Source organism: Protomyctophum parallelum (genome assembly GCF_964188405.1).
Source record: "Protomyctophum parallelum genome assembly, chromosome: 10".
NCBI classification, from domain to species: Eukaryota; Metazoa; Chordata; class Actinopteri; order Myctophiformes; family Myctophidae; genus Protomyctophum; species Protomyctophum parallelum.
This window is the reverse complement of record NC_139704.1, coordinates 3,102,157-3,246,335: the sequence shown is the minus strand read 5'-3', so window position 1 is coordinate 3,246,335 and position 144,179 is coordinate 3,102,157. Positions and strand designations below refer to the sequence as shown.

The following is a 144,179-nucleotide window of genomic DNA, read 5'->3' as shown; positions in this document are numbered from 1 at the left end:
AGGCTAATTCATTCCAAATCATAATAATATATAAAAATATAAAGAATAAAGAATATAGGCCCTAGCCAAAGTCATGCTGTAGGGAACTGTAGACTACAAAATTATACTACAAAAATCAACGGACGGGCAGACGGACAGACAGACGTGTGTGTGCACGCGCACACACACACACACACACACACACACACACACACACACACACACACACACACACACACACACACACACACAGAGTCACACACAGACGCAGACACACAGCTTTCTAGCCCAACGTTACGGAGCTGATGAGTTTCAGACTGCACCCAGGCGCGGTGGGGCTAGAGGTGGGACGCAGTGGGGCTGGAGGTGGGGGGCGGTGGGGCTGGAGGTGGGGCTGGAGGTGGTGATGGTGGTGGGGCTGGAGGTGGGGCTGGAGGTGGTGATGGTGGTGGGGCTGGAGGTGGGGGGCGGTGGGGCTGGAGGTGGTGATGGTGGTGGGGCTGGAGGTGGTGATGGTGGTGGGGCTGGAGGTGGTGATGGTGGTGGGGCTGGAGGTGGTGATGGTGGTGGGGCTGGAGGTGGTGATGGTGGTGGGGCTGGAGGTGGTGATGGTGGTGGGGCTGGAGGTGGTGATGGTGGTGGGGCTGGAGGTGGTGATGGAGGTGGGGCGCGGTGGGGCTAGAGGTGGGGCTGGAGGTGGTGATGGTGGTGGGGCGCGGTGGGGCTAGAGGTGGGGCTGGAGGTGGTGATGGAGGTGGGGCGCGGTGGGGCTAGAGGTGGGGCTGGAGGTGGTGATGGAGGTGGGGCGCGGTGGGGCTAGAGGTGGGGCTGGAGGTGGTGATGGAGGTGGGGCGCGGTGGGGCTAGAGGTGGGGCTGGAGGTGGTGATGGTGGTGGGGCGCGGTGGGGCTAGAGGTGGGGCTGGAGGTGGTGATGGTGGTGGGGCTGGAGGTGGTGATGGCGGTGGGGCTGGAGGTGGTGATGGTGGTGGGGCTGGAGGTGGTGATGGCGGTGGGGCTGGAGGTGGTGATGGCGGTGGGGCTGGAGGTGGTGATGGTGGTGGGGCGCGGTGGGGCTAGAGGTGGGGCTGGAGGTGGTGATGGTGGTGGGGCTGGAGGTGGTGATGGTGGTGGGGCGCGGTGGGGCTAGAGGTGGGGCTGGAGGTGGTGATGGTGGTGGGGCTGGAGGTGGTGATGGTGGTGGGGCTGGAGGTGGTGATGGTGGTGGGGCTGGAGGTGGTGATGGTGGTGGGGCTGGAGGTGGTGATGGAGGTGGGGCGCGGTGGGGCTAGAGGTGGGGCTGGAGGTGGTGATGGTGGTGGGGCGCGGTGGGGCTAGAGGTGGGGCTGGAGGTGGTGATGGAGGTGGGGCGCGGTGGGGCTAGAGGTGGGGCTGGAGGTGGTGATGGTGGTGGGGCTGGAGGTGGTGATGGTGGTGGGGCTGGAGGTGGTGATGGCGGTGGGGCTGGAGGTGGTGATGGTGGTGGGGCGCGGTGGGGCTAGAGGTGGGGCTGGAGGTGGTGATGGTGGTGGGGCTGGAGGTGGGGCGTGGTGGGGCCTGTGGTGACGGCCTCCTCCGATCTCTGCTGCTGCACGCGCTCGTCTGGACGGTGCGGTCCTCGTGCCCTGACTTCATCATTTCATTTCAAATAATATTCCAAATATTATTTCACTTTTTCTTTTCAATTTATTTTGGAAGATAGATATAAATGTAGTGGAGTAAAAGTATTGGAGATTGTAAATACCGGTATTCAAGTACAAATGCCTCAAGATTGTACTGTACTTATAGTTTCCACCGTTAGAATCATGTACAGTGAAGAGTGCACTAGTGTTTTTAGTTGTTTCTCAAGTCTAAAGGGTACGTGGTGGTGAGTGACGAGATCCCAGAACGAGATGACACTGCAGGCAGTATGTATCACACGACAAGTTTATGTACAGTACATTATGTTCATCTCATGTTGTTCTTCCCCGTGTGCTGGCTGTGATACATTATATGATGTAAGATCCAAGATGTCTCTCTAAGGCCTGATAGCTATTGTTTGTTTACGGTACAGCTTGTCCTTGTAGCATTCCTTGTGCTCGTGGCAGAACGACTGTACCACAGGCCTGTCTGTATTCCATGTACATCTACTGTACAGGCCTGTCTGTATTCCATCTACTGTACCACAGGCCTGTCTGTATTCCATCTACTGTACCACAGGCCTGTCTGTACTCCTTGGCCACTCATGTATTAAAGCATGTGGTTCTCGACCTGTGTGAAATTTGAATAACTTTGTAATACCAACTAAAAACTGGTCAGAAATAGCTAGGCCAAAATGCAAGGTACAAGCTCACGACGCAACCAGTGAGTTTATTTATCTGTGGAACCAAGTCAAAGTCTAAATTTAATGCCTCAACTCCTACAATTCCAAATGATTCAGTAGCACTTAGCTCTTATTAATACAATTAGCCTAGTTGTGCAGCGTGCACACAGTATGCTCTCTGAAACCATTTGTTAGGTTTCACCTAAACGGCACATTTCATCTACAGGCCCATCATTCTCACTCTGGTTCGGTCCAAATGCACGCATAGTTGCACGTCATAAAAAATCTTCTTCCCCTGCAGTGTCTTCATGTCCTGAGGCCTGCACACGACGACTGACACAGGGTAGGCTCTGGTCGGCATCCTGACCTGGAGATCTGCACTCCAAGGAGCACACTTTAGTACAAACTGCCATCTTACAATAAAATGCACCACGTACGTACGTCTCTCTCTCTCTCTGTGTGTGTGTGTGTGTGTGTGTGTGTGTGTGTGTGTGTGTGTGTGTGTGTGTGTGTGTGTGTGTACATTGCCGCACCGACTTCAAATTCGACACACGCGTTCCACAACCTCACAGGGAGTGCAGTGCCCGGTGTCGAGTCCGTTGGATAGCCGGTTGTCCAGAACCAGCACCAGCCTCTGCCCGGGCTCTACCAGTGGACTAATGAGCCTAAGTCCCCTCACCTGTAGAATTCCCAGCCTCTGCCTCAGCCAATTGATTGCCATGGCAACCCCACACCTGCCATTTGATGACTTTTCAGTCAGTTTGCACTCTTCAGACTAGCTCTGAAGCCTGACTGAAAGCCTTCTAATAAATTGTTGTTATGTAAAAAGTCACATAACTGTTTGGCGACTGCTTTCTCGAGAATTTTGGAGAGAAATGGAAGGTTCGATATAGGTCTATAGTTAGCTAGAATGCCTGCATCAAGAGTAGGCTTTTTGAGTAGAGGTTTGATTACCGCTACCTTAAAAGATTGTGTCACGTAGCCTGTCACCAAGGACATATTGATCATATTGAGTAGGCATGTACCAACCGTCCAACCGGAGGCAGGACCTCTTTGAGTAATCTAGTCGGAACTGGATCCAGGGTACATGTCGTTGATTTTGAGGAAGATATCGTTGAAGTGAAATCAGAGAGCTCGATTGAAGAGAAACTATCCATATATATATTTGGGTGTGCGGCCATCTCTGAGACCACCATATTTGGAGGCAGTCCAGTGGGAGCCGAGAGTAGTTGTAGATCAATTTGATCTCTGATAGTTTATATTTTGCCATTGAAGAACCTCATGAAATCGTTACTATTGAGAGTTGTAGGAATACGTGGATCAGTGGAATCACGGCTTTTTGTCAGTTTTGCCAAAGTATCAAAAACAAACTTTGGGTTACTTTTGTTTTCCTCTATTAGGGATGAATAATAGGTGGCTCTGGCCGTGTTGAGCGCCATTTTTTTTCAAGTTTGCGAGACATTCGCTTGAGGTTTCTAGTTTCCGAGTTGTACCATGGGGCTAGCCTTTGTTGTTTTATTACCTTCCTTTTCAGGGGAGCAACAGAGTCAAGTGTAATTTGAAATGAGCATGTGACACTATCAACAAGTTGATCGAGTTGAGGAGGACTAGGCTATATGTGTGGAGGTCTTCTATTTTGTTGAAATATACTGAGTTGATGGCTGATGGAACTATTTCCTTGAATTTATTTACAGCGCTCTCAGATATACTTCTGCCAAGGACATTTTTGTCCAGTGGTGTATAATTGATCAATGTAAAATCGAAGGTGATCAGATAATGATCAGAGAGGTCATGATTTTGTGGAAAAACTGTGAGGTACTCTATTGTAATACCATAGACCAGAATGAGGTCAAGGGTATGGTTGAGAATGTGAGTAGGTTTGTCTACACACTGAGAGAAACCAATTGAATCAATCAATGAGATGAACGCTCTATTCAGGCTATCAGTTCCTATGTCCGCGTGAATATTTAGATCACCAATTAAGATGATTTTATTAGACTCGAGGACTAGACTTGATAGAAATTCAGAAAATTCGGATAGAAATTGTGTGTAGGCGCCGGGGGGGGGGCGGTACACTGTAATGACTATCAGCGGCTGTATTGATTTCCAGCTTGGGTGTGAAAGGTTGAGAATCAAGCTTTCAAATGATTTGTATGTAGCTCTGACTCTAGGACTAATTGTTAGGCTTGAATTGAAGATGGCAGCAACTCCACCTCCAATTTTACCATTGTCTCTGGGTATATGTGCATTGGTGTGATGGGGTGGCTGCATTTAAACTGACATATTCTTGCTCACCCAGCCACGTTTCAGTCAGACAAAATAGATCAAGACAATTGTCTGATATGATTTCATTTACTAATGTTCCTTTTTTGCGTAGAGATCTAATATTTAGAAATCCACATTTGATATTTGTATTTTGTGGTACTACTGTATTGGTTTTGATTTGTATCAAGTTTGTATGTACAGCTCCCATTTCCTTTTGTTTTTGTTTGTGCAGCCTATATGGTTTGTTCAGCCTGTACAGAGACTGTATAGTTTGTATAGTTCTGATTTGTAGGACAGGTGGGGTAGGCGGCTGCACTGGAGGAAGCACAGAGGCTGTGTAGGACTGCAACTCTGCTTCCTGGTCCCAACTCTGGGTGGTCATAATGTATCTATAAAATCGTCCATGTTTCTAGAGATGAGCTTTGCACCGTCCCAAGTTGGATGTATGCCGTCTCTCTCTATCAGACCAGTATTCCCCTCAAAGGTTTTATAATGATTTATAAAGCTCACGTTATTATCTGGACACCACCTAGACAACCAGCGGTTGAGTTGGCGCATATGGCCAAACATGTCATCATTAATCATGTTTGGCAGGGGACCAGAGAAAATTACGGAGTCCGACATTGTCTTTGCGTATGTGCAAACGGACTCAATATTTATCTTCGTAAGCTCAGATCCGAGTGTCGTTGCCCCCCCCCCAATGAATTACAATCCTATCATAGCGATTACATTTACTTTTAGCAATACGTTTCAGATTTGATTCGATGTCGCCCGCTCTGGCCCCGGGGATGCATTTGACTATGGTTCCTGGAGTCTTTAATTTCACGTTTCTCATTATAGAACTACCGATAACCAGAGTTGTGTTCTTAATGACACGCCGCCGCTTGCGTTGCGGGCCATCAAGTGGAACTGAAATCTCACTGTCAGACTCAACGGGTATAGCAGTGAGTGGGGAAAAACTGTTTGAAACGTGAAGTGGTTGGTGTCCCGTGTGCTTTTGTTTACTTCCACGCTTTCGACCAGTAGCAGCCACCTTGGCCCAGCCGTCCTGTTTGTGGGAGCCCCGACCAGCCGGCGATGGCGATGAAATGCCCCTCAACCGTGAATGGTGGTGGGCTCCCCGTGGTTGTGTGTGAGCTCGGGCTAAGCTAACGTTTGCACCGCTAGCTAGGATTGCTTCCAACTCGCTGAGCCTCTCCCCCAGCACCGCAAACACACTGCACTTGTTACACACGTCCGAAGCCGCAAAGGCGTCAGGGCTGTAACTGTACATATTGCATACGGCGCAGGAGAGAGGGCTAGAGCGAGAGGGAAGCCCTCCGGGAGGGAAGGGGTACTAGTTGGACTCCTAATGTGCCATACAGTCAGTGACATAGTAAATCAGTGTCATACAGAACACCTGGAGACTTGACATTCAGTAATTGGGTCTTGTGATTAAAATGAGAACATTATAAAGATGTGTAAAAGAGAAGGAAAAAAATGCCAGACAAGCCCAAGGACACATTTGTGACTCAAAGCATTCTTTCTCTGTGTGTGTGTGTGTGTGTGTGTGTGTGTGTGTGTGTGTGTTTGCCTTTTGAGCAACTGTTGAAGCACATCTCATCTTGGAGAACATCACGTTTTCTATATCAAACCTTTAATCTGTTACAGTATGACTCACATATCAGTGACCGTCGCAGAATCCTGGGTAAGGTCACATTTTAGCTCTGTTGAGTGGATATAAGTCCAATTCCTCATTCTATTTTCAGGTTCTGAGTTAGATTCATCTCAGAAGCAACGAGCCAACAGGATAACAGCTTTGAAACGGTGAGTCCATTTTATGATCACTTTAATATGATAGGCTATATGACTTTAGCATGCCTAACATTTACTTAAGTACTGTACTGCACAATTTTTAGGTAATTTTGTACTTTACTTGAGTCATTCCAATTTCCAATACTTTTACTTGTACTCCACTACTTCCAAATATTGTACTTCTAACTCCACTACATTTATTCAAAAACTTAGCCGATCTACAAGCTGACTAATGCGCAACGCAACGTATATTGTGAGCTTGCAGATCTGGTATTTTCAAAAAGATTTCTAATTTTCTATACATTTGAAAACTTGAAATGGGACAAAATTCTGCACAATGAGCAGCCTACTTTTACTTTAAGTACATTTTGATGTTGATACTTTTACTCATTCTGAGTTCTGGACTTTTACTTGTAACAGAGTATTTCTATATTGCAGTATTGATACTTTGACTTAACCCATTCTGACCGGGCACCCATTTTGGTGTTGGCATCATGTTATGCTTTATCTATTGAAAAATAGCAGATCTACAAGCTCATATCGCGCCACCGAGTGGCGCGATACGAGCTTGTAGGTCTGCTATTTTTTGAAAAATCGAAGAACAACTGACATTTTCAGAATCTGATCTCAGGTCAGAATGGGTTCATCAGACCAGTGTGTGTGTCCGGCGGAAACCTCATATGAATCTGATCTCAGGTCAGAATGGGTTAATTATTTCTTTCCCATGTCCGTATATAAACCGACCCCGCCGCTAGGGGACGTCATATTCCATGTCTGTATATATATACGGACCCCAATGTATACTCCGTCATAATGGTTGAGTCCCACGGCAGCTTTTAACATTGGTCCGGTTGCAGTCAGATGATTTCCTTTTCATCCATAACTTCGCTGAACTGAAGTCTTGGTGTGTGTGTGACCCACTACCGTTATTTCTTTCCTTATTGACAGTGAAATCCTTTATTGTTTTGGTCCAAATCAGTGGTTACATGTGCGTTTCCAAGAAAACATTTAAAGACCTGAACCCCATTTTGATTGTTTTAGACTCCACGGCAGAGATACGGTGAGAGAGAGAGAAAGAGAGAGAGAGAGAGAGAGAGATTAATTTACTGTTTTCTTGAATAAATAAATGTAACCAGGTGCGGCAAGGAATTTACGCTTAGACATTCAAATTGTACGACTACACCACCTTGAGGTATCAAGGAATAGAAGGGATAGGTGAATACTCTAAATTGGGTTCCCCACAAACAAATTCACACAATGAGACATGAGATATGAACTTCCCCCAAATACATGTATTAGTGGAACACAGACTGTTAAAAACTACAAATACTGGCATACATACTGAATTGATTAACTAATTAAAATCACACATTGCAGTCACAGCTCGTAGGAACCAGGTAAAGATCAAATACTACAATATAAAGCTTAAAAAACAGAGTCAGCTGCCAGTGGGCAACAACCACTTTTAGGGGAAAGCTAAGCTACTGATGAATCTGGATCGACGGCTCTGTGCATACAGGAGTCAGGACAACGGTGTGGCCACCCTCTCAATGAAACAGGCAGAGAAGTTTTCTTTCAGTCTAATGTTGTATCGCAGTTTATTGATACAGACAAACTCAGCTTACAAGGCCGTAGGATCAACGGCCCACGAGAAAATGGAGACACACACGACAAAGTCCATTCGAATCAACTAGTATCTGTATGTCACATCGTATAAACAGAAGCGTATCGTCTTTACAGGCCTACTGTAGAAACTTAAAACTCCCTCCTCCTCCTCACATGGGAGGTGGGAAATAAAGTGTCATTGCTTTACTTGACCAATCAGTGAATCAGGGCTGAGTGACACGCAGGAGCCTGAACAGGGACTAACAACAAATGACACATGTAACTATTATGTCACCAATAAGAATGAAATATATGTACCATATCAAATATACAGGACATTGTTTACCACATGTAATGAAATAATTAGACTGTATTCTTAGCTCTAGATGCATATTTGGCAAGGATATGTTGTATTCATGACAGACAAACAGAGTACATGGTTTGACCTAGCCCCTCTTGGAACCCTCCATAAAGCTTTTCTGAAATTTCGATGTCGCTTTATTGTAGGGTCCCTGTTCATAACTATATTTTCGTATGGGAATTTTGGAACGCGGAAATAAATATGCTCACTAACATCGTATCTGTGCCGTTTGACGGCCTGTTTTCCTTTGAGGGCTTCTGAAATCGTGAACTATAAGTACCTATACAAACCGCTGCAAATATCTCCTGTGGCGCGGAAGCCGTTAAGTATTTGTCTGACCGATTTGGTCGCTTTATTTCTTCTTGTTTGTTTACCGTTTATTGTACCGCCTCCCGGTGTGCGGATACTGCTGCAACAGGCAGTGGCGGAACAACATTGGCCCGGGCCGGGGTGTGAGACGGCACGACCGGGCCTCACCGAACCTGACTCTCAACAGCACCCCCCCCCCCCCCCCCCCCCCGACGGAAAAAAAAAAAACATTTACGCAAACAGTTGCTGCTAATTTGAGCAGGCGTGCATGAACGAGAGTCGAGAGAGGAGTTGTGTGTGAGGAGCTTATCACAGTCACAGATAGAGGGAAAGTGCTATATTTTGCCTATTATTTATGCTATATATTATTGATCGCGCCTGTGTCTGTGACATTGCGCAGCAGTGCACACACGAGAGAGAGAGAGAGAGATAGAGAGAGAGAGAGAGAGAGACGTAGAGAGAGAGAGGTGCGTGCGTCAGTGTGTTAAAAAATAAATAGTCTACTTACTACTCATCTTTGTGTTCTGTTTCACCTTCTGAGTGATCGCACACAGGGAAAAGAAACAAGAAGGGGTTTAGAATCTAAACAGTCCGTTGTGGAGAAAAGGAAGTTATCCACACATATGCACTCCTAAATCCTCACAGAGTGATTAGCCTACTAATGAGTGACAGGTGCTGCACTTTTGGAGCGTGGCTGAGGATGTCTGTTGGAGAGAGTGTGAAGCCCGACACACACCGTCTGCGACCGTCTGCGGCGCGGCGCGTTGCCGCGTGGCGCCGCCTGGAAAATAGAACTGGGTTCTATCGGCGCGCCAGGCGCCGCGGCGCGACGCGGTGGACGGAGCCGGTGTGCGTTAGGTTCATTGAAAATAATGGAGGCGGCTGTGTCCGCGCCGCGCGGCGGACGCAGCCGGTGTGTGGTGGGCTTGAGACAGACTCCACGGTGCTTGTACAGTCCAGCGCAGTACATTCTCATCAGACATGATATTTTGCTAAAGTGTAGGCTATTATATAGGCTATATAAGCTCTGTATCTGGTTAATTGCGGGATTCGCGGGGCCCGCTGGTTTTATCAGTCGTGACGAGTGACTGTGTAAAAAATCGTCAATCGGTCAGCTGACAGCCCGGGCCCTCAGGAGGTCCGGGCCGGGGTGTGACCACCCCCCCTACACCCCCGGTAGTTCCGCCGCTGGCAACAGGACCCCATGGTCTGTGTCGTCAAAAATGTCAGAAACTTCAGTACCATTGGGTTCTGCTTGGAGGGCTAGGTTTGACTCAGAGATGAGTTCTGACAGCTGAAACTAACCATAGATTGCAACCAAGATTTAAAAGTTCACACAGACCCCTGTGGAGTTAATTGCACCCTAATAAAAGCTCTGTTTTCTCAGGTCGCCTAATAAATAACTCTATCTTCTCGAGGGATCTTCACTGTTGAGCAAGTTAACTGAAATAGCAATAGTTTAGTAACAGCTGTCTCTAGGCTTATTTAGTGACCTCTTCACTCAGGCTTCTCTGCGTTTGAACCATATAGGCTGAAGTATTATGTGTACAATTATGACATGTGTTAAGGCATAAGCTATCAAAATATACATCACTACAGAATAGGCTACACCACTATAACCACCGAAGAGCACAGCACACACAGCAAACAGCATACAAAAGGATGAAGGAGCGCCACCGTGGAAAAAGAGGTGCACGCATTCACATTAACAAACCTGGGCTGTGGACTACAGTGAGACCTATTGTGAACCCCTTCAGTAGGTCAGCTACACCACTTGGCTCCCTGACTCTGGATGGGCAATACACTCAGCATTGGGGGAAACAAACAAAAGACAAAACTTAATTGATTCACACAGTAAAATAAATGTCTCAAATAATCAAATACATCTAAAGGAGTGGGAACAACATACATTTAGTACACAATATAAATATAAACTAAATAAATAATTGTAACAAATTGTTTGATTGTAAACCTTGAAATGTCCATGTGTGCTCACACATTTCCTCCTGCCACATGAAAGAGGTCAGCACAGCTAGCCAGCTGAATGATGACAGATAATGTTTAGATTCATAAGGAATTAACATAGACCTGAATGGTAACAGCTACATTTAGATAAATAATGAAACACGGTTAAAACAGTCTTGAGACATGTTACTCACCCTGGCACTAGTATAAATAAAAACCCAGCAGCAGACCCAGGTCTCGAGACCCTCGGCAGCGTTCACCAAACATCTGATGTTTGGCAGATTACAGGGCCTTTAAATAGTCACCTGATTGTCAATGAGGAAGTGGACTGTCCCTATGGTGGCTCCTGAGGCTCAACTCCACCTGGCCACATAAAGTTTGTAGTTTGTTTGTCCATACACAAGCCAACAAGTGTGCACCCTTGATGAGCATGTACAGCACGAATCACTTGGAAACTGGTTCCTTTTCGTGTCTCACTGACTGACAAAAATGTAGGTTTTCATAGTAAATGCGACAACTACGCCTATACTACTTGCTACTTGCTTTATGTGACAAAATCAAAACAGTTTTCTGTAGATTTGTTAAACAACATGAATGTAATTATTTTTTGCAGTAGCCTATTGTTAACATAATTCAAGTGTTCATCATTATTACTGTTACCAGATGAAGCTGTGTTTTCTGATCTGCGTGATCTCCATGCTGGCTGTGGCAGTTCTGTCCTACCGCCGTACATACTCCTACCTACCAGACTGCTACGGATTTACGACAGGTAGGCCCATTAAGATCAGGAAAGCTGTGTCATTTTAGAATTTAACCACTTCAACCGTTATTTTTATGCTTTAATGATTCAAAAATAGCAGATATACAAGATTCCTCTAGTCTACAGCAGCGGTTCCCAACGTGGGGTCCACGGACCCCTAGGGGTACGCGACGCATAGCCAGGGGGTACCCAAGCCCCCTCAAAAAAAAAAAAAAAAAACTTTTTTTTTTATTATTATTTTTTTTGAGGGGGCTTGTGAATCATGGTGTGTGTGTGTGATATGAAATGTCCAGTACCTCCCCAGTGCCTCCCCAAGTGCCACCCCAGTGTCTTCCCTGCAGTGTCTGCCCAGTGCCTCCCCAGTGTCTGCCCAGTGGCTCCCCAATGTCTCCCCAGTGGCTGCAGTTTCTCCCCAGTGCCTCCCCAGTGCCTTCCCAGTGCCTCCTGCAGTGTCCCCTCAGTGCTTCCCCAGTGCCTCCCCAGTGTCCCCCTGAGTGCCTCCCCAGTGTCCCCCCAGTGCCTCCCCAGTGTCCCCCTGAGTGCCTCCCCAGTGTCTCCCCAGTGTCTCCCCAGTGCCTCCCCAGTGTCTCCCCAGTGTCCCCTCAGTGCCTCCCCATTGTCCCCCTGAGTGCCTCCCCATGCTCCCCAGTGTCCCCCTGAGTGCCTCCCCATGTTCCCCAGTGTCTCCCCAGTGTCTCCCCAGTGCCTCCCCAGTGTCTCCCCAGTGCCTCCCCAGTGCCTTCCCAGTGCCTCCCCAGTGTCCCCTCAGTGCCTTCCCAGTGCCTCCCCAGTGTCCCCTCAGTGCCTTCCCAGTGCCTCCCCAGTGTCCACTCAGTGCCTCCCCAGTGTCCCCCTGAGTGCCTCCCCAGTGTCCCCCCCGAGTGCCTCCCCAGTGCCTCCCTGAGTGCCTCCCGAGTGTCTCCCCAGTGTCTCCCCAGTGCCTCCCCAGTGCCTGCCCAGTGTCCCCCCAGTGTCTCCAATAGCAATACAAGAGCAATAATACAAATCAATCTTAATTTATTAATCTTATTCATTAATTATTGAATCAAATTAATTAATTAATCAAAATGTTCGACGCAAGAAGGCCCCCCTGCGGCCTGCGCCCAGCACCATGCCAAAGCTTTTTTCTGCAGGAAACACTGCTTGTGGTTGTAAATATATTGTTATCTGTGTTGCGAGGATGAGGGGGTACCTGGAAAAATATCTACCGCAAAAGGGGTACCTGGTCCAAAAAAGGTTGGGAACCCCTGGTCTACAGGATCCTACTGGTCCATAAAAACACCTTGAAGACCCTAACAGGGCTCAGGAGCCCTTGTACAAGGTTTATTTTGTATATGCATGGACCTCGCAGCCAAATATGCACGCGAAACGTTGTTTATGAGGTTGAAATAAAGAGGACGGGGAGCAGACGTATATCGTATGCGGACATTCAAAAATGTCTTCATTTAATCTGTTATTTCAACACATTCTCTCTTATTTGAAACTAATAATGAAATCTGTGTTTGGATTTATACTGAACTCTAGCTACTTCTGCTTTTGCAACAAATCACCTTAATGTCTCTTTGCTGTGGACTTTTAACAGTTAGCAGATCATTAACCATTATTATTTTACTGTCCCTCTAGATGAATGTCCAGATGTTGAAATATGTTGGTCGTTTAATTGGATTCGGTATTGTATTGTTGTGAAGGTACGTATGTACACACATGACTACTGAGTACTAACAACTTACTAGTACATCACATATACTGTACACAGAATGACTAACAACTACTACATTAAATGCACACATGAATGACTACAACCGAAGGTCACGCTTACTATGAAACGCTACATTTCCTGTCAGTCCGTTAAGGCTCATTCATAGTCTGGTGAGGTGACCACCGGAGCTGTCTTCCAAAAAAACACTGAGGTCATGCTGGGTCACAACGCACAGTCAATTCAATTAAAGCACTGGCACAACTCAGACACTGATGAGGCTGCTTTTGAAAACGTCTTTCAAAAAGTAACCTCTACCAGTCATGTCTTTGTAAACAGAGTCAAGCTGCAGACATACAACGGTAACAATCAAGTGCGGAAATCCGACCAGTGGCTAGTAGTGATGGCGAAGAATAGAGTTCTCAACAGGGCCGGGAATAGGCCCAGGCCGTAGCGTAACGGTCTGGGCACCGCATGTCATCCCCCCATCTCTCTCCCGTTTCCTGTCAGCCTACTTTCTATCCCTTAAAAAATCAATAAAGGCGTAAGCCGCAAAAAAATATCTTACAAAAAAAAAAAAAAAACAGGGCCGGGAATTAAGGTCTGGCTCTGCCTAACTGGGGTGGCCCGAGGCCCCGTCTGGCCTTAATAACTAGCACACATTTTACACCCTACCCGGCCCGAAAACGTAAAAGAAAAAAAGGTCGATATAATATTTGGACCTTTTTTCTTTTCTTTTGCCTTTGCCTTATTATGGGCATTCCCAGACGATGTGCTAATACAATCCCTAATTTGCCCATATATGGAGATCCCTGATTTCATCAATATTAAGCCCATATAACATTATAACTTTAACTTTCATATATTCTCATTTCAGGTCAAGTATTTAAAACCTTTAATCTTGATGATTATGGCATACAGCTCATGAAAAGCAAAATATCTTATCTCAAAATATTAGAATATTTTACGAGACCACTAATCGAAAAATGTCCCTAAAGCAAACCTGGGCTTCCATAACGAATTTGAAGTCGGTGGGGCGAACGGTTCTTGAGTTACAGGATTACACACAGACAGACGTACAGAGACTTGGTGCATTTATAGATAGATTAGGGAAGAAAATTTACTTTTACACTATTCTAATGTTTTGAGAAAGAGCTGTATGAGCCGGCCAGCAACTCTACATCTGAACTCACTGACACCAGATTAATAATTTAACTCCTGGTTCTCAACCGTGCCGTATTAAGAAGCTCTGTTGTTTCAGCACGGCTTCTCAGGCATCTTACTGGTACTTCAAATACTGTGTACAAAATGTAAGGTCATTCTTTATGTATTGCTGGTCTCAGTTGAGCCTTTCTATTATAACTCCAACTCTTCATTCTGTTCTCAGGTTAGGCCAGGCGGGCCTGCTAAATAAACAGGGCCAGGCGGGCCTGCTACTTATTACAGGTACTTAGGTGAGTCAAATATGTTCTGCTGTTCAGATAAAACTTGTACTCCAATGTATACACAATCACTATTAAACTAGTACAATGTATACACAATCAATATTAAAGTAGTACAATGTTAGCTATCACACAAAAGGATGTAATTCAGTACAATGTCAGCGACGCATTGTGAGCTTGTAGATCGGCTATTTTCAAATGGCCGAAAGGTTTAGTTTAGTGTAGTGTATGTTTTGTAATAATAATCTAGATCTAGTCTACAGAGTATCTATATAGTAACTAACGTTTTCAAATTATTGTAGTGGAGTAAAAGTACAATATTTAAGTAAAAGTAGGCTGAAATTTGGAAATATACTCCTGTAAAGTAAGAAAATCCTCAAAAGTGAATTTAAGTACTATTCTGTACTGGCCATATATGGAGTGTGTCTTGAGTGTACAGGGTTTGATGAGGTCTGGCCATATATGGAGTGTGTCTTGAGTGTACAGAGTTTGATGACGTCAGATCAACATGGAATGTCAGGTCAGCTGTTCAGCTCCATATATGGATATCTAAGGGAAGATCTATAAGCTCTTGCACCTGCAACGGTCTGTGAGCTTGTAGATCAGATATTTTCAGTACACGACACCATTGTACGACAAAGTATAATCAGTGCTGCTCCTGAGCTGCAGGCAGCAAAGTATTACTGTACTGTACTGTACTGTACTGTACTGTACTGTACTGTACTGTACTGTACTGTACTGTACTGTACTGTACTGTACTTATACTTATACTACGTACATTTACCGTACTGTACTTAAAGACACTTTTGAGGATTTTCTTACTTTACAGGATAATTTCCAAATAAAATTGGTCCAAAATCCTACTTTTACTTCTACTCCATTACATCTCAGAGGAAAATATTGTACTCTTGCTCCACTACAAAAAGTTGATAACTTTACTTACTACAGTTATTTTGTAGATTTTGATCATTACTAATACAAAACATGCATTAACTCTTCAGCCCTTTATATTTGGCCATTTGAAAATAGCAGATCTACAAGCTCACAATGCGTCATATTGTGATGCATTGTGACCTAGATCTGCTTTGTCCTAAACATTTGTATACGTTGCATACATTTGAGAACTTGAGAAGAAATGTAACGTTCTGTATACTGAGTACTTTGTACTTTTGGTACTTCTACCTATTTTACTCATACATTTAGATTTCTGGACTTTCACTTGTGACTGAGCATTTCTACATGTTTTACTATTAAGTAAAAAACATCACACCTGTGTGAAGTGATGGGTGCTCTTATAACCATACCATCATCTCATTCCGGCCAATCACTATTTTTTGTCCTCACCTTCGTCTTCAATGTTTGTGTTTACACAAACACTCAAAGCTGACCATTCATTGTCAATGGCATTCAATGTTTGTGTTTGCACAAACCCTCATGGAGAGGCTATAGCACCTCTCAAACATGAGTTATTTTTCCACCACTGTTTGTTACAGCTGATGCTAATGCTCTAGTGTGTTTATATATATCTAGTTGTATTAATTATTCTAATGTGACTGTGTGTCTAGATATCCACTTGTATTCATTATTCTAATGCGACTAGTGTGTCTAGATATCCACTTGTATTCATTATTCTAAAGCGACTAGTGTGTCTAGATATCCACTTGTATTCATTATTCTAAAGCGACTAGTGTGTCTAGATATCCACTTGTATTCATTATTCTAATGCGACTAGTGTGTCTAGATATCCACTTGTATTCATTATTCTAATGCAACTAGTGTGTCTAGATATCCACTTGTATTCATTATTCTAATGCGACTAGTGTGTCTAGATATCCACTTGTATTCATTATTCTAATGCGACTAGTGTGTCTAGATATCCACTTGTATTCATTATTCTAATGCAACTAGTGTGTCTAGATATCCACTTGTATTCATTATTCTAATGCGACTAGTGTGTCTAGATATCCACTTGTATTCATTATTCTAATGCGACTAGTGTGTCTAGATATCCACTTGTATTCATTATTCTAATGCGACTAGTGTGTCTAGATATCCACTTGTATTCATTATTCTAATGCGACTAGTGTGTCTAGATATCTACTTGTATTCATTATTCTTTATTGCTCTTTAATGTATCTAAAACATTTTGAATTGTCTTTGATAGATGTCTTAGATGCTTAATGCTCCAGTGCTGACCCCGGAGAACCCAGTGGACACAAACCAGACGACCATGAGGGAAGAGGAGGACGGATTTTATTTATAACTGAATTGATGTAAATGTTATAATTAAAATGTTCTGTCAAGACAGCTTAATACATTGATCTAAATGTTATCATTAAAATATTCTGTCAAGACGGCTTAATACATTTAAATAAGCTTCAAGTTCACAGAAGATCTCTTTTTCTTTATTTTTTCTAGTTTTTAGGTATAGTGTAGTCAATTAACAATGCCAACTAACACTCCTATAGTTAACACAAAACCCTGGACATTAAAAATGTAATTGTTTAAAATGTTCTGCCAAAACAGCTTCATAAATTGAAATAAGCTTCAGTTTCACGGGAGATAGTGTAGGTATAGTGTGTCAATTAACAATGTTGAGTAACAACACTACTGATAACGAAAAACCCTGGATGTAAAAAATGTAGTCATTTAACAGTTGGGAGTTTTTCCAGTTGTTGGTTCTTCAGTTTGAGGATTCCTTCATGTTAAAATGTCTGAGAAACACTGGTATTATGACTGTCTTCCTCTGTCTAACCTCCCTTTTATAAATGGTTTGTTCAGTTGTTAAATGTCATACGCAGTGCTTTATGCCACAGACGCCCCCTGTGCCAATGTATGCCACAGACACCCCCTGTGCCAACATATACCACAGACACACCCTGTGCCAACATATACCACAGACACACCCTGTGCCAACGTATGCCACATACACACCCTGTGCCAACATATACCACAGACACACCCTGTGCCAACATATGCCACAGACACACCCTGTGCCAACGCATGCCACAGACATTATGCCACTACAACTCCATAACTACACATCAGCCATGTGGGCAGAGGCAGACGTACATACAGTACGTTAGCAATGCTTTCATATCAAAATAATGTGTCCTGTAATGTGTCAACAACACTATCTCACCTGGGACTACACTATATTAGCACATGAAATACAGTATGGATTCTAGAAAATGATTAATAATAATAATAATAATAATAATGACCATCACATGTGGCCTTGATGTTTGTTTGATATTCTAGCTAATAGTGTATTTCACAGTTCCAATATCATCTGTTTCTGCAGCAACCACACTTTATTTCTGTCATTCACTCTTTTGTCCACTAGGTGGTAGTATTGTACCTGGCCCTATTGGGCCTCTCCAGTCAGAACCTTCTTTTAGAGCAGTGGTTTCCAACCACTGCTCACAGTTAAATGATGGAGAGTTGGTAACCAAATTGAACCTTAATTGATCCTTAACTCGTGAGAGTGTAGAATGAAACCAAATGGACCAGGGACGGATGAACCCCCACAAGGGCCCCTGGGCAGGTATTTTTTGGGGGGGCCCCCATAGTGTGTGCGCGCGCGAAAAGTTCGTGTTTTTATCATCTTCTTTTTACCTAAATTTAACAAAATCAACGGCCAATGAAGGGCCTCAAACCCAGTACCGTGCGGCCCAATTTCCCCAGAGGGCCCCTGAGAAGAAGAAGAAGAAGAAGAAAAATGCTTTCTGGTAAATCAAGTTTACCCTGGGTAACTGGACTAAGCATCAGATACTTGTTTATCATGTGCATCATGTCAACATTTCTGATTGTGATTCTTGTTTGCATTGTGTGTTTTCTTGCTTGTCTATGTTTTGCCACTGATCTGTGCAGCACTTTGGTCAACCTTGGTTGTTTTAAAACGTGCTTTATATAAAGATTGATTTTATTTGATTTGATTTCCTTCTCCCTCCTTCCTTCCCTCCCTCTCTCTCTCAATTTGAATAAAACGGAAGAACCACATCCTACTACTCTGTTGTGTCTGCAACTGCATGTGTTCGTTGTTTTTGGCCAATAGGTAGTAGGCCTAATCACTTATCACGTGCAAATGTGATAAGTTAGCTCATGAATGAAAACAGCACTGTATGTCTTGAAGGTTACAGTAGCCTATGTGTCAGCATATAGGTTAGGAGCAATCAGGATATATAATATTGAAATAGAAACAGTTGGCTAAAACTATAATATTATCCCGCAGGGGGAAATCACTCGCCCAGAGGAGCAGCAGTTAAGATTACAACTTATGTAAAGCTCGTTCGCCGCTTGCCTCTGCGTTTAACAACAAGACAAGGGTTTGCATAAATAACTGGAAGACAGTTCAACATGAATTAAAAGCTTGTTTATGCTGTTGCAATATGAAGCAAGCTAGCCCTCCAAGCAGAACCCAATGGTAGCCTACTGAAGTTTCTGACTTTTTGACGACACAGACCATGGGGTCCTGTTCCAGCAGTACCATGCCACCTGGTACGCGGACATACATAAAACATAAACAACGTGTTCACGGCCTGTCTGCGCTCTTTGACGACTTTTTTTGTGTGAGGGCTTCTGAATCTGTGAAGTATAAGTACTTATACATGCCGCTGCGAATATCTCCTGTGGCGCGGAAGCCGTTAAGTATTTTGAATCTTTGTTTGACCGATTTGGTCGCTTTGATTCTTCTCTTCCTTCCTTGTTTATTGACACCTGATTGTGCCGCCTATCTGGCTAGCTATTGGCGCTATAGCTATGACAGAGCAGATCAGAGGCAGGGACGTAGCCGCACAAGCCAACCGCACACCGGGAGGCGGTACAATATACGGTAAACAAACAAGAAGAATCAAAGCGACCAAATCGGTCAAACATAGATTAAAAATACTTAACGGCTTCCGCGCCACAGGAGATATTCGCAGCGGGATGTATAGGTACTTATAGTTCACGAATTCAGAATAACTCAAACAAAAAAAGGCCGTCAAACGCCGCAGATACGATGTTAGTGAACATATTTATGTCCACGTTCCAAAATTCCCATACGGAAATATAGTTATGAACAGGGACCCTACATAAAACTCATCAAAATTTCAGAAAAGCTTTATGGAGGGTTCCGAGAGGGGCTAGAAGCAAGCCTACCTTGGTTTCTCTGAACTACTGTACACACACACACTGACAGGGCTGTCGCTAACTCAGAGCTCCACAGTTTCTGACGAAGAAAAAGAAACATAAATAAACCGGAAGTTGTTGACATATCAACCTAGGGACAGGTAACCCTATATTAGTAAAACCAAGAGCTTACCTCGATGCTACGAGCACAAACAAACACCACTCAACAGCCTGACTGGAACAGGAAACAACCTGGGTAAAACACCGCCTATTCCCTATGCCTGGCCGGCTACCTTATATGCTGAGCTGAGGGGGGGTGGTGCTATGACACCTATTGGTTCAGTCCCACTGATTACATTCGCCCCCCCAACATTGAATCGGCGTCCCGACGATATGGCCCCTGAGAAGCAGGCCCCCATTCCCCCCCATTGTGCTGGTGACATACGGTTTGACGGTATGGCAGCCGGTGAGGGTTGGGGTGGCAACCAGCATTCCTTCGACTGCTACGGCGCAGACCAGGGGAAGGTGGCGATAGATGTTCTTCTGAGCCTTCAATGGATCCCGGGCTACTTCCCTGGTCTTGTCCCGGATGCAGTGGGCTCCCTTGATCCTCCGGTTCTGGTGTTCGTATGCCTGGATCTCTTCTCACCTCATCCTCCAGGACCATAACGATCGATTCCTCCGACTCACTTGGAGCACCTGGGACCTAACGCTAAGACCTGGCTTGTGGGGATGCTGAACACATGCATAGCACAGAAAACCATCCCTTCTGTCTGGAAAAAGGCCAAAGTGGTTGCAATCCCTAAACCTGGCATATATCCCTGAAGAGCTACTGACCCATTTCCCCCCTCTGCATCACCTACAAGCTATATGAGAGGCACTAACATTTCTGAACAGACTATATTTACATCAATATGTCTGGGTCCCCACCTACTCACTCAGGGTTGACGTGTCACACCTGCAGTGATGGGAGGGGCACCAAAATGTGGTGTTTTGATTGGTTAATCGGGTCACTCCCTTAGTATAAAAGTGTATGTTTTGTGTACAAATGACCGGTTGAAGATCAGAACGTCTTTCTTATACCTGTTGTGTGCGGGCTCCATCCAATACCTACACCAGTTGTGATGCAACAGAGTTTGCTGTGACCGTTGTGAATTATGGGTGGTGTGGTCTTTGCCAAGACGGTGGATTGTGGCCCATGCCTTCCTGCTGTTATTTGTCATGTTGGTGTTCTCTATATCTTTTCGTCCTGGGCATGACGTTAAACTGTTCCGTTCGAGAGGACCGGCGACCCTCGAATGTAAACAGCCACGAAAGGAAACTATGTGTGTGTGAGGTGTTCTCTATCATTTCATTCCAGACTTTCCTTCGTTCATCCCCAACTTCACTGTCTATCTCCTGTGTTCTCCATTCATCTTGAGCGATACACAGTCGTCTGATGTGCGGGGTGAGGTGCCGGCTAGCGCATAAAGGCACGGGACAGGTGTTGTCTTGACGCATCCCGTGATGATGCGACAGGTGTCATTTAGGGCTGTGTCGACCAATTTGGTGTGACGTGATCGGCTCCAGCTTTAGCAGGCATACTCTGCTGTAGAGAAAGACAGGGCCATGGCAGTTGCACAGATTGTTTGTGGGTCTGCGCCCCACTTGGAGTTCACTAGTTTTTACAGGATGTTATTGTGGATGTTGACCGTGGCTTTTGTGTTCTCCAGGTGTTTTTTGAAGAAGAGTGTCCTGTCCAGTGTAACTCCAAGATACATGGGGTGGGTATGGTTGGAGAGTTTGTGACCATCCCAAGTGACGCTCAGTTATTTTTTCGCGTCTCGGTTCCTCAGGTGGAAGCTGCATAGTTGGGTTTGTGTGTGTCTTTCTTTTTCTGTCTTTCTTTCTTAGGACGGAGATCAAGGTAGACGCCGTTGGAAGGCTCAACACAAGCCGATGCCCCTAGAGATCCATCCCAAAGCTTCCCTCAGGGAGCCCAGCAAGCCAGCTAGCCAGCAAGCCTGCCCAGTCAGCCAACGCAGCCAGTCAGCTCCGCCAGTCATCCAGTGTAGAAAGTCAGGCTGCCAAGCCAGAGCATATCAGCCCTTGCAGTCAGCCATTGCAGCCATACCAGCCTTGCTCAGTCAGCTCAGCCAGGCCTCTCTGTCTGCCTGGCTCTCTGTCTGCCTGGCCCGGTCTGCCCTGCCCTGCAGCGCAGCAACAGAACCAGCCTTTCTGGCAAGCCAGCCAGCTCAGAATGCGAGCTGAGCAATAATAATTAAAATCTACAAAATAACTATTAACTAGTGTTGTAGTATTCGAGTCTGGTCTCGAGTCCACATTTTAATCCATTTAGGCCTGACCTCGAAATTAAAAAAATAATCTTCTAAATCCTCCAGTTTTCGGAAATAAATATTTTCACGATTTAAAAATAATAATAGCAGACCTACAAGCTTGTAGCGTGCCACTCTGTGGCGCGCTATGAGCTTGTAGATCTGCTATTTTTCAATAGCTAAACTATAACATAATGTTTAAAACACGAAAAGGGGTTCCCGCACAAAATGGATCTCGTCTCGGTCTCGCCCACCGAGGCCAATATTTGGATCTAAAATGCAGTGGAGTAGGAGTAAAAGTATTGGAAGTTGGAAATACTCAAGTACAAATACCACAAATTTGTACTTAAGTACAGTACTTGAGTAATTGTACTTAGTTACTTTCCACCACTGATGTACTGTATGTATTCTATTCACTACAGGTCCCACCTGAGGAGAGCCATAGAAGCCATTAAAGACAAGGTGCAAGTTGTGGACCTGTTCTCTCATGGATTTATGTCCAAAATGTTGGACATAACACTGTCCATATTTGACACATGTATAGAAAACCAAATCAGCAGTTTAAAACAAAATTAAGTAAATTGGGTAACTCAAGTCATGGGGCATTCAACTGCTTTTTTATTTTACTTGTATTTTCTTTATAAAGAACGTGAAGGACTGACAGTCCAGAGAGCTTAAACGTTAAGGTTTTAATGATTTCATTGTGATACCGATAAATAGGAACTTAAAGTATACTACGTTTAGTCTCACTGGTCAAACATGGAACACAATCGATTGATTATTGAAATAAACATGCTCTGAAAATGCATGCGGCCCAAGATGTTCAAGTGGGCTCTGGTCCAGAAAATGGTAAATAAATGGTGCATTTATATCGCGCTTTACATGGATTGTGCATTACATTCACACACACATTCATACACCGATGGCGGAGGAAACCATGCAAGGCTCGTGCGAACCTGCACCTCGGGAGCAAGTAGGGGTGCAGAGTCTTGCTCAAGGACTACCTCTGGGGAGCTCTGTTTCAAACTGGGAACCTCGGCTCGCGGTTCTCTTCCGGCCACTCTACCCATGAGCCACTGCCGCTCCAAGAAAAGCTTGAGAACTGCTGTCCTAGAGTAAGAGGACGTTTATCATTTTACTTTTGTTAATACATACTTTTATGTGCCGTATATAATCCTTTTCGGGAAGAAAAGACAGGCTCTTTTCCAATTCCAATTATGTAGCCATTGTAGTCACATGCTTTTGTTAATACTTTAGTCTTTGGTTCAATGTAAAATCCGCTGACAGACTTGACCACGTTCACTTTCAAAAGTAGTGAAAATAGCAAATATCTATATTGTTGTTTCATTATTATCTGGATCAAAGCAAAGCAAGCACCAATGGTGGACAAACTAATCAAGATAGTCCTGGTCAAATATTACTCCACTACAAGTGAGAGTGTCTCAGTCAATTTTCACTCGACTTAAACTGCTGTTTGGGTACTTGCAAAAGTACCTATTACAAAGTTGGGTAGCACTTTACAATAATGACCCGTTATAAAGCATTTATAAACGTTTATAAGCAGTTTGTAGACTATTAACAAATCATTATTAACCTGTTTGTTGACATTCGTAAATGATTATTAAAACCGTTATAACTATGTTTACAAATCATTTATAAGGTATTAGTAAGTAGTAAACTATTCATTAATAAGCCATTTATATACATCTGTAAATGATTATTAAATCATTTGTAATGACCCCATGATAAAGCATTTATAAACGTTTATAAGCAGTTTGTAGACTATTAACAAATCATTAACAACCTGCTTGTTTACATTTGTAAATGATTACTAAAACCTTTATAACAAATTTACAAATAATTTATAAAGTATTAGTAAGTAGTAAAACTATTCATGAATAAGCCATGTATAATACATCTGTAAATGATTATTAAATCATTTGTAACTGATGTTATATAATATATACAAGCTATTTGTATATTTGGGAAATGTGTTTGTTCATGTTTAACATATACTTTGTAAAACATTCCTAAAATATCTATAAATCCTTAGTACATGTTATTAAGTGTAGGAGGACAGTCATACTCGGATACGAGTGACCGCCGATGATGATGATGAAAGTGACGACAGTTCATCATTTACAACTGTCTGTTAATGTTTGTTCATGTTTAACATATGCTTTGTAAAACATTCCTAAAACATATATAAATCCTTAGTACATGTTATTAAGGTCCCTATAGTAAAGTGACGACAGTTCATAATTTACAACTGTCTGTTAATGTTTGTTCATGTTTAACATATGCTTTGTAAAACATTCCTAAAACATATATAAATCCTTAGTACATGTTATTAAGGTCCCTATAGTAAAGTGACGACAGTTCATAATTTACAACTGTCTGTTAATGTTTGTTCATGTTTAACATATGCTTTGTAAAACATTCCTAAAATATCTATAAATCCTTAGTACATGTTATTAAGGTGCCTATAGTAAAGTGACGACAGTTCATAATTTACAACTGTCTGTTAATGTTTGTTCATGTTTAACATATGCTTTGTAAAACATTCCTAAAATATCTATAAATCCTTAGTACATGTTATTAAGGTCCCTATAGTAAAGTGATGACAGTTCATCATTTACAACTGTCTGTTAATGTGTTTGTTCATGTTTAACCCTACATCATTTTATGTTGAAGATGTTGTGTTGCATTGTGGGTAATCCTCAGTACAGAGGAACTCCATACTGAGGGTAAGATGGTCTCCTGTTTGCTCAGGCACAAACAAATTAATTACAAACATCTAAGCTTCATATAAGTGGCCAGATATGCACTCATGTTTACATAGTGTTATTCAGTAACATTCGTTTTTGTATGACATGGTATCATATGACATTGTTTATTTAATTGTTTGGAAAACGGTTAGCATGTTAGCTAGCTGTTAGCTGTGCTGTGTAGCCTGTGTTACATGAGAATTCACTGACACTCCATGTAAGTGAATTCTCAAAAACGAATGTTACTGAATAACACTATGTAAACATCAGTGCATATCTGGCCACTTATATGAAGCATAGATGTTTGTAATTAATTTGTTTGTGCCTGAGCAAACAGGAGACCATCTTACCCTCAGTATGGAGTTCCTCTGTACTGAGGATTACCCACAATGCAACACAACATCTTCAACATAAAATTATGTAGGGTTAAACATGAACAAACATTAACAGACAGTTGTAAATGATGAACTGTCATCACTTTACTATAGGGACCTTAATAACATGTACTAAGGATTTATATACGTTTTAGGAATGTTTTACAAAGCATATGTTAAACATGAACAAACATTAACAGACAGTTGTAAATTATGAACTGTCGTCACTTTACTATAGGGACCTTAATAACATGTACTAAGGATTTATATATGTTTTAGGAATGTTTTACAAAGCATATGTTAAACATGAACAAACATTAACAGACAGTTGTAAATTATGAACTGTCGTCACTTTACTATAGGGACCTTAATAACATGTACTAAGGATTTATATATGTTTTAGGAATGTTTTACAAAGCATATGTTAAACATGAACAAACATTAACAGACAGTTGTAAATTATGAACTGTCGTCACTTTACTATAGGGACCTTAATAACATGTACTAAGGATTTATATATGTTTTAGGAATGTTTTTCAAAGCATATGTTAAACATGAACAAACATTAACAGACAGTTGTAAATTATGAACTGTCGTCACTTTACTATAGGGACCTTAATAACATGTACTAAGGATTTATATATGTTTTAGGAATGTTTTACAAAGCATATGTTAAACATGAACAAACATTAACAGACAGTTGTAAATTATGAACTGTCGTCACTTTACTATAGGGACCTTAATAACATGTACTAAGGATTTATATATGTTTTAGGAATGTTTTACAAAGCATATGTTAAACATGAACAAACATTAACAGACAGTTGTAAATGATGAACTGTCGTCACTTTCATCATCATCGGCGGTCACTCGTATCCGAGTATGACTGTCCTCCTCCACTTAATAACATGTACTAAGGATTTATAGATATTTTAGGAATGTTTTACAAAGTATATGTTAAACATGAACAAACACATTTCCCAAATATACAAATAGCTTGTATATATTATATAACATCAGTTACAAATGATTTAATAATCATTTACAGATGTATTATACATGGCTTATTCATGAATAGTTTTACTACTTACTAATACTTTATAAATTATTTGTAAATTTGTTATAAAGGTTTTAGTAATCATTTACAAATGTAAACAAGCAGGTTGTTAATGATTTGTTAATAGTCTACAAACTGCTTATAAACGTTTATAAATGCTTTATCATGGGGTCATTACAAATGATTTAATAATCATTTACAGATGTATATAAATGGCTTATTAATGAATAGTTTGCTACTTACTAATACCTTATAAATGATTTGTAACCATAGTTATAACGGTTTCAATAAATCATTTACGAATGTCAACAAACAGGTTAATAATGATTTGTTAATAGTCTACAAACTGCTTATAAATGTTTATAAATGCTTTATAACGGGTCATTATTGTAAAGTGCTACCAAGTTTTCATATTATGGTCGCTAACGTGGTTTCAAGCTGATCTCACAATGACTTTCCCTTTCCGTTTTGACGACGCATGTGCACTGGCTCTAACACTAATGTACCTGCCTCTGTGTCAGTCAGCGCAGTATTTTTCAGTTATTTATCTAGGTAGGAACCAAAGTTCTCTAGGGCGGAACCTGTTTTATCGCTCTCCGCCTGACATTTATTAGCGTTACACATGCCAAAGGAAGTTCGCTGTTTTACAGTGTTGACAGTTTTTTTTTGTATCTGCAAGGTGGCTCATAGCGTCATACCAAGAAATACCAAGCAAACAAAAATGTCCTCTTACAAGTACTGTGCAGCTACTAAGGTACAGTTGAATTGTGTGTCCATTGATTTGTGTGTGAGTTTCACTTGCATGTTAAACAGCTAAGGACTACAAATGTTTTGCTGCAGTCAATTATTAGTATTATTGTGGAGCTGTATGTCAGATGTGGTATTGGAGTTGATGTGTTTAATGTGAATTATGTACCAAAGTTTATTTGTATATACAGTAATGAAAGTAATATGACATCAGATCAGAAGCAAGAGGCTACCAATCCGTTTCGTCCCTTGCCGAGAAGTGACAGGTCGGCGACGACAACGAGGAAAAAAAAAATTCAAGTTTGGTGGGAGTGATTTAGTGAAGTTAAAAGTTATTAAACCTGCGGATGAATGGAAAAGTGACGACGTGAGAAAGTGATGGATTACGCAGAGACTTTATTGCTGTTACCATGGATAAAGTATACTGTCACTTCACTACAGTACATCATGATCGGTGTGATCCTAATTCGACAGTGGTGAGTGACTTTCATGTTTACAAGTACGTATATCTCACTGGCTTACTGTTGTTGTTGTTTATTTCATAAACAAAACACGAACGACTACGTCTACTAGTAGTATTATTCATTTCCAACACACATGCACACACACTTCTAGTCTTCTACTAATGTTAGCTTTTTAGCTACTTTGGCCACAGTTCGGGCATTTACGTTGGTTTCACTTACTTGACTTCATGGCCGCTAAGCAAATGTGAACTGAGGCTTTTTCACTGTGAAAGTGACATTTTGGCCCCGTTGTCCCAAATTGCCCCAGGACTTGGCTCACATGGCTCAAAGTGGTGCCACTAAGCTGGTACACAGCTTATAGGCCTGTACGGTGCCTAGTTTTCAAGTTACAGACTTGGCTAAGCAAATGTGAACTGAGGCTTTTTCACTGTGAAAGTGACATTTTGGCCCCGTTGTCCAAGTTCAAGTGCCGTACAAAGTTTGATGTGGTGCCTGCTTTATCCTTTATTGTAGCCTTGCATATCGTGCATTGAGCTGTTCTTCTCGTTCCGTCAGAATTGTAGTTTTTAAAAGCAAATTTAATTACTTTGGGGACTTCTGTTGCTGTTGCCATTGTTGTTTTTTCTGCTGCTGTGGCGCAGTGCCCCAGCTGTTCTGCACGCACTGATTGCAGTGATCAGGCATGCCAGATCTGCTTATTATAATTTCACCGAAAGATTTTACTGAAAGATTTTATTTGAAAATAGCCAATCTACAAGCTGCTCACAAGGCGTTGCATCGCGACGCGTTGTGAGCTTGTAGATCTGCTATTTTCAAATAGCTGATGTATATGTTGGAGTGCTCATGTGGCCTATAGTCGCTTGCTTGACTCGCTTCTTTTGGGCTGGTTTTCCTAGACCTGGTTGCTTGTTTTTCCTCACAGAAAATCTGGCAACACTGGCACTCATGATAACTGGACGTCAGCCGTCGTAGAATCAAAATGACCCTGCTGGGGGTGGCGGTTGCATTTGCACAGTTCATTCACAGTGAAAAAACAAAACAAGTCACGAGTCATCTTGTCTCGAGTCGAGTCGGGAGTCATTGGCTAGCAAGTCGGAGTCAAGTCTCAACTCTCGTTGGTCTTTTACCTTCCAAGTCTGCAGGTCACAAGACATTCAAAGTCCGAGTCAAATCGCAAGTCGTCAAATATGCGACTCGAGTCAGACTCAAGTCGAGTCACTATGACTTGAGTCCAATTGTCTGCTAAATGGCATATTGGCATAATATATCAACAAGGAGAGGATGATATAAAAAAGATTAGCCTGATGAGTCGACCGTCTTGATCCAAGGCTGTTTCAAACATGGTCATCACTCATCAGGCTAATCTTTATTTACACTTAGACAGAGTGGCACATTAGGCCAACATTACCTGGGTTAGCTTACATCTTGTGTTGAATGTTGGCATTATAAATTATAATCCCTTGGTGTTTCATCAGCACAAACGAAAATATAGGCTACAGTCTGCAGCCTGGTGATAAAAAAATAAACTCCACACGTGAAATGCTACGATAAGGAAGCAAGGATTACACCGTGATGTCACAGTTGTCACTGCTATGCAACAAGGAAGTAGCATGAAGCACAGCAGCAGAAACAGAACGCCATTATGAAGGAATTGGCAGTGATGTGACATCACTGTCGATTCCTTGGGCATGTGACGGATTTAACTTGTCTCCACTGTTGAGGAGAAACCCCAGCTCAGCTGCTGTTTATAACATCGTGCAGTGCGGGTCCACTGATTAAAAAAGGTTACCCGCCCGCGCTGCGTTGCGTTCCGCCCACACCCGGACCCGTTCATTTATAAAGGTATATATACCCGCCCGTTCCTACCCGTCAAACACGGGTACCCGCGGGGAATCATGGGTATCCGACCCGTTGCAGGACTCTGGATTGTATTACTTTGTAATACAATGGGATTGTATTACTCCAAAAAATTAAATTGGCATCAACGTCTGTATTCCACAGTGGAAAAAGAAGCGCTAGCGCTTATTTTGGCCCTGAAACATTTCGAGGTTTATGTGGGTTCCTCCAGTGAGCCTACCCTCGTCTATACTGATCACAACCCAATCGTCCGAACCAGATGCGGAACACAAATCGAAGGTTAATGAGGTGGTCTATTTTCATGCAGTATTTCAATGTGGAGGTCAGGCATGTCCGTGGCAAGGATAATGTCCTGGCCGACACATTGTCACGCTTTTTTTCTGATGAGTGAATGACCTCATGTTGCACTCCCGGTATTCACCATCATGGGGCAGCGGTGGCCGAATGGTTTGCGGAGCGGTCTTGATATCGGAAGGTCGCTAGTTCGTATCCCCGGACCGGCACGTTAAAATTACCACCACTGAAGTGCACTTGAGCAAGGCATTGAACCTGAGCAGGGCCTGGCTGTAAACAATTATTGAGCTTAGTCCAGTTACCCTGGGTAAACATAGTAACTTTGCTAACTTTGCTTTGCCATGACATCACTCACACACACACAGTCATTTAATCATTGTTTGTGCCACTGCCTAATCTTCTCTGTCTCTGACATTGTTTCACCCCCCCTGGGACATTGAGTGTGTGAGTCAGGCAGTCACTGCTGACAGTCACATTCCCAGCACAGTGGTGGGAAAGTGGAGATGTGTTTACACTCAGGATCACCGGCCTGTATACAATATGCACATTATTTATGTTGCTAAAGTCTAAAAGTCAATTATAATGACATTTATGACAATTATGGCAAATGTGTTTTGGACAACTGTATGAAATGTTGTCTACAACGTCTGTAAGTGCTAGTAAATAGTCCGCTCTATTATCTTTCTCTGTAACTTATATTACTTATTACTCTTATCATAAATGATAGCCTTGTACTTGAAAGTCTATTAACTTCCATCATGTATTTATTGAGAAACAAAAACTTGAAACAAAAACTTTTGTAACTTTGTAACCTTTTTCTACAAGTGCAAGTAAAAGCATTTTCGAATCTGCAGTTGGGTTCCTGTCCGTTTTATATATTGAGAGCACATTTTGACCCTAGACTTATTGGGCCGTAACATATACTTATACAGGCCTCTGTGCCAGCTCAAAGACTTGGCTATCTGGCTACATACCTCACTCTCTGTCAGCGCTTCGACGAGGAAACACTGCCTAATTTCGTTAGTTTGTGTTTTCGTTCTGTTTACCCTTAGTTTTACTCCCTTCGGGAAGGAGTGTTAGTTTTGTCCCATTTAGTTCTGTGTAGCTCTTGCTTGTTAGGTTCAGTTGTAGTTTCGTATTTGTATGTGTGTTTGTCAGAGGAACGTTGCAGCTGCCCAGCTCTTGTTTTCTCTAGGCCTACAGTAAGTAAGTAAGTAAGTAAGTAAGTAAGTAAGTACATTTCATTTATAAAGCACTTTATAATGTTACGTAGGTGGAAAAGACAGGACTGGGTGACCTTCTTTACATGAAACTTAAAATTCATGTGGCTATCAAAGAAGACACCCAATTTTATAGCAGAGTCTTTAATATTAGAAGCCAAAGGGCCAAGGGATAGCCGAATGGCATTAGCGATGCTTTCGGGGCCGATGATGAAGATCTCTGTTTTACTAGGGTTAAGCTGCATAACTTATTGATTGAATTATTAATAGCTGTTAAACAGTCATGCAATACAGTGAGTTTGCTAATATCTGTGTGCTTGAAGGAAATATACAGCCGAGTGTCATCGGCATAACAATGGTATTAGACACCATCAAAGGTATTTATGAGGGCACCAAGGGGTAACATATAAATTGAAAATAGGATTGGACCTAAGATGGACCCCTGGGGGACCCCACATGTCAAAGGAGCAGAGGAGACATAGCTATCGACGGCAACAGCAACGCTTCTCCCTGACAAGTGAGAGGAGAACCACTTCAGGGCCAGTTCACCTAACCCCACCCACTGTTGGAGTATGGCATGATCAATAGTGTCGAATGCTGCACTAAGATACAGCAGTAGCAGCACTGAACATTCTCCGATATCAGCTTTCATGATGATATCGCTAGAGACTCTAAGGAGTGCAGTTTCAGTAATATGTTTCTGGCGGAAGCCAGACTGAAACTTGTCAAATAAATTATTTTGGTTGAGAAAGTGCAATAATTGGTTACAGACAATTCCTTTTCTAAAACCTTGGAGATGAACGGGAGTTTCGAGATTGGTCGATAGTTGCTGTGGACTAATGGGTCTAGGCTAGGTTTTTTTAACAGCGGTTGAATAGTTACAGCTCAATTTTTACCTTAAATAAACCTCACCCCCCCCCCCTCTCTCACACACACACACACACACACACACACACACACACACACACACACACACGCCTCTTCATTGAACTTATTAAAAACTGGTTTAACGGAGACCTTAGTTGAGATACAGTAGTTGACCATCAAATGACAGTGCTTAATTCAAATAATCCACAGCAAGCACAATCAACAGTTCAAGCATTATTTATTCCCACAGCATACAATAGTGTAGTACACATCCATATATTTTAATTAAAAGATAAAATGTATCCTTCTGGTTAATGTATGTATGTACTATCCGTAATAATAACTCAAGTATACATTAGAATACAATATACCCCAATATGCCCCAAAGGATCCTGTACATGCATAACAACACGCATTTCGGGAGTACAGGCAGCCAAGAGCTTGCCAATTACATAATCTAAATAGCAAGTATTGTACCTATAGTGAAGAAAAATACAGTACAAATTAAAGGAAGGTGAGTGGACATTTTTTTTTTCATTTGGTGCTTTCTTTCGTTTTAACGATGTAGCTATTTTTTACAGGGGGGCGGGGGCATTCAAACATGGGGCTAAATATGTATTTCCTTTTACACAATTTTATAGCGATTTATTTTTATTATTATTTACTATAGTCCTACTAGACCACAGGAAATTATATCTGGACACAAAAGATCACATGATCTACTGAATGTGAAGGAAGAGCCGGATTAACAATGTAACTAGGTGGAGCTTAAGCGCCAGGGCCCGAAGCTTGCAGGGCCTGGTACAAGACTGGCCTGGCTGTTGCTTCTTTCGAAAAATATAACGCAACACAGCAGGAACCCCCGGTAGTGTTTTTGGTCTTCTCGTCTGAGTTTCTGTAGCAGTTTTCGGGAGGGCGGGGGAGCAGTCGGTTTGGGGGGGTTCCCGACAGCTGCGCGTCACTTAGCTCCTCTGACAGAGGGGAAGCGAGTAAGCGACGCCGTCAGAAGCCCCCTCACTCAGACACACAACGTGTGTTGTTGCAACAATAACATACAGCCTAACGGTATGTAAGAGGAATATAAACACTGTAGCGCAAAACTTCATATTTACCCTGCTCTAATGCAACAAAAGTGTGTTCTTACATCTTCCATTTCACGATTTCAGCACTCGTGAGTAAATTAATTTAATTGCTATTATGAAAGTTTTCAGTGACGTTGCACCCACAGGACCTGAATAGCTTTTTTCAGGAAGGTATGATATGTGTGGTCCATCAATCAGCTGTTTGGCTGTTGAATACTATAGGCTATAAGAAAATACATGAAACAGCATCGTTTTTTCCCCATCTCATCATGCATGTTTCTTGTTAATGACTGTATTAATAACCATAAAGTAATATCCTAGTCCTTACATAATAGTTTAGCAGAGACTGAAGTTGGAAAGGCTGTGCCCAGTACGGCAGTGTCTTGTGTGTCAGCGGGCAGTGCAGGCAGTAGTGGATATGTGCTAAATGCATGCATGTTAATTAATTAATTAATTAATTGGCTGAATCTGTAGGGCCTTTTGATTTGGTGAAGCTCCAGGGCCTTGAGAGGGGTTGATCCGTCACTGTGTGAAGGGGGAGGTGACAAACTGACATATTGAGCCTACAACACAGTATGGCAGCCCCCTATAGTACCCCCCTTCACTTCCTGTGATCTTTTGTGGCCTACGGTTCTAGTAGGACTATAATACATTTTAAAAACTTTGTAAAAAAATATCCCCATGTTCGAATGCCCCCCTGTCAAAAATAGCTAAAATCGCTAAAATGAAAGAAAGCATCAAATGAAAAAAAAAAACACTGATCTTTCACTTTCTCTAATAACAACCTAAAATATGAACCGTGGTTGAAAAAACGAAAGTTGACATTTAAATGATCACTACAGACAGGGACGTTCAGAGAGTGTTAGAGAGGCAGGGGCTGAAAAAGGGGCACTATTAGACAAAAATAGCAAAATTAGCAGATCTACAAGCATTGAGAGCTTGTAAATCAACTATTTTCGGGGTACAAACAACCCAGCACTCTTTAGCTAGTGGAGATGCGGCGTACGACATGGATTTCTAAACCCATTTGGGTAACACTTCATATTACGGTCGCCTTTATAATGCATTATAAGCTCATTTATAATGCATTGTAATGTGCTTATAAGACATAACACTCGTTATAAATGTTTGTAATCATGTATAACAACTTATAATCACGTTTATAACATTATAAGTGCTGGACATAATGCATTATTATGCTCAGTGGAACAGCACATTATAACTATTATAACTTAGGTAATTATAAAGGCACATAGAGAAGTGCTGTAATGTATGTGTCATAATGCATTATAACCAATGTGTTTATTAAATTGAATAATGTCTTTACTTAAAGGTCACAAAGTCATGATATAGGGTATTATAAAATGATACAACTGCTAATGACCATTATGTTTATAAGACACTATTCCATTTAATACAAATTGGTTATAATGCATTATGAAACAGACATTACAGCACTTCTCTATGTGCCTTTATAACCACCTAAGTTATAATACTTATAATGTGCTGTTCCACTAAGCATAATAATTGCATTATGACCAGCACTTATAATATGTCATAAACGTGGTTATAAGTTGTTATACATGATTACAAACCTTTATAACAAGTGTTATAATGCCTTGTAAGCACATTATAATGCATTATAAAGACCTTAATATAAAGTGTTACCCAAATGTGTTCAACGCAAAATACTGCGTTCAAGTTCAGGAGAAAAGAATAACGCTATTCTCCTGAATGCTGCCTTCCGGCATGGCATGGAAAGAGCATTTCTTTCCCCATAGTAAATGCTGCATTTGTGGTCTGGAAAGGGCAGTTGTTTTACAGACGGGTTTTTACAGGGCAGGGGCTGAAGCCCCCTTTGATGCATATGTTTGCACGTCCCTGACTGCAGATTTTAAAGGGGAATTTTGCCCAAAATCCTCCATTATGGGCTGTGTCCGAGTTGGCCAAAATGGACAATATTGCTTATTTTGAAAATAATAATAATAATAATAATAACACCTGGACCTGTTTTATGGGGAAGAAATAAGAAACGGTAAGGTAAGAAGGGATTTTGGGCAAAATTCCCCTTTTAAGACTTAAATTTCAGGGCAGCACTAGGCCGGCAAAGCGTACATTAAGGAGGTTCTTCGAAGTCCAGTCGTTGGAGCCAATTTGTGTGAGCTTTATCAACTGAGAAGAGAGCAAAGAAAAACAATACAGGATACACAAGTGAGATAATATAAGTGATGACACAAATAAGTGAGCAGACAAATTGGGTACTCTCCTCTGTTAAATTAAACAGGCAACAAACCTGAATAGCTGAAGAGAGAGAGAGCGTGCGTGTGTGCGAGAGAGGCACTGAACTTTACAATGGCAGTTCCATCTGAGCAATGTTTTTGGGTAATCAGAAATGTCCCAAATATCTTCGATACCTTCCACAGAGTAAATACAATCATACCCAGGGGGCAAACCACCCTTTTTTTAGGAAACCTGCATTTGTCATGGGTACAGGTATTTTTTCCGACATACCGGGAGTCCGACAACCAATAGTCCGACAGCCAATAGTCCGACACCATTATTCCGACAATCCAATATTCCGACCATATAAATTCCCCCCTTTTCACCCCTTTTCACCCCAACAAGCGCAACGCCGTTTCTACTGTTATGTCAGAAAGGCGCACGGCGCTTAGAGAGAGAGAGAGAGAGAGAGAGAGATTCGCAAATAGCGAAAATAGCTGGTCTGCAAGCTCAACTTTTTGCGCAACCCGCGATGCTTTGATGCTTTGAGTGAGTGAGTGAGTGAGTGAGTGAGTGAGAGAGAGAGAGAGACGTCCAAATCTGTATATTTTATTTTTCTGTATCCTTTATTTGTCTGAGAATTCCACTATTCTACTGTGCTCTCTCTCTCTCTCTCTCTCTCTCTCTCTCTCTCTCTCTCTCTCTCTCTCTCTCTCTCTCTCTCTTTCTCTCTATCACCTCCACCGGAACATATACAGTATATGTTCATTGAGCGTTGCCAGCGTGTGTGTGTGTGTGTGTGTGTGTGTGTGTGTGTGTGTGTGTGTGTCACATGCGTGCGTGCGAACTTCGAGACGAGTTGTATGTCCGCCTGACAGTGGTGCATTACATTGTATTTTGATTTGAAATAAATAATGAATAGATGTAGTCTACTGTTGCTTGTGTGTGTGTTTTTTTAGACAATAGACCACTTAGCACTTGATTTAACTATATGAAAGAAATGAAGACGATGAAGGATATCGTCAAGGGGTTGGCAATGATTGACACACTTTCTTATTAATATGGACGGTTCACCTGCCTGGGATGATTGTCAACATAAACAGCAACAAAACCAAAATACAGCCAGAGGGATGTCTTTCTGCAAAGAAACACCCCAAAACAATAATATTTTCCGTGGTTAGAAACCATGAGTTTGTATTTCTAGCTCATCTAGAGCCAAACCAATTTTCTGGGTGCTAGTATTGTGGTGGCCTTATTGGATATAAAAAAAAATATGGTATTCATATCATTGATCAACCTGTGAAGTTTCGTGGAAAATCCCTCAGTTAAAAATGTTGCCCTATTCACCTGCATTATAGGCTAATGGGGGCTAATATTGTGGTGGCCATATTGGATTTCCAGAAAAAAATTTACCGGTGTGTCTATATAGGTGGTGATTCTATTGGGTCATAGATATTTCTGGTGGACAACCTTTGGTGTTATGGCAAATGCAGGTATAAAAAAAGAGGTGGTTTGCCCCTTGGGTAATAGGATCTAACAGGAAAAGTAATGTCTCTTTTCTTTTTCACGTTTGCAGCCATTCACGTTTGCAAGCTCAAGAATATTATGTCCCTTCTGTGCAATGAATCTTAGCCAATGGATTAATATTGCTTGTGTTTGCCAAAACAGTCAACAATCATGGTATAAATCATGGTAAAGTACTATTACGGGTAGCCACCATCTTGTAAATGTGCACAATAAGGGTCCAGACACACCCAATAATAAAAATAGGTATTCCATTGAGTCTATCAAGGTCATAAACCATGAATTAGTTTGCATTTCTAGCTCATCTCGTTCAGAAGTTTTATATTATGGCGGCCATATTGGATTACATGGAAACTTGCAATATCCCTCAGTTTAAAATGTTGCCCTATTCACCCCCCATTATAACTAATAGGGGCTAATATTGGGGCAGCCATATTGGATTTCCAGCAAGAAATTGACCGGGTTTCCCCTATAGGTTGTGATCCTACGGGGTCATAGATATTATTTCTGGTGGACAACCTTTGAGGTCATGGCAAATGCAGGTTTCCTAAAAAAAGGGTGGTTTGCCCCCTGGGTAAATGCATATATAGCCCTCAGAGTGAATTATTGACTATATGGTTGATAGAATACGAACGATGGAACAATTTTCCACCTGTAAACCTGTGGTGTGACAATAAAAGTAATTCTGATTTTGCATGTGCCCAGGAACGTGCAGAGAGTGTTAGAGGGCCAGGGGCTGACATCGCTAAGAGGGCACTTTTGGACGAAAATAGCGAAAATAGCAGATCTACAACCTCACAACGCGTCACTCTGCGACGCGTTTTTGGGGGGCAACCCAGCACCCTTTAGCTAGTGTAGATGCTGTGTAGGACATGGATTTCTAAACAAATTTGTTCAACGCCAAATACTGTGTTCAAGTTCAGGAGACTTCGGGGAAGTCTTCCGGCATGGCATGGAAAGGAGTGGCATTTGCATTTCTTTCACCATATTATGCTGCATTCGTGGTCTGGAGAGGGCAGTTGTTTTACAGACGGGTAAAAGGGCAGGGGCTTTGCATGTTCTCCCCGTGTCCCCTAGGGGGAATGGAGGGGAAAGGAACTGGTTGGAATAACGTGTTCCTTCCACACGCTACGTCCAACCAGGGCAACTCCCCCCTGTCAGGTGTAAAGGAGCAACTTGGACACTCAGGCATGAAGGAAGCATGAGTTCAAGTCCGTTGCTCTCCCCATATCCCCCATATATGGGGACTAGGTTGGCGGAGGGTGTGTAGAGCCCAGGATCACATTAGATAATTGACACAGGGGTGAAAAATGGGTTACAAAATCGTGGGATCAAAATTATAATAAAAACAAAAAAAGGGCAGGGGCTGAAGCCCCCTATTATGTCTATGTGTGCACGTCCCTGCCTGTAAATACCTTGTTCTCCAGTGGCATAACCAGGATTCCTCCCCTCTTAACCAGGTTCATCATGTAGGACTTGTACGCAGGCTGCACAGCGGCACCAGCATACACCCTGTCATACTTGATGCTAAACGGGACAGCCTGCAGACCGTTGCACCTCGCAAAGCAAGGCTTGCAAAACCTATAAATGCAAGTGCGCGTGCACACAAGCACGCACGCACGCACGCACGCACGCACGCACGCACGCACGCACGCACACACACACACACACACACACACACACACACACACTATTATTTTGATAAGTTTGAATGGATTAGCCTATTTGGTGATATACATTATTTCTTATTTAATTTGGATTTAGAAGGACTTAATACCAAGTTGACACATATGATAGCAATATTATTGTATGCATTAACAAAACAATAAGAACTAGAAAGTTTTTATTGGAAAATTGCAAGAGTGGTTGTCTATTTATATTACATATTTGGATCAGTCTTTTCTGGTTGATATGACATAGAGTGATCCTTTATTATCAGATTTATTTTTTTGCCTAGAGTGATACGCTTGGTCGAGCTTCATGTGACATTACATAGTGTGTTTCAATAACGGTCACTTTCAATTCCCCCTTTGTGTCTACTTATATATACATATATAGGACTCCTGCACATCCAAAAAGACCCGTAGGAGGTGCAAGTCCAGTTAGCAGGCATAGACATCAAAAAGAGAAAAACCTTCCAAGGAAGGGACTGCACACTCCAGGGAACAGAGAACTGATGTCGTGTTTGTAGGTAGGAGGAAAACCAGGACAGGGCCGTACCAGACAGGCCTATCCAGTGCTCCAGACGCTGTATTAAAATTGAGTGATCAATCGTGTCAAATGCAGCCGTTAAATCTAGAAGTAAGAGAACGGATACATGTTTCTTGTCAGCAGACACCCTAAGATCATTCATTACTTTTACAAGTGCTGTTTCTGTGCTGTGGCCTTTCCTAAAGCCAGATTGGAATTTGTTGTGCACATTATTGTTCTGTAGAAACACATCCAATTGATGAAATATGCATTTTTCTAAAACCTTGCCCAGAAAGGGTAGATTTGAAATGGGTCGATAGTTACCCAAAACAGAGGGATCAAGATTGTGTTTCTTGAGAAGGGGCTTAACTACAGCAGTCTTCAGTGAGTCTGGGAAGACGCCTGATTGTAGAGAGCTGTTTACAATTTTTAGGATATCTCCAATCACACTGTCTAAGACTTCTTTGAGAAAGTTGGTGGGAATTGTATCTAATGAACAGGAGGATGATGTCATCTGTGATATAGTTTTGCGGAGTTCGTCTTCCTCAATTGCGCAGAACGATGATAGGCTCCCCCTGGAGAGATCTACCCTGGGACCATTAGCTGCTGTTTGAAGGTGATGTATATTTCGATAGCATGTTCCTTAACACATGTCATAATTGTACACATAATACTTCAGCCTATAGCCCACCCAGGGAAGCCTGATGTAATGTCACTAAGATAGCCTACAGTTTAAGATAGTCAGTTTGCGACAGCTGTGAGATCCTGCTATAGGCTATAGTGGACATTGTGAAGAATGCTTTGAAAATAAGACCACCTGTGGTGACTTGTTTACGGAGGCAACAGAGCCTTAAGGGTCAACACACACACACACACACACACACACACACACACACACACACACACACACACACACACACACACACACACACACACACACACACACACAGTGACCCCCACAGATTGGGGATATATATATATAATGGTACAGAGAGTCAGTTAGAACTGTGAGTGAGGGACAGCAGAGAGGCGCTCTGCCTGGGACGAAGGCCTCAGTATGCTGTAACTATGGAACGAATGCTTGTAATCTGTAACTGATGGCTGATCAATAAATGGAAACAAGGAAATATGCCTGCTTGGACCTCCTATTCATTTCAACAGCAACTTCAACAAAGGAATTAGGTGAATTAATCCACGGAACCCTGTAAGAAAAGATACATCATAATTGGCGCCCGACGTTGGAGGAGTGTTGGTGAAGATTTTTTTTGAGCCACGCTAAACGGACCTGCGTATCTGTGGATTTTTTGTTTTGTTTTTTGTTGTTGCTTTTGACGTGAGTTTGGATGGAACCCGAGGACTGACCTGAAGTTGGGAGGATGGAATAGGCTTATCATTCTTGTGTTGAGCGTACGTGTTAGGACCATAGTGTGCATCTGGACGCTGTGTTAGGCAGGATATTGATTAGGTTAGTGATTAGGTTGTTGGAGTCTGCTTCTGTTAGGGAGTTGACAGAGTTGAGAGTTAAATGGTAGTGTAGCCTATGCATGGTGTGGTTGTGCATGTATGTGCTTCATTCATTTGTTTGTTTTATTGTAGGTCTGTCTATGAGTCTGTGCTGGTATAGAGCATCTTTGTGAGTTATGGTTGAATGCCAAATAATTATCCAGTGACTTACACGTTTTTGGTTGTGATTTGGCATTTAATTAATGTATTCGCTCTTGCTATATGGTATAGAGGGACAGGGTGCGTCGGTGTGTTTCTCTTCTGGGAGACTCACACATACACACGCAGGGGAGACCTTTCTTTTCTCTGCGACATGGTGTGCTAGAGCGGGGGAGGATTTTGTGCTTTAGGCTTCATGGGTATTATTATTTGGGCTGGGCCATTCTTTTTTCCTTTTCGATATTTTTGTAACATGTGGAACATGTTTCAGAGGGGGGAGTAATATTGATATTAAATTGGGGGTTTAATTCAGGTTTAAAATCAAATTGGCTTTAATTTGGGGTCCAAGATAAAATTAGAAGGTCCAAGCTAAATTTAGGAGGTAAATGAGAATATATTTCTCATTGTAAATGATCACATTTAGGATATTTCATATCCTTTGTAAAATTAGGTATAGGTTAATTTGGATAGTTAAGCCTACAGGTTTTATTTAGTCAAAAACGACATAGCCTGCATGGGTAATTTGATTATGTGACAAAACAGTTGCTTAGATGTAAATTAGGGAGTGATTGAGTGCATTTGACACCTGTGGAGTGCATGCAGGAGGGGGGTCAATCTCTTCTCTCAGTCAGTGACTTGACTTGCTAGTCTAAAAATGAAATAGAGGCATTTCTATGTTTCTTTTTTTTGAGTTGCAGATTGTCACTGTCAATAGTTTTCTAATTTCTTTATTTTACACTTTCCTGTGTGGATGGTGTGAGAGAGACAGTATTGAATGTTTTCCTTGAAGTGAGTTTCTACTCATTCTGTGGGGACAGTATGCAAATGAGTATGCATGTCTGTGACTGAGTGAGAGGAGGCACAGCATGAGTGTGTCACAGTGTGACTGTGTGAAAGTTTAGTGTCTAGTGTCTATATTATTTACTATTTAGTAGATATGATGGACACAGGGATAACCCCAGTGGACATTGTCCAAAAGAAATATTCAGATTCATGCAAGGATATTTTGAAGATTTCAAAGAAATTTAACAAGCGTTGGCCGGACATTGACAGACCATGGCCTCTGGAGGGTACTTCTGATGCAGAAGTCATTAATGCCATAAGGGTTCTTGTGCATGGATACAGAGCAGATCAGAAGACGAATGAGCGGAAACTCAAACGCAAGACTGAATTATCAGTATTTGATATGTTCTGTAAGGAAGGCCCCAATGTCAGTGAGTCAGTGCCGGACAAGAAGCAACAGTGCATTGACATTGTGGACCACAGCAATGATGTGCTCTCAGCAAAGGCTGAGGTGAAAGTTCATGACAGCGGAGACATGAGGACATCAAAGCAACAGCTCTGTTAAGAGGGAGCTGGAGCGGGTACGTTCCCTGAAAGAGGACGTGACCAGTGAATTAAGGACACAGAGACAGTATATGCGTTCTATAGAGACACATTTGAGTGTAGTTCTGATGAAAGAGGCACATCTGCTCCTTGACCTGGGTGACATGCAGGATGAGGCTGCGCACAGCCACAGAGACAGTTCACATGAAGGTGACGACATCTACAGAAGCTACTTTCCGGTGGCTGCGCCAAGGGGCAAAAAGACTTTGACTTTTGGGGGATATGACCCGCACATTCGGGATATTATAGCTCAAGTGGAGGGACGTACAGCACATGCAGGGGATGAGGGAAACCGTACCTCCGCCCGTGACGGACGGACAGCAAGCTCCGATCGGGCAGTGACTGTGAGCACCCTTTCTGTTTGTGGCAGTGACAGAGCTGCTGGACGCACGGAGAGACGTGTGGGATCAACTCAACAGGAGGAAGAGGAGGAGGACAGTGGAGCCCGTACACAGCAGGGCTATCATTCCGACGCCTACAGGGGCCCTGCAGATTGGCAGGCGAGCTCTCCACGACACTCCAGGGCAGAAATATGGAGTACAAGCCGTGGGCATCTGCCGACATGACAGATTTTGTGAATCAATTGCCCCTTTTGCGGGATGGGGCGTACCCCTGGATAACAAAGTTTGAGGGTCTTGTGATAAAAACTCAACTGGCTATGGGGGACTTGGCCATCGGGGACCTTAAACAACTATGGACATCGTTGAAGGAGTGGGCATACACGGCATGGAGGAGATTCTGGACCGTGCCGGACTCCGACAGTACTCAGCCGTGACGGGTGGAGATGCAGACCTCTTTCTGGGTCACAGAGGAGCGTTGTGGCGCGCACTAAAGGAATTGTATCCGACTCAGATGCATCCAGACGCTATCTTAATTGCTGCAATGGGAGACTCCGAACATGCACGTGAATATATTGCCCGGGTCAATCAAAAGTGGATGGATATTACCGGGAAGGACCCAGATTTTAATGACTTAGAACGGGATCTTGTCCGCTCGAAGATTGAACAGGGACTTCCTGAAAAAGTCAGAGACAATTTGGCGACAGTTGTTGGCTTGGCGAAAATGCCTCTCAAAATGTACATCGCACAAGTTGTGCATTGGGTTGGACAGTTCCGCAAGAAATTAGGGGAGCAGAGACAGAGCGAGGTAGAGGTGATTCGACTGTTGGCCGAGACCCAGTTGAAAGTTGCGCAAGAAGCTGTACAGGCAACGGTCGTGGCAACTATACTGGAAACTCCGCAGAACCAGTTTGGACCCCCAAGAGGTCAAAAGGGTCGGCGCTTCAATGCTGCAAGTGGCTCCAACTACACAGGCTGTTTTAGATGTGGCGGGATGACGCACATGCAGTGGCACTGCAATGCTGTCTTGCCAGGTAACCAACAACAACAGAACCAACAGGGGGTCCCTCAACAACAGCAGAACCAGCAGGGGGCCCCTTCACAGCAACAGAACCAGCCGTGGCCACCTCAGAACCAGCAGCAGCCGATGCCACAGACTCAACAGGGGATGGGTCAGCAACAGTCTACAGCACCTCAGCAACCACTTCTGCCATGGAGAGTACGAGCGACACCTGGTTTCTTGGGGCCACCACAGAGGCCGCAGTGGGAAAACCCACCGTCACAGCAGGCATGGCAACAGGGGGGATGGCAGCCACATGTGCCACCCTATCAGTGGGCTGCACCTCAGCAAGGATATATTCCACTGACACGTCACAGCCCAGAAAGCTGGAGAATGAGAGGTGTTTGTCATAAATGTGGTCAGTATGGTCATTTTTCTGGACAGTGTGACCAGAAACGGGAAACTTTGAGGGCAGTCAAGTTGACCGGATCTCATGTACAATGAGTTGAACAGCTAAAGGAGAAGTGTCATGGCTCCTCCGTGTTCTTCTTTTGACAGTTGACTTGACACGCCCCCCCCCCTCTGTGCTATTGACAGCATGGCTTTTGATCTGTCACCTAGCTGCCATCTGACAACCAACCCCGTTTTGTTTTGTTTTTTTGATACTTGAGGTTGAGGTTTAGTTGAGGGAAAGAAAGACTTTCTAATGGAAGGGGGTGGTTCAGTTTAGGAATGATGTCCTAAACGGTTTGATTTGCTTTATAAGTTCTATTAATTGTCATACAAAAGAAGATAGGTTAATAGTGATCAGATGAATATTTTAGGACTTCCTTAAATATCACAGTTAAATCCAGTCCAACAAATAAGAGTTATATTCTAATTAGTAGTACAAATATTGTTTTAGCTCTTTGTTTGTGTGTGCCTTTCCACATCATATGGGTTAGATGATGGTTTCTGCAGGACCATTCATCTGTCCATTGTTCTGTGAAAGTTACCCACAAACTAAGGGGGGGGAGAAGGGGATATTTATGAGGGAATATTATTCTTATTAAGTTGATATTGGAATCCACTTCCACACAAATATGACTGTCCATACAGGTACACCTAGGGATCATCCTCTCTTCCCTCTCCCTTGCTTGGCTGGCAAGGGGGGAGGGGGGTATTTGTGTGTCTGTGAAGTGTACTGAAGTCCTGAGTGAGTGAGTCAAGGGGAGTAGTTTAAGAAATAATACTTCTACCTTGTCATATTGTGTGATATGAATGTGTTATGTTTGAAGGGTTGGAAAATAATGTTACTAAATAGCAGTAGTAATTTCAAGCAACTCTGTATGAGAATGTCTGCGGCATGGGATTCTCTCATTTAAAAAGGCATAGCGATAGTAGACGTTGTCTATTTTCATTTTGGTGGTGGATAATTGATGTGGTACATCTCAAAGGTGTCAGAAGAAGCAAACTGCTTGCCATGTCATATGAAGCTTGAATTGGGTAGGCGAGCCAGGGGCTTAAATGAGAGTATCACAAGCCTGAGAATGAGGAGCTAACTATTTCCGTAGACAACGCCCTGGTAACGTCTGTCCCAACAGCCAGGAATCTTGGTGTTGTCCTGGACAGTCAGCTCTCGTTCAAAGCTCACATCACAGCTGTCACTCGATCATGTAGGTTCACACTCTATAACATACGACGAATTAGACCGTTCCTCACCCAGGAATCAGCCCAGCTCCTAATCCAGACAACAGTCTTGTCAAAACTCGACTATTGTAACTCCCTCCTTACTGGCCTACCAGCATGTGCACTTAAGCCTCTCCAGCTGATCCAAAATGCAGCAGCTCGCTTGGTCTTCAACCAGCCAAAATTCTCACATGTCTCCCCCCTGCTCCGCTCCCTCCACTGGCTCCCGGTCGCTGCCCGCACAGAATACAAAACTCTGATGCTGGCATTCAAAGCAACCAAAGGTATGGCTCCCCCATATCTTACAAGTATGATTGAACCCTACAAACCCTCCCGCGCACTCAGATCAGCCAACGCAGGGAAACTGGAAGTACCCTCACTAAAAACGCCGGGACAACGCTCCACACGTCCCAAACTCTTCTCCCTTCTGGCTCCAAAACTGTGGAATGCACTTCCCATTGCAGTCAGAACTGCAGCATCACTCCCAATCTTCCGCCGTAGCCTGAAAACCCACCTTTTCAGACTCCATCATGGCCCATAGCACTTACCCTAACCCCTTAGATAGCATTTCTGTTGGCTTAGATAGCATTTGACACAGACTTATAGCATGTTATGTAGACAGCACTATAATTGTATTGTATATAGTCATAGCACGCCATAGTACATATGTATAGCATAGTAGTGAATATGTATAGTTTATTATGTATAGTGTATGTATAGTTTCATCATATAGATATTCCACTGTTACCTTCTTAGCTTACGCATGTTTCATGATAAATGCTTTTATGTGATGTATTCCCATGCTTTTGTTCTTGCCTAAATGTAAGTCGCTATGGATTAAGAGCGTCTGCTAAATGCCTAAATTGTAAATTGTAAATTGTAGTGAGCGAATGGAATCAATGGTTGAATGTTTGAATGTACTTCATACAGCTGTGTCCAGTGAAGTGTTGCTAATAGGGGGAGAGGCAAGGGCTATTTCCTTTTCACCCTGAATGGATGGGGGCGTGGACCTCCTGTCCTGTCATGTCTTGTCTTCTCTACCGCTGTCTGTTTTAGAAGACCTACTGTGAACTGTGAGCAGTCATTTATTGGGGGGTACTAATTTAGATAAACAGATGGGAGTTGGACAGTGTTTGAAGATCTTTGCTCTAAAAAAGTGAGGAGAGACTAGAGTCTGATGTCAAAAGTAGAATTGCAAGGACTCTGTTTATGGGGGAGGGTATTTTGGTGTGAATTTGAACAAATAGTCAAGGTGCCCTATGTGTGTGTGTGGGGTGGTAAAGGCGGCGGCTGACACGACCTTACATTCTACATATAGTGTTCATGGGGATTCGCAGACCCTATGAATCAAAGCAGCTGGCTATAGCTGATGACTGAGGGGGTTTTAACCCATATCTCCAGGAGTGGCATATCTCCGGGAGTGGGGCTTTCAGCCGAGGGATGTACAACCGAGGTTGAACGTTTTCAGGGTTAGAACAATTTACCCCTCAGCTTAACCACCATTTCTTCCCTATCAGTAAATGAGCTTGTTGACTTGGCATCAGTGAGTTGTTAATTCTTCTGCCATGCCAGAACTAGGAAAACGTCTGTAGATAGGCCTGCATATTTTTCTTTTAATAGGTGTGGAAGAGAGGAGTCCATTTATGGATTGGATTCCATCTACACCAGTATTCTACAGGTTCCAGAAGTGTCGATGGTGACATCCGACAGTGCCAAACAGGAAGATGGGGTCATCCCGAGAGGACCGAGAGTCCAGGGGGGTGTCTCCACAGGCAGCTGTCTATGCAACATGATAGAGGGGCTTCTAAAATCAGCTTCTACCGAGAGGAGAGCCAAACAGCAGGTGACCTTCACAGCTGCTGCGGCGTTCACTGCAGGAAGGTGTCGGAGATCGAACACTATTCTGTGGCCGGGGCCCACGGGCTGATGCTAAAATGGAGGAGAAGATTGTGTTTCCACTTCTGCTCTGAAGAGAGGAGGGCGGAGCGTTCCAACGTTCATGTTACAATGAGGAGGAGAGAGTTTCATTGCTATTGCTTTCATGATTGACATGATTGTACAATAAGCTGTCCACTAGTAGAGCCTTGTGATTGCTCGGAGATACACTTGTGCTGAGAGCCTGAGACATAATGGTGACTGTCTGTTCTGTACCTACAGATCTGAGAGCTATGCCAGTGCTGAGAATCAAGAACGATTTTTCCAAGCGTTGTTATTCTGTAGGCGAAAAAAGAAATGTGGGAACCGTTTCCTACCGCGTGTCTGACCGTCTGAACAATCTGCGTCATGGAGAAAAAGAAAAAATCGTGGTTCATCTGGATTGTGAATGATGTCTGAAAATGTTGTTTTAATGTTTGAGTTTGTTGTATTCTGTGCTGAAATGAGTCAAGTAGATATAGCAAGGTACTGGAAATGGTACTATTTTTGAGGGATGTTTGTTTAACCATTTTGTTATGAGTGTTAACTTTTCATTTACAGATATTTGAATGTAATCAGTATAGGAATTTGATTTGGTCTAAATAGGATTTTACATATGGTTCAAACCTGTCTACAAGAGGGGGTTTGTTCTGATACACTTTAGGTGGTTAACAAGATGCTCCTGTGTCGAGGGGGGTCTTGTTGCGTCAAACTATGGTTTAATAATTAATTTTGGATTTTGGGGAAAAAAAGATTTTTGGAAAAATAATTTTGGTCATTTATGAAATATGAATTATGTCTGGGGAATATGTAATTCCCCAGAAGGGGGGCTGTGATGTATATTTCGATAGCATGTTCCTTAACACATGTCATAATTGTACACATAATACTTCAGCCTATAGCCCACCCAGGGAAGCCTGATGTAATGTCACTAAGATAGCCTACAGTTTAAGATAGTCAGTTTGCGACAGCTGTGAGATCCTGCTATAGGCTATAGTGGACATTGTGAAGAATGCTTTGAAAATAAGACCACCTGTGGTGACTTGTTTACGGAGGCAACAGAGCCTTAAGGGTCAACACACACACACACACACACACACACACACACACAGTGACCCCCACAGATTGGGGATATATATATATAATGGTACAGAGAGTCAGTTAGAACTGTGAGTGAGGGACAGCAGAGAGGCGCTCTGCCTGGGACGAAGGCCTCAGTATGCTGTAACTATGGAACGAATGCTTGTAATCTGTAACTGATGGCTGATCAATAAATGGAAACAAGGAAATATGCCTGCTTGGACCTCCTATTCATTTCAACAGCAACTTCAACAAAGGAATTAGGTGAATTAATCCACGGAACCCTGTAAGAAAAGATACATCAAAGGTTTGCGCTAGCAGCAGCACCATTCATAATATCAGCTCTAATGTTTGAAATTTTGTTGTCAAAAAAGCATGCAAACTCATTACACTTAGCTTTAGAGGCCGGGAATGACTGCTTGTAGGACTGGGGGGGGGTTTAAAAGTCGATCAATGGTAGAGAATAGGACTCTAGCATTTTTCTTGTTCTCGTTAATAATGCCAGAGAAATATGCCTGCCTTGCTAGACGCAAGGCTTTGTTATAGGCGACTGTTGACTTTTTAAGAATCTCTAGGTGGATGGTGAGTTTGTTTTTTCTCCAAGCTCGCTCAGCTCTTTGACATTCTTGCTTCAGTGAGCGTGAAAGCTCATTTATCCAGGGTGTTACTCTGGTGTTATGTTTCTTTTTTGTTTTCAAAGGAGCCACTATATCAAGAGCTGACTATAGGTTAAGATTCAAAATTTGAACCATATCATTCACTGGGGGAGTATCGGGCAGGGGGGGCCCCAGGTGACGAGAGAACTCGTCGGCTGCAGAAGAGCTAAAAAAACGCTTTTTTATGGTATATTCAGTGATGTTTTTCTCTACATCAGAGACAGTCATATTAAAACAAAGCAGAAAGTGGTCTGATAGCTCAGGCCTTTCAATAGTCCTTTCCACAGTGATGTTCAGCCCTCTAGAAATCACCAGGTCCAGAGTGTGCCCATGTTTATGTGTAGGCCCAACAACATGTTGGATAAAATCAAAGGAGTGCAATAACTCTAAGAAACCCATAGCCATAGCATCTGTAGCATCATCCAGGTGAAGATTAAGATCACCTGAGATAAGAGTTCTGTCATAGTTAGTGGAGCAGATAGATAGAAGTTCTGATATTTCTGTTAGAAATATTGCTTTACTGCATTTTGGCGGGCGATAAATGCTAATCATTGGCATGGAGGCACCATGTAGTATAGTGGCCTGGTATTCAAAGGAAGTAAAGCTGCCAAGGGTCAGAGCCTTGAATTTTAACGTGTCTGAAAAAATTATTGCCAGTCCACCTCCTTTCTTAGCCTCGCGAACAGAGTGAATGAAACTGTAGTTTGCGGGACAGGCTGGCGCTAGGAGAACAGCTCCATCTGAGCCAGGCCATGTCTCTGTTAGAAAGATTATATCTAGCTTCTCTTCTCAGATTATATAATTTACAGAGGAGGACTTATTTGTTAGTGACCTGATGTTAAACAAGGCAAGATTAAGCTTGTTATCACATTTTTGGGGGCTGTGATGCCTGTGAGGTATAGTAACCAAACAGCATTCTCTCTCCAGACCACTCCTTGTGTAGGACACTCTATTTGAAATAACAGTAGGAATGTTGTGGACCTCAACCTGAGCAGTGATTGAAACACCAGGCTTTCTAGAAGCATGGGGTCCATACATGTTTGTTGCTGCGCATAATGGACCCTGTTCATATCAGTTATCAAGTGTAAATTCTAGGCTATCTGGAGCTGGGTTTGGTGACAGTTGGAGACAACGTCTGGTAAGGGGGGTCGACTTTAATCCAATGTTCATCAGGTCCACCATGCCCGGGGTGAAAGAGAGATGTACTGGTGAGGGTGTTAGAAATTCTTCATCAGTCACACAGTCATCATCATCATCTTCATAGGAGCACAATCCTTCAATCGACCGTCGAACATCTTCCTTGGTGAGGGGCCTCTCGTAGGGAGTAGGGAACGGAGTACCGGAAGCAGAGTAGCGCAATGCTTCCATCGCCTGTCGAACTGCTTCCAATTGTCTGTCTCCCGGCACGTAACGCTGTGACTTCATGCTCTGCGCTGTGACTTCATGCTCTGAGGTTTCTTCTCCACCAGTGGACGTTGTGGCTTCATGCTCTGTGATCTTTTCTCCACCAGGGGGCGCTGTGACTTCATGCTCTGAGATTTTTACTCCACCAGGGGACGCTGTAACTTCATGCGATTTCTTCTCCACCAGGGGACGCTGTGACTTCATGCTCTGAGATTTCTTCTCCACCAGGGGACGTTGTGGCTTCAAGCGCAGTGATCTTTTCTCCACCGGGGGACAATGTGGCTTCAAGCGCAGTGATCTTTTCTTCACCAGGGGATGCTGTGGCTTCCTGCGCTGTGATCTTTTCTCCACCAGGGGACGCTGTGACTTCATGCTCTTGGAGGCCTCAGTATCTTCTCCACCAGGGGACGCTGTGACTTCATGCTCTGTGATTTCTTCTCCATCAGGGGGCGCTGTGACTTCATGCTCTGAGATTTCTTCTCTACCAGGGGACGCTGTGCTTTCATGCTCTGTGATCTTTTCTCCACCAGGGGGCTCTGAGATTTCTTCTCCACCAGGGGGCGCTGTGATCACATTCCCTGTTTTTGGCTCTGAGATTTTTTCTCCACCAGGGGGCGCTGTGACTTCACACTCTGTGCGTTTTCCTCCTCCAGGGGGCGCTGTGACTTCACACTCTGTGAGTTTTCTTCCGCCAGGGGGCGCTGTGATTTCACATTCTGTGAGTTTTCTTCCGCCAGGGGGCGCTGTGACTTCACGCTCTGTGAGTTTTTCTCCACCAGGCGGAGTTGTGGGTTCACCATCTGTGACATTCCCTGATTTTGGCTGCTTGGCGACCATTTCCACCATATTATCTGTTTTGGCTAGGGCCGATACTGCTCTGTCCTTGGAATTTATGTTGTGAGAGAGAGAGAGAGAGAGAGAGAGAGAGAGAGAGAGAGAGAGAGAGAGAGAGAGAGAGAGAGAGAGAGAGATCGTGGCTTCCAGGCGTCCGTGTGTGTGTGTGCAAGCCAGGCGTGCGTGTGCGTGTGTGTGCAGGCGTGTGTACTCGGCAGTTGGCTGGCAGGCGAAAATAGCCAAAGTGATCCGTGTAATCGTAATATTTAGGCACAAACAAACTACTGACAAAGAACAATGTTGATGTAACTAAGAGATTCGCTGAGTGAGTTATATTTTAAATACAGAGATTTAGAAGGAATAAGCAAAATCGTGAGGCTACAATTCCTCTCCTTCCTTGTTTCTCTTCTCCCCCAGGAGATCAGATTCTGAGAGCTAGTGTGGGCCTATTAGAAGACAGGGCAGTGTTGCCAAGTTCGCGAATTGTAAGTGAGTCGTAGTGTGTGTTGAATGGCATTTGAATGGCATTTGTGGGCTTGTGAATGAATTTTCTCACATGTAATTTGTGCTCACTTGCATAGACCTGGCGAATTTAGCGTGGTGAAAGGGCAACAGTGTTCCGGGGGTGTGGGTGCTTCGGGCGATAATGTTTGTAGTAAACAAATGCATTGCCGCCGTGAGTGTGGACGGGAGGCATCTTTGGTGGCAGTGCAATGAGCAGTGTTTGGCGGGTGGTGTCGAGTGTTGGCGTTGGGCGCGATAGGAGGAGATAGGTCCCGAACACTGCGAAGGTAAGTGTGTGATGTCACTGCCGTGTGAGTGTGTGTGGGTGTAGTGTGTAAGATGGTGTTGTGGGTGTTGCAATAGCAACGTAGCTGTTGTGGCTTTGGGTTTCTTGCCATGTGTTGGGTACAAGTTCTCACTTGTTAATATAGATATATATATATATATATATATTAGGGCCGGGACTTTAACGCGTTAATTGAGATTAATTAACTACAGAAAAATGAACGCGTTAGAAAAATTAACGCATTTAATCACACCTTTTTTTCACGGCGGAACGTTTCTCACTGGGCACATTTCTAGTACTGAATAGACTCATTAGGCTGCTGCGCCTGCACGGCTTGCAGGGGGAGGAGGAGCAGCCTCCTCGCAGCAGCAGCAGTCCAGTTCACTCTACACTACAGCTCCGTCAGATAACAACAACACCCAAACGAACTGAATGAAGAAGCCGCTTATATTGCTTTTGCTCCGTGGATGGGACATTTAGATTTAAAAGCTATCGGATGGACGCGTGGATAGCAGCATGGTTGTGTGCAATGTCAGAGGGAAAGGATCCATAAGCCATATGACCAACGTCCAACGTTAGCTTCCATGCTAGCTGCTTCAGCTTAACATGTTTCGCAGAGTAGAGGCTTGCAGAGGCTCGCGGAGATTTCACCACAGCACAAAGCTGTCAAGCTGTTCTCGATGTGAAACATACTGAAGCAGCAAGTGTGAAGATCCGTGGTCAGACAATGGTCTAATAATAATAATAATACATTATATTTATAAGGCGCCTTTCAGGGCACTCAAGGTCGCCGTACAGGTTAAAAACAGTACAAAAACACAGTTAAAAGCAAAGAAAAGCAAAAAAAACAGCTTGCAGCAGAAGACACAGGTCACGCAGAGTCATAGGCCTGCCTAAACAGGTGGGTCTGCCCCAAGCCTCCGCCCAACCCCATGTGAAATGCACTCCCCAGCTAGTTCATTCCACCGTTTTTTAAGTGTTTCCCCCCTAATAAAGTTGTTTGTATTTGTTTTATCATGCCCCACCATGTAAAGCACATTTGAGTATTCATAGACACTTTATACTTGCTGCACTTTTTATCTGTTTATCTGTTGAAGAAAAAGTGTTATTGCTTAAAGGGGAATACCACTCATTTTCAACATTTTTCTATGGAGTTGTGTGGAAAACTGGAAATAATAAAAAGTCACCCCATTTTGTGTTGCCTAGAACTGGAGGTCTGACAAAAAACAGTAACAATATGAAGTACAGCTTTGTGATGTCACTGAGATGTACTTCTTACTGTTACAGATTATTTTCAGACCTCCAGTTCTAGGCAACACAGAATGGGGTGACTTTCCACAACAGGTATATTAATGACAGTAAAATGTTGAAAATGAGTGGTATCCGGTAGTCACTATTCATTGATTCACTGGGATACCAAAAACATTTGAAAAAAAGGTTTCTCGCTGTTCTCGGGTTGAATATTGATATGCGATTAAAATGCGATTAATCAAGATTAAATTAATTACAAAGCTTCTAATTAATTAGATTAAAATTTGTAATCGAGTCCCAGCTCTATTATATATATATATATATATATATATATATTATATATATATATATATATATAATATATCCTTCTACCCTAATAGACAAGCACATGGCCGTTTATCCGCCTTTATCCGTGGTCCTTCTCCTACCAAACCACACTGTTAGCACACATCTCTCCATGCAAAAAAAAATCTGCATGCTCCCAGAAGCCAGCTGCACTACATTGCATCCACGCAGGGCTCCAGCGTGAAACCTATTAAGTTGCATATGCTACTTAATTTATTAATGTGCGAGTTAAATTTGAACGAGGTCGCACCGGTGCTACTTATTGATTTCACTCCCAGCCTCAACCATGAAACACGGACATTAGCGCGATAATAAAATATTACTTTATTCTCGCTCATTCCGTCGAGTCTCGCCTCCTCTCTCTATTTATCGCTCCCTCTCTCTCTCTGCCTGTCTGTCTGCACACGACACACATGAGACCAACAGCGGCGGCGTGCTCACTGATCAACCCCGAAAAAAACTAAACTGATTTCAGCATCAGCTGTACATAAGTTTCCCTGGAGCGCACACTTGGCACACATTTTACAACTGGGATGATGATGCTGTGCATTGCTGTCACTGAATCCACGGAGACAGCAGACACAGAACATATGGGGGACTGCGCCTCGTCCCCGACTTCAAACACGGTAAACTTGTTGTTGAAAAATAGCTTCCAATAGCTTGTTATTTTGCGTCGAGTAGCGCTGTGTGCAGGCTACATACATGATCGCCTCGAACAAAATACATCTCCCACGTGAAACCTGGTATATTCTTCGTTGTACGACGTGGTGTTGCATGATGAAAATAGCAGATTTGCAAGCTCACAACGTGTTGCGTCCACCACACGTTGTGAGCTTGTAGATCAGCTAGTTTCAGCACATGCTGAGAGAAGTTTAGAAACTTTCCCCTTCACAATAAAAGCACATCAGCTTTCACATGTTCATTCCATATAAAGAAAAGACAGGAGGAAAGTGGGCAAGGATTATGAATTTGGTGGCATTTCACATTGCAAAAGGGTGCAGGAAGAGTGGGCACGTGGGCACCTCAGTGTTAAATATCCTTATTGGCCATTTAGGTTCGTTGAACATGCCCATGCAGAAGGTAAGGGGTGTGTCTCATTTCTGTTTCATATAGCCAAATGATAATAACGGAAAAATGCACTATAGGTTAATTAATTATAATAATTTCCTATAGAATGCCTTGGTGATAAGGTCATGTATTAATACCGCTGTGGCGCTATAAAAAGAAAAAGTTGGTGCTACCTAATTTGTGGTGGCGCTACCAACTGAAAAGGTAGGTGGCACCAGTGCTACCTGTGAAAAAGTTAGTCTGGAGCCCTGCATCCACGCAACTGTCATATTTACTGTACACATATTACTTTTGTCAAACACACTGTTATTGCGTTATTGCGCAAGATCACCAGCCTACGTCAAAATCGTCATCATTTTGCCGACTTACGCCAACTCTGTTCACTTCATGAGAACAGTCCTTCACAGTGACACCTGCGTTACATGAACCACGCGACCAGGATGATTTCCAACCCCTCAATGTCCAATCTCGCTGCTGCGGCACGCCTACTCTACACTCTAGCAGCAGCAGTTTACTATACACTACAGTCTACAGCTCCGTCAGAAAGCCCAAACCCAAATGAATCAAATTAATGAAGAAGCCGCTTATATCGTTTTTGCTCAGTGAATGGGACATTTAAAAGCTATTGGATGGACGTGTGGATAACAGCATGGTTTTGTGCAATATCGGAGGGAAAAGGTTCCATAATCCATATGACCAACGTTAGCTTCCATGCTAGCTGCTTCAGCTTAAACATGTCTCGTAGAGGACACCGGAGGCTCGCAGTGATTTTACCACAGCACGAAGCTGTCAAGCTGTCCTTGATGCGAAACATACTGCATGAAGCAGTAAGCGTGGAAGTCCGTGCCGTGGTCTGCCCCAACCCCATGTGAAATGCATTCCACAGTTTTTGATTGTATTGTAAGTGTTTCCCCCCCAATAAAGTTGTTTTTATTTGATTTATCATGCCCCACCACGCAATTCATATAGAGACTTTATATAGGCACTTGCTGCATCCGTTGGGGGAAAAATAAGTTTTATTCATCATTCTGTGTTGCCTAGAACTGGAGAAAGAAGTCTGTGGAAAAAAACAGTAACATTATGAAGTACATCTTTGTGATGTCACAGAGATTTACTTGTTACCATTTTTTCAGACCTCCAGTTCTAGGCAACAAAGAATGGGGGGAACTTTTTATTATTTCCACACAACAACTCTAAGGTATATTAATGACAGTAAAATGTTGAAAATGAGTGGAATTCCATAGTCACTATTCATTGATTCACTGGGATACAAAAAACATAAAAAAGGTTTCTCACTGTTCTCAGGTCGAATATTGATATGCGATTAAAATTAGATCAATCAACATTAATTCATTACATGAATAAAAAAAAGTAGTGTCCATGTACAGTAGCTAGCTACTTTTGCCATGTAGCTTCCGTTGTAGTTGAGCTATATTTAATAGAGAGTAACTGGTAGTGTAGCTTACTACATTTTCCAAGTAGCTTGCCCATCACTGCTATTTACCCAGGGTGTACGTGTGTCGAATACGATGGCCAGCCAGCCACACACACACCACCTCTCATCGCCACAATCATCGGATGCCAAGTTCTTCCGCGCATTATTTCTTTCCTAGTCCCACCACGGATTCAAAGTAACCAGTGACTGTGTGTGTGTGTGTGTGTGTGTGTGTGTGTGAGAGTGTGAGTGTTTGTGTGTGTGTGTGTGTATGTGTGCGCGTGCAACAACACAGTGAGTGTGTACTGTGTGTGTGTGTGTGTGTGTGTGTGTGTGTGTGTGCATGGACCTCACATCAGTGCCACGAGTTCACGTTCACAACTTCACAGTATACACTGTGGATGAATTTCGCATTGCGGTGCCGGGGGGACTTGAATTGACAAGTGCGCGACTGAGTGTGTGTGTGTGTGTGTGTGTGTGTGTGTGTGTGTGTGTGTGTGTGTGCGTGTGCAACAACACATAATAATAACTAATAACCCATCCATTACTACATGTGGAGTCTGTCAACTTATGCAATTTCATTCTTCCCATATTAACCCATCCGTTACTACATGTGGAGTACGTCTGCCAACTCCCGCAATGTCCTTCTTCCCATATTGCGCTGCAACGTAACTCTGGGATGAGCGGCCCGATGGGCCGCGGAATTCTAGTATATATAATTAAATCTATGAAATAACCTGATACCTGTTCAAGTCACATTTAGTGACGAAGATGTCCAGTTTTGTTTGTGCGAACTCCACCACGTCAGCATACAGCTCAACTCCATGGTTCACACCCATTGGACCTGCAAAATAGAATGAAAAATCACACCCGTGTGAAGTGAGTGGTGCAACTCCATGTGGGGGTTCCTAGGGGGTCCCACAGGAACGTGCCCAGGGGGCCGGCCGGTTCCGGCAAGCCGACACGCATCCGAAGGTTACTGTGTGGGGGTCCCTCTACTGTACTGTACTGTAACACGCCAAATCATCATACTGTGTGTGTGTGTGTGTGTGTGTGTGTGTGTGTGTGTGTGTGTGTGTGTGTGTGTGTGTGTGTGTGTCCGTGATGTGTGTTAGGCTGCGCAACAGTGACACTTGGTTATGATAACCAACCAAATACTATTTTGTGCTCAGACAGACACACCCAGGCAGGGACCCAGGGACAAACATAGCTGTCTAGGACTCACAAATACTATAGGGCTAACTAACCCTATAGTATAGTTCAGCACAATTTACAATTTACAATTTAGGCATTTAGCAGACGCTCTTAATCCAGAGCGACTTACATTAAGCAAGAACAAAAAAAGCATGGGACTAGATCACATAAAAACATTTATCAAGAAGCATGCGTAAGCTAAGAAAGTAACAGTGGAATATCTATATAATGAAGCTATACATATAAACTATACATATACTACTATGCTATACATATATGACGTCCTATGACTACATACAATGCAATTATAGTGCTGTCTACATAACATGCTATAAGTCTGTATCAAATGCTATCTAAGTCTACAGAAATGCTATTTAAGGGGGTGGGGTCATGATCGAGTCTGAAAAGGTGGGTTTTCAGACTACGGCGCAAGATTGGGAGTGATGCTGCAGTTCTGACTGCAATGGGAAGTGCATTCCACAGTTTTGGAGCCAGAAGGGAGAAGAGTTTGGGACGTGTGGAGCGTTGTCCCGGCGTTTTTAGTGAGGGTACTTCCAGCTTCCCTGCGTTGGCTGATCTGAGTGCGCGCGAGGGTTTGTAGGGTTCCATCATACTTGCAAGATATGGGGGAGCCATACCTTTGGTTGCTTTGAATGCCAGCATCAGAGATTTGTATTCTTTTTTTTTAATATATTTTTTATCCCACAATTTTGTAACCCATTTTTCACCCCTGTGTCAATCATCTAATGTGATCCTGGGCTCTACACATCCTCCGCCAACCTGGGGAGAGCAACAGACTTAACTCATGCTTCCTTCATGCTTGAGTGTCCAAGTTGCTCCTTTACACCTGACAGGGGGGAGTTTCCCTGGTTGGACGTAGCGCGTGGAAGGAACACGTTATTCCAACCAGTTCCTTTCCCCTCCATCAGGCGCCCCGGCTGGCCAGGGGGAGGCAGTTTAGAGACCAGGATTACTGCATGTTTTTGTGAGGGTATCTACCCTAGGGGACACGGGGAGAACATGCAAACTCCACACAGAAAGGCCCTTTCGCCAACCCCGCCTTCGGGTATGGGCACTGATGACGTGGAGGAGGAAACACGCCGCCAGCACCCACAGCGCCCCGAGCGGGAATCGAACCCAGGACCTTCTAGCTGTGAGGCGACAGCACTACCAACTGTGCCACCGTGCCCAGAGTTTTGTATTCTGTGCGGGCAGCGACCGGGAGCCAGTGGAGGGAGCGGAGCAGGGGGGAGACAACCCCCATGAATGCCCCTGTGCAGATCATTTTTAATTTCGAGAGAGAAACCAGAAACCAGGTATGGAAAAACAATCCCATGCGACGTTACACAAGCCCAGAATGACGAAGTCGCTTACAAAAAGCAAATTTGCCTGCCCTCAACAGTGATATACTTCTACAGTACAGCAGTGCAGAACCGAGAGAGTGACATGCTTTTGGATGTAGCCTAAACTGCGCAGCTTTTAGCTTTTGTGATCAGATTTGCTGATCGATTTTTTTCAATATGCCCCCCCTTGCCACATGCCCCTGTGCAGCTGCACATAGCGGCAAATGGTAAAATGATAAATGGTGCATTTATATAGCGCCTTTATCCAAGGCTTTATCCAAGGCTTTACAGAGATTGTGCATTACATTCACCCATTCACACACACATTCATACACCGATGGCAGCGGAAACCATGCAAGGCACCAACTAGCACATCGGGAGCAATTAGGGGTTCAGTGTCTTGCTCAAGGACACTTCGACAGTAACTCTGGGGGAGCCCAGGTTCGAACTGGCAACCTTACGGTTACCATCCAGGCACTCTACCCCTGAGCCACCGCTGCCCCACGGCGGATGGTTAATCCAGCCCTGCCTTGAAGGGATCATTGTTAGAGTTCTCATTTTCTGCCCGAACCCGACCCGGCCCGACATTTTAGGGCCGGGCCGGGCCCAAAAAATATGCTAATTAGACGGGCCGGGCCGGGCCTCGGGCTCTGTGATTTTCCGTGATTTTTTATTTTTCTTCTTTTTTCAAAAATGTTATTATAATAAAAATAGCAATTCTGTTATTTGTGTAATGTGTAGGTTATATAGCCTACAAGTATGTATTTATTATGAAGAGGGCTGCGCTATGGCGATTCACTTGTGACAGGAGGAAGACGGAGGAGTGGAGGCGGGGGGCTTGGAATGGATTACTGACTGCAGGCAGAGAGAAGTGAACGGTGGGGTGGTTGTTTAATGTTTATACCGCTGGCTGGCCTCTGTTTTGCGGCGCACCAAATGAGCTTCTGCTTCAGTTCATAATGCTAAATGTTTTATAAATCAATCGGATTATCAAACGATAGACTGCAACATGACAAAAACAGTTGCACTGAGCCATCTCGTTAAACCCAGCTGGCTGCGATGAATAACCTAATCAACGTCATAGTCACCAACCGATCCATATCATTCTGTAGTGTATGATCTGACCACGCAATGTTACAGTCCACTGCAGGCTACAGGCTATTTGATTTACAAAATGATTAGTAGGCTATTATAACCGCCGTCGCTCAGTGCGGCAGCGGCGCTCCTCGTTATATGTGCCCGATTTAAAATAACAGAGCTGTCTCTAAGCTCTAAGCTCGAGACACGCCATGAGCGGGTGCATGGATATATATGTAGGCTATGTTTGTTCTTTTGGACACCGAACGGGGACGATACTTGGGGTCTTGGACATAGCTTCACTTCAGAGGAAACGGGGAGCTACTCACCAGTCACCACCACTGGAAATGGAATCCATTAGAATGATATGGAAATGGTAGGCTACATTAACAGTCTAACGTGAGCTACATAAATCCTTTATTTCGGCGATAAGTCCATTGAACTCCGTTCTCACTCTCACACAGACACACACTGAAAGAAAAAAAAGAACGCCACTTTATTGCATGGCCAGCGCAGCAGCACGCGCCGTCAGCGCATGCTGCTGCGCTGGCCATGCATTAAAGTGGCGTTCTTTTTTTCTTTGTCGGGCTTTATAGGGCTTCGGGTCTAACATTATGGTATTTTTTAGGGCCGGGCCGGGCTTCGGGCTGACCCAGTTAGGGCCGGGCCGGGCCGGGCTTCAAATTTCGGGCCCGATGAGAACTCTAATCATTGTTAATGCAAAAACTCTGTTATATAATTCAATAGCTCTGTTCTGGTACCCATCTTAGGGATGGGTACCAGAATTCGGTTCCAAGAAGGAACCGATAAAGCAATGCAGTGTTGCGCTGATATCTACTCCTTCTAGCCAGAACAGCAACACCGGCAGCAAGTAGGCCTACCATGAGGCCAATCTACCACTGACTGGACCACTGACACCCCAACTAAGTCCCTGATTGGCTATGCTGACCCCACGGTGAAGCCAAAGCAAATATCCATTCTACTCTTTCCATTCCATAGGAGGATGGTCTGGGTGGAACACTCACCCAGTATGAGGCCGACCAGGGTGTTGAGGTAGCCAGTCCCGCTGCCCAGGTTGAGGAAGGAGAGGCCGGCATGGAGGTCCAAAGCTTCCATCACCTCAGTGTAGATGTTGGGAGCTGACAGGTGTATGTGACCATGACGCAAGGCTTCCATGTTGTAGGCGCTGTCCCTGAACTCGTCCACACAGTAGTCAGCCCTGTCGACTTCCCGAAACGCCTTTTCCACCGGTTTGGAGCGGATTCTCTCCACCTCCTTCAGGTTGTCAATCATCTTGTTATTCTCTTAATCCCACAATGATAAATAAAGAAGAAAGAAAGAAGCAGGAAGGGAAGCAAGCAAAATACAATTCTATGCATTAATACATCTGCATCAATGAAACCATTAAACATAATTATTCTAATATTAACGTACAATTCCAGTCCATTTGATAAAAAACAAACAAAAAAACATTAAAAGCATTCCTGAGCAAAAACATTTAATCTGACCTGAGGTTTCAACCCACTGCTTCTGATTGTAAAGGTCCTTGTAGACTGGTGCGTTTTTTTTCGGCCAAATAACGGAGCGAGTATAAAATAAAATCGACCTCACGTTATGTCACGGTTGCACACTGGCACCGAATATTTTGTCCTTTTTTTTTTGAAGGGCCCATTTATTCCGTTTTCTGCAGCTGTCTTCTGGCTGCCTACTATCAGTTTTGGCAGAAGGATGTGAGATTACCCGCCGTAATCCTGGTCTCTAAAACTACCTCCTCCTGGCCAGCCGGGGCGCCTGATGGAGGGGAAAGGAACTGGTCGGAATAACGTGTCCCTTCCACGCGCTACGTCCGGCCGGGGAAATTCCCCTCTGTCAGGTGAAAATAAGCAGCTTGGACTCCTCATGCATAGAAGGAGGCATGAGGTCAGTCCGCTGCCCCCCCCAGGTTGGCAGAGGAAGTGTAGCGCCCAGGATTACATTAGATAATTGGCACTGGGTGAAAAGAAAACTGGGTTACAAAATCGTGGGATAAAAATTAGATTTAAAAAAAAAAGAAGGATGTGATAAACCAGGGCTAATCAAACGCAGCTCGCGGAGTCAGTTCAGTCAGTCAACCTCAAGGGAGGTTCTTGCCACGTCCGTGCCCTCTGGCGCATATACTCGTGTATTACTAAGGTACTACACTCATGCTCCTTCCTACCTGCCCATGTTGACGTGGCAGTCAGCTGACCATTTGACAGGTTATTTAAGCTCACCTCAGTCTCTGTTCTTCCTGCTGTCATTCTCCTGCTGTCAGTGTCCCCGGACCGTTGGTATGCGCCTGTTTGCTCCCACCGCCTCCCCAGCACCACCAGTGGGCTCTGCTTCATCGTTCCCCATGGGGGGTTATTGTATATCTATCTCCCTGCTCTTATGTTTATGATGTTGCTTAATCATGCCGAGCAGGGAGAAATCCAGCAGAGCCGAACGCCAAGTCAAATATCATATGCACACGCATTACTCATTCTGCAATAAATATTGTTTAATCTATTCGTGAGTTGTCTGACTGAACTCAACTTAAGATGGTTGAAGGGCCACAATGACAGTCCTATTTTGGAAGCGAACGCAGCTGTGTGTGTGTGTGTGGTTGTTTGTGTGTGTGTGTGTGTGTGTGTGTGTGTGTGTGTGTGTGTGTGTGTGTGTGTGTGTGTGTGCTACAGCTGCGCCCTCTGGTGGCAGGCGGGTGGTGTCACAGCGGGACAGACACACAGACACACACACACACACACACACACACACACACACACACACACACACACACACACACAGACATGATCTGCAGGGTCTCATAGTTAGTGCTCAGTGCGTTCGCAACAAGTCTAAAAATTAAGGAAACACACAGAAAACGGCCAAACCTCTTTGAACAAAAAGATAGGCATGACTCATGGAATGATTAATGAGGAAATTAAGTTACAAAATGAGGCTTCATTCACAAAAGTGAAGAGAACAAACCATATCACACTCTGAACTGGTAAAAACAATACATGTGCCACCTAAATAATATTTTGGACTCAAACATTTTTTTTCACTTTCAGGCTCTCTGGATATAAAATTATAAGATTCCAAATCTAGAAACAGGCTGCATTCACACCAATGTGAACATATTGTAACATATTGTAATACAATAAAATCAAATAAAAAACTTTCACTACTTTACCCATCGTTGTTTTCAGTTCACCACCGCTCAGCTTGCAGCAGAGCTGATCCTGGTGAACAATACAGTGGTAGGAAAAGAAGTCAGGAACTGCGGGTTCTATATTGCATTTTGCATGCTGTGTTACAACAGTAAATGAAGGGACATCACTTCAAGTATGATGGGATAGTGTGAAACTCTTATACAGTCATAACTACATCTCAACTCATGACAAACATAAAGTGGCGCTTGTGCCAGTACAGTTTCTAACCTAATCTGTCACTGCTGCCATCTAGTGTATGAATAGTCGATTTAAGCGAGAGTATTAAATCGAGATTACACGAGAGTGATGCTTGCGGAACTCGACTACGTCTCGTTCCTGACTGTCACTGTCGTGGTAATAATCACCTTAAACCACACCCTTGAGTGTAATATTGCAATTATACAACAGTTACCCTTAAAACTAAAAATGACAGATGTAGTCACTACGACCACAAATGTCCCAGGAAACTAGCTAGCCTAGTCACCAAGTTTGCTGCACTCTGGTAAAACAGAGCAGCTGAATTCTTTGTTTTGATTAGGTGTGTAGTGCTGCTCGTTTGAACCACGGCTGGAAGGCTGTTTCAACCAATCAGATTGCTTCCTCGAAACGACCTGTTGTAAAATGCACATTATAGACCCACGCAAGTCAACAATAGCCACGCAACTCAAACAGGGGACTAGTCTGTATGGACTAAGAACCTTGAGTGTATTGTGTGTGCTTTCTCTCACCCCAACGCAAGCCAAAACAGACTGTCGAGGCCTTTACGTGGATGAAAGACGTACAGAGACTTGTTGCGTTTATAGATAAATACAGTATATAAGTTATATTATAATTATATATGATTGAAATTAGTCTTTGTTTATTGATAATGTCACATTATAATTATATATATAATTGAAATTAGGCATCGATTATCGATTATGTCACATTGCAGGCATGGCCGAATGGCATTGAGAATTGCTGAATCAGATATGTTTTACTCCACTAATCATTACCTGTTTCTTCTAGGACAGTAAAGTAAAAGTATTTAGTTACACGCAATCATTACCTGTTTCTTCTACAGGACAGTAAAGTAAAAGTATTTAGTTACATGCAATCATTACCAGTGTTGTTTTTGGCAGCAAATTTAGAATAGTTTACTTTAAACTATTCAATACTTTTGAATAGTTTAGTTCATTTAGTTTTAGTCACATTTTAGTCACCTGGAATGTGTTAGTGTTAGTCTAGTTTTAGTCGACATCAATATAAGATTTTAGTCGACTAAATATACAGTTGATTTAGTCGACTTACTAAAATGTATATTTCCCAGCCTGGATGCCGTAATAATGACGGTTTTTACACTTGCTGAAAATAGCCCATCTACAAGCTCGCAACGTGTCGCATATGTGAGCTTGTAGATCTGCTATTTTCAGCATGCAACCAAGTATAAAATGACTTATACTAGATCTCTTGTCCACTAGTAGTTTTTATTTGTTGACGAAATCACAGTTTTCATTTAGATTCCATTTTAGTTTCCGTCGGTGGAAAAGGTTAGTCGACAAAATCAACACTGATCATTACCTGTTTCTTCTGCACTTGATAGACGGCATCATTGATCCCACGCTGGTGCTTCCCATACAGGCCTTCTGTCACAGCAGTGCATTCTGGGAAGTGGGAACCACACACACACACACACACGCACACGCACAGGCACACGCACGCGCGCACACACACACACACACACACACACAGTGAATTCAGCCACTCAGACAGAGCAATGAGCTGGGAATATTGTCTTTAAATTATCTTTCAATATAAATAATATAATAGACTTTATTTCCCATTTGCATAAGTGCATAGGACATCTTGGAGCGCAGCTCCCAGGATCAGCATTTAAAAAAGGGAGGGACAGGTGAGAAAAGAAACAGAATACAATCCTAGAATAAATAAGTGCTTCATAGTCTACCTGGGTCCAAATTCGTTATAATCGTGCACTTGGTGACAAGTTTTTGATTTTTGACATGGTGTTGGTTATAAGGTTTTCAAAAAGCATCACAAACGAGTTGGGCTTGCCCCCTAGTGGTCCGTTTGCAATTAATCTAATATGAAATGGGCTAGTATATGGTTAAAAACCATAATAATGGATAAATAAATCAATGGATTCTATTAGTATATATAGGCATCCGTCCGTCAATAATGACGATGGATTGCGCCTGAGTGGTCATGTTTTCTTGCAGCGATGGCTGTGGCTGGACAGCCCCGCTCCGGAGTGGCAGTCTTTAGTGCAGTTGGCACAGACAAAACGAGAGGGGACTGGCAGAGGAGTGGGGGCTGCTTCACGCAGTTTCCTCTTCTGTCTCTTCGCCTGCAACAAGGAGATTTGTCTCTCCTCGGCACGGCGGGTTCCTGCAGCGACAGTCTGCCTCCAAACGCCACGGTCCTTTGCAGCTTCCACCCAGTAGTTGTGGTCAATGCCTGCCTGCTTCATATCACGTTTGCAAACGTCCTTGAAGCGCAGGCGTGGGCGACCAAGAGGTCTGGAGCCTGTTGACAGCTCTCCATACAGGACCTGTATACAGGCCCTGGGGAGCCGGCTGGGGTCCATCCTGTGGACATGGCCAAGCCACCTGAGGCGGCGCTGGCTCAGCATGGTGAACATGCTGGTGGAGTGAGCACGTTCCAGGACTTCTGTGTTGGGAATTTTGTCCTGCCAAGAGATTCCCAGGATGCGACGTAGACAACGCAGGTGGAAAATGTTGAGTCGTTTCTCATGTCTGGAGTATGTGGTCCAGGCCTCGCTGCCATACATCAGGGTGCTGACGACGCAGGCTTGGTAGACCTGGAGTTTTGTGCGAGTTTTGTGCGCGAAAAAATAAAACTTCTGGAAAGCCATCATTTTCAAGATGGCGTCCACGTTGGCTGCCGTGAACTTAACATGCCTATAAACTGGGATTTAGTATAGAAAATCATAACAATTATGCACTTGGTGACAAGTTCTTGAATTTTGGTATGGTGTTAGGGATGGGCATAAGGTTTTCAAAACCATAAGGATGGGCATAAGGTTTTCAAAACCCATCGCAAACGAGATGGGTTCACCCAAAATGTTATTTAGCATACCCAATACTAGTAGAATCCATTGGAAAATCTCGTATCAATTATTTTGGTTTTTAACCATATACTTTAATATTTGATTCATTGAAAACAGACCACTAGGGGGCGAGCCCAACTCGTTTGCGATGGTTTTTGAAAACCTTATAACCATACCTAACACCATACCAGAAATCAAAAATTTGTCACCAATTTTGGACGAATTGGGACCCAGCTACTATAAAAACAAGCATCAACAGTGAATCAATCATGATAGTGTAGGTGGGTGGGTGACGTGACATGGTGTCCCTGGCTGTCCTTAGTGTCACTCATGTATAAATAAGAAATATATTTGTCAAAAACCTTCTGAATATTGTGCAGGACATTATGGTCCATGTGAACATACTCAAGATTAAAACATTTCATTCCTCATTTCTTCAGAATTGTCAACCAAACACAGCAAAACTCATATGGTGCGACTGTCCTGGCCTTGTTTCTCAAAGTAGGAACTTAAATAAAACTAAGGAAAAAAATGCTAAAATTATTTTAAAAAATCCATAAATATAATATAGATGTCTATTTGTGAGCCTAATCTTTTCAAAGTCCAAGCATAATGTTTTCAGTAATTTCTGATCAAAAATATTTTGTCCCCCAAACCAAAATCATATTGTGTGACACCATTTTGGGAAATTTCAACAGGCAATTGTTTACACACCCATTGGGATAGAGAGGTACTTCTTCAGTAAGGCTGTTCAGCACTTGCATTACAATAGCATGACAGGTGTCTGTGGTGAATTATCATTTTAACATTTTCATAAAATACGATCTTGTTGGAACGCTGACAAATGCGACTCTTCCAAGTGTCTGTGGGTGTGACACCTTTTTCATTAAAAAAGCTTAAGGTATTAGATTTTTTGGTCATAATTACATGTAAATCTATGTTGCTTTGTTATAGCTAGCATGTTGTTAGCATGCTAATGTGTAGCTAGTAGCCTCAAGGTTATGTTAAGTGCAGAAAACGTAATATGGTGTGACACTTTATCATAATGGTGTGACTGTTTTCCTGTCACGCCATATGACTTTTTTGTCACACCATATGATACAAACTGTAATTTCCTACAGATATAGCAATAAATAACAAAGTCCCATGTTTCTTTTGTCCATTTAAACATTTGTTTTAAACATTTTCACCTAAAATCTGCAACTATCCACAATAAATTGTGTTTAATTTTGTTTTATTCAGTCATTGCCATGTTATTCAATGTTAAAGCAATTTTCCTGTTGCTGTTTTTCCTGAGTAATTGTTTAATCAATCTGTAAAGTTCAGTACTCACTAATAAGTAGGTTAAAACACAGTTTGCTTTGAAAAATGAAGATATGATCATACGGTGTGACACTAAATAATTTGGTGTGACGTTCCAAATAGTGAAAAGATCATACCTTTATTAATGATGAAACCATTAATGTTTATGGATTACATAGCAAATAGTCTAAGGAAGAGTCACAAATATTTGTGTAATTTTAGAGAAAGTTTTGTCACAATAAATGCAAAATATATTGAAAGACCGATAACATGGGCCTCACATTGAGTGTTGATTACGAAAATAATATACAGATTTAATACATTTTCACAAAACTATAGTGGATCACAGGTTAGTTATGATAAAGGACTTTGATAAAGTGAGCAACTTAAGAAAGTTGTACTCCATTTTCATTTTATAAACAATTATTGTCATGTCACACCATATGACGATTTTAGGCACAAGTACAACAAAATGCTGAATAAATTCTGATTCCAATAAAATATCTAAAAACAAAATATGTTTCCATAAAGATGAGAGTGAGTAGAACAAAAGTAAATCATTTTTATTCCTGTTATTTAAAGGTTTTAAAAAAACACTTTTTTTGGGGTGTCACGTCACTGACCCACATAAGTAAAGTGCTTCATAAACCGCCTAAAACAGTGCATAATTCAGTTCATCTTTCATGATTCAGTTCATCTATCATATTGATTTCCGTCCCTAATGTCTACTAGTATAGTATAGCAGTATAGTACAGCGGCTAACAGCCATATTGTGAGAGAACCTTTCACTTGGTGATACAAGCGTGAAATTTGGCATGAACATGCCTCTGGGTCACCTCTTTAACTTTTTTAACCGAGCCAGCGAAAAATCCAATATGGCGGTAATTTTTCAAGATGGCCGCCAAATAAAAAAGGCCTTTTGTGGCGGTTCTGGACAACCATGGGTGCGGCCGACTCGAGACCGGGCAGTGCACTCCCTGTGGGTGTGTGGAACGTGTGTGTCGAATTTGAAGTCGGTGGGGCGAACGGTTCTCGGGTTACGTGGATTACAGATGTACACACGCACACAAAATTTGTGCAATATAGCAGATGTTCGCTTGGTGATACAAGCGTGAAATTTGGCATGAACATGCCTCTGGGTCACCTCTTTAACTTTTTTAACCGAGCCATTCAAGAATCCAATATGGCGGTGCTATTTCAAGATGGCCGCCACATCTAATTGTTAGCCTATGTCTACATTTCTTACAAATTTTAGGAAAAAATTCACAATTATAGATAGTTTTTTTTTAAATTATATATATTCTTTATATTATTATTACTTTTTTTGTCATTATTTTTAGTTTTCATACTGAAAATGGTAGCATGCTAATGCTACCATTTTCTAATGCTAATTATCATGTTAGCATGCTATGTTAGCATGCTAGCATATTACCATGTTAGCATGATTATGTTAGCATTAGCATGCTACCATGTTAGCATTAACTTAGCATTAGCATGCTACCATTTTCAGTATGAAAACTAAAAATAATAACAAAAAAAATAATAATAATATAAAGAATATATATAATTAAAAAAAAACTATCTATCTATAATGGTGAATTTTTTCCTAAAATTTGTAAGAAATGTAGACATAGGCTAACAATTAGATGTGGCGGCCATCTTTAAATAGCACCGCCATATTGGATTCTTGGATGGCTCGGTTAAAAAAGTTAAAGAGTTGACCCAAAGAAAGGTTCATGACAAATGTCACGCTTGTATCACCAAGCGAACAACCGTTCCAATGATCTGCTATATTGCACGAATTTTGCGTGCGTGTTTACATCTGTAATCCACGTAACTCGAGAACCATTCTCCCCACCGACTTCAAATTCGACACAATTCAATTCAATTCAATTCAAAGGGCTTTATTGGCATGAGAAAACATACGTTTACATTGCCAAAGCAGAAAGAACAATACAACAATACAGCAATACAATCAAAACAAAAATTATGTACTTTGTCAGAATCTTCAATAGATCAACTTCTATGTACGAAGGTCACTCGATGCAGGTATAGTGCAGGAATATACACAATGATTAGTCTTTACGGTGGTTGTGTTCCATTTGATATCCTTCTCCTATCACAGCAACTCACAAATCTTGCTGCTGTGTTTGCACATCGTTGTACTTCGCCCAGCAGATATGGGAGTTTTTTGTCATTGGTCATGTTTTCAAAATCTCCGTATGTGGTTGTAATCTGTGGGAAGTATGTGTCTCTGATGTCTTGGTACAATGGACAGATGGTTAGGAAGTGTAGCTCGGTTTCCACTTCATTTAGTGTGCAGTGGGTGCATAGTCTGTCTTCTCTCGGGATACAGGTCTGCCTATGACGGCCTTTCTCGATCGCGAGACTGTGCTCACTGAGTCTGTACCTAGTTAAGATTTTTCTTTGTTTTGGGTCGGTCACAGTGCTCAGGTATTCTGCCACTGTGTATTCTCTGTTTAGGGCCAGATAACATTCTAGTTTACTCTGCTTTTGTGTTGCTTCTTTCCAGTGTGTCAGATAGTTTTCCTTTTGCTGTTTTATAATTTGGTTTAGTCCAATGAGTTTTCTATCTCGTGGCTCTGTTTGTGTTTGTGCCCAGAGTTCCAGGGCCAGCTGGCTGAGGGGGCATCTCTCTACAGTTTCACTGTGTGTGAGTGCCTTGTTATGGAGTGCATCTAGGTCACTTTCTTTTAGGTGGTTTTAGAACTTAAGTGCTCTCTTTTTTATTTTGATTATGAGTGGGTATCGTCCTAATTCTGCCCTGCATGCATTATTTGGTGTTTTTCGCTGGGTACGGATAATGGATTTGCAGAATTCTGTGTGTAGGGTCTCGGTTTGGTGTTTATCCCATTTTTCAAGGTCATGGTTTGCTAATGGTCCCCAGATCTCGCAACCATAGTTGGAAATTGGTTCTATCACAGAGTCCAGTATTTTAAGCCATGTTTTAATTGGGATGTCTATTTAGATGTTTCTTTTGATGGCATAGAATGCCCTTCTTGCCTTGTCTCTCAGGTCATTTACAGCTTGGTTGTAGTTCCCTGTGCTGCTGATGTTTAGGCCAAGGTAGGTATAGTTTTTAGTTTGTTCTAGTGGGATTGTATTTAGGAAAAATTGGTGGTTTTGGCGGCTGGGCCTTTTTTGAAATATCATGATTTTAGTCTTGGTTAGGTTCACTGTCAGGGCCCATGTCTGGGAGAATTTGTGTAGGAGATCAAGTTGCTGCTGTAGTCCTTCCTTGGTTGGGAACAGCAGCAGCAGGTCATCTGCGTAAAGTAAGCATTTGATTTCTGTGTTTGCCAAGAGGATGCCTGGAGCTGTAGACTGTTCTAACGTTTTTGCTAATTCGTTGATATATATGTTGAAGAGTGTTGGACTCAGGCTGCATCCCTGTCTAACTCCACGGCTTTGGGGGAAAAAGTCTGTGTGATTTTCGCCTATTTTGACTGCGCATTTGTTGTAAGTGTACATTGATTTTATGATGTCATAGGTTTTCCCCCCAATGCCACTTTCCAACAGTTTGTACATCAGACCCTCATGCCAAATTTAATCGAATGCTTTTTTTAAGTCGACAAAGCAGGAGAATAATTTGCTTTTGTTTTTGTTTATTTGGTTGTCAATTAGGGTGTTGAGAGTGTAAATGTGGTCTGTTGTGCGATATTTTGGTAGAAAGACAATTTGTGATTTGCTCAGGACATTGCTTTCTGCGGTAGTTATTTGGGTCATATTTGTCTCCACTTTTGTGGAGTGGCGTTATCAGCCCTTGATTCCATGTGCTGGGGAAAATCCCAGAGCTGAGCACGATATTTAGGAGTTTTAATATGGCCAGTTGGAATTTGAGGTCGGTGAATTTTATCATTTCATTTAGAATTCCGTCTGCCCCACAGGCCTTCTTTGTTTTAAGTGTTTTTATTTTGTCTTGTAGTTCTTTTAGGTTGATTTGGGAATCTAGTGGATTCTGGTAGTCTTTTATGGCTGACTCTAGGTTTTGTAGTTTATCTTTTATTTGTTTTTGTTCTTTGTTCTTCTCGATTGGGCCAAAGAGGCTAGAAAAATGGTTTACCCATATATCTCCATTTTGGATGGGTAATTCGTCCTGTTTTAGCTTATTAAGTCTGTTCCAGTTTTCCCAGAAGCTGTTTGTCTGTATGGAATCCTCAATATCTTGCAGTTGGACACACACGTTCCACAGGGAGTGCAGTGCCCGGTCTCGAGTCGGCCGCACCCATGGTTGTCCAGAACGGCCACAAAAGGCCTTTTTTATTTGGCGGCCATCTTGAAAAATGACCGCCATATTGGATTTTTCGTTGGCTCGGTTAAAAAAGTTAAAGAGGTGACCCAGAGGCATGTTCATGCCACATTTCACGCTTGTATCACCAAGTGAAAGATCTGCTAGTAGCTTGTAGATCTGCTATTTTCACTATAGTTTGTGTCCTGTCCCGGGATATTTTCTCTTTTGGGTCACAGGCTCAACAGCTTGGAAACCGCTAGTCTATACTGTCCGAGCGATGGTGCAGGACCTGCAGGATCATATTCTCACCTGTAAAAGTGGGTCTTCGGTGAGGGTTTTGGCGCCAGTCTCATATTCTCACCTGAAAAAGTGGGTCTTCGGTGAGGGTTTTTGTGCCAGTCTCATATTCTCACCTGAAAAAGGGGGTCTTCGGTGAGGGTTTTGGCGCCAGTCTCATATTCTCACCTGAAAAAGGGGGTCTTCGGCGAGGGTTTTTGTGCCAGTCTCATATTCTCACCTAAAAAAGTTGGTCTTCGGTGAGGGTTTTGGTGCCAGTCTCATATTCTCACCTGAAAAAGTGGGTCTTCGGCGAGGGGTTTGGTGCCAGGAGCTCTCCATGAGTTTGATCAGCTCCTCCAGTCCTGGAGCCTTCATTCTTTTAGCAACGTCTAGCGGTGGTCTTCCTCCCCGCTGGACATCAAACTCTGGAACGCTGTGGTTTCCAGTGTCTGAGGAATTTACATTTATTAGAAGACAAGAGAAACATTAGGAATAATACAAGTGATTTTATACTTATTGTTGAATAAACAGTGGACTCTGTGAGGCTGAACCAACAATGACACTTTACTTAAAGGTCGGGTCTAGGTGTTAGATATGATGCATTATAATGCACTTATAAGGCATTATAGCGCTTGTTATAAAACTATCCAACATGACAGCAATGCAAACAAACACAGCTAAACGTTCTCAACAATGTTTTAGAAAACATTGCATAAATTCATGGAATACATTCACTACCATAAGTACGGAAATACTTTGTTTTGTTGTTACTTTTGGGTCAATATATTTATTATATAATAAAGCAGCAGGATTGACGGCAATCAATTGTGCCGTTCATATATAGACCTGACCTTTAAAGCGTTACCAAAAAAAACCTAAAACAAAGATAAAGAGAGAGATAATTACTCACTTAAAAGGCTCCACAGCAGCATGGCATAACTACAATAAAAAGAGACATGCATCAGTCATTACTTTGCATATCATCACACATGGAACAGATTGCATTAAGCTACTCATTCTCAGCGTAATCAGTTTGATAGTTTGCCAAATAAAAACACTAACTAAATCACCTGGATAAAATATGTTGTTTTGGTTGTAGGGTTGGGTGACGATACGAATACATCGTCAATCGCGAATATACGAATCCAATCGCTGAATATTTTTATTAGGCTTTTATTACACTTTTACATTTTAACCTGTAAAGTGTGCGCAACATGTGAATCAATTTGGGCCAGGAAAGTAGTAACAGCGGCCGGGTGGAAATCCCCTCCTCCCGTTATAATGGTATGGTCCCACTGAGTCCTGGCAGCCGTGATGCTCAGTTGCTCACTGTGAGCCGAGCCGAGGAAGGCTACTGTTACTGTACTGTAGCCTACATGTTGTTTACGCTCCGGAGTCCAGACCCATGCAGTTTAATAATATACAGTCAAAACAGAATGCACACTGCCGTCTCGTGTCTCATCACAATCCCAATGCGCCACCCGTGAAGTCGTGGAAAAAAACAAAAAACAGGCTGGTAGTGTTGGTATAGATGAAGTTCAGTGTGTTGAATCAGTAGCTACACGCTAAGCTAACGCTAACACCAGCGCTGCAAAATAGACAGATCTACAAGCTCTCAACGCGTAGCGAACGGTGCTGCAGAAACAGGCAGGACGCGGCGCCTTCAGAGCCTGTGAATCAGCAGCAGCATGTGGGCGCCCCTCTGAGCCTCCGACGCCGGTGCGGGGAGGCAAGACTTCTCCAGGAGAAGTTACTAGGGCAGGCAGGCTACATGTCTAACACTGTCACCAGCCAGTGGTTGTGATGTTAGCTTAGCTTGCAGCTGCTTGTCCGTTCCAACTTCACTTCATCTAAACGTATTTCTTATTTTGTTACCCTGGCTGCGCAGTTGTGCTGAAAAAACAGACGGATCTACAAGCTCTCAACGCGTAGCGAACAGAGCTGCAAAAACAGGCAGGACGCGGCGCCTTGAGAGCTTGTAGATCTGTCTTTTTTGCGACCTGCAGTGAGCTGTTCTCACTTCACTTTAATAACACGAATACATCGTCAATCGCCGATTTTTAGACAGACGATTGGCGATTGTAAGAAATTGGCATATCGCCCAACCTTATTTGGTTGTCTGTGTCGTCAGTGTACATTTGCACATAAGAAGCTACATGCATCATCATGACTATTGAACTGTACAGCTAAGCAGCAGTCAAAGCTTACGTTGGGAGTTTCACAAGGCTATGCAGTGTCACAGAGATAATTACAGTCAAAGCTTACGTTGGAGTTTCACAAGGCTATGCAGTGACCCCAGGCCTTTCACAAAGACAAAGACAATCTTCCACCTTCAGGGCAGTAAAATCAAATGCAAATTCCACTCCTTTCCATGCCATACCGGAGGGCAGCATTCAGGAGAATAGCTTTTTTCCGAAGTCTAGTGAACTTGGAACGTTGAACAAATTTGTTTCAAAATCCATGTCGTACACGGCATGTCCAGTAGATAAAGAGTGCTGGGTTGCGCCCCAAAAACTGCTGCTACAAGCTCTCAATGCATCGCGATGCGACAGGCAGGCAGGCAGGCAGGGAATGTTCCACTGAGGTGATGGGTGATTCATTTGTGATGTAGTCTTGTCTTATCACATCAGAATACATTTTTAAAAGTCTGACTTTTATGTAAACCAATATGGATATTTAATAGGAGACATAGGCACACATGGAGAAGGTGACCAATAGGAGACTGAGCATCTCTTCACCTGGTGCAACTCTTTTGTAACCCAGCCAACATGGCAACCCATGTCAACTGTCAACCAAGGCAGTATAAAGGTGACATCAGTTCCTACACTCCCCACTCCCACTTCCACCAATGCAAGATGGCCGAAATGTTTGGAAGCAGCATGGCAGCAGCAGCAGGCTGTTCATTGTGACAACCTTTGGTTACTCTTCGGTGAGTCATATAGGCTTGGTGTCATTAGCTTGGATCTACTGGTTAAAGGGACACTTCAACCTTTTTGCAAAACAATATATGTTGATGACGTTTAGAAGCTTTAGATCACTTTCCTGGGGGTATTTATGTGTGCAATATGTGGTTTTAGATATTTTAGATTCTACAACAGGTCGTTAAGAGGAAGCAATCTGATTGGTTGAAACAGCCTTCTAGCCGTGGATCAAACCAACACCATTCACCACCTAGCCCTGGGCCTAATCACATTGAATAAATCACTCCGCACCTCTCGCGCACTTGATTAGACCCATATCAACAGCCTGCGTCACTCGTACCCTGGTCATACTAGAGGGACATTCAAACATCCAGCACCCCGTTCAGAAATGGATTATAGTGTTAATTTTGATTTATTGGGTGGACTTACTTGCGATGAATGGTTGAAAGAAGAGGAAGAGAAGGAGAACGCAAAACCAAACGAGAGATATGTTGCATTGTCAAATGAAGAGCTCGACAACTTGGAGAAGTCTAGGAATGAAGTCAGTACAGCTAGGTCAACTACTTGGGCTGTGAAGTGTTTCCGGGACTATTTGATAAACAAAAAACAAGACGTGGATTTTGCAACTATTACAAAAGAGCATCTCAACAGCATTCTCCGAGAGTTTTATGGCTCGGTTAGAAATGGCCAGGGTAAACACTACTCCCTCGGTAGCTACGTTGGGTTGAGAGCTGGCATTAACCGTTTCATCAACGACCCTCCTCTTAGCCGGGCATGGTGTATTATGAAGGACAACGAATTCACAACGGCAAACAATGTCTTTAACGGAATGATAAAGTCTCTGAGGAGAGCAGGGCATGACAAAACTGAACATAGACCCGCAATTACCGAAGAGGACCTGAAGATAATACGGAGCTCGGAGGCTATGAACACAAACACACGACGGGGCTTGGTAAATAAAGTGTGGTTCGACATCCAACTTCATTTCGGGAGGAGAGGAAAGGAGGGTCTTAGGAGTCTTCTACCACATTCATTCATTATCAAACGAGATACAACAGGTAGGTTAATCAAATAGCTAAGCTGTCGTTGCATATAAAAAATGTAGAAAACATGATCAAACATCCTCCTAATCAGTCCCATTTTCTTTTTAAAGGCGCAAAATATGTGACACTTTCCTTCAATGAAGAAACAAAGAACCACAAGCAACATTATGAAAGGGATCGTCAAAGCAGAAGAGGCTGTATGTTTGAACACCCTGGGAATCCATTGTGTCCAGTTGCATCATTTGAAAATTGCATCATTTGAAAAATACCTATCTAAAATGCCCAAAGAGGCTAAGGCGTTTTATCTCCATCCAAAGAGAGCAGCACAGCTAGATGAATGTGATGTGTGGTACTCATTGGAACCAATGGGTGTAAATTACCTGAGTTCCATGCTAAAACGTATCTGCGAGCAAGCGGGCACATCCATGATTTACACAAATCACAGCATCAGAAGCACTACCATTCAGAAACTGGCTGAGTGTGGGCTGGAAGCCAGAGAAATAATGTCTGTTAGCGGACACAAGTCAGAGAGTTCTTTACACAGCTACTGGGCACCTTCTCTCGATAACAGAAAGCAGTGGAGCAATGCGCTAGGTGGGGGAAACTGCTCTACAGCCTCACCGGCTGCTAAACGACAGAGATCCAGCATGGATTTAATGGACAGCACCGCTGCTTTCACCAACTGTGCCTTTAATGGGAGTGTGCAATTTAACGTCTATAAATAGGTGAATACCGTATACTAGTAAGCCTATCCTCATGTAAAAAAGAAACTCAAAAAAACTGGTGTATTATTTGTAACCTAAATGGCATTGCTTAAAATAAAAGGAATAACTGTTTAAAAATGTGCTTTATTTCAATTGTAACTCATACTGAATAAGTAGCCTGCTGTGTTACTGTATGTACTGTTAGTAAAAAGTTACGTAATTATTTACAATATTGTCGTGGTAACAGGCAGTCCGGTGTATTTTATACGTTGTGGTACAACGGTATCGTGCAACGAAAATAGCCGATCTACAAGTTCACAACGCGACGAGTTGTAAGCTAGCTTGTATATCAGTTATTTGGGTAACGCGACACGGTCATACGACGACGCATATCTTGAATTCCTCCTCGGGCCGGCTTTGACAGCTCAGCTGTGTTGATTAGACAGAGCCTCAGAGCGCAGCTACTTGAATCAAAAGGGACTATTTTATGTCTACTTCAGTGACATTTGTGGTCGTAGTGACTACATCTGTCATTAAAAAAATATACTTTTTCAGCGATTCTCTTTGTTTTAAGGGTAACTGTTGTAGAATAGCAATATTACACTCGAGGGTGTTGTTTAACGTGATTATTGCCACTTCAGTGATGCTTGCGGAACTCGACTTCGTCTCGTTCCTGACCGCATCACTGTCGTGACAATAACCACGTTAAACAACACCCTCTCGTGTAATATTGCTTAATTGTATCAGTGAGCCTGTTGTCTCTGATGTCATGGACACTGGTCTCACTACCTTCCTGGACTACAATTCCCATAATTCTTTGGTGCTCTGCTCCTCCTTGTGGATAGGGGGAGAGCTGTCTTACTGAGACAACATGTAGTCCAGGAAGGAAGTGAGCCCAGTGTCTATGACATCAGAGACAACAGGCTCACTGCTACAATCTAAAATATCTAAAACCACATATTGCACACATAAAGACCCCCAGGAAAGTGTTCTAAAGCTTCTAAACGTCATTAACATATATTCTTTTGCAAAAAGGGTGAAGTGTCCCTTTAACTGTTTGTTTATTTTGAAAGCATTTGATTTATGATTTGTTTGAACTTTTGGTTTAATGATTAATGTTGATGAATTATGGTATAATATATATATATATCATGTTGTATAATTATATATATTATAAAATACCTTGAATTTTGATTTATTATATTATAATATATATATATATATATATATATATATATCATGTTATATAATTATATATATTATAAAATACTTTGAATTTTATTTTCTAAAAGCATGCATGTAAAGATATAGACTTATTAGATAAATGACTAAAGATTCGATACTGATCACATCGAACTCTTTATCCATTGAATAGTTTTTTATTTAAAGTTGTACAACAATGACTTTTGAACAAAAAGACTGATTTAGACACCTGGCCTTGCAGGTCAGGTTTTTGTGTCCTTGAAAGGAAACCTTTGGATGGTTCTGGTACCGGCTGGTACCTGGACCTGGCGAGCCGACCCAGACCTCGACACCCCCCTCCCTCCACAAATGTGGTAACACAGTTCTCCCCCCTGGAGACAGACTGAATTTCCCCTTAGTTAGGAACTCAACATGGACTTGGGGCCGATTCATACTCCTATTTTACCGCTGTTTCGGCGCTGTAGTGCCGAAATGATTTCGGCTCGTCAGAAATTTTCAGTAGCACCGAAGAGCCGACTTTAGGACGGTACCCGCCCCCCCCGAACCTCAAATGACGTCAAATTGTAGGCTCTACAGAGCCGAACCGACTTTTATTCGGCTCTAAAATAGGAGTATGAATCGGCCCTAAGAGTCACCACCTTTAAGGGCCCCCCATTTTTATTTATTATTTTCTATAAATGTTCAAAGTTGTTTAAGTTCTGTTTTTGATATAATAATAATAATAATTTTCAGTTACCTTTAACTCCAGTTTCTGCCTCCCTTATTTCATTGTTTTTCACTACACACATTGAGCTCCTTCTCCGAACCTGGTTTATACGCAGTCAATCCTTTTACCATATACCAACATCTTATTAGTTACCCATTGGTGCCACTTGCTACACTTTCATTCATTTTGTTAAATACTATTATTCAAAAGGTGGGTCATTATTCAGCATCATAATGCAGTGGTGTGCCGTCAGGTCCAGCAAGGCCTTCTATGCTGGCCGTGCACTTGCCTGATGAGAAAAGGGAACTGGTGTTTAAAAGTTTCTGAGCGAGTGTGTGTGTGCGTGCGCGCGCTGTGTGTGTTTACTATAGTCTCCGCCGGTGTTCCTGTACTGGTGCAGCTTGGCTGGGATGTGTGACAGAGAGTCTGAGTGTGGTTCAGTTCCACTTATTTTTTGCGTGCTTTCGTGTTGTATAAGAACATATGACAGGTTGTTGTTATGTAACGCTGTTGCCATTGTGTGTGTGTGTGTGTGTGGGGGGGGGGGGTTGAAGACCTGGTTAATTTCGGCACCCGCCACTGATCATATGCAGCTATTTTCTTTTGCAGTTTAAAAAAAATATATATCCACAATTATGTTGATGTGGCATATAAAAATATTATGTTCATATATTTTAGGATTTTTTTAGTTACGGAGCTATGTGTGTGGAGCCGGCTGCTTGGGTGCCTGGGTCACTGCCTGGTCCTATGGGTCTGGAACTTCCGGGGACCCCCACACTGAGTTGCACCACTCACTTCACACGGGTGTGATTTATTTTCTAGGGTGGTACATCAATGCCAAATCAACATTTCAACGTTTTGCCCTGTCTTCATGCCAAGCTGACTCAGTTGTTAAGATAAGCGTTCAAATTCCCTCCACCTCCCCGACATCCACCCTGTGGCACTTAGTTCTGTAATGGGTGATCCTGTGATTATAACTGTGATTTATGGATTATACTGTGATTATGTGGTTTCTAGTTATGTTATGGTATCTGTGATTATAATGTGTTTTATGGATTGTATTATGATCATGTGATATGTATGTGGCATATGGAATGCATTGAAAGTTAGGATGTTGATGTCATGGCTTTATTGCGACCTCAAGTTGCATTTAATACGAAATCGTACATTTTTGTCCATCAGCCAGTCAGTGTGTCACTCAAAATCCCCATACATGGAAAAGCCCTCACGTGACACCATCCAGGATGGATCCCTGATGTCATAGTAAATGTGACCTGCTGTCGCGATAAGCCCATATATGGAGATCCCTGATTTCATCACTCATCAATATTGGCCAGCAACTCTACATAATGACCTCAAAACCTTAGATCTCCATATATGGATATATGTCAGAACCTGTTCTGAAATTACATATGTTGATCCTTCCCCATCCATCCTTCCTCTTCGATGACTCCCTGTTGACTTATAGCCTACGTGTCCATTCAAACTATAGACGGGCCTGCCCCAAAGTTACAGCCACGCCCGGCAGCCAGTGAAAACTAGAGTTCTCAACAGGACCGGTAATTAAGGCCCGGCCCTACCTGGGCCTTCATCAAACCCTGTACACTCAAGAGAATGTCCCCGCTACCACCCTTAGATCTCCATAGATGTTATGACATTCCATATGTTGATCTGACCTCATCAAACCCTGTATACAGTCAAGACATGCTCCTGATAATCTGTGATATCACATGTGATATGATATCAGAGTTGTGTCTCGGTGCACAGATAATCTGTGATATCACATGAGCAGAGCCACACCGCCATACTAAATGAAATAGTTTTGCAATGGTTAATGGTCAGTCTGAGCTGAAGAGTCTTAATGAAGCTTTTCAAAGTGAATTGCGAGCACTGTGAGGTTGAATTCCAGCCACACAGGGAATGATGGATACCTGTAGACATCAAAGGAGCATCCAGATGTGTAGGACGTGGAGAAGGCCTCTGGAGGCATGAAGAACGCTGTCCCCGCCCCCTTGATACGAGTCGCCGTCACGTTGGTGACAAACTTGGCGAGGCCAAAGTCAGTGATCTGGACGAGAGATAGAGAGAGAGAGAGAGAGAGAGAGATATGTACAATACTACTGCATAAACAGGAAAGCTCCCGATCCGATTCTGATCATCTGATTTTGAGACATACTGATCTTTCCCGATCCAATCTTTATTTTTATAGAACACTTATGCCATATCACAATAGCAGATATCCTAATATATGTCACTCTAGTCTAGTCTGCCTTTCAATTATTGAAAGGCAAAATTGTGGGGTTTGTTTTCTTTCTATGAAAGCATGGAATCATAGCAAAATAATGATGTATTGGTTAATTAGAGTGAATACAGTTCAACTCTTAACGAGCTTACACTTAAGACGGAGGGTGGAGGTTGGAGGTGAGATTTATTGCAGATGAATTGATTACAGTATGGAGCTGGGATTGAGTGAATGGACAGAGAAGTGACTGACAGTATGATAACAGAATGATAACAGAATGATGACGGTACGAGGAGGAGACAGTGGAGGAGCTTTGGCGTGGGCCCCCTGGGGACGGACCAGAGCCTCGGTTCGGATCCTGCCTGGCGGAGGCAGGGGGGGCTCTTGAGCCTGCCCCCCTGGGGCCGACCTGGTGGAGCCTGCTGCTGGGCGGTCGTCGGGGAGGTGGCGGGTACCTGAACGGAAGCACAGATGAGCGAAGGGAAGTGAGGACCGTTTATAAAGGGGTGCGGACAAGGTAACGCAGATCTGATTGGAGCAGACGGATGATGGAGCATTACAGCTCTAAGTTGAACTAACGTTAACAACTAAAACTTCAACTCTTAACGAGCTTACACTTAAGACGGAGGGTGGAGGTTGGAGGTGAGATTTATTGCAGATGAATTGATTACAGTATGGAGCTGGGATTGAGTGAATGGACAGAGAAGTGACTGACAGTATGATAACAGAATGATAACAGAATGATGACGGTACGAGGAGGAGACAGTGGAGGAGCTTTGGCGTGGGCCCCCTGGGGACGGACCAGAGCCTCGGTTCGGATCCTGCCTGGCGGAGGCAGGGGGGGCTCTTGAGCCTGCCCCCCAAAAGGAATTAAATAGTGCGCGCCTGGAGGAATGGTGCAAACTTCTGGAGGAAGGAGTAAATTAAGGTTTACCTGGAAGGGACTATACAAACGATGTTTGAGAGATTCCCTCGACGAGCCGGGGCCTTTAGCGAGAAGGGATCCGTGGGAGAGTGAGGAAGGCCCCGCGCCATTGGAGCCTCACGACGGCTGGTGCCGCCGACATGGGAGCCTTCGCGGAAGGGGCTTGTGGGAGAATGGTTAGTAGGTATGGTTGGTAGGCGAACAGCCCGATGGTTAGCGAGCCTCTGGATGGTTGGCCGGAAATCGTTTGCCGGCGGAGTCTGTTTGGGATGAGAGTAAGGTTGATTAGCATGGCATGAATGAAACGTGAATGGAATGATTGTTTAGCAGGCATCCTCTCGACAGAGGGCAGTGAGTGAGAATTTGATTAGCAGGCGTCCTCTCGACAGAGGGCAGTGAGTGAGAATTTGATTCGCCTGGCGGGACAGGGAGACTCCCGACGGAGGAGGCCTGCGTGGCCGGAGGACGGGTCGACCGTCGTTTTGGAGGAAGTGAGTGGGCGTCCTGGAGAGGGAGAACATGTTCAGAAGAGGGCAGAGGAGGAGGTACCCGCCACCCGACACATCCACCAGTCAATGTAGGTACCGCGCTGGAAGACACCATGGACTTCTGGGCATCGAGCACGGAGGCGGAGGAAGGTCTGACGTAGGAGGAGAAGGCGGAGGACGACCAGTGGCCCGAGGCTTGCAGGATCAGGACGGAGACGCCGCTGGCAGCAACGGTGGTGGCGGCTCCGATTCTCAGGGAGTGGCTGGAGTATAGCGGTCAGGAGGGAGACCACATCTTAGGAGCAGCGAGCGGAGATGGGAGGCGAACTCTCTACGACGACCTCAGACGAGCCCTCCAACGACGACTCCGGTCATCTCGGTCCTTCGTACATCTGGCCAGCTCCTTTGTGCTTCCGCACCGGTATCTTTCTTTAGTGCGTCTGCCTAGGAAGGTGTGGGACGTCCTCTCGATCGACGCCCAGCGTTGGTTCCCGCGGTGCGGCCTTGGCCGGGAGTTCTCGATGGCGGTGGCAGTGACCGCTAGTCTCCTCACTGCTATCTTCTCTGTTATACTTGGTAATGGCCCGTACGGATGCTCGTTGGTGATGTGCTCATCCTGGTTGATGTCAAGTACCACGGAGACATCCTGGTGCAGCACCCGTCCAGGGATTTCCGTGGGGCGGAAGTGTCCGGCATTCACGGCAGAGGAGGAGGACGGTCTCCGCAGTAGCAGGGAAGAAACTGGTCTTAACGTGGAGGGGGAGGAGCACGGAGGAGAGGTACCTGACCACGGTGCCGGACTAGTAGACGCCATGGATCTCTGGGCATCGAGCGAAAACTGGGCGTCGTGATGTTTGACGAACGCGGCAGACCCGAGGGGAAAGGTTTGACGAACATAGGTTCTTGGGCTATGGCTGACGCAGTGGACGTGGAACCGAAATTATTAATAGTGATATGGCCGACTGCGGGAAACTATTCCGCTTGGAATTCCCCCCCAAAACTGAAGTGGGAGCGTAGCACGGTGGCCTGAGCTCTCCGAGCAACGGAGGCTGTGAATAGGTTATGGCTTAATCCATTTAGGCCTAAGGCGGATTCTAAAAACGCCTCTGAATCCTGACCTAAGGTTTCTGAAAAACTTCAAATATTTATAAAGCAGCATCGAAATTTTACATTTGAATACTGTACGTACTGTATGGGTTCCCGGCCTGAGGGGGTAAGATACCGATAGGGGTTCCCGCCCGGAAATGGGTTGAGGTGAGTGGTTTGAGACGTTGAGTGGGTGGTTACCTATGAGTTTAGACATTACGGCGCAGTTGAGACGTTGCGGTGCGTGGCTGTCGAGCTTAGCTGGTGCAGTGCATGGCTGCCAGAGAGTTTAGCTGTTGCAGTGCGTGGCTGCCGACTGAGTTTAGCTGTTGCAGTGCATGGCTGCCGACTGAGTTTAGCTGTCGCGGTGCGTGGCTGCCGGCTGGGTTTGGCTGCTGCAGTGCGTGGCTGCTGATGGGATTAGGCTGCGTTGGATGGCTGACGAGTTCAGCTCGGTGGGGGTCCGTGTTGAGGCCTAGCCGGGAACCTGGCCTTCCAGGCATGCGTGAACAGTGCTCGTTTCCCTGATGATCGCCGAGCAGGTAGCTGGACAGGAGGGGCACAAGCATGGAGTTAGTATGGTCGGACCGACGTGGCAGTTGGAGTGAGAGTAGAATATTAAGACTTAATTGACGGGAGAAACAATGCAGTTGACGGGTGAGTAACAGAGAAAATCTTAATTAGGTACGGCTCGGTGAGCACGGTCTCGCCATCGAGAAGGTCGACATAGGCGGACCTGAATCCTGAGAGAAGACAGACTATGCGCCCACTGCGCGTGAATGAAGTGGAAAGCGAGCTACGCTTTCTAACCATGTGTTGAACCGAGACATCAGAGACACGTACTTCCCACGGATTACAACTGGAGATTGAGAACGTGACCCGTGGCGAAAAACTCCCATATCTGCTGGGCGAGGTACGACAATGTGCAAACGCGGCAGCAGATTTGAGATTTGCTGTGAAAGGAGAGGAATACCAGATGGAACACGGCCGCCCTGAAGACGAGCCATTTGTATGTTTGCACTATACCTGCGTCGAGTTAGCGTGACTGACGCGTTGAAAGTTAACTAGGTGGTGAAAGGTCAAGTGAACGAGCGGTGCCGGCATGAACATTAAATGCCGTGAATGATAGGAACAGAGTGGCGTAAAGAGGGACAATATGGCAAGCATTTTCCCTTCATTGACAATGTAATAATGGAGCGTTCTTGAGGGTCTAACGTCGATCAGGGGGTTAGACATGGAATGAAAACCCGGGAATAAACCACGCAAAATGTGACTTATTGAGCTGATAGTGGGAGCTCCGACCTGTAAAGCTCACGGCTTGTAGATCAGCTATTTGAACGTGTTCACACTGACACACGCCTCTCTTTTCTCTCTTCTTCTCCTCTTTTTACTTTGTTTCTTTTCCTCCTCCTTCTCTTTTTTTCTCTTTCTCCCTTTCTCTCTTCTCTCTTTTTCTTTTTCCTACGATTACGCTCAACATCTCATCACGATCCACGTGATTGAAGAAAGAATCTGGAGCACTAGTAGATTGCCAGGGCATGAATGAATGGGGCACCGAGTTGCCATGTTGGAGGAGACAAGCGCCAGGTCCGCAAAAACAAGTCACGAAAACTAACTTGAATCATTATGAAAACGATCCGACAGCGTCAGATAATTTACCAACATGTAACACTGAGGGTGCTTCGAATGAACCGTGGGTTTAAACAACGGCGTCCACCTGGTAAGTGATTAAATAAAACAAGCCTGAGACGCTTATAATGAGCGGACGTGGCAACCTGACGGCACCGGACATGCTCAGAGTAGTCTAGGAGTCTAAGATACGATAGTGGTGACGCTAGTGTAGCGCCGGCCGCAGCTAGAAGAAAATGCAGGCTTTAGACTCTCTTTATAAGGATAGATGACGAGGAGTTTATCATTGGAACGCCACCGGTCGCTCCGTTTATTATTATTCCATCCAACAGCTCATCACAGCCAACACTGGCGCATCACAACACTGCGTCATCAAAGCACGCCAGCCTTCAGGCAAAAGCAAACGATCCTCGAGCCTACACTAGTGTTGACTCTCGTGGCAACAATGGAATGCGGAAGTGCTCGTTCTATCTCGGGGGAAAGTTCCGCCAAGGAACAAAAAGTTTGGAACTAGACAAAGCGTGTCGCCACTCTACACTGTGGACGAACTAAAACGCCGTGTATGATTTTAGACCTGCAGCCTGATCTATGCTACGTTCACAGGATGACCAGTAGCTTACTGCCGTGAAAGCAACGTTTAATGCATGATCGCCCAGACGCCACCTGAAGCAGTGCGAGACTGGTGGCATGAGGCATTAGCAGCAGTATACACTATACAGCATAAGCAGCCTTGTAACGGCAACGCACGACATACAAAGCACTGAGCAGCAGCAAGCAAGCAGGGTAAAAAGTGGCTAGTGCGGAGGCAGCATCGGAACGGAATCGAAATTAGGCTGTTAGCAGTTACGTTTGTTTTGAAGGTTGAACCATTCAGGTGGATAAATAGCAGTGACGAGCAATTAGAATGATACTGTATCTGATGGAGGCATGCAGGGCCTGGGACGCTGGCGAAACACCCGACGGTGTGTCCTGGGATGAAAGCTGCGGCCGTGGAGGAGTTTGTTGACTCTTGAACTTGGATGGAAATGACGAATGAAGAAGGTGAGCTGTGAGCTCTCGAACGTGTCTGTGTGCTACCTGAACGGAAGCACAGATGAGCGAAGGGAAGTGAGGACCGTTTATAAAGGGGTGCGGACAAGGTAACGCAGATCTGATTGGAGCAGACGGATGATGGAGCATTACAGCTCTAAGTTGAACTAACGTTAACAACTAAAACTTCTACAGCTTATATAACTGAAGTCAAGTTAAAGCTCTTAAAGAGTATCTCTCTCATTCAGAGAGAGTACTACAGACACATTTCCTTTGTTTTCATCATAGGTGTATTGAACGCCTCTGAGTGTGACTAGTCTTTGTTTGATGATCTCTGACTGGGACCAGAAGGAAAACAACTATCATAAACACAACAGTTTTTACAAAATCTCATTGCTTATACATCTTTCTTTGAGATTTACATTAAGACAATAAAAAAATCTGATATTTTCTCCCCTATTCCGATCTTTTGAAAATCATGTGATCGGAGCGATCACCCGATCCAATTGGGGCTTGAACTTTTTGTTATTTTTATGTTTTTTTTGTAATGCTTTTGCTCTCTTTTATTATCATTACTTGTGTGAGCAGAGTGCAAGTACTGTTTTTGAGTGGTGCAACCACTCCTACAACCAGCAATGTCCGTGCGTATCTAGGTATCAGTGGCCGGCATGATCACGATTATGTGACTTATTAGTACAGTAGGGGGCGCCAGAAACAGAGAGATATAGTGATCTGAGATAGAGAGAGAGAGAGAGAGAGAGAGCAACACTCAGTTCACACCAATAGGTGTAGTCACCTTGACATTCAGACCAACAGGTGTAGAGTCACCTTGATGTTCACACCAACAGGTGTAGACTCACCTTGAAATTCAGACCAACAGGTGTAGAGTCACCTTGACGTTCACACCAACGGGTGTAGAGTCACCTTGACATTCAGACCAACAGGTGTAGAGTCACCTTGACATTCAGTCCAACAGGTGTACACTCACCCTCACCTTGACATTCAGACCAACAGGTGTAGACTGACCCTCACCTTGACGTTTACACCAACAGGTGTAGACTCACCTTGACATTCAGACCAACAGGTGAAGAGTCACCAGTCACCTTGATGTTCACACCAACAGGTGTAGACTCACCTTGACATTCAGACCAACAGGTGTAGACTCACCCTCACCTTGACGTTCACACCAATAGGTGTAGACTCTACACCTATTGGTGTGAACGTCAAGGTGACCTGTTGGTCTGAATGTCAAGGTGACTCTCTCTACACTGTAGAGAGAGTCACCTTGACATTCAGACCAACAGGTGTAGAGTCACCTTGATGTTCACACCAACAGGTGAAGACTCACCTTGACATTCACACCAACAGGTGTAGAGTCACCTTGACATTCAGACCAACAAGTGTAGACTCACCCTCACCTTGACGGTCACACCAACAGGTGTAGACTCACCTTGACATTCACACCAACAGGTGTAGAGGAAAGGGAAGGAAAGGTACTATGTTTACCCAGTGTAACTGGACTAAGCTCAAGAACTTGTTTACAGCCAGGCCCTGCTCATAGAACATTTCATGGTAGGGGTTCAATGCCTTGTCCAAGGGCACTTCAGCGGTGGTAATTGTAACGTGCCGGTCCGGGGATACGAACTAGCGACCTTCCGATATCAAGACCGCTCCGCAAACCGTTCGGCCACCACTGCCCCAAGAGTCACCTTGACGTTCACACCAACAGGTGTAGTCACCTTGACGTTCACACCAACAGGTGTAGAGTCACCTTGACATTCAGTCCAACAGGTGTAGACTCACCTTGATATTCAATGTAACAGGTGTAGACTCACCTTGATATTCAATGTAACAGGTGTAGACTCACCTTGATATTCAGACCTGAGTCCAGCAGCACATTGGCAGGCTTCAGGTCACGGTGGATCATGGGAGGAGTCAGACTGTGAAGGTAGTTCATGCCCAGAGCCACTTGGTGAACCAGCCGAAACACCAGGGACCAGGGTGGCAGGTCCTTTAGTTTGTTCTGGTGGGGGGAGCGGGTCAAACATTTCATTCACAATCACACATACACACATACAGGCTATTTTAACCGTCTTAGTGCAGTAGGTTTGTTTCCCTGCCCACATCCCTGGTTTTTCCTACAAGCAGGTGTTTTGGTGAATTTCACCCGTGTTTAGTGATAGTGTGATAGAGAAAAATCCAATACAGCCACAATGGACCTTTTATTTTTTTTCTTCACTGGACCATTCTCACGTTTTAGGAATGGGTGGACCAAAGGAGAAGTTCCCAACTTAATTTCTGAAATATATTTTTAGTTTTTTTGTGAAGTCATGATGGAATATTAAAAAATAAACTTAATAAACTTTATTTGTATAGCACCTTTCATACATAAATGCAGCTCAAGGTGCTTCACAGGGCAGGACACAAAAATAAAATACAATAAAACACAACTAGTTAAAATGATAGAACAATGGCAGAGAACAACATTGAATATAAAAACATAAAATAAATAAAAACAAATAAAAACACCACATGCAGCAAATCAGTCAGGGCAGGGTAGGAACGTGCATAGTAAAACTCAACTAAAAGCAAGGGTGAAGAGGTGAGTCTTGAGTTGAGATTTAAAAATGTCTACAGAGGGTGCGTGTCTGAGCTCGAATGGAAGTTTATTCCAGGCTGTTGGGCCGTAGAAGCAAAAAGCTGCCTCACCATATTTTTTTGTGCACATTCTTTTAGGCACTTCAAGTAGGCCAGCATTGGAGGACCTGAGGGGGCGGTTAGGGACATATCTAGGTAGGCAGTCACGGAGGTACAGAGGTGCGAGACCATTGAGAGCTTTATAGACAAGTAACAGAATTTTAAAATCAATCCTAAAAACAACCGGAAGCCAGTGCAGTGATGCCAAAACTGGAGTAATATGTTCTCTCATCTTAGTTCTAGTTAAAACTCTAGCTGCTGCATTTTGGACAAGTTGTAATCTGTCAGTCATTTTCTTAGGCAGTCCTGAAAAGAGTGCATTGCAGTAGTCAAGCCGAGAAAAAACAAAGGCGTGGATTCGCGTTTTTGCATCGTCCAAGGACAAATAGGCTCTGATTCGTGCAATATTTCTAAGGTGAAAAAAGGCAATATTGGTAACATGATTAATGTGTGAATTAAAATTCAATTCAGAATCAATAAAAACCCTGAGGTTCTTTACTGTACTGTTACTTTCTACAGTCAGGTTGCCAAGTCTGGTAATTATGAGAACTTCTGTCTTATCCTCATTTAGCTTGAGAAAGTTCTCACTCATCCAACATTTGATGCTAGACAGACAGGTCAACAGCGGGTCTAAAGCACAGGGATCATCTGGGGCCACAGCAAGATATAGTTGGGTATCATCAGCATAGAAATGAAAATTGACTCCGTGATTGGTAATGAGTTCACCCAATGGCAGAATGTACAAGGAGAACAGCAGAGGACCAATAATCGAGCCCTGTGGAACACCGGAACTGATGTTGTGTTTGTCTGAGTCAAACTCGGCTATATTGACAAAGTAACTTCTGTTTGATAGGTAGTAGGAGAACCAGGACAGGGCCGTACCAGACAGGCCTATCCAGTGCTCCAGACGCTGTATTAAAATTGAATGATCAATCGTGTCAAATGCAGCCGTTAAATCTAGAAGTAAGAGAACGGATACATGTTTCTTGTCAGCAGACACCCTAAGATCATTCATTACTTTTACAAGTGCTGTTTCTGTGCTGTGATGTTTCCTAAAGCCAGATTGGAATTTGTTGTGCACATTATTGTTCTGTAGAAATACATCCAGTTGATGAGAGATGCATTTTTCTAAAACCTTGCCCAGAAAGGGTAGATTTGAAATGGGTCGATAGTTACCCAAAACAGAGGGATGACTCCCATTGTAACAATGGAATGCGAAAGTGCTCATTCTATCTCAATGTATAGGTCCAGCCATAGGAGCAATGTTTGGAACTATAGCCCATAGGCCCCAAGTTTCCGGCAAGATCAAAGCGTGTCGCTACTCTCCTACTCTACACTTTGGTGCAGATATAGCCATCAAAAGGGGCGAATTGTTTCAAGTCTCCTGAACTTGAACACAGCATTTTGTGTTGAACAAATGTGTTTAGAAATCCATGTCGTACACCACATATCCACTAGAGTGCTGGGTTGCGCCCCCGGGATTTCAGCCCCTGCCTCTCTAACACTCTATGCACGTCCCTGATATTATCTAATCTTCAATGGAGGGGGCCCCTCAAAAAAGCTGACCTGCAAGGAGTCGAGGGATCCTCTCTCCATCAGCTCCATGACTAGACCCACACTTATGAGGTTGTTAGTGGGTCTACAGCCCCTGAAGACCCCCAGGACCCTGATGACATAGGGGCTCGCTGCCCGTTGCATCATCTCAGCCTCACCAAGCAAATCCTCATCTGAGAATGATCTGAACATGACAACATGAAATATACAATGTCACTTTATCTGAACATAACATGACATATATGTCACATTATCTGAGAATATCTGAACATGACAACATGAGATATATGTCACTGTATCTGAACATGACAACATGAGATATGTCACTTTATCTGAACATGACAACATGAGATATATTCACATTATCTGAACATAACATGACATGTCACATTATCTGAGAATGATCTGAACATGACAACATGAGATATATGTCAAATATATGGCGCAAAGTAACCACCTAGTATACCGCTAATCAACTTACAAATTAGATATACAAAGAGGCATTTAGTATTAATATCACTATAGTCCAAGATTAAGTCAATTTAAAGCAATTGACCATTTAAAATAAATAATTATACTGTATACGTGATAACATAAATATTTCAGTTTATATACCTTTTCTTTTCATCGGATATCGATGATTTATTTTTCTTTGAGAAACTAAAAATGGATCCAGAATAATTCTAGATCGATAAAACTGTATTTATTTTATGAATAGAAACTTGTACCATACTTCATAATACTACTTTTTTACATGCATAAAGTAGGTAGGTAGCAAATAGCTAAACCTTGTAATTCAACATTTCAAACGTTCCTTCACAGAGAAGCTGAGATTTGACAGTTTGTAGCGGTCGACAGTACTTGCGCGCTCTGCTTGCGACAAGCAAGTAGGCACTCGACAGAGTGCAGTTCTAATCTGTGAAGCAAATTGGGTTGCACTTGCTGTATGAAATGTGCTATACAAATACAGTTTTGATTGATTGATTAATTATATTTTTACATTTTTACCTATTCACCTACCACATAATTATAGGCCTACTGTAGTTGAACAAAATGTGTGATAAATATGAAAAAAAGTGAAAGGTTATCATATATTAATTCGTTTATATTGATCCTATAAACAATTTAATATAGGCATACATACAGGTCTGGCTCATGGACTACTTCTGAACTTTACACGGTTCAAACCGGTGGAAAAGGGGCCAGAGGGTACAGGTGGGTAAGGGTCCATTTGTAATAATAATTCAATATAAATATGTATGCTCTGAATCGTCATCAGTGCTCACTGCTCAGTAACTTTCTCCACTTACCCGTTATCCAGACATAAGAGTTTAACGGCCACATCCCATCTCCACTGAAGATGTCTGGTCTTGAAGACTTGACCAAATCCTCCTGCACCAATCACCTTCCAGGTCTGATCCAGACTCCTCTCACCAATCACTGCTAGAGCTACAGGGGGGCTGGACTGTGCCATTGTTCACTGGATAGGGGGGAGAGTAAGGGCCAATTAATTCTCCTATGTTACCGCTGTTTCGGCGCTGTAGTGCCGAAATGATTTCGGCTCGTCAGAAATTTTCAGTAGCACCAAAGAGCCGACTTTAGGACGGTACCCCCCCCCCCCCCCCCCCCCCCCAGGCGCGGCCGTTTTCAGCTGTCTGCCGGCGTCTATTCCGGGTGTTTAGACAGTTGGTGGATGGAAAAGAAGCTCCACCCACGCGGGGACAAGCATTTCCTCCAGGAATCAGGAAAATGCGGGAAAACGGCCGTGCCTGTCTGCCCAGGTCTGGAAACAGCTACACAGCTACACGGCCGCTTCGAGTGCCACCTCTTAGGGGCGCCACTTAAGCCCTCCAATTTTATACATTTTTCTGCACTGGTTTCTGCTTTAAGTGGCGGGATATCGGTCGGGCAACTGGCAACCCACACATTCACATTGGGTGAGGTGACAAATAGGGGTGACGCTAGGGGGGGTAGTCGCCACCTTCTAAAAATGAATCGTCTATGCTGCGCGTTGCCTAGGAGACAGGTTAACAGCCAACCCTTCCGGCCCGGGTTCAACCAGAAGGACAAAGAAAAAATTAACAAAAACAATTGATTGGATTTCCCAAGTAAACTTAAGGCTCCTTTTGTCCCTTTGTCCGTCAAAACAAGCTTTTTTTCAACGGACCACAAGTTATCATGATCGCGTTTTACACAAAGTATTTTCAAGATGCCGTGTGGAATTAATTAAATTAGTCAGTCGGTGGCGATCTGCATCCAGCATGGCTTTTACTTTTTAATTCTGCAGACAGTGCATATATATTTACCAGTCATGACTCCAACTCCAAGCATCACTCAAAAAAAAATGGTAAGTTAATAAAATGTATTAAATCCTCCACGAGGATAGATGGGTGTATAACCGTACCAAAACCACGCCAGATGTCCTAAAATTCGACTTATAACCGCATATACCCGGAAAAAAAGTTACACGCACGTGCGTGCGCATTTGCGCACTCTACACATCTCGCTTATAGCGCAACCTAGGGCCCAACCGGCCCTGACGACAGCCACGGACGTTTTCTGCTGTCTCCCGGCTTATTTTCCGGGTTTTTAGACGGAAATTAAGCTCCACCCACGTGGCTGACTGCCACGACGGCCAGATTCCCGGTTAACGCTTTCCCCCACGCTTCTTTTCATCCACCAGCTGTCTAAAAACCCGGAAAGGATGCTGGCCGACAGCAGAAAACGTCCAAGCTGGACTGTGCCATTGTTCAATGGATAGGGGGGGGAGTGTAAGGAGGATTAGGATTCCTATACAGGATCTCCTCACTGGTCAACAAAAACACCTTGAAGACCCTAACAGGAGACCACAAGGTTTCTTCGACTATGCATGCAACTCTTGGTACCACAGCACATCAAAGGCCCTTAAAACAAGGCTCCAGACTTCCCAAAACAAAAACACCTTGAAGACCCTAACAGGAGACCACAAGGTTTCTTCGACTATGCATGCAACTCTTGGTACCACAGCACATCAAAGGCCCTTAAAACAAGGCTCCAGACTTCCCAAAACAAACTGGTCAGGCTCCTACTTGGCCTCACTCCACCACAGGCTGGAATGGCTTAGAGTTGACCACAGAGTACAGCATCTTGCAATGGGTCTGGTCCATAAGATTCGCTACACCACCAAGATACCCATGCACCTCTCTAAATACTTCCTTAATGTCAATGAAGTCAACACCCACAACACCAGCTTTCTGAAAAACCTGTGTTTCTATGTCAGTGATGCTCAACCTTTCAAGGATCTGTAGCCTATTTGGCCGCTGACCCACATCTAAAAATTATGTTGTTCCAGGGACCCCCCAGAGGCAAAGATTTGAGTTAAAAATGTTCAATGTGAAAGAATATATTCAAAGATTTGTGCCACATTTTCACAATTTTTCACAAATAGCAGATACCCTTGTAGATCTGCTATTTTTCAACAGCTAAAGTATAACATAATGCTTACAACACCAAAAGGGGTTCCCGTCACATTGTTTTTAGTTGTTTTTATTGTGTGTTTTCCTAGAGTTCTTACCTGTGACGATGCTGCTGGTGATCCTCTCTCCTGGTCTGGTCTGTAGAATGAAAGTCTGCAATCACACAGAGTCAGGTGTAAAATGAAACAGTGAGACAGTCACACAGGTATAGTGTAATGCACTTATAATGAAGCACACACACACACACAGTCACAAACACAAACGCACACACACACACACACACACACACACACACACACACACACACACACACACACACACACACACACACACACACATAATTAGTCTGATTCAAATCGGATGTATTTCTCAAATCTGATCTTTTAGCCCGACAATTCACACTGCCGTTTGCAAGTGACCAGATCTGATCTGTGTGTTCAGACTGCAGTGGCAGCCAAATCTAGCCTGAATCAGATCTGTGCATTATCCAGATTATATAATTTGTTTAAATACCGGTAAGTCTAAAGTCAAACAAGTCGCATACAAGTCACATGGAATCTGATTTAGATCAGGTTGTTGCATTCAGAATGAGACGGATCGCCTCAAATCAGATTTGAATCAAATTTGAAACCACCTCTGAATGTGGTCACATTGGAGGAAAAAAATCAGATTCCATGTGACTTGTATGTGATAATGTGACCTGTCTGCATTAGATTTATACAAATATGACCAAACCAATCTGGATGTGGCTCAGATGTGATTCAAGCTAGATTAAAGCTAGATTTGGCTGCCAGTGTAAACAGGGCCTATCTCAGTGTTAATTCTGACAGCAAATTATCTGGATCATAGAGGGAGGAACGGGTTATCATGCACCCCCCGGAAATATACTTCTAATCAGTGTTTTCTCAATGAAAAAAAAAAGGTGCTGAAATTCATGAGCTCCCACTTCAAACCCCTTTTTTTGGTATATGGCTCTGTGGAGAAATTGCATGAAGGAAAATATTAATTCACTAAAATTACATAAATAGAGATGGTATTCTGAAATGTGTCATGGAGTATCCTGACACATAGGATTCTGGGGCTTGCTACCATTGTATTTATAAATATGACATACTGTACATCATCCCCAGAAACACAGACAAATACACTGTCCGCTTGACTAATAACAATTAAGTTACAAAGCATTTTTCAGCACATTATGGTGAATATCACTCCGTCTCGTTCCTGACCGCATCCCTGTCGTGGCAATAATCACGTTAACCCACACCCTCTTGTGTAATATTGCTTAAAGGGACACTTCACCCTTTTAGCAAAAAAATATATATCAATGACCTTTATAAGATTTAGAACACGTTCCTGGCGTTATTTTTTGTGTAATCTCTGGTTTTAGATATTTTAGATTATCCGATCTGCACTGACGTCAGAGCAAACTTTCCGTATTCTTTCCGGACTACATTTGTCCAAAACACTGCAGCTAGACCAGCCCCAATACACACTCGTCACGGACACTGTTCCACCTACCTACGTTGACTCCACCCCCACATGCGCTTTTGTTTGTTATTGTGTTTGTATCATGTCGCCGTCGCCGATCAGAGTAGCACCAGAGAGAATATACAAAGAAAAAACAACCTCAGAGGAGACGCTCGTCTTGCCACAAATCCCCCCCCCCCCCCCCCCCCCCCCCAGGGCTGCCGAATCAATAATGTACCGGGTAACACCACAAGTTACAACGCAGCTGTGGACGCACATGACAGATGTCTGGAAACCTACTAAAAGTAACTGGGTGGTGTGGATGGAATGTCAGGCACGAGTAAGTACATACATTGTAGTATTGTAGCTATGTTGACAACTTCTAGGCTACTGTGTCTTTTGGGTACACGTATGCTAAAGTAACCAATCAGCAGCTAACGCTAATGTTGCCTTTTCTAATATAGATAATATAATACGAAAATAAAACGATACATTTGGACAACAGAAAGTCTGAGAAACTGTTTTAATTATAGTGCACTAAACCATTACGCACCAGGCCTCATACAGCTGTAGTAGCTTCTTATTTTGTTTTTGGTAAAAACCTTTTTTTATACTCTATCTGAGGCGCTTTCCTTTACAACGGTGGAAATGGCCTGGGTTCTATAGTCTATACTATCTACTCAGCTTATATGGTTATATACATGTAGAAAAAGTATCTGAAAGAAATAAACAATTCTAAATCTGACTATTGCAAAGAGTTATGCAAACAACAGTGCAACGTATTATGCAAACAAAGTAAATTAAATGGCACCAATTCACAGTACAGTAGCCTAGTGCATCCATGGGACCCCCTGCAGTTCCACGGATGGGTCCATTATCAATAATCAAAAAGTTAGTCAATCTGTAAATTAGCCTTGCTGAACAAAAAAAAAAAAAGTAAACACTTGAATATATAGGAGTCATACATTTATAGCTGCATAGAAAATATGTAATGAAAAATGTGCAAATGTTGCAGTATACATAGAATATTATTTTATTTGAATACAATCCTAGTTTCATATGAAAGACATTGCTAACAAGTTGTTTTTCTGTTTTTCATTCAGACCAGTGAATGTGGAGGCCGATGACGGGTGATGACAGCTCCTTCCTTGACAGACATACTGTATGGAGGTCATAGCCGGATGTCAGGGGAATGCCTGAAATCCACCTGCAATCAAGCTTTATCACTTCTATCTTCCTTCCTGTATAATACATTTTGTAACTGCAAATCATTTCACCTATTGTTCTCCTCTAAACTTACAAACTGACAATAACTAAACCAGATATTTTATACAAAGAAAGTGGCTATCATCACTGTTATACACTGATTTGGTAGAACATTGTGGCATTGTGGCATACACGCTTTATATTTGCTTACACATTACAATTTGAGGAACCAAAAGCATAGACAGAATGTTACTATTGTTTACGTCTAGGTGTGCCAATTGAAATGGAAATGAATGGAGATTTTTGCATACTCTCATTCTAATGCACTGCTTTTAGAGAACATTCTTGTGGAAATGTGGAAGTAAAAAGAAAAAAACGTACTGCATTACTGTGTCCTTTTCCATTGTAAGATGCAACCAATGTTATTTGTCAACCCATGAAATTGATATTAGTGATAAATATTGAACTCCAGCTAGAAGCTTTGTAAGCATTCAATACAGCATACAGTATATAGCTGGACAGATTTTTACTCTTCACATGTTTTCACTGATAACATGGACTAATATTTTTACACTGGTATCAGACATGGCCAAATGAATCCTGGGCCAAATGAGACTATTATCAGACCATTTCTAATGAAGATAACCCTTCACATTACAGTGTCAGTGCCACAGCTGAATGCTAGCAAATGTCAAACTGAAACAGTTGAATTACTGGTAAAGTAATAAATGTACAGTAGGCCTACTTATTATAGCCTATGCATACCTTCAATGAATTGAAACCAAAATGTGAAGCTCAGTTTTATTTACAGAAACAAAAGAAAAATATATTATTGCAGCTGGGATGTTATAGCTGCAAAGACTTCCTCGAATCCGAAGACGGTTTCCAGCACCAAATCTCCTTGCAGTCAGAAGTTCTCAGAACCCACTCGAGAAAGTGTCTGTAGGCAACCCAACCAAGCGATTTTGACTGAAAGATATAATTGACAATAAAAGTATAAAACAGACGTGATTATAGTTCGGTAAACTATAGCTAATATAGTTATAGTAACATATAGACCGGGATATTTCCGATATTCCACTAATATGACAGCTCGAAAAAGACAGCAGTGGAGTATAATTGACTCTTCAGTTACAGTAATATACACACCGCTACCTAAAGTAGCCTAATATTGACATGTACAACGAACACTTACACTGGGTTGAATATCAATTCGGACGCTATACAATTACAAGATAGCATATCAAGTCTCTAGATCAAACAAGCCTGTTTCATTCTTGCCTCTCTTACTTCAAGAACGGACGATTAAAGCATTACTCAAGCTGCTTACACTTTATTCACATAACATATAACATAGCATGTTTACAGTCTGGTTCATCTGTCACGACGTTCACTGCTGCCCTGGTGTCTAACATGCGTGCGGAAACATGTAGCCAACTAACAATCATAATTGTTACAAAGCCTGAGATTTATTCCGTCGTAGATGTATTTGTCGATTCTGACATGTCATAATCGATATCTACGAGAGTCTAAATCCTACTATCCTAGGCAACAAACCATTTAGCCCCGCTCGCAACCTACGTAAAGTTTCTGACATTGTCATCCAACTGTCAGAAACTTTACGTAGGGTTCCAAGCGGGGCTACAAACCAATGCACTCGGATAAGGACCACGGTTAGCTTGGTTTAGCATACACAAAAGACAACGTAAGAAGTTGACAACAGCTATACAATACTACATTTGTAGCAATATAGGCCTACTTACTCGTGACAGACAATATTCCATCGACACGGTTCTGGACCAAGCGTCCAAAGCAGTTGTTTTCTCTGTATACTCTCTCTTGTGCTGCGACATGAGTCAACGTAGGTAGGTGGAACAGTGTCCGTGACGAGTGTGTATTGGGGCTGGTCTAGCTGCAGTGTTTACAGAGACAAATGTAGTCCGGAAAGAATACGGAAAGTTTGCTCTGACGTCAGTGCAGATCGGATAATCTAAAATATCTAAACCCAGAGATTACACAAAAAATAACGCCAGGAAAGTGTTCTAAATCTTATAAAGGTCATTGATATATATTTTTTTGCTAAAAGGGTGAAGTGTCCCTTTAAGTGAACTACAGTGCAGAGGGGCTATGTGTGCCCAAGACAAAATACACACAGTCACACAATCCAAGCAAGGGTAGCCAAAAAGGAGATTGCGATCTACCAGTAGATCACAAAGGCTGCCAGCTGCCACTTGAATTAAGGTCACTTGATTGATTGACATCAAAAGGGCATGTCAGCACAAACTCTCAATGCAATTATTTTTGTGTTGCTGTGCACAAAAACGTTGGCATTACAAATTTAAAAAGATAAAATAAAATAAACGACCTCTTCTATCTCCCATTCCAAGTGCATTTGTCTTACATATAATGCCATCTCCGCTAAGCCCCCTCACGTATTTAACCCATTCAGGACGTGAACCCCCTTTGGTGTTTATGTTATACTTTAGATATTGAAAACAATTTGCGTGGAGGAGGAAATGTGTGCAATTCTTGGAATATATTCTTTCACAGCAAACGCTTTTAACTCATATGTAGAAAGGGAGTCTACCAACGCGCCTCAAGCCTGAAACGGCTGATCCGGTGCTTCACAGGTGCAGGGACATCAAAGTTGCATAAGGAGAAGAGACTGGAGCAGCACGGACATTTAGAGCCTTTTATTTAGGTGCTGAGTATACAAAACGACTAACGTTTCGACCTTGCGGTCTTCATCAGAGTCATGCTTTTAACTCATATGTTTGCTTCCGGTGGGGTCCCGGAACAACATATTACAGCCAATTACAGCCAATTACATAAAACATTTGGGGTTCTTGACATGAAATAGTTTGATAATCACTGACATAGAAACAGGATTTAGAAGACACTTTGTAGAATCTGGTCCAAAATGTTGGACTGTTTTCAGCAATCGTATAATATATTTGTTGGTGGGTAGATTATGTTGAGCTGGTCATTTTGAAAGTAGCTCTCAAGTAATTAAAAATAGTGACACTTGGTGGTCAACAAACTATTTAAAAAAAAGCTATGACCATGCTTGGACGGACAGACACGTACACATAGGGCCACACATTGCTGTCTAGGAGTGGCTAGCACCACTTAAAAAGTGTGGGCACAATAACTGCTACAGTGTAGCAGTTACTTAAGTAGCTCATACAGTGGATTTTTGGATGTCTACAGTGGATTTTTATAAAACAAACACTTTGCAGATATAAAGAGGATAATTCAAGCTTTTCGCACAGATGCAATGTTGGTGAGTTTGATGTTGTTTAATAGGACTTTTCTGTTTGGATGAATGGGCTGTCAATAGAGACACACAGGGACTACAAATGTCACGCCCCCAAATGAGACAGCGGCCCCACTTCTGGTCCGTTAGAACTGTGTACAACAGGCCAGCCCATAGAAGTCCATTGAAATTCAACTGTAGTTAACCTACTTTAAAAAGTATACCAAATGAACTGAAGACTATATTGATTTGAATAAAAATATGTTTCCAAATGTATGAAGTGTCAACATATATTGTTGTTTTCTCAATAGAGGATCTATTTCACATTTAACTTACCACTTGAATGAGTTACACATAATGTTAACAGAGCAGAGGGGAGACGGCAGACAGAGAACCTGTCACTTTAAGGACGTCACTGCCTTTACGAGGCAACGAGCGCCGACTTTGAAGAGTGGAATTCTCAATAATACATCCCGATCCCGACTTTGTTCATTCATGTCTATATTTTGAACATGTCACAGGCTTACTAATATGTTCTACCTACCAGGGCAGGCGCGGAACTACCGGGGGGGAGGAAGGGGGGGAGGGGGGTGTAGTTTCCCCCCGGCCCGTGACTCCAGGGGGCCCGGGGCTGTCAGATGATCGATCGACGACCACACAGCGTTACACAGTCACTCATGACATATAACCATTCAAAGCATTATCTCTCAGGGCGCTACAAATATATATACACATCCTGTAAGTTCACTTAAGACATAAAACTATTGTTGACTAATCATTACAAGTATAGCTCTTATTTTGAAGAGGAAGAGGACGTCTGTTTCAGCTGTAGACTACTTCCATGACAGACAGTTGTTTTTCCAGATCATAATATTGCCGGGAGGGAGGGACTGACAGACTGTAAACATTGATTAGAAGTGATGCTGGTGGTGGATTGCTTTTAGCCAAAGTTTATATTACCATATGAAAGCCATGATGCTGCGCATCTTTGACTTGAACAATTTGTACACACTTTGGAATATACGTTAAACATGGTGGAAGTGGTGGGTCCTACATCGAGCTACTGCTGCTGCCAGCATTAGGTGAGTAATTAATTAATTGTAAAAGTATCACGCTGACGCTGGTAAAATCAGCAGCGGCAGCTGCCCAAAACATTAACAGGTAGGCAGGCAGGCTACAGTTCCTACTGTACTGTCACTGCCTGCAAGGATGTACTTGGAACTGTTGGCCCGACTTGGCCGCCGTGCCATATTAATTTGAGTTCAGAAGTGGATCCACCTTTTACCTGCAGCTCCGCGGTCTGGTGCTTGCACACATGCAGCAAGCATACAAAGAACTACGATTTGTAGCTTAATTGTCTGACACCTTAATCTAGTTGAGAGAGCATCTTATCGGCAGTTGCTGGGATATGTTTGTTTAAAAGTGATGTTACGCGACACTGTCGATATATGGCATCGGGAAGGGGGGGGGGGGGGGGGGGGGGGGGGTACTTCGTGAGTCAGGTTCGGCGAGGCCCAATCGTGTGGTCACCCCCCACGGCCCGTTACCGGGTTGTTCCGCCAGTGTACCAGGGGCGTAACTCAATGTCAGTGCCCCCCCCCCCCCCCCCCCCCCCCTTATCTATAATTTTTATCCCACGATTTTGCAACCCATTTTTTTCACACTGTCAATTATCTAATGTAATCCTGGGCGCTACACTTCGTCTGCCAACCTGGGGGGATGCAGCGGACTGATCTCATGCTCCCTTCTATGCATGAGGAGTCCAAGCTGCTTCTTTTCACCTGACAGGATGAAATTTCCCAGACATCAGCATCATTATGATGTCACTGAGCATCATGAAGGTACTGAAAGACCCACCCACCTCAGACATCAGCAACACTCAGAATAGCCAAATGGTATTGATCACGCCTCCAGGTCTTTAGTTTACTCAAGTTAGGGAATAAGACCTGGTACTATAAGACACGCAAAATACAGCCCTAGTGTTTTGTGTTCTTTATGTGTTGCCATGTGTTTCAAATAGAACTAGTTGTATTTATTGTGTGTTTTCCTGCTAGTTCTCTTTTTTAACCTTTATTTAACCAGTAAAACACATTGAGCCTGAGTCTATTTTACAAGTGGCAACTGGCCAAGAGGCAGAAATACAATTATACCTCAATGCTATACATCGTAACATCGTCACATTACACAACAGCCAATAATAAATAATAAACAAAATGGTACACTATCAGTAACTGGGCTTCTTACCTGATGTACGCTCCTGATGACCCTCTCTCCTAAGCAGTCACACGTACAGTCTCAAGCAGGTATAATGAAGCAAGCAGCTAATTATGCAGTGTGTATTTGTATGTGTGTGTGTGTGTGTGGGGGGGGGGGGGGGGGCACACTCCTGTTCCACTGGATTCCTGAACACAGGGCTGGCCGGGAGCCCGGAGGCAGAGGAGGGACTGTCCCCCTCTGGGTGAACATATTTGGGCATGCGGTCTGAATATCGTCAATATAACTCTTCAGAAGGATGTTACGTAGTTGAAAACGATCGCTTCCAACACAAAAAATATCACCTACACAAAATGACCTGACAGGACGTAGCTCATAACATGTTCTGTTAATGAAACAAACACTTTGCAGATAGAAATAGGATAATTCAAGCTTTTCGTACAGCTGCAATGTTTGTGAGTTTGACGTGGATGTATGTGCTGTCAATGGTTGGTGTTTCAACTCTAGACTCAACATTGTCAACCCTAGAACACTAAACATCGTGTTTTCCTGCTAGTGTGTGTGTGTGTGTGCGTGTGTGTGTGTGTGTGTGTGTGTGTGTGTGTGGGGGGGGGGGGGGGGTGGTATATTTTGTTGGTAGATCTTGTTGAGCTGGTTTGAAAGTAGATCTCAAGTCAAAAAAGTGTGCGCACTCCTGTTCTACTGGATTCCTGAACACAGGGCCGGGCCCAAAGGGCAGAGGAGGACACATAACCTGACTCTGCCAGATTGCGTCAGTATTGAGTTCACAAGTTCCCTCCTTCTGCCTGCATCTGGGCTCTCTCAAGGGTTACACCCCCCCATTCCGACGCACCCCCATTCCGACCCAACACACAACCCCGCCTCCCCCAGCCCCCACCAAGCACCCCACAGTGGCCCACACACCCTCCGAAACGGCGTCCGAAACAGGCTACACAATCACCCCCCCCCCCTCCGGAATTTAAACACCGCCATTCAACGCACAGGCAAAGGTGCATGTGTTTGTGTGTGTGTGTGTGCGTGTGTGTGTGTGTGTGTGTGTGTGTGTGTGTGTGCACGCGCACGCACGCGTGCCAATTCTCACCTTTGTCGAAGCATAGGCCTATTAATCTGTCATTAATCCGGCCATTTTATTACATTAAATAAATATCTGTCTCGGCTGATGATCTGTCCATGAAAGCAAACGGCACGGTCAGGATGACATGTGACATGACAGCGCACGAGAGAGAAAATAATAATAATTGACATACGGTATGTCATGTCAATTGCATACGGTAGGCTATAATGAGTCCAGGCGTCCAGCACTGCAGGACACCCGCGCCCTCCGGGCGTTCACTCCATTTGCTCGTGCGTACATGTGTGCGTGTGTGTCAAAGTCAGAAGTTTAGTTTTTTTTAATACAGGTATATTAATATTTCTATCCTTTTATTAAATACAAATAAACGTATACATGATGTACATCTGTCTCGCCTGTTATTCTTGCTTTGTCTGCCATCTAGAATAGAGAGATTCCGGGTTTTTTCGGAATCGGTGGGGAATGTCATTATGTAAAGGGAGGCTGCCTTGCACACAGCGAGAGAGCGAGAGAGAGAGAGAGAGAGAGAGAAGCTGAATAACATTAGGTGCAATTAAAAGTCTGCTGCTAGATGGTTGGGCAAGCATTGGATTATTATTATTATTCCTGGAAAGTGCCTTCTTCTATGATTGATACTTTGATAGGACACCCCACTTCATTTCATATATTCCCACTGTAGGCTTCATGTCAATTTTATCTTTGAACAGTGTAGGCTCTATCATTTAATGTTGTCTAATACACAATCTGAATTGGCTGTAATTCTTTGCTTCTTAGCAAAACTGAACTTGTATGCATAATTACACGCTGGACATATCTGTTCCGTGTGTGACTGTGTGTATGTCACTCTTCACGTCATTGCAATATAGGTAGGCCTATAGTAAATTTGACTTGTGCACTAGAAGGGAAACAAAGAAAAGGATGACCAAAGACGGTGAAAAGTGGAAGCGCTCTCTGAAGTCCTATGTGCCACACTGTAGGCCTTTGTTTTATTATGCAGCATAAGCCTCTAAGGTGTATCAGCGATACAAAATCTTTAACGATTTTGTATCGCTGATACACCTTAGAGGCTACGTTGCAACAGGCATAAGCCTGCGCGGCCCTCAACACTAAATACAGACAGTTCAGCACCACGGACAGTTCCTGATCACAGATAGACCGCTCACCATTAAAATTGGTTTTACATGTTGCAATTAAAGAATTCCATTTGCCACGGCCAATGAGTTTGGGGCGTTCATCCAATGTATTGGAAACAGGTGATAATCATTCAAGTTTACGTCTATAAATTAGCGTCCCACCGGAAATAAATTCTCTTTTCCAAAAAGAAAGTCAAGCCATGGCAGCACCATAGCCAACAGTCGCGGAGGGAAAGCCCTCATTGTGGAGAATTTTCGATATCTTCGTAATAAATCGAAGCCAGACAAGATTTATTGGTGATGTGCCCGCCGTGGGTGCGGTGTTTTTCTGCACACGGGGTGGCTGGATCTTGAGGCCGATGATCCAGCTATCGTCGTGCTGAGGCCTCCAGGAGACCATGCCCACCCGCCGGAGGATGACCTTGTGGCCTCCACAGCTCTAATTGAGCAAATGCTTGACCAGGTTTGTTAGGTTCTTATGATTCTTGATGAATGTCTTTTATTAATTTGATGTATTACCATTAACATGTGTTTGTTCTTGCTTATAGTAAATGCCTAAATTGTAAATTGTAATTCTAAATTGCAGGTCGCTGCGGATCCCACCCTGCCCGTCAAGCGGGTCTATGACCACGTGGTGGCGCAAACTGCAGCAGCAGCACAGCACCACATCCCTCCCTTCCATGCCGTGAAGAGCAGGCTGGAGAGACGGCGGGCGGGCCTGATGCCTCCCATCCCGCAAAACCTGCAGGAGGTCGCCGTGAATGGCGAGTGGGCCCAGACCTGGGGAGGGGACGAGTTCCTCACAAGGCACAACCTCCAGCACGGGTTGCTCGTGTTTGGGACGGATGACAATGTGTCCAAAATCGGCCAGTGTGACCAGGTTAGAATCCCTCTCCCATAATTAATTTAAATAATGTAATATTATCAATGCTTGAAAAGGTGCTGTGGTCAAAAATTTGAATAAGGGGTATCCACATAATATATGCTAACTTCTATCAGTAGTCCCATGAATAAAATTATCATTTTATTTTAGATCTACATGGACGGGACATTCAGGACCTGCCCACGGCCCTATTACTAATTCGTGACCATCCACGGCCTATACCAGGGCCGGGTGGTCCCACTGGTTTTCACTCTGATGAGCGGCAAGACGGAGGACATGTACCGCGCTGTCCTCCGTCATGTTAAGAGGAGGGTCCAGCGGGTCACACAACAACAGTAAGTGTGTGTGTGTGTGTGTGTGTGTGTGTGTGTGTGTGTGTGTGCGTGCGTGTGTGTGTGTGTGTGTGTGTGTGTGTGTGACACGTTACATGCATGTATGTATAGGCTAATGCTGTCCCCCCTTCTTTCAAATGTGCCCTGCATCCATCCACCCCTCCATTCATACATCTACAAGATGGAGTCCAGTCACAGTCCTGATGGACTATGAAATGGGCCTAATGAACGCCTTTCGGGTGGAGCTGTCACAAACACAGGTGACTGGTTGCTTCTTCCACCTCTGCCAGAGCCTCTGGCGTAAAATCCAGGAACTTGGATTGGCAGGTGAGTGATGGTTTATTACATTTTTCTTTAATACAAACATTATATTACTATTGATTGTTGAGTGCTCATAAAATTAGTGAAATTAGTAGTAGATCGATTTTAGTAAGTTAACTTACTTCTTCACTCAACTTTTGCAGGTCCATACAGGGGTGACAGGTGCCTGAAACAGTGGCTCAGGAAGGCGATGGCCACAGGCTACCTACCCGCAAACCACCTGAGGCGCGCCTTCCGAACGTTCTGCACCAGCAGAGAGACTCGGCATCTGCTCCGTCGCTACCCTGCAATACGTGAGCGCGGGTCTCCACCACCCCAGCAGCGGAGGAAATGGCGAAAGCTGGAAAGAAGGTTTGAGAATTTCTTTACTAATTAATTAATAAACGGTTTTAAGCATGGGGTCCAGGGGAGCAGGTTGAGGCTTTGGCCTATATGTTAGCTTAATTGGTCATGCGTTCACCTAACATTAATATAATAATAGTAGCCTACTAATGACTAATATTAATTATCTAATGATTTTCTGCAACAGGATTCGGAGGCTTGTTCGCCAGTTCCGCCATGGACAACGAACCCTGGAGCAGTACTGGGATGCGGTGCAGCACTGTGTCCACAACTTTTTGTAGATCTGCTCTGGGTGAGTTTACAAATTAATGTTTATATTTAATTTGGAGATGTAGTCCATGCACGTTGCATTCCACAGTGTGCCTGTGGAGAAAAAAATAAAGTTATGTTCTTTGCTTGTACATTTCAACACAAAAATACTTTTGCACTTATAAATAATGTTTGATTACGCAAAGTTTGATTACTCTCACACATGGTTCATCTCTGCAGAATAGCCATATAGTTAATTGCCTGTCTCAAGCCATTTTATAACTTGACTGCCAGATTGCAGAACTTTAGTTAATCAATCAAGCAACAATTCTCTGCCTGCTGCTCAACCAAGTCTACCTTAGTTTAGCACAGGGGTACTCAACTGGCGGACCGCGGTCCGCGACCGGACCGCGGACCACCTCTTTGCGGACCACCCCAAAAAAAAACTATTTAAGTTAATAATATAAATAACATCAGATGGTATATTTCTCATGTGAAATTGCTGCAAAGGCCCCCAAAATGTCCCCCAAGGGCCTCCAAAATTCTGGCGCGCGCTATGCGCGCACGCAGTGTGGCCTGCCAGGGCGTATAACTCCCGGCCTGATTTGGAGTTCCACTCCGGGGCTGCACTCTGCACCCCATTATTGGTTGGGTGGAAGGGGATCTGATTTGTATAAGCTTGGCTTGACCATACTAAACGGGCATAGAGCCCCGCTCTCCGAAGGACGCCGCGCATGGGACCGGACCTCGGTCTTATTAAAAAAAAAATTGTGGACCTTCATCATTTCTAGTTGAGGACCCCTGGTTTAGCACATTTTTTTAACTTGATCTTGAACTCTGCATGTCTGTTATAGTCTGCCTGTTTTTGGACCTCTGCCATACCTAAGTTATTCTCTGCCTAACGCCTTCTGTACTTCTGTCTGTTTGGACAGAACCTCTGAGAACGAACATGGACCGGACCCACCGACACACGGCTTTGCTAATCCCCTATCGGACTTGACGCTTCACCGACTAACTCCCCGGAACCCTGACCCACGCTATCCTCTTCGACGACGTCTCTGCCTGGTCCCTTTGCCCCTGGTCGCCTCACCCCCCAAGCTTGTTAATAAACACCGTCTGTACAAAAGGCCAGCAAGTATTGCCCTCAAACTAATATGTGTTCTTTATTTTCATGGTGCATTTCATTCAGTATGCTTGGTACATATCAGCATTGCCTTTATTGGCTAATTGAATTGACTGCCTAGAGTCCTTTCATGCCAGCAGTGTTTGTATTGGGCAATTAAGTGTCTGCATTATAATCAGGTCATCCTGACACACAGGCTAGGTGTGGCCGTTAACAATTAGAGCTACTGCTTTGATCTCATGTCACTCTGACTCACAAGCCAGGTGTGGTCAATTAACGATTAGGGCTTCTCTGCCTGTGCTTTCAGGCTGCCTCAGTCATTCTTTTGAGTCCCTTCCACAGTCATAACTTCTGACAGGAATGCACTAGAAACTTACTTTTTTTTACACATTCACATCGCATTCTCGCCAAGATATATTTTCAAGTTAATAAAAAAGAAAAAAATAATAATAATAATAATAAATATATATTTTTTAAATTAAAATTAAATTAAAAAAACGAATGGTTCAAGCCCATTAATTAAGATTTGAGTGCCAACCCTAACGAGCGAACATTCGAACCTTGAATGTTTGGGGACAGCCTTATAAGCAGAAGAGTTTGAGTTTGCTTTTGCTTTGGACATTTTGTGTTTATGTTAGTGTGCGTGCAACTAAAGGTGAGTACCTTTCTGTAATGATGTGCAATTAATATTTGTACTGTTTAGTTGAATTTGCTGCTAACAAACTTATGTTTCTGTAGCTTATTATGAGAAGTCATTCATTTGTACTACAAATGTTTCTGGATTTAATCATTTTGTTATTTTGATGGTCTTATGCAAATGTAGTTTGAATGTCGCTCATGTTAGCATTACATGTCGCTCATATTTTCTTCATATTTCATGCACATTTCTGATTATTTAAAGTTGTTAATTGTTTTATTAGTCAGGTTTGTGAATTCCCTGTATTTTCACTTTGCTATTCTAGAACCACACACGTGTAACACAGAAAAGAGTGGTGGAAAGTTGACGTGGGTGTGAAGTGGAATAAATCTCTTTGAACAGACATCATTCGTGTTTTAACTGGACACTCTGTGGAGGTTGACATCGGTTGTTGAGCAATCAGCTCGTCAATAGAATTTACACAATTCTTTACACCGTCAAAACCAGTTACCTGTCTGCCTGCTTTTGAGTCCAATCTGTAAGTTTGGTGTCTGACAAACTGTATTTCTTAAAGTGGTTCTGAAGGTGTATAGGTTAATGGTGTCCGCTATCATCAATGTGTACTGCACTGTACAGTCCATACACTTAATGTTGTCATTTTGATCTTTATTAACCTATACTGAATGTCAGTCTCCAGGTTTTCTTCAGATTGTGTACACTGATTTACTAATTATTATGACACATGTAGGCCTATAGGCTACTGCAGATTATGAAATCCACTTATGTTGAGATTCCTCTCTGAGAAGCTTTAAGCTGCATGGCTTTTAATGTTGTAAGTTAACATGCTGGCAAAAATAACAGATTTACAAGATATCGACACATAGGCCTGCACTATGTACAGATTAGAATGTTAGCTTTTTAAGTGGTGCAACCACTTCTACATCCAGCAATGTCCGTATGTATCATGTATCAGTCTTGAGCACGAGTGGTGTGCGCATGCGTGAAACCAGCAATGGCCAGCAATGTCCGTGTACCTTAGAGTATAGAGAAGGCACCCAGAGGAAATCTTGAGGCGAAATGGACATAGTGGCTGAATAAAGGTATTGCAGCCTGGCCCCAAACACATGAACGCGCTGTCCGTTGACTATCATTGTACACGTTCACGACGGACGACGCTCGTGCGCGTTCAACGGCAGCGCGTTCATGTGTATATACTCTATTCCGTGTACCTGTATCATGTAGAGTGGTGTGCGCATGCATGAAATTTGCGCGTGTGTGTACAATGCACGTGCCTGCACAAGTGCACAATGCGTGCCTAGCACGTAGCACAGCGCTACTCAACCCGCGGCCCGTCCAACATGTCCGTGCGGCCCACCGGCCCGTCATGGTCAAACCAATACAAAATATGTTTGTTCTGCTTTTCATTTCTAGCGTTTGTAACCACACGATGCGATCATGTGCTACTGAGCTGTTTGTTCTTCCTGCTGACAAAAAGTGGCTGTGTTGTTGACCGTCATGAGGAAGTGCAAACAAGTTACGGTCGCGGACAGAAAGCAGGATGTTTTGTGCTTGTGCAAAGAACATCCTCCTGTCTTGTTTCGGATCTGTGAAAGTGCAATGGGAATTATCAAGTAAAAACAGCGCAACGCTTTCATTGACGAGACCCATGCATGCAGACTCAAGTGTCACGTAAGAAATATCTCACTCTCTCCTTCTATCTCTCCCCCTTCCCATCTCTCTCTCTCTCTCTCTCCCTCTCCTTCTATCTCTCCCCCTTCCCAAATCCCATCTCTCTCTCTCCTTCTATCTCTCCCCCATGGCCCCTTCCCTCTCTCTCTCTCTCTCTCGTCACGTAGTTGTGGCGTTTACTGTTTACCGTCCCCGATGTACAGCATATGTCGTCTCTCTCCTGCCTCCTCTTTAACAGATGTCGCCCAAATCAAACCTGATTTATGAAACTACTCGTTTTAATTTGTAGGCAGTAATTAGTAAAGAAAAGTGTGAATGAATGTCACTGGAAGATATTATATACCTTGGAATGAATTGCTCACACTTCGTCTGTCACGCTAAGCATATTTATCACTCTTGTATGCTACTGTGTTAATTATTCCTGATTACTGTGCATGTGTGTGTGTGTGTGTGTGTGTGTGTGTGTGTGTGTCATGCTGCATGACTGAAGGAGGTTGTGTGTGTGTGTGTGTGTGTGTGTGGAGACATGCAAATGTGTGCATTTTGCACATTTGTGCATTTACTGTAAAGCATACTGTCTGTCGTGTTATATATGGGTGTGCGGGATGTATAATAAGAATTGGTGTAAAATTAGCCCTAGAACGGCTCTTGTTGTTACATACAGTATAGTATTTCACATACAGAGCCATAGAACACCCAGGTTAATTTCGGTTCGGGTTCAAAATGGGCGGCCTAAATGTGATAAATGCTCCGTTTCTACTCACCCATTAAATAATTCCAAAGACGTGGTGTGAAAAATGGTCCTCTAGTTTTATATCCATGTGAAAGTTCTGGCACAAAACGTGTATTTAGTCAATTATCTCCACTTTTTCAAGAGATGCACACGGACATCTTTCTCTCCGGGCGAGGGGGGCCGGTACAATCGATGAACTGATTTTACAAATACGTCCTGTTACGATTCTCTGTTCTAAGTATTTGGACCCTCGTCTGGTTCTGGTGTGTGACGACCTTTGACATTTCCATGGTTACGGCGGCGGACAGACGGACAGCCCGGCCCGGGAGAAGATATTAACATGACGCGAGGCTTGGTCACATTAAATCATTCACACAGTTTATTACACATAGAGAATCATATATAGCTTGGATACTTCATGTCCTAATGACGTCACTGACTAGACATCACAATCACTGCCTGCAGCACGCGGCCTTGGTGGGGTAAAGTAGACCCTTCAAGCAGTTACCATTACTTTCAGAGTGTGCCGCCTGAGCTGTGCGCATGCAAGGTCACTTCAGTGAGTGAGAGATTGCGACTGTATATATTGTCAGGGCAGAGAGTGACACGTCAGAATTCTCCGGGTCAGACAACCTCTCTGGCCTGCGCTTCGCGGGGCCCCCAAATCTGTGGACTGATATGATCGAATCCGAATTTGTGACGTAACAGGTCGTATTTGCTTTCATATATGTCTTTGCTGTTCACATGTATATATCACATGACCATTCAATTTGGGATAATTGTGGGCAATCAATAAATGCCAGATCTTGTGAATCCATAATTTTAAGTGTACAGCCTGTTTATTGGACTATCAGATAACCCTCTCACAGGATGGCGCATCAGCGTTGGTGACCCCTTCGCGAGTGAAAGTGGGTATCTTGTCCTGCAGGTTGAATGGGTCATTTGGATACCTAAATGGGGAATAAAATTTTTAAGTGATAATGTTTGGATGGGATAACATGTGAACACGCTATGCTCTGTTTGTTGCCAACTGTGTTGTGTTTGCATAAGTGAAATAAGGCTTATCCTATACCCGCTGGTATAGCTCTGTTGATTTTGATGTTTTGCTGAAAAAATAATGGAAAATGGAGGCTGCTTAGAGCTCGCTGTAAAGTTGTTATTAATCATCATACGTGTGTGCGTGCGTGCACGGCGGCGTCTGTGTGTGTATGTGCAGTGGGGATGACGGTGCATGTGTGTGCTAGTGCAGTGTGTGTGTGGGGGAAGCGATTGAAAGTTTTGGTTGTTTTTTGTTTAGTTTTGGTCGTGTTTGTTTTTGACTCAGTCTAGCGAGGGAGCGTTGTAGGAATGGTTTCAAATTTGATAAGAACACGCTATCAAAATAGGCGCCCAGAGGAGATCACTCTAAAAGTAAGGGTGTTAAGATCTGAGGTGAAATGTTTGCCTGGCTAGGATGCGGCCTTTCCACTTCCCGTGTGTGTGTCTGTGGCTGCGCTAGCGTTCAGTTGCAAATGGATGAGTGACCAATACATGAATGTGCTATTCTCTCTGTGTGTGTGCGTGTGCGTGCGTCTGAGAGGATTTATCTCACTCTGGTCTGTATGAGCCTGGCTAATACAAGTTTTTCCCTCGTGAGTGTGTGTGCATGCGTATTTGTGTGTGTGTGTGTGTGTGTGTGTGTGTGTGTGTGTGTGTGTGCGCGTCTGTGCAGGAATGTGATGGGAACATGTGTTTATTGTGTCTTCGTCTGGCGCCGGTTTCAAAAATATTGATAAATTGAAAAGTACACCAAGTCCTGCCACTCAGAGGAGAGATCTGCGACAATGAGTGGGTCAAGAATGCCAACCTGGGACATGCACTTGGCCCTTTGTGGAACAATTGGAACACAAATTACCCAGAGAGAGAGCAAATGGAGTCAGATAAGGTGTCAGTGAGGTGGGTTATGGTGTGTAAACAAAGGTTGTGTGAAAATAAGCCCTAAAAACAAAGGCTGGGAAAATTGTAGATTTCACCATTTAACACATTGACGTCAGCTCCAGACGAGACCGTTTTCAAAGGGGAGCAAACATTTTTCCTTGGGAAACTGTAAGCACCATGGTTACAGAAATGTAATAGGAGTGTCATAATAATTATGAAAATTAATTGGAAAATTATTACACAAGTTGGCCACATGGTGGCACTATAAAAAAGCCCATTTTACGGTTTGCGCTATAACTATTGCAGGGTAAGCACCATAACTACAAACATTGGAGAGGAGAATAATAATAATTCAGAAAATGTAATTGAAAAAAAATGCACAAGGTGGCCACACGGTGGCCTGGGTACAGCCTACTTCAAGTGTTTGCTTAATAATTATTGAACCGGGAGGCATAAATTCATAATTTCCTTTTCTCAAGTGTTCCCTGGGCGCTTCCCCAGATAAGCCACGCCCACATGCATATTATATACTTTTTGCTGTTTGGAATTTTCTTTAAAAAGACGCCTTTGTGCACTGTTGTGCGCTTCTACAAAAAAGGGGTTATAGGTGATTTAATAAATATAAAAAAAAAAACAAAAAAAACAATCAATCAATCAAGAGGTGCTGTGAAATAATAATAATATCCACAATATTTTCAGTTTCTCACCTGGCCAGTGGGGAACTAGATAAAGAATAACTGAAGTGAATAATAACAACAATATACTTATAAGAAGAGTAAGAATAATAGTCATGATAATAGACTAAATAACAATAATAAGTATAGGGGAGAATAATAATATTATTAATAATAGCCAACCACCTATACAAGGGGTCTGGTGAATAAAGTTACTAGGTGGAGTTCACTGGGGGAACTGTGGTTCAAGGATGGAAACTTAGGGCTCCATAATTGAACCTCAAGGTCCTGAGTGTGTATATAGTGATATCTATGAGAGAAGTAATGTATATTATGTAACTAAGTTTTAATCTTTGAGATCGTAGGATACTGGCTAAATCAGTGTATATAGTGTGTCTGCATACAGGGTGTGAATGACACATTATTATTTTGACATAATCAATATCTGGTGTAACTGTATATTATGTAAATAGATATATGTACTGTATTATACATGTGTATGTGGAGTAATTGCGAACGCAGTGATTGCGAATGCAATGAGCACTAACTATGAGACCCTGCAGATCGTGTCTGTGTGTGTGTGTGTCTGTGTGTCTGTCCCGCTGTGACACCACAAGCCCGCCACCAGAGGGCGCAGCTGTAGCACACACACACACACACACACACACACACACACACACCTTAACTTAAAAAAACTTAACTTAAAAAAACTTAAATAAAAAAAACTTAACTTAAAAAAACTTAACTTAAAAAAACTTAACTTCTTTTTTTTTTTTTAAATAATAACTTAAAAAAACTTAACTTAAAAAAAACTTAACTTAAAAAAACTTAACTTAAAAAAACTTAACTTAAAAAAAAAAAAAAAAAAAAAAAAGAATTAACTTAAAAACAAACTTACCGCTGTGACACCACAAGCCCGCCACCAGAGGGCGCAGCTGTAGCACACACACACACACACACACACACACAAACACACACACACCTTAACTTAAAAAAACTTAACTTAAAAAAAAAAAAAATGGAAAAAAAAACACGTACATCACAACGACACTGTCTGTAACTAGGCTATGTGTACTAGTGTGTGCGTATGGGCTAACGTTAGCTAAGCAGTCACAGTCCTGTTTACTGCTGCTTAACAACGACACTGTCTGTAACTTGATGTACTAGGCCCAACATAACAATAATAGTGTCACAACGACACTGTCTGTAACTAGGCTATGTGTACTAGTGTGTGCGTATGGGCTAACGTTAGCTAAGCAGTCACAGTCCTGTTTACTGCTGCTTAACAACGACACTGTCTGTAACTTGGTGTACTAGGCCCAACATAAAAATGATACTGTCACAAGGACACTGTCTGTAACTAGGCTATGTGTACTAGTGTGTGTGTGTGGGCTAACGTTAGCTAAGCAGTCACAGTCCTAACGTAACAGTCTGTTACTGCTGCTTAACGACGACACTGTCTGTATGTGTGTCGATACTTAAAAACAAACTTACATAAAAAATAAAAATAAAAAAAAAGAGCTGGCCAAAACTGTATGTGTGTCAATACTAGCCCAACATAAAAATAATAGTGTCAACCTTACAACGACACTGTCTGTAACTAGGCTATGTGTACTAGTGTGTGCGTATGGGCTAACGTTAGCTAAGCAGTCACAGTCCTGTTTACTGCTGCTTAACAACGACACTGTCTGTAACTTGGTGTACTAGGCCCAACATAAAAATAATACTGTCACAACGACACTGTCTGTAACTAGGCTATGTGTACTAGTGTGTGCGTATGGGCTAACGTTAGCTAAGCAGTCACAGTCCTGTTTACTGCTGCTTAACAACAACACTGTCTGTAACTTGGTGTACTAGGCCCAACATAAAAATAATACTGTCACAACGACACTGTCTGTAACTAGGCTATGTGTACTAGTGTGTGTATGGACTAACGTTAGCTAAGTAGTCACAGTCCTAACGTAACAGTCTGTTACTGCTGCTTAACGACGACACTGTATGTGTGTCGTTACTTAAAAACAAACTTACATAAAATTAAAAAAACAATAAATAAATAAAAAACTTTAAAAAAGAGCTGGCCAAAACTGTATGTGTGTCGATACTACCCCAACATAAAAATAATAGTGTCAACCTTACACTAAGCAGGGGAGACTTGGTAAAGGGGCGAATCACATAACATAACATAGCATTTCAACATATCTATTGCCACTTCTACTCTACTGTATTTAACATCGACAGCATGTCACAGCACCAGCCCTCCATCAGCACATCACCATCAAACAGCCAAATGCCCTCATGCGCAGATAGGCCAGAGGAGAGTGAAGAAGACCGTCGCCGACGTCTCGCCAGGGAACGGAAACAGCGTCAACGCAAAAAACACACAGACGAAACGCTCGTTCAGCTGCGGCAACGAGATGCTGAGATGAAGCAGCAGCACCGCCAACGACTAGATGAGGACAGCCGGGCCCAGCTGCGGCAACAAAATGCTGAGAGTATGCAGCAGCACCGCCAACGACTGGATGAGGACAGCCGAGCCCAGCTGCGGCAAAGAGATGCTGAGATGAAGCAGCAGCACCGCCAACAACTGCATGAGGACAGCCGGGCCCAGCTGCGGCAACAAAATGCTGAGAGTATGCAGCAGCACCGCCAACGACTAGATGAGGACAGCCGGGCCCAGCTGCGGCAACAAAATGCTGAGAGTATGCAGCAGCACCGCCAACGACTAGATGAGGACAGCCGGGCCCAGCTGCGGCAACGAGATGCTCTGCAGCACCAGCAGTCGAGAGCCGCACCAACTCCTCTCACACCTCAGCAGGAGTTCATAGAAGCTGAACGCAAACTGACACTTCAAGAGTGTGCCTGCTGTCACCGCAAACGCCTGACGCTTGTGCTCAACCGCCAAGGACTTTGTCTCAACTGCCACTCTGACAAGCAGCACCCAAAAAAATGGAGTGCCGACAACGGCATGCAGCCAGACGCACACGTGCCCTCTGAGCTCTCTGACCTTACCTTCTTGGAAGAGATGCTCATCGCACGTTACTTACCCTGCATGTATGTGTGTCGCCTACGTGCCGGTGGACAGTTTGGATACCGAAACCATGTCATCGCCTTTCAACAGGACATTCAGACCTTGGTACACGACCTTCCTCGGATTCCACGTGAAGCCAACATACTCATCGTGCGGAGGCAGGGCATCAACAACACGCACAAGGACTTCAGAGTTCGTGGACAACGCATCCTCTCCGCCTTGACATGGTTGAAGACCAACAATCCATTGTATGCCGACATTAACATCCAGGATGACGTCATAGCACAACTACCCGAAGACGGAGTGCCCACCGAGCTACACGAGATTGTGCACGACAATGAAGACGAAAACGTGGAACCACAGCTTGACGAGTCGCGCGAGGTCCAACAGGGAGACACTGTCGTCACCGGCTTGACGGATGAGGTAGAGATCCGCGGGCTGAGGCGGCCAAAGTACGAGCCGCTGTTCATCAATGGCCCACACGCGGCCAGGAACCTGCTTCTGAGTACAACACACCTGGCCTCTGGAGCATGTCGTACCCAACGTTATTCCCCACAGGCCGCGCCGACATTAGCAATGTCGGTAGCAACAACATAGTCCGAGATGTGTCCTTGGCCGATTGGGCCCAATTCTTAATGAGCTGGAAGGACGGTCGTTTCGCCAAGCATCCACGGTGGCGCTACCACGTCTTTAACATGCTGCAGAGACGTCGCGCACGCATGACCGGTACTGTGTTTGTGAACCATGCAGACGGCCAAGCCGACATGACGCTCAACCAGCTCATCGACCTTCTAGACCAAGGTGACAGAGCAACCTGTCATAGGTTGCACCACTTTGCCTCACACTTGCGCGGCACACCCGCTTGGAAACGTGCACGACGCTCTGAACTACTAGACATGCTAGATGCCAAGGGCCTGCCGCATTTCTTTGTGACTTGGAGTTCAGCAGACGTCCAGTGGGACCTCCTACAGCATGTACTGCTGCAGTCAGAGGGGAAGCCGCCGGACCACCCCATTGATGACAATGGACGAAATCGGCGTGTTAACGAAAACCCTGCATTGGTCAATGAGTGGTTCCTTGAACGGCTGAAAATTTTCATGGCGACCATCGGCAAGAAAGGTTTCAAAATTGACGAACATTGGATAATTTTCGAATGGCAAGGACGTGGTTCAATCCATGCCCATGCGGTCATCTGGCTGGAGCCGGGCCAATGCCCATTCGACAATGTGCAGGCTGTCGTCAGTGATCCTACCCGCCAGGCTGATCAGCAGCTGCTACTGGACTTTTATGACCAGTTCTGCAGTGCATGGAACCCTGTGTCCTGGTCACGGGATCAGCTCCAGATCATGCTCTCCAACCCAAAGCTTTTTCCAGACATGGCCAACCCTCCCCTGCCTCTGCCACCTAACATTGAACACCCCTGCAGGAAACAATTTGACCCGGACCAACCAAGTCACCTTGCTGCCTTGGCCAATTTCACAAATAGACATAAAAATTGTTCTACACAAACCTGTCTAAAAAAGAAACATGGCCAATACCAATGCAAGGCGGGTGCACCATGGCCGATGGCTGCCAAGTCATACTTTTCAGATAAGGGAAGGGCACTTGGGGATTTTGTATATGTCCCTGCAAGAAACGACCCCCTGATGAACACCTACCCCGTGAAGGATCAGGCCTATGAATGCTGGCGCGCAAACATGGATATAAAACCCGTCCTCAGCCACTACGCAAGGAAGTCATCCCACAAATTTTCCCCAGAATCTTCTGCGGCAGCAGCCTTGATGAGAAGTTTGAGGAATGGTGTCGTCTACAAATGATGGTGAATATACCCTGCCGCAACGAGGCCAACCTCCTTGGCAACCATGGGTCCTGGCAACAAGCCCTGCAACACGCCGTGGAAAACGGATCTGCCCCAGACCGCGTCGCATCAGATTTCAACCGCTTAACAACAAATGCAGAACCTGAACACGCCCCACAAGACTCTGACAGCTCAAGTGACGAGGACGAATTGCCAGAAGAGTTTCGAGATGATTGGATGCACGCCGCTGCGGTTCGCACAGAATTCGCAGAACAACAAGACAACGGACCGCAGTTCGATCCAAGCCAATGTTGGCAGGAGCTGCGTGACAAAGGGTTCTCTGAACAGACGCTGCAAGATGCCAAGCATTTTGTGCAACAAAACAAAGCCGAGTACCAGCTGGCTCATGTCAATTACGAAGACGCAGACACGACCAGACTCAACGAGCGCCAGCAATTGGCATTTAACAGCCTGTGCCACGCTGTCCATGATGCCATGCTTGATGGGCCACATCGCCGCACAACACGCATGTTCATCTGTGGCACCGCTGGCACAGGCAAATCCTACATTATCAAATGCTTGGTAAACCATTGTCGCACAGTGTATGGAGAAGAAGACGCCACAGCTGCAATCAGATTGGCTGCTCCCACTGGCACAGCTGCTTTTAACATCGCAGGGGTCACATTGCACTCACTCTTGAACCTGCCGGTGCCTCTGTGCAACACTCTGCCACAGATGCCTCCCGAAGCCCTTGGCAACCTGCAGGCAAAGCTGCAGGACCTGAAGGTGCTAGTCATTGACGAAATGAGCATGGTGGGCCGCCGATGCCTTGGTGCCATTGATGCGCGCCTGCGACAGATCTTCCCAGAACGCAATCAGGAATGGTTCGGATGAGTTTCTGTCGTGCTCATGGGAGATTTTGGACAGTTACCACCTGTCATGGATCTACCCATGTACGCCAAGGCCGCAGCGCAGGGATTGAGCGGTGCAGGAACGTACCTCACTAAGTACTGCACCAAAGCCGAGCCGCCGTCTCAGACGCTGAAGGAAGTGGCGGAGGCCTTGCAAAAACAGGAAAACACTACCTCTGCTGACGCCTACACCAGGGTGCTGGTAGGATCTGTTGGCGACAGAGACTACACTGCCCAGGAAGTGGCACACCACCTCCTCGCCTTACCCGCATACCTGTGCTCACGATCCTTCCAAATCGCCAGCCTCACCGGAAGCAAGGAGTGGAGTGTGCAGGACAGCAAGGTCAAGAAGTCGCACTGGGAAATATATGTGGAACGACCCCAAAAAGAAGAACTTGAAAACCTGTCTTTCAGGACATTCACAGAACGATGCAATTTCACCAAGGGCAAGTACGTGACACGTCGCAAGGAAGTCATCCCACAAATTTTCCCCAGAATCTTCTGCGGCAGCAGCCTTGATGAGAAGTTTGAGGAATGGTGTCGTCTACAAATGATGGTGAATATACCCTGCCGCAACGAGGCCAACCTCCTTGGCAACCATGGGTCCTGGCAACAAGCCCTGCAACACGCCGTGGAAAACGGATCTGCCCCAGACCGCGTCGCATCAGATTTCAACCGCTTAACAACAAATGCAGAACCTGAACACGCCCCACAAGACTCTGACAGCTCAAGTGACGAGGACGAATTGCCAGAAGAGTTTCGAGATGATTGGATGCATGCCGCTGCGGTTCGCACAGAATTCGCAGAACAACAAGACAACGGACCGCAGTTCGATCCAAGCCAATGTTGGCAGGAGCTGCGTGACAAAGGGTTCTCTGAACAGACGCTGCAAGATGCCAAGCATTTTGTGCAACAAAACAAAGCCGAGTACCAGCTGGCTCATGTCAATTACGAAGACGCAGACACGACCAGACTCAACGAGCGCCAGCAATTGGCATTTAACAGCCTGTGCCACGCTGTCCATGATGCCATGCTTGATGGGCCACATCGCCGCACAACACGCATGTTCATCTGTGGCACCGCTGGCACAGGCAAATCCTACATTATCAAATGCTTGGTAAACCATTGTCGCACAGTGTATGGAGAAGAAGACGCCACAGCTGCAATCAGATTGGCTGCTCCCACTGGCACAGCTGCTTTTAACATCGCAGGGGTCACATTGCACTCACTCTTGAACCTGCCGGTGCCTCTGTGCAACACTCTGCCACAGATGCCTCCCGAAGCCCTTGGCAACCTGCAGGCAAAGCTGCAGGACCTGAAGGTGCTAGTCATTGACGAAATGAGCATGGTGGGCCGCCGATGCCTTGGTGCCATTGATGCGCGCCTGCGACAGATCTTCCCAGAACGCAATCAGGAATGGTTCGGATGAGTTTCTGTCGTGCTCATGGGAGATTTTGGACAGTTACCACCTGTCATGGATCTACCCATGTACGCCAAGGCCGCAGCGCAGGGATTGTGCGGTGCAGGAAAGAAAGTCTTTGCTGCCTTTACACAGGCCATCATTCTCCAGAAGGTGGAGCGCATCGCTGCCGACACACCAAACATGAAACAGTTCACAGACGTTCTTGACCGACTTCGAAAAGGCCAAGTCACACGAGCCGATTGGCAGTTCCTCATCAGCCGATCCTTCCACACGCTGAATATTGAGGAAAAACACAGCTTCAAGGACGCGCAAATCCTCGTCAGCACACACCAAGCTGAGGAAGTAATCAACGACGATAGACTTCGCAGCTTACCTGACGCAAAAGTCAGCATACATGCGGTCAATGCAGGTACAAATGCCAAGAATACCAAGACTGAGGATGCAGGGGGCCTGCAGAATGTGTTACGGCTGGCAAAGGGGGCCCGTGTCATGCTGCGGCAAAATCTCTGGGTGGAGGCCGGCTTGACTAACGGAGCCTTGGGGACAATCAGAGGGGTCCTCTACGATCCCAACGGGGCACAGCCACCCGCCCTGCCTGTGGCTGTCCTCGTCACATTTGACATCTACAAAGGGCCAACCTTCCTACCAGACATTCTGCCAAACCGCACCGTACCAATTCCACCTCTGACACGCAAATGGATTAAAGGAGAGAAGGTGTGCACACGTACGCAGCTTCCCCTTTGTTTGTCCTTTGCCGTTACCATCCACAAAAGCCAAGGATGGACTAGAGAGAAGGTCATGCTAGACATCGGAACCTCAGAACATTCTTTGGGCATTACTTTTGTAGGCTGCTCCCGAGTCACGTCTCCCCAAGGCCTGTGCCTGCGACCGGCAGACATTCAGGCCAACACATGGACCCGGTTTGAAAAAATCAACAAAGCCAAGGGCCATGATGAACGCAGGAACGTGGACAAGGCCCTGCTTCGAATGCACAACAAGCTGGAACATGCCAACGAACAAGTATAACTACGTTTTCCATAGACCCTCTCACTACCACCTACCACACAAGCTGGATCACAAAAAACCTGTATAAAAAAGACCAAAAAAAAACATTTAAAAAAAAACTTAAAAAAAAAAATTCTAATTGTTATTGCAATTTACGATCTGCGTTCGCTTCCCGCGTTCTCGCGTCTTACTTGTGCTGTCATTGGACAAAGATATCTCAGAAGAGAGAGGGGATATATACTGCCAGATAGAGAGGGCAATGCTGTCATTGGACAAAGATATCTCAGAAGAGAGAGGGGATATATACTGCCAGATAGAGAGGGCAATGTTGTCATTGGACAAAGATATCTCAGAAGAGAGAGGGGATATATACTGTCAATTGAGAGGACAGAGATGGCCATGAGTTAGAAGGATCCATAAAAAGAAAAGAAAAGAAAAGAGGAAACAATTATGAAAATAACTGTACAGATGCCGTGTGTGCACGCGCTGGCATGTGGGATGGTTGGTGTGAAAGAGAATGTGTGTAAGTTGAATGGAAATGTACTGAGCCTGTCACGTGGTACCCAGTAGCGCTCGCAAGATACTAAAATTTGTAATTAAGTAAAAAATACTCCGGGGAGTAGAAATTCACTCTTCATAAAACAAAGATAGCCTTTCTGTCAATACTTTTTGCCATCTGGACTGTGCGCGGTTGTGCGGGAAATAATGTTCTAATATCTGAGAGGAGAGACAGGCCTTAAGCTTGATATCTGGGAAGAAATCAATTTACAAACCATAAGCCCCAATACTATTCAATTTCACATGCAATGGGTGGGGGGAGAGAAAGGTATCATAATAATCAAATGAATGATTTCAAGTATAAAACATAATAGTACGTGAACTATGGGTGGGTTGTTTAGGGTCTGATTAAAATAATAATGACTGCATAAATTGCAAAGTGTGAATTCAGTTCAGGGGAAAACCCCAGTGTATTCAATACATGTAAACCAGACTAAAATAAAATAAAACGGTAAGAGGGGTGGGTTTACATTAAAGGGGATATTGTAAGTGATTACACAATCTAGGTGAGATTTTAATATTGGTAATAGTAAAAGGGGGGTGGGACGTAAGTGACAGAACGCTTGGTCAGTAACTGTTTGGGCAAGTGGTCTGTGTGGGTGAGGTTTGGCTGGGATCAGTCGGACTCATAGTTTGTTTGTTGTGTGAGAATAGTTTGTTTGTTGTGTGAAAGTTGTGGCAGTTAAGTGTGGAGGCGCACTGAGCTGTGGGAACTGTTGTGGTTGTTATGTTATATAGCTTAAATGTACTCATGTTATAGACTAGTATTTGTTGTTGTTCACTGGGGGGATGGTGTGGGTCAGTAAAAGTGGGCAGGGTCGTGATGTTGTCTTTGAAGTGTAGGTCACGGGGGCAAATACAGTAATTGATCTTAGCCTTCGCTGCAGATATACTATCAGAGTATATCTGAAATATCATTTTCATTAGAGTACCATCATGTTTATAGTCATAAATGCACCACACAGCCAGGAAAATAAATAAATAAAAACAACATTTTTTGAATTATCATTATATACTATGGTTATGCTGTCTGACCACAGGTTATAAATTGTGCTCTTAATTGCGATACAAGTAGTTGAAATCTAGCCATGTTCAACTTGGGGCGACAAAAATATAGAAGAAAATTATACATTAAGTTGATAATATAAGTGAATATATGTACACTGTGTCCACAATGTGGCACCACACTAGTAGCTAATAGCCCTCTGTCCAAAAATGGACCCCCCCTTGAATAGTGTACATGAAGGGAATCAGGACAAAATGGCACCTGGCCGTTATCACAGGCAAAGGAGTGAACATGGTGAGCTGGTGGAGCAGCTATTTTCATTTATTTTGTTGGTGAGCTGGTGGAGCAGCTATTTTCATTTATTTTGTTGATTGTTTGTAATGTAGTTGTAATTAAGTGGTTCACAGATTTCCTACTGCACTACAATGGCCCAGAGGCAGAACACAGTCGGCAGGTTGTGAGCTTGTAGCGAGTAAAATGTTAGTAGCCTACAACTACTGGAGAGGTGGGAGAGTGCTGACTCTGACTAAATATTGGGGTATTTGAAGGGGGGGGGACAAAAAGTATGTTGTTCTCAAAGTGTAATTAGTGTAAGTGACACCAGAGTGATAGTAAATAATAAAGTCCAGAATTAAAAATATACTTAATAAAAGTACACAAGTAAGCGAATCAAATGTCCCCATGCAGAAGGGCCCTGCCCTGTTCAGTAATCAACCATACTCAAAGTACAAGTAAGACTCATTGTGTAGAATGCCGAAGTGCAAGGGGAGCGTGTACATTTAAAAATTAGTGTAGGGACAATGGCCGATCCACAAGCTCGAACGCCCGGTATAGTTATATGTAAGTCTAAGTATATTTGCTAAATAAGTGAAGTGGTTCAAATTGAAGTAGTGAACTGTGAAGTAATTGTGAAACGAGTGAATACTCAAAATATATAGAAACATCCCAAGATTGTACTTAATTGAGCTAAGGAAATATACGTGTTTACTTTCCACAAGTGAAATATAGTTTAGGGTCAAATTATGGGAAAGACCAATTGTGATTTTGTACAAACGCCGCATAGTAAAGTTGCAATCTAGCAACACCATAACTTAGAAGGGGACCAGGAAGGAGGGGACATGACTGTCGTAGTCAAAAAAAAATCAACAACACAGGTGGGAGGAAATTTGATTTCATATGCACGAGCCTACTATCGTATCTCCAGAGACAGTTGTACGCTCTGTTCCACCAAAGAGACATTGTTGCCGAATGACACTGCAGCAACCAGCCAGCACAAGACCACCGCCGATGTTGGGGGAGGGTACTTGCTGAGAGACATTGAATTGACCGTGCTGAACTGGGTTAAAAGGGGGCATATGGGCCAGCCACACACAGCCACCAGACTGCTATGCCACCTGCTATGGAGGAAAAAAAAGAACTGTTCCGAGTGCGGGGGAGTCACTCACAAAGACACTGACCACATTGCTCAAGGTCATGGGCCAGGGGTGCGTTGCCTGCACCACTCTGCCCAAGTAGAGGCCCAAAGCCATTTAAAATCAAATATTGGACCTGCCACAGTTGTACACAGCAGAAGCATAAGTGTGGATTTACACACTAGCATGGCGAATTATAAATGCGAGATTGCGTGGGTATGGGCGCCGTTGGTACAAAAACACAATACTAAAGACAACTAAATTAGTGTGATTAAATGTAGAACATGCAATTAAAGTACCACGATCAAACTATATATATTTTCAAAAGTAAGGGAATGCAATTGGGCAAAACCATAGTGTAAAGTAATTGAGTGAACAGAGAATCATCCCCCTATCCCTCGCCCCTTTGTAGGCCTACACAGTATATACTAGGGTATATACACGTACACATTTAGGGAACTGAGTGGGGGCATGTTCAGAAAAATAAATAGTACAGGTGTGATTTGAAAAAAAATGAAAAAAAAAATGCACGAGGGGTGTCAATGTAGTGTTTCACCAGTGTTAAAGATTATAGTTAAGTGGCACATAGCTACAGCATAATAGTGCAGAAAACAATAAGTGATATAGGCTTAGAAGGTCATACACTTGCACCCTAGGGGATAATTTTCTCGTTTATGCTAATTTGACATAATAAGTAACTGCACAGGAAAGTCATATATATATATATATACTAAATTGAGTGAGTAAATTTGAAATAATTAAATCATTTGGTGGGAACAAGGGACACTATGGTTAGGGGTGCAGCCAGCCAGCCAGGGAGGGTGCTGCGTCATAGATAGATAATTGGAGCAGGAGAATAACAGAAAGTAAAATGGGAAAAAATCCAATTACAAGACCAGGGGTGGGCAAGTATGTTTCCTAAGGGGCCAAATGGGATATAGAACGCCAAAAGGGGGCAGGGCCAAAAGGTTGAACGTAAATATAAATTGTAGGGTTTTTTGGAAAAGCAGTAAATGGCCAGGTATGAACATGTACAGTGAGTGCGCCCCTCATTTCACATGGGTGTGATTAGATATGGTGTGTATATAAGTCAACTACAAATGGAGAATTATGTGGAAAAACGACCTGGTACGGCAGTAATATAGTAATCTAATGTTTTATTAGAATAAAAAATGTCAAAGCGATATGTAGCCTGCCCTGGCGACTCAATGGACTATAAATAGCTCTTTTCTCACTGGGCAAAAGGGAAGGCCGGGAGGGCGCAGAGGCATGCTATGACAAGTTGTTGATTATTTCCCCAGCCCAGTGTGGGTTTATCGTCAGAGAGAAAGCACTCCCTGACAGTTTATCTCTTTTCTCACTAGGCCCAAGGTCACAGACACTGGCTGGGGTTCAAACTGTACCGGTAGGGCCTCATTCAGTGAAATTAGCTCAAATTGGCCAAGGAAGTACAGTACTTCAAGCGTCCACGGACGCCTTAAGCAGGGGCCGCTAATTGGGGCACCCAGGTCCACAGTCTCTGGCTTGTTTTAGAGAACTCTACTCTAGGTTAATCAGTATAGTTTAAAATGAGGTCAGTCACAACATGTGAAGAAGTGTAATTACAAGTGAATGAACGAAAATATTGAATAAATGGTTAGGTGCTCACGCACAGGCTGTGATGATATGCTGCTGGGAGAAAGTAGACTTATAAGCAGACCATAGGCCAACAATACCATAGTATTGGTAACAAGTTATTATTCTACTACGTTAAGTTTTTTGGATCCCCCCACAGTTTGGCAGCACTTGAGCCATATCTGAAAAATTGACCGGCTTCAACAGGAATGGTGTGCTTGTATGGTGTTAAGAGAAATGTTCTATAATTCAATTGATTTCAAGTTATCAGAGAATAAAACTTCCCAATGCAAAAATTCAAAATTGATACCGTTCTAGTTGTATGGTGTTACGGTGGAGTGAGTCAAACATGGTTTTGTATGTACAGGCGCCCTGACCGGAAGATTAGTGATGTTGTCCGGTGATACTGTTCTGGGAGCAGTGGGGAATCGCGTAGGTTTTCAACATTAATTAATAGGCCTCATGTTGGTATGGTTGTCGTGTAATTAGATAAATGGAGTCATAAGTAGCCTAAAGTAGGAGTCAATGAGTTATTATATCAAGAGATATGTGTTAGTATATTAAACTCTGGCAGATCAATGTTATGTCTTTTTTATCTTTTATTGTCAGGAGAAGTCCGGAAGAGCGACTTATTTGGATATCGTGGCCCTGAGATAGCAGAGTTTAAGTGAAAACATGTAGGTTATTGCATAAAAAATGCTCTTGTAACAATTGAGCTGAACCATTTTGGGGAAATTCTGTACTGTAATGCTGTTCCTGGTGTCTTGAATGTCAATCATGTTGTCAATGGAATAGGGAGTCTTGACTGGCCGTGTCCAGCGGTCAGTACTGATCTGATGCTTTGACAATGGTTCACTACAGTACAGTCGGAAGTTTGTTTTAGAGAGCTCATTTCTCTATGGTTTAATTAGATTAGGTGTAGGCTACTTCTAAATATACGACACCTGTGAACCATACATTTGTGCACAAAGCCGCAGGAGTTACAAGGGAGAGAGCAGCACCATAGACTTCCATACTAGTAGCAATTGTGTGAGTGTTTGTGTATGGTATGAATGCACGTCGGGCCATTATAATGCCATGTCAACGCAGCAGCATGTAGAGCGTCTATTTTCGGGGAAAATGTTCCCTCCGGGACCCAAATTACAGATATGATTCATTTTAAGTAACCTTTCCCAAAGAACGGAGAATAATTGAATACAAATAGAAACAGTTGGGATTGACTACAACAAATATATTTAAGGGTCGGCTGCAGACCAAGCGGGGAAAATGAGGTTGAAGGTTCAATATAAAATCAAGTGGAAATTAAAATGAAAAAACACGGGGTCAATATAAATTGGTACAGTTACAAAATTAGGAATATAGAGTATGTAGCACAATAAAATAGTGAACAGAATCAAATACTGAAAATAAGCGTTCTTTCAATATTATCTCCCCAAGAGAGGTGGTTAAACTTGAGTGAGTTCTAGGAGGGTCATTCTGGCCTGGTATGTGTCAAGGAGGGACTGAGAGCATGCGGGAAGCTCATGTCTTTGAATAATTGGTTTGCAAAGGTCTGGGTTGAATCAAATAACCAAGCCCCCCCAATAGATGGAATAATTGCTAAAATATATAATCAAAAGTAACTAACAATTTGTCCCACAGGAGGTGTCTAGGAGGGAATTCTGAAAGACTTAAATGTCAATAATATGTTTTAATGTGTCAATAATATGTCACATGAAGGAGGGGAGAGAATAACCCTGAGAGTAACCCTAATCCTATAAATTCCCTAATAAATTCTCTACAGGATCAGGGGGACGTCAATGGCTGAAGGTGTGTGTGAAGTGTAAGCATAACAGCAGGGGGGACATTCACATACAAGGTCAGGATGCAACACAGACCCAGACTTTCCAAATTTTATTTAAGTGGACTACAGACCAAATTAAGACCCCCATGGACAACAAGGTCAAGTTCATATCCAGGAGGGACACCTGGGTGGATTCAACAAATCATTGGGTAGGATGACCGAACCGTGACCGATCCGTGACCTATTCCGTTTTATTGTCACTGAATACATTTATCTGTGATTCTGTGTATGTCAATCAAACCGAAGGCGACCTAAATAACTAACTTACTAACATATGCAAAAAACCCAATCACATAACCTCCTTGAATGATTATACGTGCCGGCAAAAATAATGTTGTGTGCTTCTGTTATCTTGCTGTTGTCCTTGTTGTGGTTCCTCTACAGTTGTAAGATAAAGTCAACAAAACGGTAAGTATGAAAACAAAAACACAGCTACACCCAGTGTTGAACTTCAAATATGTAAATATGAGACACACCAGGAGTTATAGAACCTTATGTTTAGGAAAAAAAATATGTATTGTCGATGAAGGGGGGAGGGGAACTGTTGTGTGAGTTTTTGCTTCCATAACAGGTGGATGGGGAGTCAGGCGGGGTTCATATACCCAAGCACCAAGGATTCCATCACAACTTCCACCTGGACAGGCTTGCAGGCTTGCAGACGCTGCGGGACGAGGAGCAGTGCACCATCAGCTCGTGCCACCGCTCCTGGAGCAGAGACGGCCCTGTCTCTGGTTCGAATGGGGGATACGAGTTTGGTCCTGAAATCACCTGATGGGAAGCGCGAACCGCCCTGTCACCTTGTGCCTTGCATACCGGAGCCTAATCAGTTCAAGGCTTATACGTCGGGTTGCGCCTCGCGATGGTCATAATGACCCACTGGACAACAGGATGGATGGGCAAATAAACAATTTCCCGTCCCTCTGTCGCGCGCGAACACTGTCCCCCAAGGGCATCCAGGAGTACAATTTTTGTCAACATGTTTTCTTCTAAGTAGGCAGTATGATGGACATGGCCAAATGGTAGGAACATTCATAGTGGTTGGTTTCGCCAAAAAATAAGTGGTTTTACTGCTTTACAGGTTTCATCTGTAGTATCTTTTCAGCGTGCGGCGGTGAACAAAGAGAGGAACAGGATATCGATGTGATGAGGTTACGAAGCGGCAGCTTTATTTTTGTATTCAAAAGCAGTCCAACAGTCAAAGCAAAGACAAAGGAAATCCTTCGTGGTCCCCTGGATTAACAACACACAGTATACTCGAGCCGAAAAATGAGTTAACCAGATCCAGAACCCCGAAATGAGTTACAGTTTTTGTTTATATCCTGTATCTAGTCCCACCTCTCCCCACCATAAGGCAGGCGTTTCCTAAAGGACTGTTCCGTTTCAACTGAGATAATAACCTTTAGATAGTTATAATGAAACTTTAACAAAACTTAAACGTAAACTGTAAACAACTTATGAACATGGTTAATCATACCTTAAAAGTATATAAAAATGGAAACCCTTGTAGTTAGGAAATGTTACGGAACTATAAAGTAAAACTGAACACTCTAAATGAAATATAACAGAACTGAAAGAGTGAATTAAGAACCGTTTGAACCAGTAACGAACACTATAATTCTTATAGTCTCATAGTACCTTTTTAAATCAGTACAGGTAAAACACTCACTATTAATAGTTATGGATTCTCATCATTCTCTTATTGACAGATTTGTTAAAGAACAGAACATATAAACATATAGTCTTAACCTGTGGAATTAAACTACAAGTTAGCAAATGGTTTCTAAACCCTCCGCCCGCCAGGGGACCGTGCTTCAAAGGGTTGTAAACAATGACCCTTTGTTTTCACGTGTGAAATGTAAATGCTCCCTGTCTCTTAGATTTTGAGAGAGAGAGAGAGCCTTTACGCTCTAGTTAAAAAATAGCTTATCTTGACTTAGTGGCATATTAATTTAGTTAGTAAGTTCATTTATAGAAATTATACGACACACCCAAATGACTAAATTGGTTTTCCACACCACCAGTGTCCACCTGCATGATGCCTCAAAATGATGTCTGACAATAAGTAAAATACTACAAGAAGTTTGATATGTACAAAGTGATTTATGGTTGATTTGATTTCCGCATCAGTGACGCAATGTACTTCTATTCGTATGATTGACCTGACTATTAATTGTCATCCTTTTTTATTTTTCATCTTTTGGAATTCAATGTCTGTGTACCACTAACCCCTGAATGCAGTGTTCTACCGTCCCTGAATTGGTGTGCCCCTCGAACGTCTGTACGATAAGTGGATCTGGTAATTGATTACTCATTACCAAGGAGGGCTGGTGGGGTAAAGTAGACCCTTCAAGCAGTTACCATTACTTTCAGAGTGTGCCGCCTGAGCTGTGCACATGCAAGGTCACTTCAGTGAGTGAGAGATTGCGACTGTATATATTGTCAGGGCAGAGAGTGACACGTCAGAATTCTCCGGGTCAGACAACCTCTCTGGCCTGCGCTTCGCGGGGCCCCCAAATCTGTGGACTGATATGATCAAATTCGTGACGTAACAGGTCGTATTTGCTTTCATATATGTCTTTGCTGTTCACATGTATATATCACATGACCATTCAATTTGGGATAATTGTGGGCAATCAATAAATGCCAGATCTTGTGAATCCATCATTTTAAGTGTACAGCCTGTTTATTGGACTATCAGATAACCCTCTCACAGGATGGCGCATCAGCCTTCAGCGTGCCCTAACACTCTAAAGTATGTTACAGTTCAGGCAGTGCACCATACATACAAGTACATGCATAATCACGTACAAGTACCAAGTATCAGTACACAGCATGTTGTATATTACAACACGTCCTGTTTACCGCAGACGTCATCACCAATTGACATGGGAAACACAAAAGTTTGCGGTCACACAATTGGCAGGTGCTTTGCGATAGGTGCTGGGTAATTAATCACACCACCTGCCAATTGTGTGATTGAAAACTTTTGTGTTTCCCATGTCAATTGGTGATGACGTCTGCGGTAAACAGGACGTATTTGTAAAATCAGTTCATCGATTGTACCGGCCCCCCTCGCCGGAGAGAAAGGCGTCCGTGTGCATCTCTTGAAAAAGTGGAGATAATTCACTAAATACGCGTTTTGTGCCAGAACTTTCACATGGATATAAAACTAGAGGACCATATTTCACTCCACGTCTTTGGAATGATTTAATGGGTGAGTACAAACGGAGCATTTATCACATTTATGCCGCACATTTTCAATTCGACCAGGACCCGGTGCAAGCCATCTATGCCTAAAATACATGAAAATTTACGAAGTATAATTAAATGATCACAGACATTCTAGGTCTAATGTAAAATATACAAGGGGTCAAATTAATTGATCAACTGTGTTTCACTACTGAGGTCTCTGACCGCATTCCTTGCATGCATTAGCTCTTGCATTGGGGGGATGTGAGCCCTTATCAGTTCATTTACGACCTTCCACAGGAAAGGTCTCCACTTACAGGACATGTATATGTATAGGAAGAAAGAACTTATTTAATTCCTTTTCATTTGATGATGTGTTCTAATAACCTATTATATACTGGGTTAGTAAAGCCATAATAAATATATGTAATGATCTAACAGTTAATCTAGAAATATAGCAGTGAGGTTTAAACATTACAGTGCAGGCAGGAAGCTATTCCTGCACTAGTAACTTCTGTCTCAGTGGGTGCACAGGCAGGATGGCCAGTGGCTTCTCATTGGCTAAGACAAGGCAGTAAAATACTGTCCATGCTTTCTGATTGGCTGCAATAGCAAGGCCCTAAGAAACTCTGTGGTTAACATGAGCAGGGACAATGAATCTTTAGATTAATCAATACCATCACGAGCAGAAGGCTGTGCATTCTTCATTATCAGTCTTGTATGCTTTTGTATTAATTATTCCTGATTACTGTGCATGTTTGTGCGTTGTAGAACCACAAACCCGTGCAAACTGCTTCTTCAACAACACTGGGATTATTTATGGTGAGTAATTACTTTTATCTATGTTGGACGTTTGTGTTGCTGCATCATGAGCTTGGAGATCTGCTATTTTCAACTGTAAAGTACATGTTCATGTCAATTCTCTCGGTGTGTGTGTGTGTGTGCAGGGCTCGAAATTAACTTTTTTACTTGGTAGCACTGGTGCTCCCAAATTCAGAATGAAGGAGCACCAGAAAAAAATTAGGAGCACCCACCAAAATGTTACGAGCACCAATATGTAATCGATTTTTTACATTCATTATTATTACACTTGTAGCCTACAACAGTGGTTCCCAACATTTTTCATGTCAAGGACCCCCAAATTGACACTCATTAGCCCACGGACCCCCATTTGAAAATATATGCCAGGGACCCCCATAAGAGAAGATTTTTACGGCTCTAGCAGTGATTTTCAGTTATTTACATTTCAAGGACCCCCAGTTTGACCTGAATTAGGCTACCGTTCCCCATTTCTATCTCTGGGACCCCACTGTATATTGCAAAATCAAAGTTAATTTAACTGAGTGTACAAATGTACAGTGAAATTGGTTAGTTAGTACACTCTCAGAGTTTCAGAGGACCCCTAGGGGTCCCCGGACCCCACTTTGGGAACCACTGGCCTACAAGCCAGTTGGTATGAGATGCTATTTTTGTGGCAATAAACCAGTTGAAAATATAATTAAATTCTAAATACTTTCTGTCTCTGCTATAATTTCTGGATTTGTAAATGGCTACAAAACCCTTTGTTTTATGTAGGCCTCCAGGAAAATGTCTAGTGTGTGTGTGTGTGTGTGTGTGTGTGTGTGTGTGTGTGTGTGTGTGTGACGTGTGTTGCCTCCACACATTCCATTCAATTGAGCCCTTTTGTTGTCTCTCACAGCTGAACCCAATCAGTCCACGGACTGACGGGAGGTTAGAGGAAGAGCAGAAGAAGCCAAGGAGATATTTCTTTAAAAAATCATAACTCTGGACAGGAATGGACTAGGAACTTACTTTTTTTTTACATGCTCAGATCTTTATGCTCTTATGCTCTACAAGTTTAAATCATCTCGCGGGACGGAACCGGCTCGTCGCGATCGTTTTGGTCGCACTACAGTAATTATATGCAGTAGCACTGGTGCTCCCAGTTATATTTTGAGATCGCACAGATTAAAATTCAGGCGCATTTGCGACCAAAATGGTCGCAATTTCGAGCCCTGTTGTGTGTGTGTGTCAAAATATGTTACATGATTACGCATTGTGAGCTGGTACATCTGCTATTTTCAACTGTACTGTACTTCAAGTGCAATTTGTTGCCAATACTGTTTGTGTGTGTGAAACAGAATCAAAACCATTGCTTGGGTGTGTTGTGACCAGGGGGGCAGTCAGACAGATATTTTGTGAAGCCACTAAGGAAATCGTAGTTCATATAATGGCCTGTTGTGGCGCTGTCATTGGACCCAGAAAAACCCATAGCCCCATAGAAGTCCATGTATTTGGGCCCAACTTCACCTAGACTGTATTACCTTAATAAACATGGTCATGAATACTTTCTTCTTCCAGTCACTAGTTTAAAGTCTCATTTCTAATGTCATAATATTCTTTTTGGAAAATTATGGTCCCATTAATTAAAGAAATGACCATAAAGTCGTGTATGTTCTGAGGGCCGTGGCTACCGTTACAGTCTATGATCGGGATTCCCCTCCCACTCGAGTCAAAATAAAAACCAACGGAGAAGAAGGGGGGAAGTCCCGCCTCGTTGTCTGGGCCAGCCAATGGCCAGCTGGGCCAAAACGGAGCCAGCCAATGGCCAGCTGAGCCAAAACGGATCTAGAAAGATGGTGACTTACAGTGCAGGAATAACAGGCTTCATTTTACGTCCATGTTAGACCCGGGGAACGCTTTGTCCATATTTTTTACAGTCTATGGTTGTGACCCATTGACCCTGTGTGTGTGTGTGTGTGTGTGTGTGAAACAGAATCAAAACCATTGCTTGGGTGTGTTGTGACCCATTGACCGTGTGTGTGTGTGTGTGTGTGTGTGTGTGTGTGGGTGTGGGTGTGTGCATTTTGTGCATTTACTGTAAAGCATACTGTCAGTATATTCTCCATTGTATGATATGAGCATAATTCCATTATATACGTTGGAATAAATTGCTCACACTTCGTCTGTCACGCTAAGCATATTTATCAGTCTTGTATGCTATTGTGTTAATTATTCCTGATTACTGTGTATGTTTGTGTGTTGTAGAACCACAAACCCGTTATCAAACCTTTTCATCCAGACTGGGCTGTGCCTTGGACTACTGGATCTGCTTTGCCAACTCCACAATAAAGGTGACAGTCAAGTAATCAGTATAAGTGATTAAGTATAGACAAAACAATGAGTACAGTATGTATTGTCTACCCCTGTTTCTTGTATAATTCATTGACCTGACATCATGCTATATTTCATATTTAAATGTTATTTACACAATATATAAATGCTACTCTATTGATTTAAGCTAATGTTTTTGCTCTTTATATTATTGTGTTCGGTTTCTCACCATTTGGGTTGCAGAACTGTGTGTGTGTACTATGTAAAACACAAAGAAACATAACCATTTAATTTATTTTATAGGGTCATTATGGACAGGAACACACTTCCATTGTTCATGGGCAGCTCTAAAATCTTACCTGATGACCTGGTTTCACGTGCTATCAGAAGTGCTCATAAACATCATATTCGTGTGACTCCTGGAAGGAGAACATCCACCAGAGGAAACTGCTGCTATGAAGCTGTTATATTCAACATCAATGACAGAGACGGCTTTGACAATTTGAACCTAGATGTAGATGACTACAGACAAAATGTGGATAAATTACTTTGAACATGAAGTACAACACAACCATCCACACCTCATACCTGCTAACTTTTCCACACTCTTCAGACAAGAACAGTGGAACAAACTTAAACTTTCTGGTAGCTGGGATGTGGACTTCTTTGGTGATATGGTGGTCAACGCAATATCTCGAGGATGTGGAAAGAATTTGCTCATCTTCAACACAAGTCCTGAGGCTGCAAGTCCTATTCATGTTATATTGGACTCAGATGTTCCTGTACTACTTGCCTACAACCAGTCACATTATGAAAACCTTCTTCCTGAAACAAGTCAGGATCAAGACAAAACGGTTTAACTACTGAGAGATTATATTGCTGGCAACTACAAGTACAAGATGTGTGACATCCCAATGCTGATCTCACCATCTACTGCCATTGATTGAACCATTGATTGAACCAATACAAACTGATTCCTTCAAATGGGGATGCTTCAATTAACATCACACAATCATCAAAACCAAGCACAACTCCCACATTTGGTTGTCACTGTCAAGAAAGATTTCACACCAAACATGCTGATATTGAAGACAAAGCCACTCTGCTTCATAATCTTTTACACATTAAAACTACAAACAGAACTGAAGAACAAAAACGTCAAATTAAGCAATTGCAAAATTCAATAACAAGAGCAAAGACCAAAGCAGAAACAACTTGAAACCAAAAAGACGGCAGAAAACTATCGACTCAGAACACTTGAACAGAAAGAACTTAGAAAGAAACAGATGGCAGAAAACATGACACTCAAAAGGGCTAAAAGAACACCTGCACAGAAACAACTTGAAAATAAAAAGAAGGCAGAAAACATCACACTCAAAAGGGCTAAAAGAACACCTGAACAGAAACAACTTGGAAACAAAAACAATGCAACACAAAAGAAACAAGCCAGGATGCAGAAAGGGCGTACGCGACAAGACAGATTACGAAATTTCAGAAGGCATGTGAAATATGGACCAATCTTCCCATGCTCTTGTTGTGAACAAATGATGTTTGAAAATGGAGTTACCATCATTGATGACAATATCCGCACTACTATTGAAAAGACATGCAATAACAAAATTGTCAATTTCTTTGAACATATTTTTGAAGATAAATTGGACATTCCAAAATTCAGTGTCTACATTGATTCCAACACAAACTGGTATCTCTGTCACACTTGTAAGAAATATCTTACTAAAGGACAAATGCCACCCATGTCAGCTGCTAATGGTCTGAAAGTTACCGCTGTACCGAACCATCTCCAACTGCCAGAACTGTCAAACAATCTTATTTCCAAGAAGATCTTGTTTCAGAAAATATTCCGACTTCCAACATCATTGATGCCAGCTATGAAAGACAGACTTATTAACATCCCCATAGGAGATGATGATGTGATGAACACTCTGCAAACTCTTCCCAGGACTCCATCTGAGGCTGGTATAACTACCATTGATATCAAGCTGAAGCGCAAGAAGACATACACAAATTATGTTCACCACACAACTATAGATCCTCAACAACTGTTCGAAGCAATGCAATTCTTGAAGGACTGTGGAAACCCCCACTATCAATTCTACTCGGATCCCTCCTCCTTCCAACACAGATGTGAACAGGAAGACCCTACAGGATCACAGCTTCTCTACGTAAATGAAGATGCAATTATGGATGAAATTCTTGATGACGTTAATGATGCAATTATTTACGATGCTATTGATGACATATCCATCACTCAACAACACATATCACAAAACAGTGAGGACACCAATGAGGACAACGCTGACACAGCAGACACGGCAGACAAAAACGAGGTACAAAATGATGAAGACAAGGATGAAGCAGAATACAGAGAGAATGACCCAATCAGAAAGTTTCAAATTGATTATGACCAGTCTTGCAACGGCAAGATATCCAGAAGCATTTCATGATGAAAACAAGCAGACAGATTCCCATGAACTTATATTTGCGCCTGGCGAAGGAAAAACTCCAGAAAATATCCTACACAGTAAAGACTGGGCTTTTCCAATGAAGCATCCGGATGGAAAATTCAACTTAAACCATCCAAGAGAAGCCAAACTCACTGATCAGTACTACTTCATTCAAAGACTGAGAAATGTGGATTCAAGATTCAGAGATGATCCCAGCTACCTTTTTGCAGCACTCTCCTACATCGAAAAGAAACAGCTTCAGAGGAACATAAATATTTCCTTCATGAGAGGAAAAAAGTCCACCTCAACATCGGGAGAAACTATGTATAACCTTGAGAATGCTTTCTCTGTGTTTGACAGTATCTCCAACACTCCTAGCTACCACAGGAAAGGCAGATATGAAATGATGGCCAGATTGGACAACCTTGGTCCATTCCAGTTCTGCTTCACTGTGAGCTGTGCAGACATGCGCTGGGAAGAAAATATCACACCTATTCTAAGAGAAAAGGGTTTGATGATTGAATATCTACTGAAAAACATGACCAAAGAGAATGATGGAGGAGGAGACAAAGAAGAAATAACAATTGTCCATTTCAATGGAGGTCAGTCTTCTCTTCCTTTACATGACTATCTACAAACACACGAAGCTCAGTCAATCCATGAGATTCTTCAAAACAATGTTGTGACTGCCACAATAAATTACAAGCACATAGTGCAGGCCTTCATTAGAGAGATTATGCTGAATCCTCACAATCCAATGTCCGTGGAATACTACTCAACCAAGCTGGAGTTCCAAGGCAGGGGAGCCGGTCACAATCATGGAGTTATCTGGGTGGATATGGACAAAATGGAAATGAAAATCCATGATGGAATACACATTCATGACATTGAAAATGTGTTTACGAAGAATGAAGCTGTGGACATGCACACAACAATTAAAGAACTTCTTCACACTGTCATTGTTAAGAAGGACACTGTAGGTGCAGATAAGACACAAACTTTGACTCACATTCTTCATAAACTCCACTTATCCACTTTGACCTCAGATAACCTTCTCAACACGTTCCAATTTTTTGGCCTCAAGTCGGCATTAACGAAATTTCAAACCCTCGATGACTTACACGACTATGAGGAAAGAGCCGTCATCAACTTTGCTAACATGTTTACTTCTGTCACCCTCAGCCCTGCTGTTGTCGGAGAAAAAGTATCTGAAATTGCAAAAGCAGTCAACTGCCACAGACACACAAAATCCTGCAGAAAATATAACACCACCTGCAGATTCTTCTTCCCCTGTATGGACCACTGTAATAGCTTCACCATGCAAACTAGGTGATGCATTCAAAGCAGATGCAACAAACAGAAATAAACGCAAGGACTTAGTAGAAGCAGTGAAGGAAGTACTGCTTGATAAGGAGACTGTGTCCAACATCCTTACGCAATTTCCCACCATCAATCCACATGACAAACAGGAATATGAAGCAAACCGAGAGAAGAGGATTAAGGAAGTCCTCAAGCTGGCTGGCCTGAATGATACCAACTTTGGTTCCTACCTGGAAGCTTTGAAGACCAGTACAGGAGGCTACTCTCTCATCATGGCCAGGGACATAGATGAAATCTTTGTCAATAGCTACAATCCTGAGTGGGCTGAAGCCTGGAATGGTAACACTGATCTGCAAGTTACATTGGACTACCATGCTGTGATAACCTACATCTCTGAGTACTACACAAAGGATGACACTGGAACAATGAAGGTTCTCCTTGGAGAGACAGCAAAATCCATTCACGGCGGACGACCTAGGTTGTGACTGAATCATTTTGCGTCGTGGCTTATAATTTTCCGTTGTTGGCTAGATTCGAGTACGTCATGGCGTAAATATCAATTCGTCCCGACGTTTTATTAATTCGCCCCAACGTCGGGGCTATAAAATAATTCGCCACGACTTAATAATAATTCGTCGCAGCGTTAAGAATCCGTTGTGGCGTGAGGACTCGTTGCGGCATAGAACGGGACTCGTCGCGGCTATATCTACCCGTTTGCGACGTAATAGGTTGACTTTGGTATATTTGCGGTGGTATTGCCTTTTTCCGCGCATCGTGCCCGGGGCCCGGCGCGTGCGCCTCGCCGGTCCGGTTCCGTGGAGGGATGGCCCGACCCTCGTCCGTGAACCCCTGGGGGGGTGGGGGGGTCCCTGGGGGACCCTTGGGGGATCACGGAGGTCCGCATAGCGACGAGAGTGCAGTGAGTGTGTGTGTGTGTGTGTGTGTGTGTGTGTGTGTGTGTGTGTGTGTGTGTGTGTGTGTGTGTGTGTGTGTGTGTGTGTGTGTGTGTGTGTGTGTGTGTGTGTGTGTGTGTGTGTGTGAGCGTCTGAGCGCTTGTGCTCCTATCCGTGTGCCTCCCCCCCCCCCCCCACCCTATGTGGACCCTTGGAGGGGGGGGGGGGTCCCCCCTTTGCACTTGCTGCGTATAGCCTCAAATACTATTTTACGCACAGCGCAAGGCAATGTGATTACGATCGTCCTTCTGGGGGGGCCCTGGCCAACACAATAGATAACCTACAAGGACATATGAATTAAATTTATATACACGGCTATATTCATTTAGCCGATCATCAAAGCTCACCGCGCTCGTATAGCGCATTGACTGTTAATTTAAAATAGTATTAGATGTTTTTCGTTAATAATAACTTATGCTAATTATTACTGAACTGATTACTGAAAATTATTGCTGCTATATGTTGATTGCCCATTTGTATGGGCACATACAACATTATATATTATATAATATAGGTGCTTGTATGGTGCGTGTATATATAATAGGCCTACATTTAAATGACCACATTTAACACACACACACACACACACTAGAGCCCTGCACGGGCCTAAAATATAGGGGCCCGTGGAGTCCCGTTCTATGCCGCAACGAGTCCTCACGCCACAACGGATTCTTAACGCTGCGACAAATTATTATTAAGTCGTGGCGAATTCTTATCAAACAGCCAAGACCTATTATGAAATACGTCGCGAACGGCGACGCAATCAGACATCGCCACGACGAAGATAAAGCGCCGGGGCGAATTGTTGAACCGACGGGACGAATTGATATTTACGCCATGACGTACTTGAATATAGCCAACAACGGAAAATAATAGGTCGGGACTTACGTCTCTGCCGCGAAAGTATTTCGCCCCACCTGTCTCCTTGATGCCTTAAAACAAACACACTCCAGTACTCTAAAAGAAAAGATGATAACACTCATGAATACCTTCATCTCACATCGACAAATGGGAGAAGCAGAAGCAGTCTATAAGATATTCCCAGACTTCCACTTCAGAGACTCCAATATCACTTCAATCTTTGTTCCCACAAGCCGCAGAGAAGAGAGATACAAGTTTCTCATTAGAGTTGACAATGATCCACAGTACACTCACATTCCAAAGGTTATTATTCCAGGAAGAGAAGGGGAATATATAGAGAAATATGACATTGTGACCAAATATGAAAGAAGGGCAAAGGATATGGAACACATTTGCTTGGCCCAATTTGCCAAAATGTACAGTCCTGCTTGGAAAGGCCCAGGAGACAAACAGCATCCTCAAGGAATTGCTCCATCACCTGCCAATCCTAAAGATAAGCTGCATTTCTTCATCACTTCCCATGAAGGAATATCTGACAAACCCCTTCCACCAATTTTCAAACTGACACACCTACGCCCAGAGGAACCACCATACATGAGTAAGAGGACTAAACCTGCTGTAATGAGACTTCACAAGTTCAACAAAATCACAAATACAGATTCATACTGGTTTTCAGAACTGCTCCTATATAGGCCATACAGGCAAGAGGAAGACATTGACAAGCAACTTCGAAGAATTTACAGTATTTCTGATGACAATGACAAAAATGCAGAATACACAAACCTACAGCAAGAGATAATGATGGATAAGACACATGTCATGGAACACCTAGACAGCGTGGAAGAAGCAAGGCTGGCAGTACAAGAGTCTGCACGAAATACAGACATGGAGGCCATGTTAAATCCAGAAGGGGAGCAAGACATTCTTTACTGAAATCTGCTAGGTCCACTACCTCATCCAGATTTTCAGCACCTTGATCCTGACAATCATGAACTACCACAGGAAGGCAATCAATTGGAAAAAGCATTTTGACCCATTGAAATAGACGCTACACACATCCTTTGGACGAAGACAAGAAACCTTGACTATCATCAGAGGAAGGTTGTGGAAAAGGGCATAAGATATGCAAGACATCTTGTTAAGGCACTAAAAGAGAAAAATCCTCTACCAAAACCTCCACTGCTGATGGTAAATGGCGGGGCAGGCTGTGGAAAATCTACTGACATCAACATCCTGAAACAATGGCTTCATCAGATTCTACACAAGGCTGGTGACAACCCAGAATGCCAACATGTGTTGGTCACTGCCCCAACTGGAACAGCAGCCTCTAGAGTCAGAGGTCAAACACTCCACACAACATTTGGATTCAACTTCGGCAATCAGCACTATCCATTGGGTGACAAGAAACGCGACAACACAAGGACACAGCTTAAGAACCTTAGGGCGGTCATTGTGGATGAAATTTCCATGGTGAAAGCAGATATGCTCTACATGCTTGATCTTCGACTTCGTGAAATCATGCTCCAACCCGACAAGATATTTGGAGGCCTTGCAATGTTCTTCTTTGGTGATCTAATGCAGCTCAAACCATGCCAAGCAAGGTACATTTTTGATGAGCCCCAGTGTGAGGACTACAAACTACCCTTTCACATCCAACCTCATTGGAAACTGTTTGAGATCATCACACTAGAGGAGAATCACAGGCAAGGAGATGACCATACATATATATATATATATATATATATATATATAACAGACTCCGAGTGGGTCACCAGACTGAAGAAGATCTAACAATTCTAGCTACCAGAATCAGACCTGAAGGCCATCCTGACACAGTTGGTGCGACATACATTAACGCCACTAATGCAACAGTGAACAAACAAAACAATCTGAGACTAAATGAACTTAAAACAGAACTTCTAGAAATTGAAGCCATTAATCATCATCCAACAATTCCAAATTTTAAACCTAAACTCAACGCAAAAGGAACAGTTGGAAATTCAGCGTTTCTCCAAACCTTGAGGCTCAAGATCGGTGCTCGAGTGATGCTCATTCACAATCTGGACACTCTTGATGGTTTGACCAATGGCTCAAGAGGAACCCTTGCTGCAGTCATCAAAGACCAACAACAAACGGTAATCAAACTGATGGTCAAATTGGATGAAGAATATCAAGGGGCAAACAAGCGTATAACCCAACCAGCACTCCAGTTGAAGTACCCTGGCTGTACACCAGTAGAAAAAAATCAATTCACATACAGCATGTCAAACAAACAAACTCATGCATCCAGCACTGCAACAGTCTACCAATTCCCACTAGTAGTTTGCTATGCTACAACATGCCATAATTTCCAAGGACAAGAAATTCCAAAACCACAAAAAGCAGCTATGGACTTAACAACAATCTTCCAGCCAGCCATGGGATATGTCATGCTAAGCAGAGTCCCATCCTTAGAACAACTCTACATCCTCAACTCTCTACCAAAGAAAAAGCTACATGCAGATACAAACGCCCTGCAGGAACTACGGAGAATGGAGAGTGTGTCCATTAACATGAACCCTACAGAATGGGAAAAGACACATGAGTGGGCTATGAAAGTAGCAGCTCTCAACTGCCATTCCCTAGTGCCAAAACTGCCCGAAATTCAAGTAGACCCTGTTCTGGCTTATGCTGACATTTTATGTTTCAGTGAAACATGGCTCACACACAACAACAGCCATAACCCATCTTTGCAGATTGATGGCTTTTCACTCCATCTAAACAGTACTGGACCTGGCAAGGGATTAGCCACTTACTACAGACCAGAAAAGTTCCAACATCATACAGATTTCAACAATATATATAATATGCAAATCACCATGATGGTCTCTGCAGACATAGACATAATCAGTGTCTACAAAAGCAAAGCTAATAAATCCTTGCTCCACAATTTGGTACAGTTAATCAACCCACACAAGACAACTCTGATATGCGGTGACATCAACATATGCTTTGCTGAAAACTGCAACAATCACGTTTCGCAATCACTTCAGCAACTTGTAACGGTTTCCTCAGTAGCTTGGGGTGCCAGGCAGGTGTGTACCTACCAGAGAGGACTTAGCCTCTCCTTTTTTTAATGTAGCCAGGTGGTTCGAGGAAACTGACAAAGGACTCAATAAAAGATAAAGAACCCTTAAATGTGATGGATTAGAACAGGATTTATATTGAAACCAGGGGTTATGGGTTAGGTTACAACATTAAAATAAAACAACAAAAGCAGGAAATGGCATTCAATATTCATATAACGAAAAAGCAACAAATCATGAAAACCCCCAAAATGATATATTCAATAAATGTTCAACTGAAACTTTTGTGTACAAATGGGGTTAAATTCACCACTCCTTGGAAAGCCAACAAAACCGGTCTTTGTGAGTTCAGTCAATGACGAACAAAATAAAGATCCTCTTGCTGGTAATGAAGTGTTTTTTTGTCCCAATGTTATTGTTTGTCCTTGCTGGTAATGAAGTGTTTTTTTTTGTCCCAATGTTATTGTTTGTCCTTGCTGGTAATGAAGTGTTTTTTTTGTCCCAATGTTATTGTTTGTCGTCCAAATGTTATTGTTTGTTGTCCAAATGTTAGTGTTTGTCTGGGTTACCTGTGAGTGTGTTTTAATGTCCCACTCGGTCACTCAAACAGAGGCAAACAAGCCTCCTGCAGCAATTCACCTCCTCCGTTTACTTCTCCTCCCTGGATTTTATCACAGAGGAGTTTGAAGAGTCTCGACGGCAGGCCTTCTTCTGCAGTGGGTGCATACGTTTCTAAACATGCTCTAACTCGAGCTAAAAATAAACAAACCGGTAGAGAAGAGTGCAGAGTGCTGGACACTGTCCTTCAGAGCTGCTGCCAGCACACAAACTGTTTTCTCACACCTAGAGTGACACACCTGTGGCAACTATAACCTGAGTAGGGAGATTGCCAGGTGTCAATCATCGTTACCTGGTGATGGCCTGTTAATTATTCAATTAAGAGTCACTTGTGACTCTGGCCGTCACAAACTAGGCTTCACTCAAATCATACAAGAAGCAACCCATTTTGAGGGAGGACACCTAGACCACGCCTACTTCCGCAATAAGGAACAAGTCACTGCACATCCCTCTCTGTACAGTTCATACTACACAGCCAGAGACCATGATGCTTTGCTGATAACACTAAAGACAACCATGAATACTCAAGGTATGGCCTACAAATGATATACATTACTTCATAACACATACCGGTATCTATTTTACTTGAATCTGGCAACACTGAAGTTAAGTGCTAATACAATGCAAAATACATTTCATACCCAAGCTATGTAGGCTAAGATCATATCATACCGTCTCATTTCAGATTAAACCACTCCTGCTGCAACCCGCCTCCACCCGTCATCATACTACAACAGCAGCCAAGCCACAGACCATGATGCTTTGCTGATAACACTAAAGACAACCAGGAATAATCAGTATGTCTTACAAAATATAGACTTCATAACGCATACCTGTATTTATTTTACTTTAAGGATGTGCAACACTGATATTAAGTGCTAATACAATGAAAAAGATGTAATACATTTCATACCTAAACTATGTAGGCCTATATGCATTACTCTAATATTATATCATACCATCTCATTTCAGATGAAACCGCTCCTTCAACGCCTGAGTGACCTACCTTCAAGTGACACTGTTGACAAACCTTGAAATTCATGCACAGACTAGAGTACTTAAAGGACAACTTTAGTTTTTTTCAACCAAGGTTCATGTTGTAGGTTGTTATTAGAGAAACTAAAAGGTGAGTGTTAATTTTCTTTCATTTGCTGCTTTCTTTCGTTTTAGGGATTTTAGCAGTTTCTGACAGGGGGGCGGGGGCATTCGAGCATGGGGCTAAATATGTATTTTTTTACAAAATATTATGGCGATTTATTATTTTATTATTTACTATAGTCCTAATAAACCCCAAGAAATTACATCTGGCCACAAAATATCACAGGATCTATCGAATGTGATAAACTGAGGATGTTAATGAAAACAAAAATTGTCCAATAGTGACAGCCAGTCAGCAAGTGGATTCATGAATGTATGTATACAGTATAGACAATATTTTAGGCCAATAAAAGCCAATAAAAAAAGACTATACCAAATGTCCCACTTTAAACAAAAGAAGCCTGTCGGCTGACGGACTACATGTCTTCTTAACCCAAATTTCTTTGCAAGACCACGGGTCGTGTTGAACATTGCAGATCTACAAGCTCACAACGTGTCCAGTACGACGCTTTGTGAGCTTGAAGATCTCCTAATTTCAACGCGCACTGAGTAGCAAAGCAGAGCACTTACATCGATCGAGCTTTAGGCTCTGTCGAATGACAAATAGAATTTACATTATGCTTCCCCATGCCCAGCCCACCCCGGCTTGGTTTGAATGAGTATAAAGTATACGTACAGTATACACCACACACACACACACACACACAGAACACCAACCTTCATCACATACCTGTACCCCCATAAACAAACACACCACACCCCTATTCCTGTTCCCGTTCACATACCGGCTATAATGGACTTTAATGATATTTGGAGCAGT

General features: G+C 43.3%; 1 protein-coding gene across 1 annotated transcript; it reads right to left on the bottom strand.

The window, feature by feature from the left end:
- Nucleotides 1-34,245: 34,245 nt before the first annotated feature.
- Nucleotides 34,246-101,101, bottom strand: LOC310866018 (ankyrin repeat and protein kinase domain-containing protein 1-like). The gene is made up of 13 exons (XM_083775282.1): nucleotides 100,983-101,101; nucleotides 90,662-90,831; nucleotides 89,364-89,535; nucleotides 86,968-87,123; nucleotides 79,633-79,769; nucleotides 72,035-72,063; nucleotides 71,415-71,573; nucleotides 63,785-63,867; nucleotides 62,206-62,254; nucleotides 60,038-60,316; nucleotides 56,143-56,242; nucleotides 37,793-37,958; nucleotides 34,246-34,805 (listed from the first exon to the last, which is right to left on the bottom strand). The coding sequence occupies exons 2-13, from the start codon at nucleotides 90,823-90,825 to the stop codon at nucleotides 34,719-34,721; spliced, it is 1,581 nt and encodes a 526-aa protein (XP_083631408.1). The 5' UTR covers nucleotides 90,826-90,831; nucleotides 100,983-101,101; the 3' UTR covers nucleotides 34,246-34,718.
- Nucleotides 101,102-144,179: the final 43,078 nt, after the last annotated feature.

What these genes read in the sequence shown, in the direction of transcription:
- LOC310866018 (XM_083775282.1), bottom strand. Translation starts at nt 90,825, where the DNA reads ATGGCACAGTCCAGCCCCCCTGTAGCTCTAGCAGTGATTGGTGAGAGG. An exon ending in GCTGCTGTGGAGCCTTTTAA is followed by an intron (nt 71,574 to 72,034) that starts GTGAGTAATTAT and finishes TAAATTCCTCAG; the next exon opens with ACACTGGAAACCACAGCGTT. An exon ending in TGAACTGAAAACAACGATGG is followed by an intron (nt 60,317 to 62,205) that starts GTAAAGTAGTGA and finishes TGTGGGATTAAG; the next exon opens with AGAATAACAAGATGATTGAC.